The 122,490-nt window shown below is 31.8% G+C and overlaps 3 protein-coding genes across 13 annotated transcripts; all 3 read right to left on the bottom strand.

Annotated features, from left to right (window-relative positions):
• Window positions 1–13,777: 13,777 nt before the first annotated feature.
• Window positions 13,778–68,065, bottom strand: LOC134712484 (leucine-rich repeat and calponin homology domain-containing protein 2-like). Of its 10 annotated transcripts, none has more exons than XM_063574069.1 (20): window positions 67,872–68,065; window positions 58,064–58,208; window positions 44,491–44,620; window positions 41,019–41,124; window positions 40,451–40,587; window positions 39,853–39,983; window positions 37,888–38,014; window positions 35,662–36,468; window positions 33,965–34,167; window positions 33,130–33,279; window positions 31,917–31,958; window positions 30,927–31,010; window positions 29,424–29,561; window positions 28,090–28,405; window positions 27,118–27,216; window positions 26,627–26,693; window positions 24,444–24,565; window positions 23,890–24,027; window positions 23,060–23,137; window positions 13,778–17,564 (listed from the first exon to the last, which is right to left on the bottom strand). In XM_063574069.1, the coding sequence occupies exons 1-20, from the start codon at window positions 68,038–68,040 to the stop codon at window positions 17,448–17,450; spliced, it is 3,306 nt and encodes a 1,101-aa protein (XP_063430139.1). In that variant the 5' UTR covers window positions 68,041–68,065; the 3' UTR covers window positions 13,778–17,447. The 10 variants fall into 10 exon arrangements, with proteins under 10 accessions (XP_063430139.1, XP_063430142.1, XP_063430144.1 ...); XM_063574067.1 differs by lacking the exon at window positions 13,778–17,564 and adding an exon at window positions 18,572–21,857; XM_063574076.1 differs by lacking the exon at window positions 13,778–17,564 and adding an exon at window positions 18,573–21,857 and having other exon boundaries at window positions 35,662–36,096.
• A 2,222-nt stretch (window positions 68,066–70,287) lies between these two features.
• LOC134712486 (cullin-3-A-like) lies at window positions 70,288–92,640 on the bottom strand. Of its 2 annotated transcripts, XM_063574081.1 has the most exons (21): window positions 92,380–92,640; window positions 90,655–90,852; window positions 89,023–89,136; window positions 88,333–88,493; window positions 87,693–87,807; window positions 86,873–87,004; window positions 86,629–86,676; window positions 84,586–84,634; window positions 84,038–84,186; window positions 81,916–82,092; window positions 80,900–81,070; window positions 80,056–80,163; window positions 77,567–77,578; window positions 76,639–76,763; window positions 75,998–76,211; window positions 75,393–75,510; window positions 74,842–74,910; window positions 74,384–74,459; window positions 73,798–73,867; window positions 73,427–73,533; window positions 70,288–72,670 (listed from the first exon to the last, which is right to left on the bottom strand). In XM_063574081.1, the coding sequence occupies exons 1-21, from the start codon at window positions 92,431–92,433 to the stop codon at window positions 72,646–72,648; spliced, it is 2,292 nt and encodes a 763-aa protein (XP_063430151.1). In that variant the 5' UTR covers window positions 92,434–92,640; the 3' UTR covers window positions 70,288–72,645. The 2 variants fall into 2 exon arrangements, with proteins under 2 accessions (XP_063430151.1, XP_063430152.1); XM_063574082.1 differs by lacking the exon at window positions 77,567–77,578.
• An 8,132-nt stretch (window positions 92,641–100,772) lies between these two features.
• On the bottom strand, window positions 100,773–111,441 carry LOC134712488 (uncharacterized). Its single transcript, XM_063574083.1, has 3 exons — window positions 111,351–111,441; window positions 105,625–105,693; window positions 100,773–103,405 (listed from the first exon to the last, which is right to left on the bottom strand). The coding sequence occupies exons 2-3, from the start codon at window positions 105,686–105,688 to the stop codon at window positions 102,516–102,518; spliced, it is 954 nt and encodes a 317-aa protein (XP_063430153.1). The 5' UTR covers window positions 105,689–105,693; window positions 111,351–111,441; the 3' UTR covers window positions 100,773–102,515.
• Window positions 111,442–122,490: the final 11,049 nt, after the last annotated feature.

Below are 122,490 nucleotides of genomic sequence, written 5' to 3' on the forward strand. Positions count from 1 at the left end.
GAAGCAAAACATTGGAAAGACATAAAGCGTGCATTTTTCTTATCACATAACAGTGTAGTGTAGTGACAGCAAAAAATACAAATGTTTTATCAAATTGTAACCTTAGTCATCGATAATATACACCACCTGCTAGGGTTATACCACAGGCTTCAACGTTCCTTAGGAGTCAGAATCTCTAACGACGCACTTTTAAGTTCTTTAATTGGAGCCGTGAATCATATTAGTGGAACCCGGTTCCAAACTCATTCACCAATGTAGTCCATAATGGGAGCATATAGCATATAGAAAAGGTTACGATGGCACCCAAAGTAAAATGCAACCCTTGTTATCCCAAACTTGCAGTTCTTATCGTGTCTGGATTTTTTGTCCTCTGTTCAAAAACGTAGCCTTCAAAAAGCTAACCACAGGATATTCAATCGCATGAAAAATATAATGAAGTCGGTCATGTATTAACTGGACACATATTTGACAATAGACAACTAAATAGAGATGTTAGCCAAAGGTAAAAAACAACGAATATCTCAGATCATCAACCTGGATGTCCAAGTTACCAATGGTTATAGTTAATGATTATGCCAGAAAATGTGTAAAACGCAAACTACAGGAAACCAAACTGGACACTTTATCTGCATGGATCATAACAGTTTAGATATGGATCTTAACAGTTTTGTCGTGAACTCAGACGTGCAATCAAGTATATGATGAGCACAAAGATTTCGAAGCCATTCAAGTAGCCCGAGCTCCTCTCTTCGTGGCAAACATATTTTGGCAAATTGCTCTAGGTGACAAAGCCTCATACAATACTGTTTTTATACGAAAATATACCATTTGAAATCCCATATTTACCCCCATGAACATCTTCATGAAAGAAGAGATTTGAGAACATCACAAGTCCGTCATATTCTCCCTGTGTATAATCATAAAATAAGGACGAGGAAAATCTCCCGTTTTAATACTGGATACATAAATTGATAATAATCCGTATAGAGAACGATTTATAGCCGACAATTGAAGAAGTTCCACAGAATATTCTAGAGTAAAATATGTCATTCAAACATATTGTTATGTAGTATATTCCAACAACGTTGACAATCAGATGTGCATTGTTAACAATTTTCAAGGTCTACGTCAAAATCTTTTATACAAGTCTACAGAAAGATCAAGATTTGATTTGTGTATGCTTAACACTACTTCCCCCGTTTGCTCAATTTAAAGATCGACTACATCGTCAAATATTATAGAGCCTTTCCGAAGAAAAATCTTACTTGATGATAAATCTATTTAAACAATAAATATTTAAAGGCAATAGAAGTATAATGCTTTTCAAATGTCACAAATCAATAGAGAGCAAACAAATCCGGGTAACAAACTAAATTCGAGGAAAACACATCAACTATAAGAGGAAAACAATGAAACAGCAGAAACACTGAAGTGCCACAAAAAGCAAATAACAATTCATTGAATTATACACTGAAGATTGTACTGTCAAAGTGATGGATCTTTTTGTATGGACAATATATAATAATTTTCAAAACAGCGTGGACAAGACCATTTCTTAGTGCGCTCAGGTAATTAATTGACTGGGTCAGATTATGTGAACAGTCTATTGTGACGCCCGCACTTTTCATATCTTACGTATTGTATACATTTTAACTGTAGGGTCACCTAAGGTTCTAAACGCATAAAACAAACCATATGAATGACTAGCAGAGGAATAAACCTTCATGATGTGTTGATTTTAATGTTAAAAACTTAAATTTTATTATTTTCTTCTTGTGCACCTACATGTACTTTACTCTTTTAATCTATTTAAATCCCCATTAGAAGGCCTGTGACAGATTGGGTGAGCGTAAAATCACTGATATCGGTAGCCGATGACGAACAAATTAAATGGAAATGATTCAGTATTGTTACCAACATAAGTATTGTGGTTTTCCACGCTGATATCGTCACCAGCATAGGTATCGAACAAGTGGTTGTTATTAGTCTCATCATAGATACCCACATTAAGAATTAGATTGTGTTCGTCTAAAATAAATTACGTAGTTCAAAAGTAAGAAGAGTATTGAGGACCAAAACTTTCAAAAGGTTATGCAAAATGAAGCTAATATAATCGATTCCTAAAGATAGCAAATCCTTGGAATTTCAAAAATTCAAAGTTTTGTAAACACTTAATTTATAATTATCACCATATGCATTGGCTGATGATACCCTAGGAAAGAAAACCTCTACCAGCAGTGGTGACAACCCAGTGGTTGGAAAAAGGCTCATCATAGATACCAGGAATATAATGTGTACGGCAACCGTACGTTTCGTCTACAAAAAGGCTCGTCAGGTGTTTTTTTGCCACACTTATCATGCCGACGCACACAGTCTCGCTCGGATTGAAGTTCGTGCGATTCACCCAGTTTTTTATTCTTATCTTTAAAAATAAATACCCGAGGTTAACACCCGTCAACTTCTATTTTTTTTGTCATGTTATTGGTTGTTTATTTGAATTAAGGTTTCTGTTTGTCCCTTTGACATTTTCTCCATCGTTTTGGTTATTTTTATCTCCGTATATACTGTACAAAAGCCTTCGGTACAACTCAATATGGGATCTTAATGTGTCCTGTTGCAAGACAAAATCCACCCTTTTCATAGTCAGTCAAATTTACAATCAACCATGCATTACAGTCGACCCACTCTGCAAACCTATCTTTTATTTTTGTTGTGTTCTCATCCAAAATATGCGTGGACTTTTTACCACTGGATGTTAAGCAAGTAATTTGTCGTGTTAATGACACCAAATGATGCTTAATATTCATACGAAGTTAACTGTTCAGTCGTAAATGTAAAACTTAAGAACTGCTATCACAGATTCATCTTGGTGAAAACTTTAATCAGTGCACATACCAATAAGTAAAAATAGTTACATCATTTGCCGATCTTTACCTGTTGATTATACTTAGGGGGAGGTGTAGTATTCTTCATTAATATCTTAATGACAACTGTAACGCTGTCAATTACTTACGTGGTATATTTATTTCGTTATGATGAAATCTTCCAAACTTGTCTAATTCATATGCATCTCGAACATCTATTATTACAATACTACCGTTCTTTAAGCCAGAAAGCAGCTGATCATATTCCACGTTTGGTGGTTTAACTGTTCTTTGCGAATAGTTTTTAACTGAAATGAAAAATTTCAATATCAAAGCAAACTCTTCTACAAGTTGATGCAGAATAATCGGTTCCTTAATCAATGGGTTACAGCGATTCAGTATACTGGAATTATTATTGATATACTCATACGGGTTATGTTCTTCTCGTATAGGTTATAATGGCATACTACTAACCATTAACCGGAGAGATTGTACTTGATTTTCTTTAATGAAGACTTATTCTTTGATTTAGGCTTGGAGCTAGCATGTTAGTAACAGTTTACTGCTAGTAGCCCTTTGTTATAATTTTATTTTATATTTATTATCTATTTTTTCCATTCTTAAGCCAGGAACACCTGTCTTTTTTAATCTTTTGTATATTTGAATTTTGATACGTTTAAATGTTTTGGAGTGTAGTGTGGCGTCTATTTCGCTGAAATACTTAACATTATTTTAAGGGGCCAGCTGAAGCCTGTCTCCGGATGCAAGCGTTTCTTGCTGCTTTTAGACCCATTGATGATTTGTGTTGGGTTTTGCTTATTATTTGGGTTGTTGACGCATTCACCGTTTCCATTCTCAATTCGATATATATCGACTCATAACGACTTGATATCTTTGATCTTGTGGATCTCTATCCGTCAGTGGAGGAAGCGCTGTGTCGATTTTGCAGTTGAGACTAGTAATGCCTTAGGATATTATCAGCTCGAGTAGTCAGAACCTTGACCCTGACATGATTTATAATATTTTTTTACCAAAATTCCCCTTGAACAAATTAAGCAACTACTATGGAAACGAAGGTTATAAGTCCCTATTGCAAGTTTTATGTAAAAAAAACTCATCATAGATACCAGGATTAAAAATTAGTATTTACGCCAGACGCGCGTTTCGTTTATAAAAGACTCACCAGTGACGCTCGAATCAAAAGATGTTTAAAAGGCCAAATAAAGTACGAAGTTGAACATGTCGAAGAGCATTGAGGACCAAAAATTCCTGAAAGTAGTGCCAAATACAGCTAAGGTAATCTATTCCTGAGGTAGAAATGCCTTAGTATTTTCACAAATTCAAAAATAAATAACAGGTAATTTATAATTATGAAAATATCAATGATAACTCAGGTCAACACAGAAGTGCTGACTACTGGGCTGGTGATACCCTCGGGGAAATCAATCTCCACCAGCAGTGGCATCGTCCCAGTGGTTGCAAATAAACTCATCATAGATACCAGGAATAAAATTTTACATTTACGCCAGACGCGTAATATGACGTAATATGACTCATTTCATGTTATTTTGATCAAATAGTTTAAAAAGTAAATCAACAAACAATACCGACTTCCGATGAATATTCATAACGGAACGATGTTATTCAAAAGGAAAATGAAAAGCCCAAACACATCAAACGAATGGACTACAACTGTCATATTCCTGAATTATTCCTAGCTCAGTACAGGCATTTTCGTATGCAGAAAATGGTGGATAAAATCTGGTCTGATAGCTAGCTAAACATCTCACTTGTATGACAGTCGTATACAATGACATTACATTAACAACGACGTGTGAACCAAACGAACAGACATAATAGGTAAAAATGTCAAAAATAGTTGTACAGCAGTCAATATTTTGTTATAATCTTAATCACTTTAAAAACAACAAAATATATAACAAAGAAACACAAAAAGACAAAGCACATTAGTTAAAATGATAGATAAGAATATAGAAATTTACCATAGCACATTAACACTATAATAGGATGTATAAGTGAAGAGCCATGTCATATGTTTCATAGAGATATAAAAATGCATTTAAACACAATACATACACAAACACGAAAAACAAGAATACAAAAATATTTACCATAAACCACTAGCTCAACGACGGTATATGTAAATACAGAGCCACGTCAAATGGACATAGAAACAAAAGAAAACCCAGACATAACAGTTAAACTAATATTCATAAAAACAATATAACAAGAATGTGTCCCCAGTACACGGATGCCCCATCTGCACTATCATTTTCTATGTTCAGTGGACCGTGAAAATGGGAAAAAATCTCTAATTTGGCATCAAAATTTGAACTAAGTTTCAAGTTGATTGGACTTCATCAAAAACTACCTCGAGCCTGAAGCGGGACAGACGGACGAACGGACAGAGCCACAGACCAGTAAACATAATGCACATAATGGGGCATAAAAATATCATAGCACGTCATTAAGACGATAATCAACGTCAGTACCCAGAATATATATTTCAATATCATCGTGTATTATTTGTAAAGTTAATGCGAAAGTTTTATCAACAAGGTATTGGTACTTTCGAAAAAAGCACGAAACATGCTTTGACATTCCCATGGCTCATCAATCTTCTACTCAGACACTAGTGACGGTTCAAAGTCTTAGTAGCAGCTGCAAGCTTTTGAATACCGACTGACTTGGGAAATAGATATCCAATATACAGGTGAAGTTGGTATATTGTTTCTAAGCAGATGGAAAAGGATAATTTGAAAATTAATATCGTCTCGTTTTTCATACATTCTGGTACTGCGACGACCTTGTATGTCAAATTCGAGGTATAAGTATAAAAATGAGGGGAATATATTCATGGAATCCAATGAAATGTTTGGATTGATGATGGAAAGAACATCAGCAAATATTATACTGATAAGGTCAATGTTGAAACTATGTTACAATGTTCCTCTCATCCACTTTTCCTCAGATTGTAGTACCCTAAGGTAACAGCTGTTACCTACATCGTCGATGGGTCAGCTCAATATGTGATAAAATGCGTAGTTGTATTTTGCAAGAGATTTTAAGAATGAAGGTTTATAGGACAAGAACATTTATGTATACAACATAAACATTTTCAGCTTAAAATATATGGATCAAGTCGTGTCGTTGTTTAAAGGACATGAATAATCGATACATAAATGTTGATCTTACTGTTGAATAAAGTACATCTACTTGGTGTAACAATATTTTGGTGATACCTATAACCTATGTATTGTCTTGATTTGACATTTAACGTCCTATACAGTTTATTTACTAATATGCGAGTACAATTTACACAGTTCAGAGAAATTCTCAGCTATTCAAAATTTGAAAGCATATTTTAACTGGTACAGAATTCTCCCTTGATTCATCAAAAATCAATATTACATTTGTCTAGTCACATTTGTATAATAAAAAAGGGTAAAATTGAATCATGTATTCTTTCTTTCATTTTGTTGCTTCTGTGCTTTATCTTAATGCCTTTTTGTTTGTCTTTGTTGACATATTTGGTATTTTTATAGTGATTAACATTATAGTTATAGCACTATGTTGACTGCTGTACCCCTATTTTTGATAGTTCTTCCTATCATATATGTATATTTTGTTCCCATATTGTTGTAAATATATTGGAATGTTATGCGACGGTCATACAAGTGAGACGTTTAGCTAGCTATAAAACAAGATTAAATACACCATTTTGTACATAAGGAAATGCATACTTTGTATTCCAAGTCCGGAATATGACAGTTGTTTTCCGTTCGTTTGATGAGAGCTTTTAATTTTGCCGTTTGATAAAGGACTTTCCGATCTGAATTTTTATTTTATTTATTTTTATTTTAGATTTTAGTACTATGTTGTACAAGTTTGAAGAACCGCGACGGCACGATCTTAAACCCTCAGCATTAATCTGATAGAACTGAAACTATGCATTGAAGAACTTAAAATATATAGATTGTCAATAAGGCAAAAAAAGCTTCAAGGATAAAATTTTGTGTTCTACAAGTAAGTGTGAGTTTTAAGGTCTCGTCTCTCTTTTTTTAACAGCTTGATGTAACAATGTTCATTTCGAGTCCTTAAATTATGTTCGATATAGAATTTAGCATTTACAGAAAACAATAAACTAAAATGGCCCGACAAATTGTTAGTTTTCTATTCTACTAATTAGTAGAAGAAGAATACAAAGGTTTGTTTAAAACTTGGTTGACAGCATAATACACCCTACTGTGGACTGTAAGTTCCTAAGGGTGTCATTAGCTTAGAAATTAGTGCTTCGGTTCTGAAATGATTTATAACACATAAAACAGTTTCTTTAAATTAAACCGTTATTTGATTGGGAATTAACTAGGCCAATTTATTTGTTCCAACTCCTCTGACAATGTAACCTTAGATTCATTAAACCACTTACGTATGTCTTATATATTTAGCTCCTAAAGTTAATACGTATTAATGTATCCCTGGCAAATGTTATGTTGTTATTAAAGTGGTATATTTAACTTTGCCATTAAGCACAAAGTTTGGCTAGCAACAAAACCAGGTTCAACCTAGCATTATTTCTTAAAAATTTCTTGTACCAAGTGAGGAATTTTGCAGTTGTTATCTTATAGTTCGTCTGCATTGTCGTTTGCTTTTTTGTTTGCGCTTCAGTGTTCCTGTTGTTTCGTTGTTTTCCTCTTAAAATTGATGTGTTCCCCTCGGTTTTGATTTGTGTTCTCTCAAACGATATACGAATTTTGAACAGCGGTAAACAACTGTTGCCTTTATTCCGTTTTGACTTTTATATTTATACTCAGACGCACGAAATTTATATAAATTATACAGTGTCATTTTCATCTTCACTTGGTTCTTGGGACCATTTTGAAAGCTCACGACGATCAACATCATCAAGTACTATAATGGTACTTGATCATTTCGAAAGAAACAATTCATGTATATATTAGCTGCATGCTTTTATATAATAGTAATCAAAGGTACCAGGATTATAATTTCATACGCCAGACGCGCGTTTTGTCTACATGAAACTCATAAGTGACGCTGAGATCAAAATAGTTATACAGACAAAAAAGTACAAAGTTGAAGAGCATTGAGGACCCAAAATTCAAAAAGGTTATGACAAATACGGCTACGGTAATATATGCCTGGAATAAGAAAATCCTTTGTTTTTCCTTATCAAAATTCAAAGTTTTATAACAGAAAATTTATAAAAATGGCCATATAATTGATATTCATGTCAACACCGAAGTGCTGACTACTGGGCTGGTGATACCCTCGGGGACAAAACGTCCACCAGCAGTGGCAGCGACCCAGTGGTGTAAATAGTTATCAAAGATACCAGAATAATAATGTAATACGCCAGACTTGCGTTTTGTCAACATAAGACTCATCAGTGACGCTCAGATCAAAATAGTTACAAAGTCAAAAAGTACAAAGTTGAAGAGCATTGAGGACCCACAATTCAAAAAAGTTATGCCAAATACGGCTAAGGTAATCTACGCCTGGAATAAGACAATCCTTTGTTTTTCCTTATTAAAATTCAAAGTTTTAAAACAGGAAATTTATAAAAGACCAAATAATTGATATTCATGTCAACACCGAAGTGCTGTCTATTGGGCTTGTGAAACCCTCGGTGACGAAACGTCCACCAGCAGTGGCAGCGACCCAGTATATAATACCTTTCTATACTGGTGCGAAAGTGTACACCAGTGACAGAAGTATCAACTACGACGGTCAGTTCCATTCACCAACCTGGTAAGCATTGAATTTTAGTTATTTTTGTTCAACCAGTTTAAAAGCAATGAATGCTGACCACTGCCTCACAAAACAGACCAAGCTAACAGAGACATTATAAATGTATACCAATAAAATGATAATATAGCCATGAAACAAAATCTTGAAGCCAAAAGAAAAATCAATGTAAAACATAAACGTGCGAAATGCAGGAATTTGCAAAGAAGCAGATATAGCCACAATAGACTTAATTTTTCAGGGATCAAATAATTTCACTTTGACCTGGTAGTTATATATAAATTAGCGACAACAAGTGAAAACAGTCATTAAGCTTATATTTTTGGCAATAAGCTAACGCCTTTGCATTTAGCTATTGCCTGAAATTACAAGGCATTAAGCCTATTTCCTCAAATCTGATGATGATTATCCAACCATTTGCCAAACATCATTTCAGGTTAATTTTTGGATTTTTGTTCATCTTCCAAATACATTTTAATTCGGGGAAATATTATTGATGTATAATATTAAAACAAATAGATTCCAAAAATTTATATAAACTGATTTGAAAGATTTCGTCTTTTAGTATTTGTTCGTTTTCAAAAAAAGAACTTACTCGCAGTTCTTTGGGGGTATTGATCTGCAATGGTCGAGCATTTTTCAGTTATTTAAAAATAGACAACTAAAGATATGAAATTTTGCCTGTCCCATCATCTTTCCATCTGTTTTATTAGATGTGTAAATTGTCTTAATACTCATCTTGTCTTTTCATATCTCAATCTGGAGTATTAACATTTAAGAAACAAAAACATTTTAGAATCGTTGCGGAATATGAATTGGAATCAGGGAAAACAAAGATCCTATACCCAAGAAACATGTACAGTTATCATTTGACTAAGATTTTACCTATATTAAGAAAATAAGGCAACTATAGATTTTAACAATTTGAAATAATATGACACTATTTTACCATTGGAGGTTTGAAAGACTAAAGTAAGAGATAATGATGAGAGAAATTTAAAAATTTATGTTTTTCTAGAGGAAACTGATAAAATGTGGTATTTTGAGAAAACAAAAAGAGATATATCAAAGCGGCATTATTATATTATTATAAAAATTTGGCTTTGCAAACAATTCCCAAGAATCCAATGGACTTTTCCTCCATTTTATTAAAATTGTGACATGATCAAATAGGAAATGAAGTAGTTGTAAAAAGTAAATTAACAAAAATACTGAACTGCGAGAAAAATTCAAAACGACAGGTCAATAATCAAATGGCAAAATCAAAATCTAAATCACATCAAACAAATGAACAACAACTGTCGTAATCCTGACTTGGTACAGGTATTTTCTTATGTTGCAAATGGCGGAGTAAAATTGGTTTAATAGCTAACTAAACCTCTCACTTATATGACAGTCGCATAAAATTCCATTGATAACGATGTGTGAGCAAAACAAACAGGTAATAATGTCAAAATAGGGGTACCAGCCGTTTTACCCAAAGAGTTTTGCAGAAGAGAACTAGTTGATTTAATCGGTTTTAAACAAATATAGTGTACTAATATCACATAGAAAAAGTATGTCTCTAGAGCTCTTTAGTTAACAAATACTTCAAAGTTGGCATCTTACTTAGTTTCATTTACAAATGATAGAGAGAAAAAAGGAAACTGGGAAATAGTCTGTGCCATAACTCTGCACTTGTTGGTAACAGATAAATTTTCTACCAATATAGAAATAAGGAGCTGTAATATGAAACAACTACCAAGTTTAACATGTATGTTGAAAGGGTTATTCTATGAGTTGTAACATCAATATTTTACTTATGATTTTATTTTATGTAATTGACATTTAAACTTCACTTCTTATTATTTTATTATGTACAAAATGTAGTTTAACTTTGAATAAATTTCTCTTCATTTACTCTTAATAAATAACATTTAGGCATTAAAAGTAATGCCTGATCCGAATTTTCAGGATTTGATTTAATTGCGATACATTAGGTAGTAGACTAACTAGCAAAAATTAATGTAGTTATGTACCGAATACGCATTTACGAACATGCTATGGTAAAAAACGGAGAATTGCACATTAACAGGGGCGAAGATATATATGAAATGACTGATATAAGTGAAAAATGGTATGTATATGACACCGATTTTCTGGTCACCATTCAAGAACGTTATGATACTAGGTAGGTGCACAAAAGATGGTTGATACCTCGGTTGCTTGTGCACTGTATTGAAGATGAAAGTGGCACTCGAATCATCTTAACCAGAAACCACATTGAAGAGCAATGATAATAACAAATATCAAATTACAGCACCTTATTTTGATCTTTATACAGTTTTAGTAGTGCAGGTTTAGTGTCAAATGTTTTTATGTTTTGTGATGTAAGGCTGTTAAATGTGATTACAATTTGAAGACAACTTTTACCTTTTAAATGAAATGTCCGAAACCAAAAAAATGAACATTTTATTAATTGCTGCTGACAAAGTTACCAACACGTACTACACACCAGGTATGATTAATGACTCAACTATTTTTGCCAGGAAACGAATCTCCCCCCCCCCCAAAAAAAAAAAACAACAAAAAAAAAAAACAAATCCGTCTTTATGTAAGGACTTTAACAATGATCTTCGTACTACTAATACAAAAACAATAGGGTTCATGCTCTTACCAAGGGGTTTTTACAAGCAATGACTTGTAACCATTTAACATTCATTGATTTGGTTCAGATGCTGAAATGAAATAAGATGATGCTGGCACAATTCATTAATATTTATTTGAACTAGTGTACTCCAGTGACTGTAAGATGGTTTGCATGAGAGCAAAAAGTTGAAGAACACATAAAATTAAGGAAAAACATCGAAAGACATTTTACTTCAAAATACCCCACTAAAACGGAAAGTAGGTCCTTCATCCCTTCAATTACTTTGACTTTATCCACCAACACTTTGTAGAGTTTAGAAAAAAAAAACAGAGTTAAGGGCTCCACACATTACATTTGTTTTAAATTGTATGGTTAAGAAAAATACACTTAGTAATAGAAACAAGTGGGAACAGATATTTCACTAACAATACGAAAATAATCAGATTGGGATATTCTTAACATAATTGCCTGTGCCGTTATTAATAACGTGTAAGTGGAGATTTATAATTTGAACTAAATATCTCAAAACAATATATTAAACAGTTATGTGAATTTCTAACAACAATTTACACACTGAAAAAGGCAGATATAATAATATGCCTTTGGATAAAAGAATATGTAAACATTGTATTGATAACAAAATTGAAAATGAGTTTCATTTCATATGTGAATAAACTCATAGATACCTGGACTAAATTTAGTATATACGCCAGAAGCGAGTTTCGTCTTCTAAAGACTCATCAGTGACGCTCGAATCCCAAAAAGTTAAAAATGCCAAAAAAAGTACGAAATTGAAGAGCATTGAGGACCAAAATTCCTAAAAGTTTTGCCAAATACAGCTAAGGTAATCTATGCCTGAGGTAGAAAAGCCTTAGTATTTCAAATAATTCAAAAATGTGTAAACAGTAAATTTATAAAAATAATCATATCAATGACAATTCATGTCAGCATACCTCTATCAAGACAAGGGAAAAGTTGTTAATATTATACCATGATTTTGTAATTTAGATAATTTTGATAAATTTAAATATTTAATGAACTTTTCGGAGACTGATGTTCTCACCAGATTTCTTAAATATATAGACAAATGTTATTTGACTAGACATTCATCAGTGGGAATAATATTGAAGTGTTTTGTCTATTGCTTGGTTATGTTTTATTGTTGTTTTGTTTTGTATATGTTTTTATATGTGTTCATGTGTTTCAGCGATGATCCTTTTGTACTGGATTTTATACTGAATAAAATTAGTTAGTTTTAGGTCAAACGATGTTAGGAAATGGCAAGTTTCCCCAAAAAGCAGTCTGTTTGTAGTGGTTTATTTTTCATTTAGTGGTGTACTTATATAACATGTTGTTCGACTTTCAAATTAGTTGCTATCTTTGTGATCATCCTGTTGGTAGCTGGACAGCATAAGTTTTTTATAGTATTTTTTTTTAATGGCCCTTCCACATAGTGCGTCTGTACAAGGCTATGCTACATAAACAAGTTTAATAATAATAGTTGTTTTTCAGTCAGTTTTTTGTCCAAAGTATAAAAAAAGATGTGGTATAATTTCCAATGAGACAACTCTCCACAAGAAACCATCAGATTATTGGTGTTAAATGAGGTTTAGTTTAAACATATTTTATTGTTCAAAATGACAAAAGGATCAGACACAAGTTTTACAACTTAGAAACGTCTTCTCCAAGTTAAATGAGGTATATTTACATGTCCACCATTTATATGACGCTCAAGTTCAGAACCTGACACCAAAACACTATCTTTAAGCAAAAATAGAGTTTACAATATAGTTACCTTCATAAGAACATGACTGTGCAGGAATATGAGTTGCAGTCCATTCGTTTGATGTGTTTGAGCTTTTGATTTTGCCATTTGCCGAGGATAGCAATGGACTTTAACTTTAAAATGAATCCAGTTAAAGTTTGATAATACGAAGATAAATGAAGAAACTGAAATGAAGATGTCTTGATGATACTCATATTATAGTCACAAAGCATCTACAGTAGTGCAAAATCTAGCTACAACCATGTGTGGACATTTCCTTAAGACAATTTTAACACCCAAAAGCATCAACTGGGTCGACTTATTTAACAAAAAATCCTGGACCAAAATTCTACCTGATAAAAGGTATTGTTTGCACCTGTCCTAATTCAGGAATATAATGTTCAGTGGTTGTCTACTGTTTATGTGGTTTATAAGTATTTCTTGTTTCTTTTTTTTATATAGATTGGACCGTTTGTTTTCCCGTTTGGTTTTACACTAGTAATTTTTGGGGCCCGTTATAGCTTGCTGTTCAGTGTGAGCTAAGACTCCGAGTTGGAGGCTGTTCCTTGGCCTATAATGGTTTACTTTTATAAATTGTTACTTGGATGGAGAGTTGTCTCAATGGCACTCATACCACACCTTTATATATATATATAGGCAATCATGGTTTGTCTGATTTCCATCCCTGCATGGAATTTAATGAAAATCGGCATCAAAATTACAGAAATGACACAAGTTTTTATGTGCAAAAGGCATTTATATGTTTTATATTTTTTCTAAATAAAGCATACTTAAAAACAAATAATTTATACATATATGTACACTTTTATATGTCTTTACACATATGAGTCTACATGAATAAAAAGCATTATGACACTGAATGGTTTTGTCTGAATTATATATCACAGTTAATTAAGGAAGATCAACAAAGAAGCAGACACAATATATTAAAAGAAATAATAAAAATAAAAGTGCACAGCAGGAGACATTGCTAGTATAAAAGGGAAAAAAATAACAGTAACTCAACCCTCCCAACAAAAACAAGTGTGTATACACTAAAATGCCACGCCTGACTTCTATTAAATTATTATTGGGTTTTTATGTAGACAATATTTAGATATTAAAGGATGTACCAGAAATCTCACATTAGTTTCACATTATTAATGATCAATAAAAATAAGGTCGATGTCAAATGAACCTTTTAAAAAGACAAGTAAACTTTGCATTCACTATGTGGATTTTATCTAACATATTTCCTAATAGTATCTGTGAACAGACCTGATCACAAACAATAAACATGGAACATGGAACCATGATCATTGAAGTAGAGGTCAGTTGAACTCATACACCAAATAAATGTGTCCTTGTATTTAAAACAAATGAAAAAAAAAAAAGAAGTGATCGAAAAGTAGTTCAACTCACTGAATTGTAAAATGAGGTACAAGGCAAGAGTATTACAAACAATAAGGTATCTGTATAAAAGATATTGATAATTCAACTCTACTACCCTCTTACTTATAAAGCTTAATACAAATAGTTTGTCCGCACTGGATAAGCATTTCTATATCTTGCATTCTGTGACTATTGTAACAGGTGAAACAATTATGTGATAAAAATAACAAAATCAAATCCAAATACTCTCTAATAAGTGCATAATAATATAATAATATATTGTAGTTTTTCCACATATAATAAGAATTGTATCAATACGATGGAAAAGGAAGGATGTAATCTGACAGTGTAATTTAATGTACACATTATTAAAATCTATTAGCATTTAAACAAAAAAAATCCTTTTGAAAAAACATATATTGAAGCCTATGTAACTTAATAGAAGTACCAGCATGAACAGGGTTGATGGGTGGAAGGTGAGAATGTATAATTGTGTTGGATCAAACCCAATGCAAATCTGAGTTCTTGCAAAAATAAATAACTCCCAAAAAAACCGATACAATTTTCTATTCCAGTAGGTAATAAACAATCATTTAATTGGTCTATTCTTTTGGGCAACTTATTAATTTCATTCCACCTCTATCTAAAATGTATCTGTATTAACCTTTTCTTACCACGAAAAATTTGTTCCGAAATTAACCTGTTTAAGTTTTGATTATTTAACCAGAAACGTCTGGTGTAGGAAAAGATTCACATATACAATTCTGGAATTGCTCAGTTTATAGTATTTGTCTTGATTTTTCAAGTAATCTATGTAAGTTATATAGTTATCATTTATGTTGCCATTGTTATAACAGGGATTGAGAATCTAATGCAGGAAAGAGAGTAAGAAAAGGTTTCTGATGAGGCTTGTCATTCTGTCTCATACCTTGAACAAAAATGACAAGGGATTCTGTCTATTAACAGTTTAGACTGGGATATTTGTACATGGCCCCAAAAAGGTTAACTAAATATATGGAGAGAAAATAATCATACCCCTGTGGCAAGGCATTATTTGAGTGGAAATGTAGTTTATCATTCAAATTAAGGCATGTACATATAATAACATAATTACTTTAACTTATTATACTTGTTGATAGACAACTCAATACTAAAAAAGTATCAATTTTTTAGACTACTGCATTGGAACAGCATCCATGAGTAGATTTTGATGTGTGTTACTGCGAGTAACATTCAACTTCAACTCTGTTGAGTAATCAGGCCTGTCAATTGCAATGTAATTTAAACATCTTTAAATTACTTCATAATGCAAACAATACAAAATAACATCTTCAGATTTTGGCAATGATTTTGGTAACATAACAATTTAATAATAAAAAAGATTGTTTGAATTTCATTCAATTCATCAACTTCAATAAAAAGAAAAAACATTTAATATCCCAGCAGTTTTGTTGCAAGAAGGAAAAGTTAAAAAAAAAAGGTTTATTTAAAAAGTCTGTAATATAAATGACCAGTCATTTTAGACTTTTAATGAAGGAAAAAAAAACCTGTCTACATCTGATTCCTAACAAAACTGTGGGTGATAATACATCTCCGTTTATATTATATGGAAAAGAAACAAACTTTAACCAACATGATCAAGACATCTGAGCATTGAATCAAGGTTTAAATCCATCAAAATAAATTACTTGTAATATTTGCATTAATGATGATGATACTGTTCATTCTATTCACAAAATTAACTTTAATTATATATGATTGGTGTATGATTGTATATATATCTACTGGTTCTCGTATTTAAATACACGTAATAAAAAGGAATTGTTAATGAGACAGCAAAACACAGGCATGAAAACCCATAAGTTTTTTTGGGGAATTTTTTTCTCATCAAAGAAAGCACCTGTCTTTTGAGCAAATCAATACAAGCAAATGTATTTACATAGCTTGATATCAAACATATTTACTAAAGGTTGGAAGAAAAAAACTGTCATATAGATTAGCAACAAATGATACTTTTGTAATTAACAGGTAATAACACATAATGTGACATATGATTAAAACAATTCCTGCTAAGTTTACATAGAGAATGATGAGGATATAAATTATGATTAGCAGTTAAGCTTATAGCAGACCAATAAGAATATAATCAAGTGAGTATTATCACTTACTAGGATATAAGTCATTTCATGATAGAAGTGCTTTATAAATCCTTGCACTATTTTCTTATTTAGCCCTAGCCTATTCTAGTATATTTGATATTATATATATTGTACAAGATATAAAAGTGATATGGTTTAACAATGATTTATTATTAACAACTGAATTAATGCAAGGCTTGAAAATTTTCAGGAACTTTATGACAATCCAACACATACATAATAAATTTGCATAATGGATATACTATTCTAGCATCTTAAAAGTCCTATACAATAGACTATGTTTCGAAAAAATTAAAAAAATTTACCAAATATAAAAAATTTCATGGTCTCAATTTAATGACACGTTTTTCAGATTTGAAAGATATTAATTATGTATTAGATCAGAGAAAGATTACAATAAAAACTTATCATTTAATGAATAATTGCATTTAGTCCCTCATTTTTCAAGCCTTGTTACTGATGATTTTCTAATGATCACAGTTTCTATAGAAGATATGATGATACATTATTACATTGTTTTCTTTTTATAATTTAATTTTAATTTTTTATTCATTATAACATTACTCCTTTTTAATGACAAGTAGTTCACAGTTTTTCTAGTTACAATGATACTAATATTCAGTTACAAGGAGAACAATAATTTACATATTCTACAACAGATGTATTTTCTTATCCCTTCATTTATAGTCTAGGACCATAGGTATCACCCTGTTATAGTTACTGAAGTTAAAGAAGCATTAGTTGGTCTGTTAAGTGGCATGATCCAGACAATTGTCCTTTGTCAAACAACAGGATCTGTAGTCACAAGCTACTAGCTCTCAAGTCTTTGGTAACATCATGTTTTAGTAGTTTCAAACAGCTGAAGATCTTGGATTAGTTGATGAGACAGCAATTAGAGCAGATGTAGTCACAGCAAGCCTTGATACACCTTTTTCTTCTAAGATATCTTGAGCACCACATATTTGTTCCTGAAATACACATAAAACACATTATAATCAACTTTCAGAGCCTTATTCAACTTTCTTGTCAAAAGATACCACAACTATTAGAAAATACTGTTGTTTCAGCATCAGACTCGTAAAACTTGCGCTTCAATCCTCAGTTGTTGTTTACACTGTAATATTCTAAAGATTTAACCAATATGATTTCTCTGTTTACATATTTTAAATCCATTACATGTTACATTGATACACATCAACAATTTCACCTGTGGCAACAAATGATGCAAAACATTACCATCGGAAAACAATTGAGTTTATGAGATTGTTTATGACTATATATATAAAATTCCCAAAACCTGGTTGTCAGCTCCTGCATAGTTAGGATATGAGGATACAATTTTTGAAATAAAATGTATTGGGAGTTAAATTTTAATTTGTGTCCAACTATGGAACATCTGCTGTCACAAAAACATCAAAGATAAATTGATAGGGAATTATACCATTGAAAAGATCCATTGATAGGGAATTATACCATTGAAAAGATCCATTGATAGGGAATTATACCATTGATAATCTTCTACTGATTATACACAAAAGGACCAATGACGCATTCAATAGACTTCTAAATTCTAATTAATTGATTGTTATTTGCATACTGTCCTAAATTAGTTCCATTACAAATCAATATACCCTACGAATGTAAAAAGATGAGAGGTTTGTCAAAGAATGGGCCACCAAATTACAAAAAAAGAATCAGAATATATCTAGAGACCAAAACGTAGTCTTCAATTATAGACAAGTTTCTATACAAATGCATCTAAAAACTTCAAATTATTCAAGAGACAATCAATCATCTGCAATTAGACCAAATTGCCTTTGCAATACTATTCTTAATAAAAATATACTGAACCTTTTTGTAAATGGTGTAGTGAAGATGGTACCAAGTTACTACCAACTAACAGTCATGGAGCTACTGAATTATTTGTTATTGAGACTAATCACTAACTGAGATCTCTTCCAAAATATGTACATTATATGTTTGCTTAGTACTTACATAAGATATAAATTAACTTTCACAGAACAAAAAAATGTTTAATTTTTAACAACAAAATAACAACATATATCAGCAATATATATCACAGTTATTACACGTAGCTTATAATATACAATAAATAGACATTATCTACCAATCTAGGGGAAATAACCCCTACTAAATATCTCATGAACACAAATATCACAGGAAAATTAAATAATAAATATCAAATGAAAGACTTTTACATTAAAGCATCATTAATGAGGTGGTACAGTTATCAAATTTACAACACTTCTTAACAGGGCACTTTACAAAAAACAAAGTTTAGAAAGGATACATTCCATTCCTGATTACATAAAATACTGTAGGTTCATAAGCCTACTGGAATTTTAAATCCTGAGAAACAAAGTGTCTACTTTCCAAAACTAAAAAGCTTTAAAAAGAGCTAGCTTAGATTAACATTAACCCTCCACATACTTGAAAAGACGTAGAATTAAACTGATATTATCAACATCTACTTTCAGACCAGTTATCTCTTGAAAACAAAAATCCTACATTTTGAGGGAATCCACCTCATTCAAAGTTGTAATGGGATATATTTTTAATTTAGTAAACAGGATACTAATATCAGTGTTGAAAATAATTCTTTAACACCATAATAAGCTTTTTGGAGAAAAAAACCACTGGGAGGATCTTACATATGTCTGAGGGATCCCAACAAAAAATTAATTGTATGAAACCTTTGAATCACTTTATAAAGATTAGATTGGAAAGCATACCAAACTATATTTAAGTACAAACTATCTTTAAACATAGCAATTTTGTTTTTTTACACATATTTTTTATCCATACTTGTGATTAGGAGAATATTGGAAGGTCATGTTCCACAAAATCAGATTTAGTTATTTTTCTGAAAATTGTTCATTATTAAAATATGTCAAATTCAAAACTCAATACCAATCTGTATTTATTAGTTTCTTAGCATCATGAAAATTTCAAATGATTTTGTTGGAAGAAAGAAGAAACCAAACATCTTGTAGGAATGTTCTGCTAAAATATTTCATTGATAAATATAAAAAAAAAAGTTATGCCTGTGATTGTCCCTAACAAAATTTTCAATTTCACTGGATTCTGTTTAATCTTACTGAAGTCACTGAAAAGAAACCTATCTGATTAAAAACATGATTGACAAGAGAAAAGCACTAGCTCCAATCATAGCTATTGTTCTTTGCATACCAAATTTAATTTATGCTATATAGGATGAAACATATATAAGTTAAATACATATATCAGCAGATTAATGTATAAAACAGATCTAAACTTCTATACTAAATCATAACAAATATAAAATTGCCTTGCATAATAATGTCAATAAATTTATAAAGAAAAGGCATCAGCCTGTAAACAACCGAAAGCCATCTTATGTTTCTATTGCTAACAATTCCCCATTTCCATTCTCAATTTTATTCATCACAGTAGATACTGTATATGTCCATACAGAATATTTTCTTCTGGTCACTAATATTATATAACCTTTGGGGAATACCCAATATTCATTTAATTGTTCTTGGAATTACAAGTCCATCATTAACTATAAACATTGTTATAATAAAAGATCATTTATGATGAATCAATTTTGTTGAGATTAATTACTAATATTTTACACCATTTGTCTCCATATAAAAAAAAATTGCACAACAGCATCTCAAAAAGTCAAAATGTATTAGTATTTAAAGTTATTCAAAACTGTAATACAACAAATTGCAATCCTAATTAATGATCTTTAAGTGAACAAGCTAGCAAAAACCCTCTACACACTTTTTTCTAGCAAGCAATAGCTTATTGGTTTTATAAAACTGTTTTTCTCCCCAATAGAGGGTAAATGTGATAAGGATATAACCTATTCATCTGATGTCATTGTTTGAATTTGTAATTGTTTAGATTTCAATGCTATATAAAATAGATGGCGTCCAATGGTTTACAAATTTCATTCCATTTCTAATTACTGTGATCCTTACTCTGGAAGTTTTGAGCTTAAGATCAAAATAAAACTACCCCAACCTTATATATAACCATATATCCAAGATTAGTTTCAATACCATGTGAGGTCATGGGGTCCTATTTATGGGTATCCCTTTTAATGTACTAGATCAGGTTTAAGATTTAATTTATTGGTGAACCATATAGAATGTTATATATACATTTTCTCTAATTCTTCGGCAATTTATCCCTTTCTACACCCATTGTATATTTTTTTTTTAATCAAAGTGTGGTTTGTTTGATCACAGTACTTCATGGGTTAAAATCCAATTATGATGTTGAGTTTCCTATTGTGACGGCAAGAAAAAAGGCGACCATGCCTGATGACGTCACATAGGAAGAAAACATCTTTTTGCAGATCATTCGAAAAGAAGGAATAAGTTTGCCTGTGTAATGTTAGAAAATCATTAGAGAAACAGATTCCACCACTAAATCTTGTGTAATACGATATTTATCCACTCTCCACAGTTAAATTTCAAATATTTAAAATTTAACTGTCTCGAGTGGATAAATATCGTATTACACTCGATGCAATGGTAGAATCTATATGTATATATCTATAGAGTCATATTCATAAAACTCAAAGTGTGATGTTTAAATATTACAACATCTTCTCTGCTGCACTCATATAATAAAGAGAACCATCACCAAAACAGACATTAAGAGAGAAAGGCATTTGGAACTATCAACATGCCGTTGATTTTTATTTTTGTGGACAAAGTTAATGAAACCAAAATCAAATTTGTTCTTTCATAGGAAAAGTTTTAATAGGATAACGTATCCCAAAAAAATCATTACAATTTGTCCTGCTTCAGACAATGCCAATAATTAGATCAAAGTATTTCCAAACATGTTAATATTCTCTGCAGATCTAATAAATGCATTACATCAATTATTATACCTACAAGAATTTCAAGTTATCCTATTCCAATTTGGAAAAGATTAAATATTAGTTCTGATAAATGTATCTAAACAGGTCCCTCATAAAAAAAACATGTTTCACAGTATAGTATATTCCTTCAATTTCTTTTAAAAATTAAAATGGATACACATCACAATTTGTTCAGTTTTCAAACTCTATAAAGACATAAAAGGGCAAAGGCAGTACAGAATATAAAGATACAGAAATAAGTGACATAATAGTCTGTTGTTGTTATTCTGCGACACATGGCTAATTGTTGCACAGTTAAGGCGACCCGAGCTGGTCGTAAATTCTCCACAATATCCTCACATGCACAGAGGTTGTCCTGCAATAGAGGGATATTGTGTTAGTAAACCGTGCATATCAAGCTCTACAAGTGTGGGGAAGAGGTTACTCAACACATATCTTATCACTTATTTCAAATCAAAGTTTTTGTTTATGGCAATTGTTTTTAAATTGTTTGAATTTTATCCTCTGCATTAAAACATTGCACCTATAAAGAAAAAAAATTACAACATAATTTCTTATTTATTAATTTGCTTGATTTATAAAAGAATGAATATTAAACTGAAACATAACAAAACGAATTATTTAACCAAAAATATGTGGAATGATTTATCTAAATTTAGAATTTAGAATATATTGTATTAGCCACTATGAATTATATTGTTTCATTCAGTTTAGTATATGTGATGTGCTCTATACAGTGTCCAGCCCCATACATTTTGTGATGTTCAAGCTAGGATTATTTTGGCTACATAAATGTTCCCTTGTTACCACAAGCATGCTGAAGCAATAAACAGTCAAACCTTTCAATTAGTAGAAAACTTGAACCCAATTTAATTCCAATAGAAGATTTCTATCTTCAGTAAATCATTTTAAAGAAAGGTTTGACATATGAATTTCTGCATGCTTATAAATTTCAACCTTTGAAAATCTCCAAAAAATCACACAAATGTTTTTCATCTTACTAATAATTGTCTTCATTAATAAAGAATACCAGATAAATAAAATGTTGATGTCACAAGAGAAAGGTTGAATGACGTCATTAGGTCAAGTGTTGTAGAATCCAGAATTAAGGTACATTGTTTAATTAAAACAAAATTGATTATGAAGTTAGCTAAATGATTTTCAAAGGTTGATTATGATTCATGCAGTAAATAATTGATATTATCAAATAAAATACTAAACATTCATGCTTTGGTTAACCTAACACTGTGCGACAATTAGCCATGTTCACGATTGTTTCTTTCCTGCTGTCGATAAGATAAGTTCTGCAACAAAAACTAAAACCATAAAAGAATAAGAAAACAAACAAATATTCTATAAAATTAATGAAATATTATGATAAAATAACAAGCTGCCACTGTTCTATACAAAAATAGTGCATATTCAGTCCAACATGCACTTTGTATTATTGTGTTGTATAACTAAAATACAGTATAAAATAAATAGGCTATGTGTTTTTCATAATTTGACTTTATAGAAATATAATTTAAAGTGTGTGATGATGGTCTTCTGACTTACCCTATGAACTCCTAGTTTTCGACAGGCTTCTAAGAAATTCTCAACATTTTTCCGACATTTAGCCAGTGTCAGTTTTGGCTGCAAAAAAAGAGCATTCATTATGTTGTTGATAAATTTCAATAATTTGTGCTTTCTCAATATAAAAGAAAAAGTTTGTATTTAAGTTTTAGTTTAAACATATTTATTTATAGTGGATTGGGAAACAAGTTTTGCAACTTATATTAATCCCTTTCCACTTTGCGTTTGTATTTAAGTTCCTTCAACATTTTGTCTAAAATCACTATTTTTTAAATATTTAATATTGTATAAAAACATTTGGTTTAAACCAAACAAAACGAACTGTGAGTTATTGCTCAATAGTATTAACCCCTCTTATGTTAAAAAGGAATGACTCGTAGTTGATAAGAAAAATGTGAACAAAATTATATATATCTACATGATTTTTCTACCTCTTAATAGGAAATAGAACATCAAAGGAACTAAAAACATGTACTAGGGTATGACATACAGATGGTGCCATAAAGAAATGTGCTACTGCCAGACAGACACACAGAATGGCAGCCTGAATGGCAGCCTGACTTACAGAGATAAACCAGTATACCCCTTTTTCTGTGGAGAGCAGACATATCGCAATAACAAGTGCAAGCTTTGGTAATCTGATAAAGTCAATAAATTCTCTGAATTAGTTTCATAACACAATTGTGTGTATGTTCATTTGTTTCTACTTTAATTGTATGCTAGGCTTTTGGTTTTTCTAGTTGCATTGGTCTTATACAGTCCTCTAGATTTAAGACATGACAATTTCTCAATGTTGGTTTATCTGTACATACCACAGCAGGTGAGGGTACATGTATACTGGTGACAGATCTCGGTCGTATACTATTGGCTAACTGACATAAAAGTACTCCATCACGTAATGTTTCTGGCAAGTTATCAGGCAGTGTCACTTTTAATCTGCTTTCTATGGTCTAAAAATATAAAGGATAGTGTAAGGCGTCAATGAGAAAAAGGATTTGAAGAGAGCAGACATTATTGTTGCTAATAGCGATACATTTGTACATTTAAGGTAATTTACTTACCACTGAACATAGAAGACAACTTAATTTAAATTTAAATTCAGATTTGGATAGCTTTGATATTCTTTGGGCTGACTCATAGTCATACAGAAAACAAGGTACTTGTTTTTTACCCTGCCAAGATTAATCTACATTGGCAAAGCATTTTCAACGAAATAAAAAATCCTGTTTCCTGTCAGTTTTCAATGGAAATTATGTCCAACCTATTGACATTACAACTTACACTTGTTTATACAGTGTTCAAAACTAATTTAGTATTTAAAGGGGTTTGATTTGTAACAAAATATAAGAAATGAAATAATATATACCCGCCGCAGACAATCAATTTGTTTAGCTTCTCCATGTTCATGTTCCATCTGACGTCGTATTGTGTAATTAGGATCAGAATCTTTATAACTCTCAATTTGCTTTATTGCACTGTTTGTTAAAACTGTAAAGCAGAAATGTGAAAACAACATGTTAATTTTAAGTTTGTTGTTAATTGAATAGTTAATAAATTGTAAAACATTCATTCATTCAACGTTTAATCTCGCTGTATTTGTTTGCACCTGTCCTAATTAGGAATATGATGTTCAGGGGTTGCTGTTTGTTGATGTGATTCATATTTGTTTCTCATTTCTTGTTTATATATGTAAGACTCTAAAGTGCGATTGGGACGCTAAAGTTCGATGGTCACGCTAAAGTGCGATGGTATACGCTTAAGTGCGGTGCCTACACACGCTAAAGTGCGATGGTCCACAAAAGTATAGGCGTCATAAACGTGCTTTGGATTATGACGTGTATTTTAAAAACAAACACTAAAATGAACATGCCGAAAGAAAATTGTGGAATATATGATTAACAAAAAATTAACTTAAAGTGCATAAGTATCCTTTATCTTGTTTCTAATAGAAGCTAACGGATACATCAGAATCATTGTTTATGTTGCAGTTTACGTTGCGGCCCCTGTTTTTTAAAATATTGTCGATTTTATTGAAAAAGTAAAGTCGGTAAAATCAGAGACATTAATTTATAACAAGTTACAAAAATATGTACCTCTATTTTACATTTTTTTCATGTGTAAATCATAAATTGCCAGCTAAAACATTAGTTTTTACATTTTATTTGCACTCGCTGCGAAAAAGGAGAAAGCTCGGAGAACATTGCATTTCTTTCTCATTTAAATTGAGATTTTTTTAAACAAATAAATGTCACACAATGAACGAATTTCGTATTTTAAATGTAAAATATAAATAAGAAAATGGGGTATGATTGCCAATGAGACAACTATCCACAAATAACCAAAATGACACAGACATTAACTTCTATAATAGGTCACCGTACGGCCTTCAACAATGAGCAAAGCCCATACTGCATAGTCAGCTATAAAAGGCCCCGATAAGACAATGTATCAATACAAACGAGAAAAACAACGACCTCATTCAGTTAAAAAATGACGACTTTCAGGGGAGATGTTCACATTTATTTAGTGATTGACTATGTGAACGGCAAGTTACGCCATCTTAAGTTATTATGGAAAAATATTTGATACCGGCCCGAACTTAAAAACAAATCATAAACAAAATACTTGGATTTTTGTCACACCTAAATTATCATTTTAGCAATAATTACGCGGTCGTTCTTCTTGATCTAAAAACAATCACTTAAGTCTACCGGTAATTATAAAGCTTATCACAAATGTTATATAACCTTAGCATACTAGTTTTGCAAAAACACTATTTATCCATGTTCTTTGATGTTTGAAGTCCTTAAACATTACCCTTTTTTTGGTCTATCGTTCTTTAGCGTGATATAACATCGTACTTTGGCAAACAAACGTCTACCATCCCACTTTAGCGTGATACACCATCGTACTTTAGCGTAGACCATCGCACTTTAGCGTGACCATCGCACTTTAGAGTACCAACGCACTTTAGAGTCCTACATATATATATATATATTAGACTGTTTTTCATTTCTTGTTTTTTTTATATATAATTTTCCTGAAAATTACTAATTCAGGGGTAGCAACCCAACAATGCCTTTTTTTTGGTGAAATCGACTTCAGATGAACAATTTTACCAAATGTCAGATTTGCTTTAAATGCTTTTTGGTTTCAGAGATATAAGCCAAAATCTGCATTTTACCCCTATGTTCTATTTTTAGCCATGTCCGCCATGTTGGTTGGCAGGCAGGGTCATCAGACACATTTTTAAAACTAAATACCCTAGTGATGATTGTGGCAAAGTTTGGTTAAATTTGGGCTATTAGTTTCAGAGATGAAGATTTTTGTAAAAGTTAACGACCACAAATGACAGATGCTAAATGATGAGAAAAGCTCACTTGACCTTTCAGGTCAGGTGAGCTAATAAATATTATATTTTCATGTTTACTACATTTTTCAAATATCTGAGCATAACTACATTCTCAATCATTACCCTTAACTCCATTATTGCTTATCTCTATAGATAATCACAATAAAAAGACTATCCCATTAATACATTCTATATACCTGTTCCACCTCTTTTACTGAGGGTAGAGTTTGTAGACCTTGGCACTGTAGTTGACATTGAAGTTCTCTGGAAATAAGAATAAAATGATATTAAAACATGATTTATTCTTTTGTATTTTTTTTCTGTTAACACACATCTTAACAACACTTAAAAGATGATATGGTAGCATTAATATCATCGAAAACCATAGAATAAAATGAATGTTCTATTTTTCATCTTATACTTAACAAAAATAATATATGTTTAGTTCTGAAGAACAACTCTTTCATAGCTGAAATATTAAAGTGTAGGAGGCAACAGTTTTATATTTCTTTTTTTTAACTGACTTTTGATTTCATCTTTGAGCCTTTGTCTGACAATGTTCTGATTTCACAAGATGAGATGTTGATGCATGTTTTGATTTTCATACTATACTGCCATACCAATGTGTCAAAAATATTTATCATTTACACATTTTCAGCGCTAGTTTTCCTAAAACAATACACCTTACCTGTCTAGATGTTGATGATTCTAATTGACTTTTGGCTTTCTGGGATTCCACTTGTGTTTGTGTTTTCATTTGTTGGTGTTTCTGTCGGAATTCTTCTTCCTGCAACAGTAATGTATAATGAGTTTTTAGGTTCCACATTGATCGATCATCAAAACTCTTTCTAATTGTATTATCTAATTTATATAAAATTAGGATATGTGGATTGATTGCAAATGAAACATCTATCCACAAAAGTTCAAATGAAGTTCAACTGAGGTTTTGAGTTTAAATCCTGCAGGTGGCAGGTCTTCAAATTTTGTTGACTAGAATTTGTAAATTTGCCTAACAAAAGCCAATGGTTCTCCTGGCACTCCAGCTTTCTTCAACAGTACAAAATAACTTTGAAGAAATATCACACTGAAGTGCTGAAAGTGGTGTTAAACACAAATCAATCAATCAATTAAAGATGTTAGACAAACAACATAATAAATCAATAGACAAAACCACAAAACATCAAGCTCTTCATTGTTGTAGTTTCAGAAAAAATATAAATAAATTAAACTGAGTCTATGAAAGATGTGCAAAAAACACCAAACTCCCTAAAGGACAAATCAGTGACTATAATACAAAATGTAATAACTATATCAGTATACTATATAACACAGCTACCAACAAACAATAATAAATAATCAATTTATTAGAACCAGTGACAACTCTTGTAGAGGGATTCCCAATTATCATTCCAAAGAAATGTGTATGCAGTAAAACATTTGCACCACATGTTTTCACTATATAGACAATTTTGATTTTACAAAAAAGTAAGAGGATACCATAACAGAAAGAAAAATATGCCTTCAGGCAAATTTCAATGAACATGCCCATAAAAACAGAGGAAACACCAATGTTTAGTCAAATATTTTTCTGATATGCATTCTAAACATACATTTTTCAAACACAGATTTTTAATATTGATACTGAAAGTATATTACTAACAGGTGTCACATGATTCTTTTTCACAGCACTATTTGTCACTCCTGTTGTCCGTGATGTTGTACGACTAGATTGCAAGGTTGACGTTGTAGACGGTCGAGACACGTTTCCATGTGATGGCCGTGTGGATGGAGCAGGATTTTTATCAATTGTCCTTGGCCTTCTTGGTATAGAACCACCAGCACTCTTAGGGTCCTTATTCAAAGAAGTTATTGAAGAAGCTGGACTTGGTCCTGCAGAACTAACTGATGACCTTGGGCTTGGACTTGGTGATATCAATGGTGTAGAAGGACTCGATGAAGAAGGGCTAAGTGGTCCACTGCAAATGGAATATGTCAAATAGCTATTTTTACAACAAAACGTGTACTATCAAAGAACATAAAAACATATAAACAAAGACAACAGTGTTAAAAGAACTGAGGAAATTAAAAGAGGAAATAATATTAGGGAGTGAAAAAGAATAAAAATTTGGAAAATTAAAACTGACAACAAGCAAAAAATAGTAAAACTTCCCATAATGAAAATGAAAGGTATAAAATGTAGTTATGAATATAAAACCTATACTAAAAATTTCATTCCATTTTAAAAATTCTTAAACTTATTAGGTATCCATTCCATTATCCTTCATTAGCCATAAATGTTTGACTATAATTTCTTGATATATCTGGCTTAACTACTACTAATTTTGATGTGTATTCTATCAGACTGAACTATATATGTTATCTATCTAGTTAAATCAAACCAATGTATTAGAATGCACTCCTAGCTGTTAAAGGAAGCAAGTGAAAATCACACATTTGACCACCCTGGAACTTCTTTGTTAATATTGGATGAGACATTATACTTTTACTTGAAACTTGCTGATGATATCTTGAGTGAAACTAAAAAATCGAAAATTGCAAAGCTGTTCAGAAACCTTTTTGCAAACCGGCAATGTTATTTCTTCGCATTTACCAGTTTTAGGAAAAATATGGTAACCAATTATTTCTACTGAAATCATCTGAAGTCCAAAATTTATAACTCAATCCAGCAGATATTTGTCATTACAGGACATTTTTAGTAGACAGTTTTATATAGTTCCAATACAAGTATTTTATGAATGCCTAAAACAGATTGTTATTGAATTTTGATTCACAACTCTTACTCAAACATGAACCCATATTATGTATGTTATAAAATCTTTGCTATCTTGATCACGATCACTTTTTTCAGAGCATCCATAACAACCCTTATCAAAAGCAATCTTTTTGAAACATAAGAAGTCTATTAAGCTATTCCACCAAGTGACTACACCATTACAGCAAGTTTCAATCAATGAACTGAATGTTGGTATTTACTTTTTTACAACGTTTGATTTTTTATTAGCAGGCTGTTGAAGTTTTTTCGCTGTGTCCGAGACAGTTCTCCGGTACTGAGTAGAATTTGAAGGTTTCTTGTCCTCCTTGTTGAGACTTGACGTTTTGATACCTGGTTTTCTGCAAGATACAACCAACAATCATGGACCGTCCAAATACGGGTGTGATTATTATCCATTATCAAAAAATTAGCATGCAAAAATTTGTTAAATTCTCAAACACCACAAAATGTTAAAATCAAATGCTTTAATCATGAGAATATTTATAATTCATATATATAACCATGTGCTAAACACTTTAAAAGTGGTTATATTTCAAAACATGTACCACAGAAAAGCTAATTATCTTATATTGTCTTTTATAGGAGTTTAAAAAAAAATGTTTGAGACTGTGGTTTATTGACTTTTTGAAGCAAAAATAAATATGATTTTACATGAACAGATAAGTTCTGATCCACTGAAATTGAATAGTTTGTTGTAAAGCTTTCTCAATTTTTTTCGTCTGAAAATACATGTATTTGACATTATCATTTTCAATTAACAATTTGGAAAAAAATGCATCTGCCATACTAATTTTTAATAGTCAAGTAAATATCCAAAAATTCTAATATATATTTTTTACATAAAGATCCTCTTTATCAATAATTTCTGAGTGAAACTGCTAAATATAATGCAGAAATTTGTATTCTGATTGAAAGCTTAAGCAAAGCAACAGCTGAGTTAAATGGGCAGGCATCCAGGGTGGTTTACATACAATGTAGCATAAAGAAGCAAGTCAAATCACTCAGTGAAGGAGGCAAGAACTAAATAGTAAGAACTGAAACATAATTAGTATAAGAGTGAAAACAACCAAAAAGAGAAACTTAAGAAATACATCCAGATTACAACATCCATAAAAACACAGCAAACTTATAGATTTTACTCATACAACATGTACATGTTAATTTAAAACAATGAGTTACATTTAGAAGTATTATTACAACTTGCTGCATTCTGACATAACAAGTCAAACAATTAATCTAGAGGGAAAATAGTAATTACTTTACTCAGATGTTATTTGATTTGTCAACATTCCCTGTGAGTTAAGTGTAAATGCACAAATGCAAGGAACAATATGGTGTATTTGTCATCATTTCTTCATTAAAATTAAAACCATTCAAGTTTACTGTTTCCATAATAAGGTTATAACAACTTATGAGTTGATCACACACACACAAATTAGTCACTGAGTGAATAGTTAATATATCTACTTCTAGCAGGCACAAGGACATTTAAATCATGTACAGACGCTGCATCAATGCATTCAGTTTACTATGAAAATTTGTGAAGTTTGAGAAATATATAATATGCATCAAAGCCTTGAAACCTTTCAATATTTTTCAGGTAAACAATAAATATCTGTTTGATTCAGCAATACAGTATCTGTAGTCAAACTATTTACAAGTAATTATTTGTTATTCATTGAAACCCTCCTCAGAGACAGTACCTATATTGCATGCCAAAGGATTCTGCAGTATGTCCATTATATCTGATCCCTGGTCTGTCATGCCAACCTTGGTTATGCCCATAACTGTAAATAAACAGCATGCTACAGTCCTCATGCAACAATAGATACTAGCAAGCAGATGGCTCCTGTCAAATAGGTTGGTGCCAATTCCCATTTAAATCTTTGGATCATTGTAAAAATAAAATACAATGGTCCAAAAAATACCAAAATAAGTTAACTATATTTATTATTTCCTGAATTTTGACAAAGTTCGATGGTCTTTGTAAATTTCAGAGAATTGGCACCCTTCACACGAGGTATGATCGGAAGTGATGAAAAAATCAACAGTATGTATAAGTATTAATGGTTTACAAGGAGACTGACTTATATCAATAACTCACCTTACTTATCAAAATATACCAGGATCAAGAACTTAACATAGGTTATTTAAGGGAAAGTCTTAAGCAAGAACTGGACAGCCGGTTATTTAAGGGATAGTTTAAAGCAAGAACTAGACAGCCACACTGATATAAGGTTCATTATATACAAGTATTTACAATGTTTGAGGTTATAACCACAATGCACTTTTGCACATAAAATATATAATATTAAATAGGAGAATGATCTGTACAAGGAGAGAAGATATAAGTTTAATTTTCATTAGCCTTCTTGAAGAAGTTCATTAAGGTCCATCTGAAAAGAGATTTTTAATGAAATTACCATTTTTCCACTCTTTTTTTAAAAGCAGGTTCACATACTTGTGCTTCATTTGAAAGACAGAAAAAAATCTAACTTTTAGAAACTCACAAAAATGTTATGCAAGTGATATAAGTTAAGTCTATCTGCACACAATGAGAATGAAATATGAATGACCGATGGAAATGATACTACAATGTTACCAATTAACCAACGTGAAGAAAACACATGCAGAAAAAAAGCTGTTATCTAAACCCAACTCGTGTGTTAAGCCATTCCATCTACAAATCATACCTTATAACATTGTCTAGTGTTCTTGAGCGTGGTTTCAATTTCCTTGCAGATGTGAAAAACAAAATGATTGAAGCAGATTGCATTTCAGCACACAAAATCAAAACATCATTCAAAGCTTTAAATACCCTACTGTCTGCTCAAAGGACAGATTCCCTCAAAAGTGACATTTAACTCCAATAGATTACCACTGACAGGATGTTTAGAATTGCATTTAAGACAGCATGTCAATTTGAAACACACAATTCCTGTAAACTTTTCATCAATAAGACCAAACAGCATGTGGAGTATGAATTAACCTGCATTAACTGTCAGTCTTGTCGAGGCAAGGACCATGTCAATCATGTTATATTATTTTCCAAAGAAGAAATATTAAACTTTGAAATGGTCATTTTCTAAAAAAATAATTCAGAACAATCTAAAAATTTACAATTAATCTGTGTGATTTCATAGAAGAATTTCAGGTAGTTCAATTTTTGCTAATAATCCTTTGAAAAGAAAATAAAAGGAGTGAAAATATTTAGGTTGTTTTCCATCTTTTCAGTAGTATCTATTGTGCAAATACATGATTTTTTTCAATGCAAATTCACTCTTTTGTGTTTACCTAAGCCATGCATTAAAGCTGTCCATGATGTATGACGAGTTATACCTAGATACAAAAGCAATTTATTTAAGCAGACATATTTTTCTTCATTTCATTTCATGCAAGCATTGCTATTACTTGCACTTGGATGATATAAATTAGTAATAATGAATTCATACTTCAATCTCATGTTTCTATGAATTTGGGAAAAAGAAGAAAACATGACATGCAATGTGTTACTGACATGAGCGACAGACAAAAGTCATATAATAAATACACATTCTTGCAAAATTATCAAATCATCTTTCGATGAAGTTTTGACATTACAAAATAAAACAGGTATACAACAATGAAATATGTGTTTAAGGTGTTTCATGTAATTTTTCATATGTTATACAGACAAACTGTATTAGTTAATCAGCGGATTAGTATTCAAAAGCTTTACAAAGACACAAGAGGCAGGCCATTGCAGATAGAAAAGAATGCATTCTTTCAAATTTCTGCAAAATGAAATTACCATCACAAATATGTCTATTCAAATTGTAGTTACCTTACATTTATTAATTTAAAATGTCGTGTTTGTGATAACCTGGTATAAAATGAAAACAATATGAAGTTGAGATTTGAACATACTTATTTTCCACTTTGTATTGTTGGGCCTCTTGTTTTTGTTTATGTTCTTCTTCTTTTCTCTTTTGGTCTTCCAATGATCTGATTTCTTCTCTTTTCCTGTGTTCCTCTTTTCGGTGAGCTTCTTCCTGCTGTCTTCTTTCTTCTTGTAATCTAAGAAAGATAAAATTGTATTAAAAGCGGTATACATTATAGAAATATTCAAATCAAATTGTGTTAAACTTCTTTTTCAATGGGTGCTGCTTGCACTGAAACCTATTGTAAATAGGGTTCTTTACCAAGTATGAATTGTTTAATTGAATTATTGTAGTCCTGTTTAATTATTCAAATATAATTGAAAATAAGAATGCTTCATGAAGTCAATGTCCATTGACAATAATATATAAACTCATCAGCAACTGCAAATGTAAACCTTTTACACACATACATAAAATTAAAAGTTGTGGTATGAGTGCCATAGAGACAACTCGCCCTCCAAGTTACAATGTGTAAAAATTAAATAATTATAGGTCAAAGTACTACTTTCAACACACAGTCTTGGTTCACACTGATCAGTAAGTTTTTTTGGGCCATGTAAAACCATTCAAACAAAGTTATTTGGACTCTGATGAGGAATACAGATACAAGAGTTGATTTTCAATATCATCTACATTTCCAGGGCAAATAAATTCTCTTAAAATATTTGAAGAACACTTATTTTTCAAAATTCATCTGCAATAAGACTGATGTTAGCCTTTTTATCTACAGATTTAATCTTTGCAACTCTTTTTAAAACACATAAAAAATAGATTTTCACATCAAAAATATTTGAACAATTTATTGTTTTCCCTTTACAAACCTTGATTCCTCCCTCTGTCTCTCTTCTTCCATTTGTCTTTCTAATAACATTCTTTGTTCCTCCTGTACTCTGTGGGCCGCACGTCTTCTTTTTTCTTTATCTTCTTCCTCTTCTTGTCTTCTACATTCTTCTTCATGTTGCATTCTTATTTGTTCTGCTTGTTGTTTCTTCCTATTATAGTCAGCCTGTTGTCTTTGTAATTCCTAGTGAGAAATTAAAATTAGTTATAGGGTGTTTTTATTGGATCTACATATCATATGTTGGGAGTCTTATCTATAATCTCAAACTTACAGGTCGGATATCATATAACTTTTCAGCTGGGTTACTTAAAACAATTTCTCAGAAAATCAAGTAAAGCTTTGAATGGTAAAAATTCATTAATACTTTTCAATTTGATTTATTGTTTTACTTGTTCAAAGTGCAATATAGAAAGTTGAATGTAGGAGTAAGGGAATTTTGAAGTTCACTTCCATAAGAAGAAATCCTTCAAATAGCAAAAATCCTATTGAAATATTTAAACAAAATGTTCATTTTATTCTCTTATAACATAAGTGAAACACCCATATTTTATATTTCAGTTACAGAAAGAAATGAAAATCCATTTGATTAAATACTGTTTTTAAACTTGACATATATAATATTCCATTAGTATGAAAAGGTAGTTAATAAAGATTTTACACAGTAATATGGGTATGGCATAAATTTATGACAAGGTTAATTTTACTGTTCCTATTGAATACCCATAGCTGAATGTCTTTCTAGTTTTCATAATCTTAGTCAAGTTCTTATTGTAAAGTTTCTTCAAGTTTTGAGATAATCCAAAATTATAGACAGAAAAAAACAAATTTTCAGATTTTGCATTTATTATTTTCTTGTTTTATCATTGCCAAGTTTTATATAGCTCTGATTTTATCAGCATTAGCTAACAAACAAGTCTTTGTTTTTATTGAGTATCATAGAAACAGATAAAAGAGCAGTAATATCATGTTCCATATTTTTCACATTCAATGCCATCAAAACTTGTATCTATAATGTGTTGTAACCATACTCACCACCTTATCATTGACCAACAGGAATATAGTCAACAAATACAACATAAACAAACAACTTAAAAGTAAGAAAATGAAAAGAAAAAGAACTTAAAAGTATAATACTGATGCAAAATTTGATGAAATACCATCCATGCAAACAACTCATACTCGCAAACAATAATTAGGTGTATTACTTTAACTCTTGTTTGTTTCATTGTTGGACATGAACTATAAAAACATACCAAAATACCCAAAAAATATAAACTGATGATTTCGATTCTAGTGACGATTCAGATTTATCAAGAGATCATCAATAAATAGTTTTTCGCCAATTTATCCATTTATCTAATTATTTTTCTATTGACCTTGAAATCATTGATATTTCCAATATTAAAGTTTAAGTCAACATTTTCAAAATTAATCCAAGCCAACAAAGCAGATTTCAATACAATGCAGAGTTTAAGTGTTTTTTAAAATTCCTTATACATTGTATTATGCTCAGAATTTTAAATGTTGTAGAAAATTCAATAAATACATCCAAGTGTCAATCATAATATGAGAAGTAAAGCATAAAGCAAACTTGGGTATTTATTCAAATGTGTTTCCTCGATATTATACTATTCAATGCAAAATCAGCCTGAATTTATACAAAAATGGCACACTGACCCTTGATATTTCATTCTCCATGTCTTTAGGAGTCCCTGGTGTTATTGGTGCATTAGGTGAATTGGATCCCGTTGAGTAACCTCCATAGGTTGGAGAATACACTTGTCCAGATTGATAGTATCCTGGCGTTGGAGTTTTAGGTGTCCTTGGAGAAGTAGGACTTGCCTCTGGACTATACTGTTGATTAGTGACAACAGGAGACGGTTTCACCCTACAGTTAACATTCTGTCCCAGATTTACTTGTGATGTGTACTGAAAGGTGTTTGGTGAGTTGGTATATCTACTTTGTGTAGGAGACAGTGGTGTTGTATATTTTGATTCTGAGCGCTGGCCATTGTTAGTCGTATACTGTCCATACTGCTGTTGGTTATTGGGTGATTGGGAAGAGTATTGAGGTTGCTGTCTACTGGAAGTTGGACTTGTAACTTCTTTATTCTGTGAATAAATAGCACTAGACTGTGAATAAACTGGAGAGTTACTATAGGTATTCTGGTTGTAATTTTGATTTTCATTTGATGAATTTGAGTTAGATCGATACATCACAGGTCCATTTACATTATTGCTTTGATAATCTGTATTGTTAATATGACCAGTACTATCTTTATAATTATTGCCATATTGCCCATAGGTATTTTGAGGAACACTTGGTTTCACTGACTCTGGGTATGACGATGGGCTATTTTCTGATTTTCTGGGATACACCTGTGGAGGCGACTGCATGTGACCATTAATTGGAACTCTGTGATCCTTAAGCATTTCAGCTGAGCGTAAGGCAAGCATATTGGCTCTATCCAAATCACTGTTAGCCTGTTAGAGGAACAAGTAGAAATAAAGAAGCATGCATACACAGAATGGAAAGCTACATCAAATACAACACTGAAAAGGTATTCATTCATGGCAAAGTTCTACTTTCTATTTCAAAGTTTGATATAGTTATAAAATTTCTATCAATCTTTTAGGAAATTGTATAATGCAAGAATAAGTTCCAGAAAAAAATCCATGTTGTGTTGAAAGGCACTTTGTGCAAAAAATGTTGTGAGGTGTACTTTCTATTGATAGGTTATCCTTGCCATACATTGTTTTCTTAACCAAAATTTAGCTTGCCTACAGCTCCCCACTTTTAAGTTTTTTCAAGATATATAGACTTCAGTCTTTAAGTAACTTATTCTTGCAAAACTTTAAATTTACAAACTTTTCATATATGAATACCTTTCCAGTCACAACAATGAAAAGCTAACTGCACGGCATTTATAACCAGTTAATATGTACATTTGTTTACAATATTGAAGACACCAATTGCAGGTAACTTTTATTTTAAGCCAATTTCATTGAGGGTTATCCATCACATAGCATTATATTACTATTTTAGAATAGATATTGATATGTTATCAAGCTTTTAAACACACTGAATTTTTATTTTTTTTCAGTTATTATCTTACTTAAGATGCCTGAACTTAAGGTATATTTACGATGGTTACATACATAGTTGTGTTTTACTAACAATTATATGACATTTTCCAAACTTAGATGCTTTATATAGCCTGGTGCCATTATTCAAGACCAATAAAGCTTCAGGAACTTGAGTATTACTTTGCAAACAGTAACACAATTTACCTTACCAAGTGAAGATGAAATTAGGGATAGCTTTTAACTAATTTAATTTGAAATGATTTCTTACAATTTATAATTCATAAACAGTTTTCCAATTTAAAAAAGAGGGTATGACAGAATCACAGAAGTGCATACTATAGGCATAGTGAGTCTTACCATGCTCTTCAAATGGAACTTAATTATTAAATTTGATGTCAAATCTGTCAATTTGTTTATTTATTTGATGTGGGTTTTTCAAAAGATATAAATTTATTTTATAAGTTAAATAATATTTTTGAAGTAGCATTCAACAAAAGAACAAACACAATAACATGCTTGAAAAGAACTAATAGTCATGCAAACTGAGAGAACATTTTGAATTTGTATAACTACTATCACATATTTCTTTTAAGATGAAAGTAATTAATAATTGTAGTTTTGCTGCAGCACAGCTTGTGATGACAAGAAACTGTGCATGTGACCATGCACATCATTTCCACTGAGATTTTATACAGGATATGTGCATTCTTTTTTTAATTGTTAGAGAGTAGTAGTAGCAGTTGTTTTGTAAATTAAAGTTATTTTGGCAGCTGAATGTATATATAATATTGTCTTGTTTTCCCATTTTGTACATACATCTGAGGCTGACCATCCACATTTCTCTATACTATCTGTTGTACTGTAGCCTGAATCACTACTGAGAACTGTGTGACGTTTCCATTTCTCAGGAGATTCCAAGATGTTTCTGAATTCATCAGATGTTCTGTAATATTAAAACAAACTTTTACAATATAAATACAAACAGCTATAGTCACTAGTAACACAGTCTCTTATATATACATATATATTTATAACTCAATATTCATATTCTAATGGTCTTCTAGACGACTTCGATGAAATCATGTCTGAATTAGAAAAAAAAACAAGTATTTTGAGCTAGCATTCAATAACAACAAGCATTTCTAAGGAACATTTATAGCATTATTTAACTTATAGATGGTTGATATAAAGAATGGAAGGTGGAAATAGTTGGCATAACGCCACAACAATGTTAGTCTCCAAAATAAGTAGTATCATCAGATGGTTAAAGCCTTTTGTGTTTTTCTTTTTGTTAATTCAAAAATTTGGAATTCTGTTTTCAATTCATTCACAATTTATCTATTAAAATGATGGGTTTGAAATTTTACTAAGAAACCCGTCTATCATTGAAGACCATTTGTCTACCTTTAGATAAATTTGTTTTTAAGTTTTCATTGCTGGTTTGATTTATCAATAATATTGATGTTTTCACCACATCTCCTTTTATTTATATATAAATATGCAATTACACCCAGTGACATTGAACCAATATTTGATTTCCTAGAATATTGATTGATCCGAAGCTTTATAAATGCAGTGAAAACAAACATTTCCAGTAAATAAATCAATGCAGAACCATATCTACACAATTGATTGATATAAACACCCAGGTATGAGCTATATTGGTAATAAAGGTCATTAGTTCAACCAGCATGGTCAAATTATTTAATTGATAAAGCACATTTTGCCTAGTGTAATTTCTCAATAATAAAAAATGTTTGAAAAAAAAATCATTTTTTTTTTTTTTAATATCGGTATAACGTCACAAAAAAGGTTAACTACTAGATGATACAGTGTGACTTTAAAGAGGATATTTTAAAGCCCCCCCCCCCCCTCCAAAAAAAAACTAACAAAAAAAAACAAACAAGAATTATCTTATTTTATGTATGTACAGAAATAGCCAAAGTAACAATTGATACAGCCAAAATAATATTTACCATCAGGTAAACATTTACAAAAAAACATTTAAGAACATATAATTGAGAAAGATTTGTAATATAGGGTTATTGCATGAATATTGGGGAATATTGTCCCGAGTAGAATTTTATATTGCACGAGCTTGGGAGTGCAATATATGTTCTACGAGGGATAATATTCCCCAATATTCATGCAATAACCCTTTTATTGTATAGCAATATAATATTTGAAAGTAAAAATTTGTTTAAACTAGGATTTTGTCGTCGATGACGTCATGAATTTTGAAGATTTATTGCACTAGTGCAATATTGGAATTTATTGCACGCTAACTTTTGGTTACTTTCAATGGGAAATATTATATTGCTATACAATAATGTATATTATTCTCAACATGAGAGTTGAATATAATGTACAGTGACCTATAGTTGTTCATTTCTGTGTCATTTGGTCTCTTGTAGAGAGTTGTCTCATTAGCAATCATAACACATCTTCTTATATTAATTTGAATTCAAAAACCGACATTTTATATTTTTCTGCGTTTTAACTTTGTATCATCTATTATTTTCAAGGCTATATAATAAGTAAAAGAAATGTTTGAGTGAAATGTGTAGATTTCAATATTTTTTGCCATTTATTTTTTTTATTTTCTATAATTTCAAGGCTTTATATTTTTAGTAAAAGAAATGTTTTAGTGAAATGTGTAGATTTCTATATTTTTTGCCATTTAATTTTTTTATTTTCTATAATTTCAAGGCTTTATATTTTTAGTAAAAGAAATGTTTTAGTGAAATGTGTAGATTTCCAAAATCTTCCTGAAAAACTTACTGTGTTACTGGAAGAGACTTTCTGACGAGACGTTTCATTTCTGCTTCATTTAGAACACCTCTTCTACGGTCCTCTTTTATTGCTTCTATTTGTAAATATTTCATAATGTGTTTCTTTCCTTTTGTACATAACTGTAATTTAGAATTGATATAATGGATATTATATGAGATCACAATCCACAAGTTATGAGAAAATTAACCAAGATCTAACTAAACATTTTTACTCATTGTCAGGTAGAGCATGGTAAAGACCTAGACTTCATATTTTAGCCTTGTATCACCATTGCTTTTTCTGAATATGCTATAAATAGATATATTGCTCTTTTTTTCTCTCACCAGTGTGACATCTATGCTTTTCCAAACTAAAATGTTGCATAGAACCCCTTCTCCAAAATAACAATCAAAAGAAAAGGGAAAAGGGAAAAGATGTTAGGATTTTGGAAATAAAGTCATTTACTTGGAAGACACATTTTTCAAAAGCTTGAATGGATTTTTTATACAGTATTTTTGTAAGTTGAATTATAACATTTCATAACAATTGATGCATAAAATATAACTATTGTGAACATTTTTTGTTCACTATGTTTGATTGTACTTACATGTGCAGGTGGCATTGTTAATGGGTTACTATCCAACAGAATTTCCTCTAATGTTTCAATTTTTCTAAATGCTGTTGGTATTACTGATATTCTATTATTTGAAAAATCTAATTTTCGTAAACTTAATTTGCTGAGTTCTGCAACAATATCAAAATATATATAAATAAATATACAAAATACATGATATCAGAAAATCAAAATAACAATTTGTATTGTGTAAAAGTACTTTTTTTAATGCCATGTAACAATAATATGCTTTTTACTTATGACTCTCTCTACCTTGTAATGTGTAGTACAGATTGAGATTGCTGAATTTGTAATATTTTGTCTTGGTTTCAGATGTTTGTTTTTTTGTGTTGATCTATGAATTCAATACAAATTTATATATGTGTGGTAATTTTTCCATAAATTTTTTGATGTTATGTGAGGTTATATGTTTTTCATGCGCATCTGTTATTTGTTTTTTAGTTTGTTTATTCTTTTATTCCCATTTTCTTACTCTTTTAAAGCATAATTAAAGTATGTGTCTCATATTATTTTACGTGAACATTTATTATTGATATCTTACCTATGGGTAATTCTATTAACATATTTCTCCGAACATTTAACGACTTTAATGATTTGAGATCACCAATCTGTGGGGGGAGCTGGGATATTTCATTGCAACTAACATCCTGTAAAAGAAAACATTTGATTATTAAAACAAGAGTACACACACTGAAATGTCTCGCCTTCTTTACTAATCATTGATATTATGTTAATAGTCCTAATAATAAAGCTTTATTACAACTGTCACATAAACTTAACATAAACCAAGAAAACTAAACATTGACCTTTGAACCATGAAAATGAGGTCAAGGTCAAATGAACCATGCTAGGTATGCATGTACAGGTAACAATTCTTCCATACAACAAATAAAATTGACTTATTGCTTATAGTTTAAGAAAAACAGACCAAAACACAAAAGCTTAACACTGAGAAATGAACCTTAAAAATTAGGTCAAGGTCAAATAAAACCTGCGCGACTGACATGTAGATCATGAAATATTTCCATACACCAAATTTGGTTCACCTATTGCATATAATATTAGAAAAAAAGGCCAAAACTCAAAAACTTAACTTTGACCACTGAACCATGAAAATGAGGTCAAGGTCATATGAAACCTGCCAGGTAGACCTGTACACCTTACAACCATTCCATACACAAAATATAGAAGACCTATTGCCAGGGTTGGCAAAGTATTACCCACCCGGGAATTCCCGGGTGGGAAAACCTGGGTTTTCCCGGGCTGGGCAATACTCACAGAAATTGGTAATAGTGGGCAATACTGGGCAATATGATTTTCTATGCTTATTTTAACACTAAATAGTAAAGACTTGGTACAGTTTCATAGTATTACAGCTAAATATATACTTTTTATACAGATAGCCATTGACAGTCATTTCTAGAAGATTGAAATGTCAATTTCATTCTCTCTCTTTTAATTCTATATGTAGGCAAAATAGAAGATTTGTACATTAAAAGATACCTTTTTAATTACCAAGCATTGTTTTTATAATCCAAACCTTGAAACATGCATTTTATTGCAGTGAGTGACTTGTTAATTTTATTTGTCATACATTCATATTGCTAAATAAACACCCTGAGGGGTCATGCCAATAAAACTTATAGAATTATAAAAGCTTATTATTGTTACATTTATAAACAAATCTGTGTTCTAATCTGAATAATTACTAATTAATTAGTGACATTATTTAAATTTAATTTTTCTTACAAGTAATTGTTAATTCTTAATATAGGAGTTATATTTATTTGAAGAAAAATATTGTTTTGCTTTATATTTACAGTTTCCCCATCTAGACAAATGCTAAACAAACAAAATAGGGTATAAATATCTTATTCAATGTATTACATTTGTGTTTATCACTGAATTCTCTTTAAAATTCAGACAAGTATGTTATATTACCCAGTATTTCCCAGTATTACCCACTAAAACCCAGTAAAACCCGGGTTTTCCCAGTATTTCCCACTGGGCTGGGCAATACTCATAAAACCCGGGTTTTTGCCAACCCTGCCTATTGCATACAGTATAAGAAAAAAAGACCAAAACACAAAAACTTAACTATAACCACTGAACCATGAAAATGAGGTCAAGGTCAGATGACACCTGCCAGTTGGACATGTACACCTTACAGTGCTTCCAAACACTGAATATACTAGACCTATTGCTTATAGTATCTGAGATATGGACTTGACCACCAAAACTTAACCTTGTCCATGAAATGAGGTCAAGGTCAAGTGAAAACTGTCTGGCGGGCAAAAGGACGGACCTTGCAAGGTACGCACATACCAAATATAGTTATCCTATTACTTATAATAAGAGAGAATTTAACATTACAAAAAATCTTAACTTTTTTTTCAAGTAGTCACTGAACCATGAAAATGAGGTCAAGGACATTGGACATGTGACTGACCGAAACTTCGTAACATGAGGCATCCGTATACAAAGTATGAAGCATCCAGGTCTCCCACCTTCTAAAATATAAAGCTTTTAAGAAGTGAGCTAACACTGCCTCTGCCGCCGGAACACTATCCCTATGTTGAGCTTTCTGCGACAAAAGTCGCAGGCTCGACAAAAATAGAATCTGAAAAAGTTGAGTATTTAAATCAAATTGAATATTAGACATAAATAAAGTCAGTCAAGTGAAAAATGCAGCTCAATGCAAAACTAAAGGTGGTCAGTTTACCATGATAATAATCTGCTAAAGTGGAGAAACTGTTAGGCTATTTTGGATGTATAAATTCTATTTTGGATGTATAAATTTGCAGTTAAGTCTGACCAGAAAGTGGACAAATTAAATTGCTGGTGTAGATAGTGCCAGGCTCTTTGCAATTTAGTAACCCTGCAGCAACTCTTTGAGGTGTTGATAGTGGCCTTTTGCAAGGTTAAATTGACCTTTATCATTACATCCTTATTTTTCTAAGGCTACTAATTTGCTACTGACATTCTAGTTTAACATTAAGCTAAATATAAAACTTTATATGAGAATTTCACACTGTTTCCATCAATGCTGCTTCAGCATACCATTATCTTGCCCTCAATGATGTTATTGGTAAGTTTGACAATAATATCATGTTTAACCCAGGACTTACAATTCATTATGCATACTTTAATATCTACATGGATGTTAAGTGAAAAATCCACTCTTTTGTCAACATAACTTACACTTAATTCAAATAGATTGTACATGTAGCTTACTTATACAAACAGGAATGTCAATGAAACATGGAATTTTAATAAAAATGTGTTGTTCTATCAATAACTGCTATCTTTGTCCCATTACCTTTGATTTTAATAAACACTTGTCATTGGGATTAGGACTCTAAGTGGTTAAAGTGAATAAGTGATACAGTATTTAATTTAAGCACTGAAAGTGAAAAACCTTGTGAAACAGAAAATCAATTTCATTATTTCAGAAACTTATTACCTTTTTATAGCAGTATATATAGCATGTAATGAAAATCTGTTTAAATATGCTAGGGGGGAAATAATACTTTCCATCAGTTCAAACCTGAGTTTTTCATCTTAAAAAAGAAATCAGTTATAATAACCTTGACCTTTGACCTATGGACCCAAAAATCAATAGTTTCTAAGTCTGAACATATTTCTCAAACAATTCAATAATAGAAGGAGTGCAATTTTTCTGAGAAGATTCCGGTATCTGGGTTGAAAACTGCATGACTAGTTAAATACAATATTTCTTGGTATGTACTTGTCCAGGCCTTCCTTACATCTTTATACTATAATAATGATAATAATTTAATTCACCTCTTTCATCAAAATCAGTCTCTGTTAATTATTTAGTCCTAGAACTATCTGATTTTTTTGTTAGATTCTATTGGCTTAAGACATAGGACTAGTAAAGAATTGAAGAATAATAAAAGTCCTGATTTTTCCCCCCAACATACCTGTATTAGGTACAACTTCAATGACATTTCTTTAATTTTTTTATTACAAATTAGAATATCAGTACTTACTATTTCCATTAATTTGTCTAAAACTCCCATTTCTTCAGGTAATGATATCAATTTATTATGACTAGCTATCAACACTTCTAAAGACACAAGCTCACAAATAAAGGGAGGTATAACTACTAACTGGTTTCGACTGAAAAAGAAATATAGGGCAAATAAGTAAAACCAACAAACAAACAAAACTGCACAGAATTATGTTTTTTTTGTTGATATGTGTATAATGTAATTGATGAGGAGTAAGTACAACAAAGGAGATTTTGTTTTCTCAAAATATTTACATGCAGAACAAATAAGAAAATTTGTTTTTAATATATTGAAAGTCATATGATCTTTGTAGAGAAATAAGTACAATATACATGATATATCTCAACATTCACTTCTAAGATTTGACAGTGGAAACCAGATCTTGCACATTTGCCTTGACAACACATATCTCAAACTGGTAGACTAATACATTTGATGTCTCAATCCACAACATTGAAGAACTATTCAACATGTAATGATATCAACAAACTAGAGGCTCTAAAGAGCCTGTGTTACTCACCTTGGTCTATACTCTATATGCATATCATAAACGAAGGACACAGATGGATTCATGACAAAATTGTGTTTTGATGATGGTGATGTGTTTGTAGATCTTAGTTTACTGAACATTCTTGCTGCTTACAATTATCTCTATCTATAATGAACTTGGCCCAGTAGTTAAAACATTTTCAACACAAAGTGATGAGAAAAGCTATAAATATGTGTTCAAAATGAAGTACTGGGTTTAGTATTTATGTTATTGGGCATAGGTCTGAACAGTCACCATAATTAGAATAAACTACTATTTCTTTATCATACAATATCTAAACAGTTCAAAAGTGACCACATATCTTGCAGTTAAACTTTAAACCAGTCTATTCCAAAACTGTCTTTGCCATATACCATTGAAATCCAAAGTTAAATTTGAAAGAAGTAGAAGACCAGCTAAGTATATAGTTGATGCTCAAAATTTGTTTATTCTTAACAACATGAACAATGTATTATTCCACTTATGACAGAAACAAATCCTCCAAGGCAGAATTCAGATTCTAAATCTAGTGTAGTATAAGAATGGTGTTAAGAAATCAATAGAAACTTCATCTGTCAATTTCATTCTGATATCTCAAAGTAAATGGTTTATAAGAAAATAACAAAATCATATACAAATAGAACAGATTAACTTTGCTGGAAGGCTAATTTTTGCACCAGCATTTCAAATTATCAGAAAATTTCTTCCAGACAAAAATGACTCAAAAGAGATAGGAAAATTGTAAAGCAAGATCTGTATAACTGTTTAACTTGCGGAATGACAAAATGAAGTAAGGATGGAACGAGGGAGATAATAGATCAAACTTTGTTGTGGGGTCATAAATATACCCAGAATGACCTTTTCCTCTTTCTCTTACTAGGTTAATATTAAAGTTTACTTTGAAGTGTAATACCATTTCTTATTATGTCTCTCCAATAAATATTGATGGAATACATTATATCAGGAACAATATTTATATGTGACATGTGGGCGTATATAAACACAGGTTTAATTAACACCTTTCGACTGACATGAAAACATCCTTCACACTTAGAATGTAACATAGAAAAACAATCATCTATAAATTATCAACCTCTCCATTAGCACTTTATCAACCATCACCTTCACTGATTAACCTTGTGTATCAACAACAGCTTTAGGTCAAAATATATACAATGTATTATGTAAAGTTCTTGTATATAACCATCAGGTACATGTAATAATTGTCTTTATATATCATCTTATTAAATTATTCTTAGCTGAATTTAACTATCATGTACAGTAATCCTGGTCTTTATATAGCATGTTCTACTACAAGACAGCAATTATTTTTCAGAAAATAAAATCGCTTTGTTAGTCTTGAGTGTTTGTTAATAATTTTGGTTCATCTGTGTGTGTTCTTTTGAAGTTAAGTCTGGTGTCCGTTTCGTTGAACTTGTATGAACTAGCTTAAGTTTCGTTGAACTTGTATGAACTAGCTTAAGCACACCGTTTGGACAAGTATTTTCTGACTGGGTTTGAGGGCCTTAGTAACCTGCATTAATTTTGCTCTCATACTTGTCATTTTACCTTATCAGCTCTTTAGCAATCATACCAAAACTCCTTATTCTTATATTAATGACAAACTGATAACCAGTGATGTTACACTAGCCCTCAGATCTGAGATCCACAATACCTGCTATCATAATCTCTTTAGATATGTAGTTTGCTTTACTTATTGAATCCAACTATAGAATTAGATGTATGGTTGAAGCATTTAATATGACAAATGTGGACAAATTGTAATGGATGTTTATGTTGCTTTCTAGAGAGTCCAAAATAGAAGTCATTGCATGAAAGAATAAATAAAGACTGGATGTAAAGTTTATGTTCAGTTATACTGGTAAATCATAAATGTGAGGGGGCGGATCCAGTCATTTTAAAAAGGGGGTGGGGTGGGTCACAACCCAGGACAAAAGGGGGGGGGGGGTTCCAACTATATGTCCCCATTGAAATGCATAAAAAAGGGTGTGTTCCAACAACCAGCCCCCCCCCCCCCCCCCCACCACTTTTCCAGGATTCGTCAATGAATGTGAGCTTGGGCTTTCAATGATTTATAATACCCCCATCCCCAGTATATACTTTGTCCTAACAACCTGGATGCAAGACTACTCCTTTTAAACCTTGTCCAAAATAAAGAAAGCAAGAATTCAAACTATTTCTATAATCACTGTAAAATGTCAACATATATTTTTTAGGATTGATTATGTTATTTACTTAGAGAAATCAATTAAACCAATATTGTGGCTGTTTTAGTTGCAGAATAATATTTCCTATAAAATGCAGGATGTTCTAGATCTGGGACAGAGATCAGTTTGTCTACTTTATCCAATTCAGTCCAAAGATCCTTTCCTGTTTGATGTTGTCCTTATTTCTCATCCAATACAACATATATACATATGCTTGGAATAAAAAAAATCTTTTTAAATATTAACTTTATTTGTTGCTTCTTTTAATAATTTCCAAAGAAATATAACATTTTTAATATTTAGCCCTTCACTTTTGACTTGTTATCTATATCTTATTTTGTAGACAGAAATGTCTTGATAAAATATAATGATACCACGAAATATCTGTATAGTAAATAAAACACCTGTGTTTAACCAACAAAGGATGTCCTGTTTCACTTCCTATGATTGTTTTAAAAACATACTTGGCATATTTCATGTAGGTAATCACTCTTTGATCAAATATTTGTGTAGAGAAGGTAGGAAACTATACTTGCTGAAACAGTTACAACTTTTATTTTATTACCTCCTAGTGGAAGAAGTAATGGCTTTATAATCTGTTGAAATTATATTTTTCATACAAAGTGTTTCGTAAAGATATTCAAATTTGGAAATGAAAATGTAAATACGTATTTAAAAACTTTCATAATATAATTCAAATTTAATAGAGGGAATGTTATCATCTAATCAACTGTCACCATGTACAACTGATATATCTTTTTCAGAAGGCAAAACACTGCAGGATTGGAAGACATATCATTCTGCCTAGACTCATGCTGGATTTTGGACTTGTGTTAATCTGATTCCAAGGAAACAATTTATTCATATTCTTATACATCCCATGCAAAATGGATTGCAAGCAAATAAAAACTATCAAGCTTCTTTTTGGTTTGACTCTACTAGAACCTCTCAGAGTTGAGCACAGTACCACGAAACCACTGAAGTTGCTTTTATATTCATGAATATTGCTGCATGTTATACTTACTTCAATGTTATGGGATAGAAGTCTCACTCTACCCTACTTAATACTATAATAAAATTCTTATTTTGTGGTAAAGGTCTCATTCCTCTATCTCATATGAATTACAATTTAATATTGAGGAATGGTAGGTCTTCCTAAAAGTTTCAGAATTTTTACCTTTTGGCCACAGGGGTGAAGCCAAATGACAGAGAAGTAGGATTTTTTGCATGAGATATTCCAACTTTTAATCTTTCCAAATCTTTCATTGCTATAGCAAAGTTGACCCCTTTAGAAGATGTCTTTGTAATTTAAATTTATCAAAGCCTTTGACATAATCAAATGTTCAAGAAGTTAAGTAAGAGCAGGCTATATTTAGAATATAAAAATCCCTCTTTTTTTTTTACTATTTTAGTATTTATAGCCTTGACCTATTCATGCACTGTATTCAGCAATATATATCTAAGTCTGACTCTTATTATTGTCTGGAATTAATTCACAACAAATGAGTCAAAAGCATTGCTAAATGAGAATTTTTATCAAATATATGAAAAAAACTTTATCAGCTGTAACTTCCAATATGTAATACTCTTTTGCAGAATTGCTATTAACTTAATTCATCACATTACAATATTAGTTTCTGTACAGTAATGTGCCAATACATTTGACTAATTAAGTTGGATTCTTGTATCATTTTTAGCTGACTCATCATCAGTGATCATTTCCAATTGCCTGGTTATGGAAACTGGATGACTGTTCACTTGTTATTTTCATCTTAGCATCAGAATGAACATATGAAGTCAAAATGCTAATAAACACCTATTTTAAATTTTAAATATAACTACATGTACTAATAACAATTTCAACTCTAGATATCTATTCCATAAAACCATACATTTCATTGACAAGCATACCTCATCTACTTCTTTATTTAATGAAGCATTATACAAGTGGAGATCTATTTCAATTAAATTTTAAGGTGCATAAACTTTAAGGAGTGGATATATATATAATTATGCAATCATATTGCTTTGTGTAAATCTATCAATTTAAAGTCTAGATATACATGCAATGGTTATATTATTACCATAGCTTTGCAGCAAAAAATGACATAACAATGTATTACAGATCTGACTTCATGTGGTTTACCCTTTGTATTCCCCTCTAATTAAAACAGATTCTGAACAAAAGTTCAACCCATCATTTCTGTACTGTAGATGTAGTTTTTACTATTGATTTATAAGAAAATTAGCTGTCTGACTCATATTATCATTCAGATCATTTCTTGAGATGCATATATTGAATTATCTTGATTTCTGATAGTTTACACTTTGGGTTGTCTAACAAATATCTGAGAGACAATGGACTCTTGAGTTTGTATGATAATACAAGATGAAGGATGTTTCTGAGGGAAATGTGATAACAATCATTGTATACTATAAGGCTGACACCAACAGGACGAGGAATCCAATCCTGTAGGAATTAGAGGACCTTATTTTTACACAAAATTGAGTAAATATCTGTTTCCCTTAATCTAAAGGCATAAAGGTTTAGGCACCCTTCTAACTCCATACTTGATCAGAATTACTGCTAAAATAATGATAGAACAATTACCAGTATAATAAATTTATATCAGTTTTTGGTATACCTCAATTGTTACCAAACAAATCACAGGCAGATCCAGCCATTTTTAAAAGGGGGTTCCTAACCCAGGATGAAGGCGGGATTCCATCTATATGTCACCCTTGAAATGCATTGATTGTCAAAAAAAAAGGAGGGGGTCCTAACCCCCTGCCCACTCCACCTTTGCAAATGTAGCATCTACACCACAGTATATTTTTGGACATGACCATATTTTGCTAATTAAATCCACCATATGTCAGGTGTGGGTAAATGTGGATAATAATCAAACCTATTAAAAAGTACTCAAATGATAAGCATTGATAACAGCCTAGACAGATTACATTCAACAGACCACTTACATTATTATCATATAAGAAACTACACAATTGATGAATAATGAAGAGGATACTTATTTCAATATTTGGGAGCGGTCCAGTATTTTTTCTGACTGTGAGTACTTGCATCCTCCTGATTTGTTAGTTAGTGGAAGGTAAAGAACAGAGCACCATGTAAATACAAAACCAGATGCTCCGCAGGGCGTAGCTTTATACGACCGCAGAGGTTGAACCCTGAACGGTTGGGGCAAGTATGGACACAACATTCAAGCTGGATTCCACTCTAAATTTGGATTGTGATTAAATAGTTGACACAGCATAGGTTTCTGACACAGAATGAATGTATTCAAATGAACTTAAAATTTTTGTTTTCTCTTAGAGAAATTCACTATGCTGTTGAATATTAATCCTCTCAAAAAAATGTTTGAAGAAATTTTCTTTTTATTTATGAAATTTCAAATGAGAAAAATTGAACCCAATTTTTTATTCACATCCCCCTTTCCCTTATTCCAAAACTAATTTCAATTAAAATATTCTAATGGAGTTTGCAACAATTACTACTCATTTAAATACATCATAAAATATTAAGATGTAAAAAAAACTGCTTGTTATCACTGAATGGTAAAGATTATTTAAATTTACCAGTTGGTAGTAAAAAGTGAATATACATTGTATATTGTATATAACAAAGATTTAAGTTGATTCTGGACAAAGAAAGATAACTCCAATTAAAAAAAATTCTTGCAGATATTTCTTTCTTACTATACTGGACAAAGAAAGATAACTCTTAATTAAAAAAAAAATTGCTATTTCACAATATTGTGAAATTAGATATTTCTTGCCATTGCACAATACTGTGCAATTGAAATGACTTGCTATTGCACAATACTTAATATAATAATTTTAGATCCTGATTTGGACCAACTTGAAAACTGGGCCCATAATCAAAAATCTAAGTACATGTTTAGATTCAGCATATCAAAGAGGCCCAAGAATTTAATTTTTGTTAAAATCAAACTTAGTTTAATTTTGGACCCTTTGCACTTTAATTTAGACCAATTTTAAAACTGGGCCAAAAATTAAGAATCTACATACACAGTTAGATTTGGCATATCAAAGAACCCCAATTATTCAATTTTTGATGAAATCAAACAATGTTTAATTTTGGACCCCGATTTGGGCCAACTTGAAAACTGGGCCAATAATCAAAAATCTAAGTACATTTTTAGATTCAGCATATCAAAGAACCCCAAGGTTTCAATTTTTGTTAAAATCAAACTAAGTTTAATTTTGGACCCTTTGGACCTTAATGTAGACCAATTTGAAAACGGGACCAAAAATTAAGAATCTACATCCACAGTTAGATTCGGCATATTAAAGAACCCCAATTATTCAATTTTGATGAAATCAAACAAAGTTTAATTTTGGACCCTTTGGGCCCCTTTTTCCTTAACTGTTGGGACCAAAACTCCCAAAATCAATACCAACCTTCCTTTTATAGTCATAAACCTTATGTTTAAATTTCATAGATTTCTATTTACTTATACTAACGCTATGGTTCGAAAACCAAGAAAAATGCTTATTTGGGTCCCTTTTTGGCCCCTAATTCCTAAACTGTTGGGACAGAAACTCCCAAAATCAATACCAACCTTCCTTTTGTGGTCATAAACATTGTGTTTAAATTTCATTGATTTCTATTCACTTTAACTAAAGTTATTGTGCGAAAACCAAGAATAATGCTTATTTGGGCCCTTTTTTGGCCCCTAATTCCTAAACTGTTGAAACCAAAACTCCCAAAATCAATCCCAACCTTTCTTTTGTGGTCATAAACCTTGTGTCAAAATTTCATAGATTTCTATTAACTTAAACTAAAGTTATAGTGCGAAAACCAAGAAAATGCTTATTTGGGCCCTTTTTGGCCCCTAATTCCTAAAATGTTGGGACCAAAACTCCCAAAATCAATACCAGCCTTCCTTTTATGGTCATAAACCTTGTGTTAAAATTTCATAGTTTTCTATTCACTTTTACTAAAGTTAGAGTGCGAAAACTAAAAGTATTCGGACGACGACGACGACGACGACGACGCCGACGACGACGACGCCAACGTGATAGCAATATACGATCGTATAAAAAGTCCAGATACAACAATCAATTCAATGATACCATTAGTACAGACCACCCATTTACATGTTAATCATTGACTAGAAGATACTTATGTCATGATAACACTTCTTTATAAATGTAGATTACCCAAAAGTAGAGATAATGCATTGTAACTGTCAAAGTAAACAAAATGAAGACCCTTAAATGAATTTATAATACTTAACATGCTTAAGATATAGGTAAACCATCCTCAACATAATCATTAAAAAATATTTATACTGAGCACAAAAAGTTCAGCAAAAAATATTATTGATTTATTTTTTTTAAATCAAGACCACACTTTTAAACATATTTCAATTTACAATGATTATTGTTACAAAGAAAACTTTTTATGATAAAACAAATATTTTTTCAACTTCAGAAATTTATAATTATAAGTTTTTAAAATCAAAATATGTGTTTCTGAACTTTTTTTACTCAGTATATATTGGATATGCTGAAGTGTTTTCTTATTGTTCTCCAAGTATGCTGATACTTATCATCAGGAATTGTATATCTTGTAAATTTTAAATCATAATTTCTCCTAGATTTTACAGGAGTGCTGTTTTCATTCATTTCTTAACCAGTAAATAAATATTCAAAAATAAACAAGTAGATTTTAACCAATAAGTGGTAAAGTTCACTTCCTAATATGTAACCTAGCATAAATATATCAAGTGCAGTCAGAAACTGCCAAACCTGTTGTCAACTTATGTGACGTAATATTTTCCTTGATAGCTTATTAAGAATACTTCAACTTCTCTAAACGACACTTCCTCTCTTATTTTGTTAAATTTAATTAGATATAACTGAAATTACATGTATGTAACAGTATAAGCTACCACCCCCATAATTTACACAGAGAAGTTACACAGTTCAACAAGAAATAAGTATGTCACCTGCCATATGCAGTTACATGTAGCACAGTCCATGTTCTTGTACAGTAACACCACAAAAATCATTCTCAAAATAGTTGAGACTCAACTTCATGTCTCATAATATGTTCAATTTTGTTCTATATTAAGGCAAAAAATAAAAATATTTTGGTTTGCCCAAAAGTAGACAGTGCCAGATACATGTAGGTAGGCATTTTCTTTCTTTTTTTAACAAAGAGAAATTGAAGTGTCAAGACATTTTTTTCATTGGTGGATCCAGGGGGTGGAGGGATGGGGGTCAGGGGGTTGGAACCCCCCCTTTTTTTGGACGATCAATGCATTTGAATTGGAGCATATAATTGGAACCCTCCCTTTACTCTGGGTTGAGACCCCCCCCCCCCTTTAAATGGCTGGATTCGCGCCTGTTTTTAGTCTTCATGCCTATCTGATTAAAAAATCTTTTTCACATCAGGACAATAAAAGATTTTCAGTAGGCAGCATTTTCTAGGTAGGTAGGGTGTGGGCAAACAAATATATTCTTTTTTATAGTCTGAAGGAGTAACTTATTGCATATAACGTGACGGTACCCAAATTGCACCTATTTTGACAGTTTTTTCACCTACGTTTTTTTATGATCAAGAAAAAAATATCCAAACTGTGTTTATTTTGAAGCCCTATCCTTCTTTATTGTATAGGTACACCAATTTATTTTTTAATCCATATTGAGTCATAAAAAAATGGGTTTGAATCAACCTCCAAACCTTCCATGATTCTGTAATGAGGAGTACCCAAATTGCATCCATGCTTAAATTCACATCGTCTAATAACCGAGCTTTTGTTTAATTTCTTCAAATATTTTGAACATTTGGATATTAGTCCATGCTCACTTTTCATATTTTTCGAAATGTATACTCATAACATATTGTATTTGCTAATTTTAAAAAGATGACGTTTTGATGACGTCGCATGGTGACGTTTTCGTACATTTTGCTTTTTCAGTAAACAGTCCATCTGTTGATAAATACTGTGAACATTTTGTGTAAATCTAAATATGTTTACCTATGTTGAAAGACGTGCATAGTATCAAATCATAACCAGATGCTTCGCAGGGCGTAGCTTTATACGACCGCAGAGGTTGAACCCTGAACGGTTGGGGCAAGTATGGACACAACATTCAAGCTGGATTCAGCTCTAAATTTGGATTGTGATTAAATAGTTGACACAGCATAGGTTTCTGACACAGAATGAATGTGTTCTAATGAACTTAAAATTTTTGTTTTCTCTTAGAGCAATTCACTATGCTGTTCAATATTAATCCTCTCAAAATAATGTTTGAAGAAATTTTCTTTTTATTTATGAAATTTCAAATGAGAAAAATTGAACCCAATTTTTTAATCACATCCCCCTTTCCCTTATTCCAAAACTAATCTCAATTAAAATATTCTAATGGAGTTTGCAACAATAACTACTCATTTAAATACATCATAAAATAAACTGTAAATAAAATGTAAAAAAACTGCTTGTTATCACTGAATGGTAAAGATTATTTAAATTTATCAGTTGGTAGTAAAAAGTGAATATACATTGTATATTGTATATAACAAAGATTTAAGTTGATTCTGGACAAAGAAAGATAACTCAAATTAAAAAAAATTCTTGCAATAAGATATTTCTTGCTTACTATTTTGGACAAAGAAAGATAACTCTAATTAAAAAAAAATTTGCTATTTCACAACATTGTGAAATTAGATATTTCTTGCCATTGCACAATACTGTAGCAATTGAAAAGACTTGCTATTCCACAATACTTAATATAATAATTTTAGATCCTGATTTGGACCAACTTGAAAACTGGGCCCATAATCAAAAATCTAAGTACATGTTTAGATTCAGCATATCAAAGAGGCCCAAGAATTTAATTTTTGTTAAAATCAAACTTAGTTTAATTTTGGACTCTTTGGACCTTAATGTTGGCCAATTTGAAAACGGGACCAAAAATGAAGAATCTACATACACAGTTAGATTTGGCATATCAAAGAACCCCATATATTCAATTTTTGATGAAATCAAAAAAGTTTAATTTTGGACCCCGATTTGGGCCAACTTGAAAACTGGGCCAATAATAAAAAATCTAAGTTCATTTTTAGATTCAGCATATCAAAGAACCCAAAGGATTCAATTTTTGTTAAAATCAAACTAAGTTTAATTTTGGACCCTTTGGACCTTAATGTAGACCAATTTGAAAACGGGACCAAAAGTTAAGAATCTACATACACAGTTAGATTCGGCATATCAAAGAACCCCAATTATTCAATTTTGATGAAATCAAACAAAGTTTAATTTTGGACCCTTTGGGCCCCTTTTTCCTAAACTGTTGGGACCAAAACTCCCAAAATCTATACCAACTTTCCTTTTATGGTCATTAACCTTGTGTTTAAATTTCATAGATTTCTATTTACTTATACTAATGTTATGGTGTGAAAACCAAGAAAAATGCTTATTTGGGTCCCTTTTTGGCCCCTAATTCCTAAACTGTTGGGACCTAAACTCCCAAAATCAATACCAATCTTCCTTTTGTGGTCATAAACATTATGTTTAAGTTTCATTGATTTCTATTTACTTAAACTAAAGTTATTGTGCGAAAACCCAGAATAATGCTTATTTGGGCCCTTTTTTGGCCCCTAATTCCTAAAATGTTAGGCCCAAAACTCCCAAAATCAATACCAACCTTCCTTTTATGGTGATAAACCTTGTGTTAAAATTTCATAGATTTCTATTCACTTTTACTAAAGTTAGAGTGCGAAAACTAAAAGTATTCGGACGACGACGACGACGACGACGCCAACGTGATAGCAATATACGACGAATTTTTTTTCAAAATTTGCGGTCGTATAAAAATACAAATTGTTTAGTCTCTAGGAAATCTTGTAAGAATAGTACCATTGCTATTTTTTCTAAATAGGTGCAATTTGGGTACTCTGTGCAATTTGGGTACCCTTACGTTATATATACAGATATATGAAAATTATTAGACATGCAATCTCTTACCACTAACCATCAGTCTTGTAAATATGATTTCTGATGGGGGTCTTAAAAACATAAAATCCAGAGGTCATGAATTTAAAGAAATTTAAATCCTTACATCCTGAAATTCGAAATAAGAATTCCCGGATCCTGAAAGGATCTGACAATCCTGAAATCCAGAGCTTAAAAACACCCGATCCCAACGTCCTGAAAGGTCCTGCCTCCCCTCATTTCTGGATAAAACTGTGTAAAGCTTTGGTGTCAATATTTTTTTCAAAATCTGAGGTACATGTCATGTTCCAGTGTGCAGGATTGGCCTGTCTTTCTTGGTAAGATGGCAATGACAAAATTTATAAAAGTTGAAGAGTTTTTTATAAAAACTATGTAGTTTTCAGTAGAAATATCTTAAATGTTTAGAATTGTAGAGCCTCAATTAAATATTTATGAACTGTTTAAATTCTCAGACAAAACAGTCTGCAATATCTGCCATAAATAGAACCCATTAACCATGACAGTAATAGTATCATCACCATAATTTGATAACTCTTGTCATTAAAAGTCCACTAATTATAAAACAATGGATAATCTATAGAATCAACACTGAATATAATAACTTTCTATGTACTGTGAATGTAACTATCTTAATTAAAATTCTTTCTAAATTGCTGATGTTCTGATACAGTACATAAACTGCATTCATGACTCTGGGTATTGATAGAGATATTACTATAATTCTTTATTTATCATCAATATCCTGATTAAAGCAGAAAATACAATTACAGCTACAAAAGTATTAAAGAATCATTAACATGTCCTTATTCCAAATCATTTCTATTCCTGTGTTACTGACTGTTTGTGGCCATATCAAATTAGATGCAATGCTGGATATATAAAATTCAATGAATAAAAGAGATGTAGGACATGGTTGGTGATGGGTCTAAAATTTTTGGGCTGAAATGTATTGATGCTTGCACATGCAATATTGACCTCTGGTCAAAATGTCTGACAGATTTAAAACCTGTTAATTGCCAGGTGAAGAAAACCAAGGACATGTAATTTTTCAACAAAGAAAAGAAGGAGGAAATCAAGAAAACATTTTCTTTCTCACAAAGAAAAGAGAACAAGAGAACAGTACTGTGACCACTGAAGCCTGCTAAACGTTATATGTGATGCAAAACTAATGTCCCTCTGACTATGAAGTTAAAAGCTTCTCCCTGAATAATGTCATTATAACAGTAACTTTTTTATACACATTCTTTTCCTCTGTGTTGCTTCATGATTTTGTTCACAGATTTAGTCAATATTCTCTCTGCACTAGCATATGAACTGTGAGCTCTTTATCTTATAATTTGCAATCATTATTTTCATTTAAAAAGTATAAACCAGAATGAGACATCACATGTTAATAGCGCAGAAATCCTTAGAATGCATTGATGTGTATGTGCATTTCTAAAAAGTGTACAGAGTTACATGTACCAAGTGGAATTAATTTAACTTCCCCACATTCCAGGTCTAAATGGATCTAATGTATTGATATTTTATTTCCAAAACAAGTTTCCCCAGGCCAATTACAATTGGTCCAAGTAATGAGAAAAGCATCCATATGATAATAAAATTGAGAATGGAAATGGGGAATGTATCAAAGAGACAACAACCCGACCATAGAAAAAACAACAGCGGAAGGTCACCAACAGGTCTTCAATGTAACGAGAAATTCCCTCACCTGGAGGTGTCCTTCAGCTGGCCCCTTAACAAATATATATATATGTATATTCTTAATTTCTTAGCATTATTCTTACCTTAAATTAATGAATGTTAGATTTTGTAATCGCCCTATGGATTCTGGTATAGCTTTGATAACATTATGATAACAATTTAATTCCTCTAGCATGGCATGATCACAGACTTCTTTGGGCACCTCTGAAAATCTATTCTTTGACAAATCTACAAACAAAGAAAAATATTGTGAAAATTTGTCATGGCTATTAAAAGTGATGTTTTTTTTGCAGCAATATAAAGTAAACATGAAAGCATATTTATATCATATATAAAGAATAATTCTAGCATACATATAAATGGAGCAAACCCAGATAGCCTCTGATGAGGGTTAAGATTTATAATCAACAAAGGTTATGATAAAATTTGGAGGGGTAAACCTTTTATGAAGTCTTTAACTTTAAACTAAACTACTTGGTAGCTTAAAAAAACATTTGAATCTTAGTGGAAAGTTATCACTACAAATTTGTTTTGAAAACAAGACCCAAACCCTGACATGGACCTGTGTTGCTAGAGCATAACTGATCATTCCATTATCAAATATTAATTCATTCATTTCAAATCTTCAATAGGAGCCAAGAAAATTTGGCAAAATTTGTCTTGTACAATGAGTGTTGTAAAAATTTTAAACTATCGACAAACAGGAAGTGGTTACTCCGCAGATATCAAAAGAGCTGATCACACACTACAACTCAACATTTTCAAGCTGTGGACCAAAAATTAAATGATATTTACAGCAGTTACTAGACTGCTTCACCCTTTAGCAACACAGGTAAAATGTGTAACATTCACTTCTAGCCTTTAGAGCTGTGTCAAAGACAAAGTGTCATGGAGGGGTGACATATATATACATCTATAGGGATTTTAAATGATGCAAAGTGACCATCTATCAATGAAATACAAAAAAATAGTATGAATGGAATAAATTGAGAATGGAAATGGGGAATGTGTCAAAGAGACAACAACCCGACCATAGAAATCAAAGCCTGAAAGGCTGTAAAAGCAATTGCTGCCATGTTTATGTTTTGGGGACTTTTTTTTCATCCACATATATTTAAGAATTAAACATGACAGGAGTGTTTTCTAGTGAGAATTAAGAAGGTTTTAACTTTATATCAATTAAAGACTTTAGCAGAAAGTCATTTTTAATATGTTTTATATTTCACAAGGAGACGTTTACCAGGCTAAAGTTGGGGTCAAATATACATGTGCTGAAACATATAACTCCAAGAGAAATTATTATGGATTATCCCCTAGTAGTGTTTGTAACTGGACAATAATTTCCTTTATTGATTTAATTTTCATAATTAATTTAAATTTAACACTTCAGTTAAAACATTTCAACTTTCCAGACGCAAATGTTGAAAAACGGGTAAGAAACAAAATATTTTACAAGGCATAAACATGTAAAAAATAAATATATATTTCAGCTGACTAAAAATATTTTCATAATGTTACTTTGTCATCATTTCTTAAAAACTAAGTCCCAAACATTATTGCTCAGTTGATATGTGTCATCCTCATGGGGTACGAGATAACTATAATTATCGTGCAATCCCGAAAAGAGGGGCCATCACAGACAAACATGACATTAAATCGTCATTATACGAACAAGAACAAACAGCTCTAAGTTGCTTTGATATTTATCCAATTTTCAGGAAACATTGTGAAAATGATCTTCAATATTTCGAATTCATGTGAAATAAAATTGCAAACACGGTGGACCGTAGAGGGTCAACAAACGTAGTAGACTCGTTCATTGGAAAGACTAGGATAATGGTTTCATCATTTGTCATGCATACCCAGTTTTGAATATGATATCCAAAAAAGAAGTACTTTTTTTCATCTATGAAACTAGAAAATTCCAAATTGTAAATATCTCTTCATCTGGACTTGGCATCTATCACGTTTGGACGGGTCCATTTCATTAGTAAGGTGATCGATAAATCTTACGGAGTTATGGCAAAAAAGGAAAACAAACTTATTGTTGTGTGTTTTTAACAAGGGTTTCGTTCCTCTAAATTATTTGCGCAAACAAATCAACAAAATAGGTCAGTTAACTTTGTCTATTTTTAGATTACAGGTAATCATTTGACACTACGTATAACCTGATAACCTGTGTAGTGATTTTGATTTTACGATAAATTTATGAATGAACGACAATTTTATGAATGAACAAGAGCACCTGACCTCTTTCTTAAAAGAACACCAATTAAACATATAAAACCGTATATTATAAAAGATAATTCAGTCAAATTTTCAATACTAAATCAACAACTGAAATGATTCCATATTTTGTTGAAACATCGTACGAACGGAAAACGGAATCGCAAGTATAAAAATGCATTTTTTTCACTCGGACGTCTATGTTTTTTGATAGTCAAACGGTTGTCCCCCTAAATACAAAAATACATCTACAAGAACGTATGCTGAAACTTCTTAAATCCACTAACGTTTTTCAAAAGTTTCAAGCTATGTATTGCATTAGAAAACATACACAGGTGTTTAAGAATGACAGACCAGGAGCCTGTTTAACAAAATACTATGGCTTGATCTGGGCGGAGTCTCTGATCTGGGTCACAAAGATGGCCATACGCGACGGCATGAAAGCAATTGCTTTAAAAACAACAGCAGAAGGTCACCAACAGGTCTTCAATTTCGCGAGAAATTCCCGCACCAGGAGGCGTCCTTCAGCTAGCCCCTAAACCAATATATACTAGTTCAGTGATAATGAAGTTTAATAGAGGATGAAAATTGTTAAGAATGGGTATTTAGAAGCAATATTAATAAGCCTTAAACATCTGATATAAATATGTAAACATTAAGATTTACATCTGTCTACTGATATTTTATATCAATTGTCATCAAAAGGCTTTAATTTGCACACTTATCCTTCAAGCATAGCAAGATTACATCACAACTTTTCTGTCTGTTTTATTGTAATCATTTCTCTGGAATGTTAATTTGTTTGATGCTTCAATAAATCGATAAAATATGTTGATAATTATAAAAGTTTCATATAAGATTTTGTTAATTATTCAATAAAATTCCAAATGTTTACACGAACAGTTCATACTATAGAAATCGATAAATACCTAATGTGTTTTTATATTATTTTTAATTAATCACAAAATGTATAAAGGAAAAATGGTGTTGATAATGTTTTTGCACTGGAATCATTCTAGTCTACACCTGAGGGACACATGATTACTTGTCTAGTGGTATTGGTTTAGGTTAAACAGGATAGTAACATGTATATCTACTTTGTAAATTCTGAAGGTTTTTTTCATCGAGAATTTCACATTTTTTATTTTTCTATGATTTACCTTTACTTAATTATAAACATTACTGTCTCCAAAAGCTGAGTTATAAAAAAAAAGATGTGGTATGATTGCCAATGAGACAACTGTCCACAAGAGACCAAAATGACACAGACATTAACAACTATAGGTCGCCGTACAGCCTTCAACTATGTTTACTTATGTTTAACTGCATCAATTTTCGGTTAAGTTGTGCTGATATATTTTTTCAACCCTGATCTAGTTTATTTATACACACTATATACATGATATATATTGGTCATGCCAATGAATTGTGTTTTATGTCCTTATTCATATACACCACAGTTCATGTAATTTGATATCCTACATTTATCATGCTTTACCTTAAAATAAGGTCAATCTGACGAAATTCATAAACAACTGACACCCTTAAATTGGAGTTGAGTGGATATATAATTTGCAATTGTTATTCAAGCAAAACTTTCTTACACTAAAAGACATTTGTATATATGTTCTTTAATTTGTAATGTATGTTGGCATAACAAATTAAACTATCAATTTAACCCACTACTTCTCCTATAAACATTCACACTAGTGCAAAAATATATTATTTATTATATTTTACACGAAGATTTCATTAAATGTAATTTGATACCCAAAAATAAGGTAAAATTTCTGAAAGACCCAATCCTGAAATAATTAAAATCTATCCATTAGCATTAACCATAAAATATGGATGAAAAATACAGGTACACCTAATCAGGGTAACGCCCTAATGAAAGTATCTGATAGGACTATCCTTCCTTTTATGTCTAAAGTAAGCTTTGTTCTTAACTTAATAAATAAATGTATGCATCTGGCAATTTTATCTTTTTAAATGCAGAACAAAAATGTTGGCAATGTATAATTGTGTATACATGTTGGTAGGAGTTCTTTAAAAAATTTAAAATATTAATTATTATAATCATGCAAGCTGAATTTTTCACTCACACATGTGGTTGGAAACTATTTTTTTCAACTATACACAATCAAAAGTCATCCTTTGACCTTGGCATCTGGATTTACAGTACCTATTATTTTTATTATACAATATTAATGCATTATTATTGATTCAAATTGGCATCAATCCTATAGATGTAATAAAAAATTTCCAAACATTCAAATCTATGTGCCAAGTATTTAAGGTGGTGCATCTTTACACTAACTGAAGTTTAGGATAAGAAACTATAACTACTGTACATGAAGTATGAATTGCCGCAAAATAATTCAGGTTTAATTTCTGAATGTATTTTGACAATGTTATAATCGTATGACACAATTAATTTTTCATGCTTTTTTTTCATTTTAAATTTATCATTGGAAATCCATTGTTTCTCAAAAATTAAAGAAATAATCAAACTCATTGTAGAAGTAATCCACAATATTTACAAATGTAGGTCATAAAAGTAAAAATACAGATTTTAAAATACAACTGAAAACACTATGATGTACTTGTCAACAGTCCCTATCAGTAGTTAGGATCATTTCCAGAGTTTTATATTTGACTAAAGCACCGTCACTTTTTCCTGGTGTTTCCTCTTCTTTCCCCCTAAATTTCAAGGTAAGATGAACCCTGTCAGACAGACATGTACAGTTTATAATCATAATACACCACATATATACATGTAGGTAGCTTAATCTTATAGTATCTGAAAAACAATTCCACATTTATAATGCATGTAGGTAACTTAATCTTATAGGATCTGAAAAACAGAAACAACCATGAAATAGTAATATTAACCAATAATCAACGAAAATTGAGTCAAGATCAGAGGTACACTGCCAGCCAACATGAACACCATGAAATAACTCCACACACTCCTAACATTTACTCCACCAAATACATATAACCAAATGCTGATAGTATCTGGTGAACAGAAGAAATCATGAAAAATTTACATTGACCAATAAACCATGGAAATGAGGTCAAGGTCACATAAAACCGGTCAGACAAACAGGTTCACCTAGCTAACAGTCATTCAATACACCAACTATAGACTATAATGGTCGAATTACTAATGGTAGACCAAACAACAAAATGTTCCTCTAATGCACTATGAAAAAAGGGAAAGTTCATATGACCCTGCCAGACAGACGTGTACATTTTTACAATCATTCCTTTCACTTAATAAAGTTGACCTAGAGCCTTAATAGTTTAAACATTCTTGACCTATAAAACTGAACCCTTTGATCACTGATCCATGAAATGAGGCCAAGGTCAGGTGAACCTGTCTGATTGACATTTACAATGTAGACCTAGCATGGATCCCATGTATACCATATACATGTATAGTGTTTCCTGCAGCTTTTGATTAAACCTGCAAGGGTAACAAAAATTTCAAGGGCTTTTGAAACAATTGGCTACACACTCAGGGCACCCTCTGTGTGGAAGACTACATTTCATGGCACTCTTTGCATTGAAAGGTACTGAAATGGATTATTGTGTGATTCGAATCCAAATATACAATTGTTTCATATTGATTATAATCCTTTTGTTATAAAACTATACTGCTAGAATCAGCCCTTGGTAATTCATCTATTTTAGTGGGTACCAATTCGCATGGATTGAGGAGGATTTGTTTTTTTGTGGATGTTAAATTTCGTGGTTTTCAAAAATCTGCACACAATCATACAGAAAATTTGTAATGCGTTGCATATTTAAAATCCTGGTTTCCCTGAACCTACAACATCCATGAAAATAAGTTTCCAAAGAAAATTAATGAATCCCCAGTTATAATATATAGAATCTTGAAAGTGCAAATGGCTCTTTCCACTCAATAATTCAAGTTTTAGACTTTAATTCTGGATCAATGAGGCTGATTGTCTCAGGATGTGTAATGAAAGTGGACTTTGCATGACCGAGAGCATACATGTACATGTATGCATTGCTTAGTTTTTAAGCAGCCAAATACTGTTAGGGTATCACAGGTGTATACCTATCGAAGCGCCATTGGTTCATAACTGTACAAAATGTTTAAGGCTATTCAAGGATTTGTAAATAAACAAACAGCTGATGTTAAGGTAATCAATGGTAATGTTCATCCAATCATTGTATAATTACAACTCAAACGATTGCCTGGTTTTCTTTCAAATTGTCTACATTTAAATTGGTAGATTACAAGTATATCGTGTCCAGTCTGCCTGCACCAATAGCCACTAGTTCGAAGCCCAAACTAGTAAAATTTTATTTGGACTTGTTCTTATTTGCAAAAGTTTGTTGAGAAATAATAAGAAAATTTCTAAATATTGGTCTTTGGAATAGTGGCCGGAAACATTTTGGTGCAGACTGCTTGTCCTTCAACCTTGATCACTGACCAATGAAATGAGGCCAAGGTCAAGTGAACCATGTCTGACAGACATGTGGATGTTGCAAGGAACTAACCTACTGAATATAATTATCCTATCACTCATAATAAATGAAAAATTCAAATAAAAAAAGAAACTTCTTTTTATCAAAGAGGTCAATAAACCATGAAGAATGAGGTCAAGGACAATGGACATAAGACAGACGGAACATTGTACATTGAACTGTCAATCTTGACCAATAATCAACCCTTCCGATGGCACTAGAAAGAGAGTAAATTTATAAGATTAAACAAAAAATACAAATTCAGTATAAAGAATAAAAGAAAAAAAAGTTTACAAAAACAGTCTGTATTACCAGTGTTGAACTTCACCATTTGGAACTCTTGCTTTAATAGCTTCCTTGTGTCAAGGAAATCTGACAAGACTGACATGATAAGAAATACAAGCCTGGGAATTTCTTATCAATTGGGAGGTATATACTTCGTGTGCAGGCACTGTCAGAATGTTGCTACATAGAAATGGAAAGTTCACAATTGCATGAACATGATGAAATCATCTCTTTTGTCGAAAAGTTACATTTTCTAGATGTAGGTCAAGATATGTGGCAGACTTAATTGTATCTGTTGTATCCTTTGTCTCTAGTTTGATTGAATAGATGCTTTCAACAAATGTCACCAAGTTTGGAATTATTTACTTATTTAGTGAGAGAACATCATCGAATCCATGACAAATCGTCCCACTTATGAAAAAGGGTAAGATCCCTTTAAAAATTTGTTGCACTACTTGCTCTATTTATGAACAGGTAAAAATCCCTCTGATATATAAAAGTCTGCCAACTCGCCCCACTTGTGAAAAATAGATAAATTCTGATGAATTTAGTAATGCCAATTCGTCCCACTTCATGCAAAAGATGCAATCCTGTTGTATATCTATGTTCCTGTCTCACTCATATATAAAATCAATACCTGTGAAAACCTTAGATAAATGTGCTTTTCCCATTTGAATTATTTTACACTTATCATTTAAGGGGCCCTTTATAGCCTCCTGTTCGGTGTGAGACAAGGCTTCCTGCTGGATACCGTATTTTGACCAATAATGGTTTTTCTTTTACAAATTGTGACTTGGATGGAGGATTGTCTCATAGGCACTCACACCACATCTTCTTATATCTATTTTGTAGTTCTTTTCATTTTGTTGAAATAAAGTTAACAGATTAGAAGCAAGTATCAGTATTTCTGTGACATGAATGCCAACCATATCCAACTAGCCCCACTTGTGAAAAATAGAGAAATCCTGATGATTAAGTCTTGCCACCTCATAGTCAATAAAAATAACTTAAGTAATTTTTGTTTTTAAGTGGGGCCAGTTGGCAGACCTGAAAATTATATATTCATCTAGATTTTACCTTTTTTCATTAAGTTGTGCAAGTTGACAGGAGTGTGGTAATTTTTTTAAAAAGTGGGGCGAGTTGGTGAAAAAGTGGGGCGATTTGTCCTGCTTTCACATCACCTATTTAGCAGAAGGTAAAGTTGAAGGATAATTCTAACTTCTTTAGAAATTCCTGTATGTAGTCAGTCTCATAAGAATACAGGAACAAATCAACAAGAAGAGGGGCACAGTTAGTTCCCATCTGAATGCAGATTAAAAAGAAGAAGATGTAGTATGATTGCCAATGAGACAACTCTCCACAGAGACAAAAATGGCACAGCAATAAATAACTATAAGTCACTGTACAGCCTTTAACATTGTGCAAAGCCCATACCACATAGTCAGCTAAAAAAGACCCTGATAGGTTGTTGAAAATCAAGTCCTCCAAATGTCAGCTTAAAAGATTTTTTTTCAAGTGTTGATTGCTTGAGCCTATATCTATAATTATATTTGATATGAATCCATGACTAGTCGCCCCATTGGCAAATCGCCCCACACCTAACCGCCCCACTTTTTCACCAACTTGCCCCACTTTTAAAAAAAACGCCTCTAACCTGGATTACCAAATCGCCCCACTATTTGAAAAATCGCCAAACTTGTGAAATATGTTAAATCCCGTTAATATTACTCCTGCCAACTGGCCCCACTTAATGGAAAATGATAAAATCCAGATTAATATATTATTAACCAGGATGAATTTAGTAATGCCAATTCGCCCCACTTATGGAAAAAGATGTTATCCCGTTGTATATAAGTTAAATTTCGTGAATATTACTCCTGCCAACTCGCCCCACTTAATGGAAAACGGTAAAATCAAGATTAATATATTATTAACCAGGATGAATTTAGTAATGCCAACTCGCCCCACTTAAGGAAAAAGATGTTATCCCGTTGTATATATAAGTTTAATTTTGTGAATATTATTCCTGCCAACTCGCCCCACTTAAAGGAAAATGGTAAAATCTAGATAATTATATTATTAACCAGGATGAATTTAGTAATGCCAACTCGCCCCACTTATGGAAAAAGATGTTAGGCCATGGAAAATTAATTGTTGGTTTCCCCTAACATTGGAAAATTTTAAAGACCCAGGAGGCAGGCTTTTTTTTTATAACTTTTTTTTTTTTTTTTTTGCAATAAAATTTAATGACCTGGCGGTTAAAAAATGACCCGGTCGGGTTAGGGGAAACCATCAATTATTTTTCCATGGCCTTATCCCATGGTATATAAGTTAAATTCCGTTAATATTCCTCCTGCCAACTCGCCCCACTTTTTGAAAGTGGGCGATTAGGTGTGGGGCGATTCGCCAGTGGGGCGACTTGTCCTGCTTCCTTTGACACGCTTCACTTGAGATACCACTCTCTCAAGACTCATCCTCAGCTGTGCTCCAAAGCCTTATTGCTCCCCACTAAAATAATTTGGGCCTTTTTAATATGCGGAAAACCTGTTTCAGAGTGGCTAGATTTTCTTTTTGAACAATAATAAGACAGGCTACATATATAGCAAAAATTCATATGTATGAACATAAGTTAAATAATAATAAAATAATGTTGCAGTGTGACAATGATATCAACTATCATGGAACGTGCAGACTGTCAAGGAAATTTAGATTAAGTGTGTATAACCATGACATATAAATTCATGGACATGAGAGTAGACGAAGATAATATTTTGTTAGCAATATACAAAATACGCTGGTTGACAACTTTTTACTACAAACAACCAACATGTAATTTTGTAAACACTGGTTGACTGGGGAAGTCGAAGGGGCACTCACCAGCAGAGATTGTATCAACTAAATCATATCTAGACGAGATCTTTGGATATTCTCTTAATTTTCTCCCACATAAACACACTGCCCCCGTTGACTGAGCTTCTTCGAAAATCTTTTCTAGGGCTTTATGTGATGTTGGGCTCTGTGTTCCGGTGCTGAATGTTGTCGCCATTTTGTACTTTCATGTTGGATTCAGATTACTATGCGCAAGCGCACGACTTTAACATAAATTTTACACTGGTTCCCTGTATAGAAAAAAAGTAAAAGCTTTCACAAAAAGCACAACTTACCAAAAGTAATACTTTTATTACAATTAGAAATATAATGCACTATATGTCCTATATGTGGATATCAGACCAATAGAAATACGACTCAAGAACAAAACTACAAATTGACAGCTGTATAGTTCATGTATTGTCAAACTTGGATAGTTTAATAGTATACAAACATTATCAATCAAACAATATTAGATCATATTATGTTAGTTTTAAGTGGTGGATCCAGAACTTTGTGTAAAGGGGGGGGGGGGGGGGCGCTGACTAACCTAAGGGGGCCGTTCCAGTCACGCTTCAGTGATTTCCTATATAATCAACCAATCCAGGTCCCCTGGATCTGACTATCTTTTCTCATTCTAAATGTTTTTACATTTGTCATTTCGGCCCTGGTTTGGGATTTGCTTATTGTTGAAGCCCTAGCTAGTGACTTATAGCTGATAACATTTTACACTTATTAATTTCTGATGAAGAATTGTCACATTGGCAATTATACATTATTTACTTTTTATATGGAATATAATTTTCTGTTTGTATCATAAGCAGCTTGCCATTTAATTTGTTTAGTTTCATTATAAGCTTATCTATCAGTACATTTCTTATAATTTTTTGTTCCCAGTGTGTTGCATTACAGGGGACATAATAATACCAGGCATACTTTTGTTCAGTCTTGTTAGCAATCTCATGTTTAGGATTCAGTGAGGGACAGCAGTTCCTTGTAAACTTTCACAGAAACCTTACTTTTTAGATAATTCATCATTTTATGTGTTATATGTACATTTATGTTTTGATTTTTTCCTATATGTTTTCATATTCAGTCAAATGTGCTTCAATGTTGGATATCATGCCAAATTCAAATAAAGTTTTCAAGATCAATAAAATTTCAATATCAATTTATTATATATATCTATAGAAAATGCATATTTTGCATTACAAAACATACTATCAAAGGATTAAGCTAATTTAAGTTTGTTCGTTTTTTTACATTGTTATCCTAATAGTAACAGCTGATTGAAATAATAATTGCAGCAACCCCAAGCTTCTCGAAATCAGAACTTGCTAAGCTGAAGCAAGTTATCCAACTTGATATTTTTGAACATTATTTTTTTATAAAATTCAAAGACCACTTTTTTTTAATCAAAATCATCATTTGCTATAAATACTGGACAATTACCACACACTTCAGAAGACACTCAATTCCCTGATGATGGTATCAAGGTAAGTACCATAATCCAAATCATCAAACTATCAAATAACATTTACTCTGTAGAACATCATTACCAATAGAAGGAACCTGTTTTTCAATGGTTGTCATTTGTTGGTGAGGTTCATACACATTTCTCCTTTTTTTTAAATAGATTAGACTGTTGGTTTTTCCTGTTTGAATGGTTTTACACAAATCATTTTGGGGGCCCTTTAAAGCTTCCTATTCAGTGTGAGCCAAAGCTCAGTGTTGAAGGCTGTACTTTTGACATGTGAATTGTTGACATCTCTTCCCACACTTGATTTTCATTCTGTGGTAAACATATCAACCTTTTGTCTTCAACAAAATATTATTCAGATCTAGAAGGAGAGCACACCCTGAAATGTCTCCTCTCCTTTACTGGCCATTAATTCTATTTTGATAGTACTAAATAAAAACTTTCACTTCAAGTTTCACATAAACTTCACATGATCCAAGAAAACTAGGTCAAGGTCAGATAAACCAAACCGAAAATACATGTTACACTTGTAATTCAGATAAGGGTGAAGGTTTGGAACCATTTAAACCTGCTGCAATTGTTTGCACCTGTCCTAAGTTAGGAATCTGATGTTCAGTAGTTGTCGTTTGTTAATGTGGTTCATAAGTGTTTCACGTTTCTTGTTTTTTATATAGATAGTTGGTTCTCCCATTTGATTGGTTTTCCAATAATAAATTTTTGGGGCCCTGTATAGCTTGTTGTTCGATGTGAGCCAAGGCTTTGTGCTGAAACAGTACTTTGACATATAATGGTTTACTTTTATAAAATTTGACTTGAATGGAGAGTTGTCTCATTGGCACTCATACCTCATCTTCTTATATCTATGAATATGACAATTTTATTTCTAATAATTACAGGACAATTTATTACCTAGTAATAATATGACTGAATAACAACAACACAAAATTTTAGTTATCACATTTATTTTATGAGTTTTTGTGGAGAAAATGTTTCCCCATTTTAAAATTTCAACATCATAATGATTGCCGACACCATACTAATTGAAGTATGGATCAATTACGCCATAACAGTTCACTTAAAATAATACAATCCCAAAAAAATTATCAAAACATTTTCTTGGCCCAACTATTACTTCAACATACTTTTATTTCAAACCAGAACAAAAAAATAGCAACATTTCGCTGATATTTCATAAAATTATGATTTTTTTTAAAAGCCTATGAAGCATGACCGTAGTTCAATAATGTTTGTTAATGTTTATCAATGTAAACAGTCTATGTAAGAGTTTTTTTCTGTGACAATGTTGCTACTATAGGCAATCTGCTTTAAAAAAATTTGCTTCTTTCTTTGAATCAACATGAATTTATTTTAAACTCTAATTATTAAACGCATCACACGTTTCTTATTATTCAGTTTTGGCACTTTAGTTGTGGTCACTAATGTAAATTATGCCATTATTAATTTTCTTATTTATACTGTTCTAAATAAAAAGGTCAGATGCAGTAAACAGAAACAAATAAAATCCTTGTCAAACATGTATCTCTTCGCGATAAAAAATAAACTCTGTATATTATTAAGCTGTAAAATGACTAGTTTCAAATTCATGAAATTTGTACATTAATAACATGATTTAAAATTTGTACATTATTATTTTCATCACATTTCTTAGATGATATATATATATTGTTAACATTTCATGCGATGTTAATTTTGCATGTGGATGTGTAAGCTTTATTTTATACAAGGTATACATGAACATTGATTTCCATTATATTATTTTACTCTGAAATATTCTAAGAACTGTTTATTTATACATAGTTGACAAAAATTATCAGAAAAAGTGCTGTCCTTTATTCTCCTATATATTTATAATGACTTTGTTTAAGTCTTTATTTCATACCAAAATTGCATTGTATGGTTCTATTTTATTACATTGAAAGTGTATTTATAGTCCTGAACTAAAACATGTGGAAAAAATTGCCAAATAGTCCATGTTTTATTCCACAGCTTAAGATAAGAAAATAACTGGCAAAATATTGTATTGTTTTAAAAAATTTATCATCTATTTCCCGTGTCAGATCAGGAATTACAATGCAAATTTAAAATGTTAGAAAAATGCTGTTTTTTAAATGACAGTAAATTATGAAAGTTAAAACCATTATTATTCAAACTGACTTGAAGAAAACTGATTATTTTGATGATTTATATATGTCATTTTATAGAAGACATATCTAATGAAAATAAACCATTCCATGACATTTAAATGATAATTTTCAGAGGTGGGATGAAATCCTGTCAAAGCCTATGTTACGTTAATATCTAATACCCCTAAAATTATCAGAAGAATTTAAATATAAACAGAGTAACACATTGCAATCATACAAATTATACTAGTTCCCCCTTCATGTATTCCAATGAACTACCATACAAACATACATACAAACATACATACATACATACATACATACATTCATCTTCCAAATCAAGCTTCACACAGTTATACATATCATATGATTGTTCAAGCGAACAAATAACCTACTGATTATTTACACATGTTCTTCGCATTCATTAAACACAAAAGAAAAGTAAATGACATTTGTAAGTTATGTTGTGATAAAATTCTGACTATTTTGTCACAAGAAATATTTATCAACCATTCAATGGCTGGTAATGTTATTCAAATATTCAGAGGCAAAACAAAACAGTTAAATCTAAAACATTTAAATATAGCAGGTAGTAAAGAAAGTAGAATCTTTTCACAACTGTTTGTGTCAAAAAAGAATAATAAAATAATTGCAAGTTAATAAAACAACAGAAATGCTTTCTTAAATAGAAATATAAAATTTGTCACCTGAGAGTGGGAGGAACGTCTTAACATTTGTCTTATTAGGAAAAGATGACTACATAAGTGTCTATATTTCAGTCAATATGACAATCGATAACCTACACGAACGATCAGTGCCACCAGTGATTTCCCACATTCATAAAAAGCCATTTATTCTGATTCAAACAGATAAAATATTAATATATTAAGAAAATTGAAAACTTTGAACAGCCTGCATAGATCTGGACAATCTCTTTTTAAAATAAATAGTATTTAGTATCGACTACATAAAAGTCTTTGCAATATTTAGGCTGACAAAGGCTTTCTAATCTGAGACTCTCTTTAATATGCAGGTTTCGTAGACGACTCTTCATTTAATTCTCCCTCTTGGTGCAAGCATAATTCCATGTAAAAACATTAGTATAGTATACTAATTGTTCACTGACTTTCACAAATTGTTGTTTAAATAAATATTCTTCTTAAGCTACGTAAGTATAAACTTTTCTGGAAAATAAAAACAAATAATTCATAGAATGATAAATACATACTTGCATATTAAGTGGTAAGAGACATAACTCAATTAGTTAACTATAAAAGTGATGTTGTGGTAAAAAGCATTGTGTATAAGTTTCATAACATTTGGACGAGGTAAACTCAAGTAAGAAAACGGAAACGAAAAATTCAGCAATTTTTCCATTTGTAAAGTGGCATAACTCTAGAACAGTAAAAGTGACACCACCAAATCTCAAACTTGATCTGTGTTTTGTGGTAATGAGCATTGTGTATAAGTTTCTTATCATTTGGTTGAGGCAAACTGAAGTTAAAGAACAGATAAGGGAAATAATTCTAGAAGACTAGTGTGATGCCACCAAAATATAAACTCTATCTGTGTTTTGTGGTAATAAACATTGTGTATAAGTTTCATTACATTTGTTTGAGGCACACTGAAGTTCAAGAATGGAAAAGAAAATTTCCCCAATTTTTCCATTTATAAAGAGGCATAACTCTAGAAAGGTAAAGAAATGCCACCCAATATTGAACTTCATCTGTGTTTTATGGTAATTAGCATTGTGTGTGTAAGTTTTATAACATTTCGGTGAAGCAAACTTAAGTTGGTGAATCAAAACAACTGATTTAGCAATTTTCCATTTACAAAGGGGCACAAACCAAGAACAGAAAAAGTGATGAATGAGAATGCTGAAATACCATTTCCATGACAAGATTAAATATTTACTAAATCCATTATATTTGAATACATACCTATCTTCTGGTGTTCTTGCTAAATATTCACGCTCTATTAAACCTTCAATTCTTTTTTTAATAACTACTGGACTAGGCAGGAATCTGACTTTAAGCTGTTCTGTACACTAAAATTAAATGTACTTGTGTATTATACATAATCTGAAGGTTTTGTAATGTAATTTACTTTACTAACTAGCACTTCTAGACTGAAGATATCATATAAAATTTGTGAACCTTGTCGTTACAATCTTGTTGAGATAATCAACTTATCAAAAATTGTTGCAGACTAAGAATAAACCCCTAAAAAAAATCAGTTTTTCATTTAAAGTACAAGACAGCAAATAAGTTAAACTGAATTGAAAAGCCATTGCAAAGTAATTTATAATTACCTCTGTTACTAAGACATTATGCTGTAATTTTTTCCTTGCTTTCATAATTCTGACTATTGCAGCTTCAATCTTACACCGCAGTCAAGGAATCATAAAATATATTCAGATTATACATTTGGATTATAAAATTCAACTCATATTGTATTATAATTAAAATTCTACACATTTTTTCATGTTTTGATTTATTTTTTTAAAGCTTGATAAAATGTTCAGGTTTTCTCTTCACCTGGAACTATGAAAAGTTAAAACAATTCTGATTTGTTGACAAAGTAAATATGCTATCTTTGTTATTGATCTTATAGCTTGCATGTCCTAATCCTTAAAACTTGCTTCAAACTAAATACATAAGAATTAAACTAATAAGGCTCCATCTTTAAAATGAATCTTGGACAAAGTGAAGGTAAGCTATGTAAATAAACAGTAGGTCGAAGGCTGTATATCTATTTCATGTATGCAAACTTAATGAAAGAAAGTATGTTGTTTGTGAGGAAATGTTGGAAATTTCTTCTGAGTAATGTCAGCCACTCGGTGTAAAGCACCAAACAACCTATTTTTTACTGTGTTAATGATTAATACTAAAGGATATTCATGTTTTCTGTCTTCATCCACTTTAGTTCTTGTTTCTTTTCTTTCTGGTTCTGCTTCACCTTTGTTTGCCGCCACTGAAACAATCAAAATAGTTTTCATAATAATTTCCTTAATTAAACAAGTATCTGTAGAATTATTTTCTTTGTTGATGAAGTTATACTCCAAAAAACTATTTCTGAAAAACTGTATCTAAATTATAAGCTGAGCTGTTTAGCTGATTAAAAATCTATAAGCCATAAACTGTTTAATATTCCTCCTTTTCTATTCCAAATTTGTTCTTTTGTGATAATGTTTTATTTCAATACACTATTTATTAATTCCACTTAAAACATTGCTTCATGCCTGTTAACCATCAATATAAAATAGAAGATGTGGTATGATTGCCAATGAGACTATAAATAATCTCATTATTTAAAGTGGATTCAGTGCTAAATTATTTTGTATTTACTGACTTACCCGTCTGAATCTTGACTCTGAACAATTTGGATGTGAACTGATCATTTACACTTAATACGTGACTAGGTTCTGAAAAATAAATAATATCATGAAATTTCATCATCAATTGCACTATTTTTAAAGCGAAAATGGGATATTTTTGACATTAAATTGCAAAAATAACCTGATAGATAAAACACATAACAAGAATGTGTCCATAGTAAACAGATGCCCCACTCGCACTATAATTACGAGTGGGGCATCCGTGAAATTGGGGTCAAAACTTTAATTTGGAATTAAAATTAGAAAGATCATATCATGGGGAACATGTGTACTAAGTTTCAAGTGGATTGGACTTCAACTTCATCAAAAACTACCTTGACCAAAAACTTTAACCTGAAGTGGGACGAATGAATGAACGAACAAACGGAGGCACAGACCAGAAAACATAATGCCCCTCTACTATTGTAGGTGGGGCATAAAAACAATTATAATTGAATGTGTTTAACTAATATAATATTGAAACCACCGATTAAGTATGTAAGCATCTTCAGGATATGGCATTGACTTACCTATTTCTTTTGTTTTTGGTTCTTTTTGTAGAACTCGTTGAGTAATTTTACCAATTGCTAAAGACTGTACAGCTCTTATTAAATCTTTCTCTGGTATATCTGTTTCATTTTTAATCTCCTGAAAAAGAGTATTTCAAATTTTAGCATTTTTGAGTTTAACGTTTTGTACACTAGGCTATAGAATTAAAGTCAAATGATTCATTCAAACACCTGTCATCAACTTTTCTCTTTAAAGTTAATTACAAATGAAAAATCTTTAAAAACTATATTACCTTTTGCCTTCTGCTGCTGCATTGTTTGAATTTTTAAGGGCATTGAAATATAAAACAGTGGTCAAGCTTCAATAATATCCATGAAGTGCTAGCAAGCACTGCAAGATTGTATTCATTTTGCAGTTGGAACTAAAGATAACATTGTTGCAAGCATTGGGCGGGGAGATACTATTAAAGTCGGTTTAACAACAATTATATACAAAGAAAGATAACTCCATTACTAAACAATGATATTGGTATTTTTAGAAGATACTAGCTATACATTTATGTACCATCCAACTTATCAGGGTTTTGATTGCATGAATACAGACTTTACATCAAAAATGAACTTACTTCATATGTCCACTTATCCCTGTTGTTAAAGAGCATAAGTACACACATCTGGTATGTTGATACTTGTATAATGTGTTTTCTGGGACCTTTAGAGCTGCTAGCACCACTTGAATCATCATCTCTCTTGGCACCAAAAAAAGTAGCATTTAAATCAGCATTTCCTAACTGTGGTTGTAATGTAAGCTGTCTACCACTATGTTTTGCTAAATAGAATCTGTATTGGAAAAAGGTGAACAATAAATTGTTGTTTTTTACTATATACTCCCTTTCCTATTTGCATTTGATTATAAACAAATATATCAGACAAACATGATTTTTTTGTAGTTGCTTAAAAAAGTAGGACACTTAAGCATTACATAATTGTATAAGTAAAAGAGAAGGGTAACTTGAAATGACAGGATAATGGAGCTTCTAAAGTATACACATTTAAAAATTATTACAAGAGAGCAGTCTCATTTTGAAGCAAATTTATGTTTTTATATTAAGTGTCAACAACAGATGGACAGACAGAACTGATGAAAATGGTTTACCCTACCCCTTCCCAAACCCACTACCCTATAATGCCACTTGTAATCTACAGGTCAAATCAAGAACTCCTCATCCTAAAAATAAGCATGACTTAAGAATGTGGTTATTCTTACCTTCTAAAATTTTCAAAGGCTGTACGTGCTGCACTAGGTATATTACATCGTGGTGTTGCTGACTGTGTAGGCCAGAACCCTGTCGTTAATACACGCACAGTAAGATCCACCCCACTGAGATTAACCTGCAATTATATTATATGACTTACTGTAAAACAAAATGATACTGATTAAAAGAATATCACAATATCATTAACTGCTAGTGGTAGATCAACTACAACTTTATTTCTTATTATCAAAAATTAGATATTTATGTCATTTCAAAAATGTTCTATTAAAAATACACATCAATATAGCATTTACAAGTTTATTTGTGTGTTAATTCTTACTGTATCTCTTAGCTATAGAGATGTTAATTTTGCAGTAAAAAATTTTGATTTCTTTAACTGAATTGTAGTGTGTTCTGTATCTTCACATATAATAACAAGAAAATATAAATGTCAATACAAAAGTACATTGGCTCAATGTGGGTCATTTGGGAATTGTTTCCCATGTCCCACTTAATCAATGAAATCTAATATTTGTGCTTGGTCCTCAAGCAATTTCTACAATCAAACAAAAACAGTGGTGTGTACAGAATGATTGACGATTGTTACATTCTTTCAATTCAAAAATTCCATATCTTCCCCATTTTTGAAAATAAATGATGAATACACAATTGGCACACCAGAATGATCAGAAAATTAGTATTATACTAATCAGATTTAGTTCTCATAAAGCTATTTCTATTCCACTTTTTTTTAGTGCCATCAGTCTTGAATCAATGTACTTTTGCAGAAAACATAAATATACTGTTTAACAACCAGTATAAAACAATTTTATCAAAAATAAATCAGGTCACAATAAATCAATTTGTAGTTTCTCATTTAATTTCTGAGAGATGATTTTATATAATTGTAATTTAGAAAATGACTAATTGCGATCATACCTCTTCTGCATTCTATATACAAATAAATACAATGTCAATTAAACAACAGAACCATATATACAGATGGGAACAATTATGTTGGATTAAGAAGAACAAGAACCCCACACATACTATCATTTTCCATGTTCAATGGACCGTGAAATTGGGTAAATAATTTGATCAGTTTTATCAGTTGGGCCACCCTTAAAAAATTGTTTGTTTGGCATTGCCGACTCACACCATCAGCAGTTTGGTAGGTAGGTAGGGATTTTTTTTAATTTTTATTACATTTAACTATATATATTGCAACCATAATCATTTTGATTCTAGATCATAGCAAAAAGCAGTGCAGCATTTTGCAGTTGTGTGCACAAACTGATGGTTTCTTTGTTAGGGGTTAATGTCACATTCTACAACATATGGGTAATTTCATGTCAGACGTTCAGTGTTTTTGGAGGAGTAAACCAAAGTACCCAGCAGAAACAGATCTTATGTTGGGAACTGACATTAACCATATAACATGTTAGACATAAAAATTGAATCTTAATTGTGGGACTGTCTATTGAAAGAGGCTTAATGTCACATCTTGAAGGTTCCTTCAGTTTGGTAAACTTGTCATATCTTAATCAGTTCAACCACTACAGCTCCCTGTACAAATGGATGTCAGATTTAAGCTTTGATTCATTGTTTGCTTGTTTGATGGGATATAAAATTAACTTTCTACACCATATGGGCAAGTTCATGACAATCAGTCTATTAGTGATGAAAGTGTAGTGCACAGAGGAACCTTATCATAAATGTCTTAACAATCTAACCTTCATTTTGTGGTTGCAAACTTATACCTAGGTGCCAGATAGACTAGCATTGATACATGTAAATTTTGTCGAACTAAAAAACAATCAAAGCCACTGCAGCCCCTGATCAGCTTTTGAGGATAGCAAAATATTACAAATTTAGAAGGTTGGCACAAGAACAGACATGAATGCCAGACAATATTTATAAATATGTTGCTGTCAGATATCTTTTCTGTTTTAATAATTATCTTATTCATGTCAAGAAAAGAAGGGTTGGGTTTTAAGTTTGTGATACACACAAGAGGCTAGTCTTTAAAATATGTATGTTTTGTACCAGGCTAACCTCTACAGGTACAAAACTACTATAAACCTGTAACTCTGGGACCATACATATATAGGTCTTTTAGCTTTGGTGCTTTCATGCAGCACAGTCACCTGAAGATTTCATAATTAGAGCAAAAAAATGGGGGGAATAGAATATTTTTAGTAGTATTAATTATAATTATAACGAAAAAAATGGGGGAAATAAAATATTTTTAGTACTAAGTATTCTACATAATAATTAATACTAAGTAAAAATATTTTATTTCCCCTATTTTGTTAGCTATAATTATGAAATCTTCAGACGACTGTGCATGCAGGTACACCTTTCAGCCATCAAGCCAAGGCATCATTTTGAATAGATATAAGAAGATGTGGTATGAGTGCCAACGAGACAACTTTCCATCCAAGTCACAATTTGTAAAAGTAAATAATTTATAGGTCGAAGAATGCATTGTTTTGGAATTTACATGGCAACATGCTTTGTTATCTGGTTCAAGAAAAAATTATAGATTTCACATATTCAAGAGATCTTTCAAAGGTTAAAGCTACAGATGTTTGTTCTGTCATGTCTTGTTGAAAAGCTTCTATCCCATGAAGTGAGGATGCAAAGCAGACACCAACAGTGTCACTGTCTGCTTTACCAAAGACGACATTTGAGTTCTCTACAAGCATGACAAGGCCTTTCAGAATATCAATTCATGTTCCATGTAAAGATTAGGTGAAAATATTATGTTTTAATAAAACACCACTCTCCCTTGAATGGAGCATAAGGGGATGCTATCCATTGCCTGTCTTTTTGACATTTTTGGCAGACTTTTTTCTAATCTATGTCATTTAAGCGCTTGCTCTGAATACAGTGTTCATCAAGCACTTTAAAGATCATGATTTGAAATAAGTAAAGCCTGGAAACAAACTCCGCGGATATGATCAAAATTCCAGAAATTTTCCGATTTTTTAAATAAAAAAAATACGAATTTTGAAACACCAATAAAATTATTCGGGCGGCAAGAATTTCAGTGGGTCGGGCGGCAATGCCAAACAAATGAAATTTTATTTTAGGCCTTGCATACAATTACAGGAAACCATTTTAGGTATGCATGGAGTAAGTAAAATTTGTTTGTTTTCAAGGTAAATCACAAAATCATAAGTAATTACTGTTTATATAACAACTGGTTCAGAAAAATTTTGCAGTCATACTATTGTTTAATACCTATTTACTGGCTAAATTTAAAATTGTATCTTCATCAGTAAACACAGGCAATATTGGTTTTTATTATCACCCATTTTATAGACTCCAAAAAATACAGCTGTGATACAAATATCAAAGTATAGAACTATACTTTTAGATTTCATTAAACCATAATCTTTAATCAGACAAGAAACACACTTTACCTGCGCTGTACTTAAGAAACCTTTAAATTCATCCATAATTGTGTTAGATACAGTCATATCTTTAAACATTCCTTCTAACTTGGATGTAAATTGACAACCACACTCAGTCTACAAAGATATAAAGATAACATGGCTTTTGCAATGAAATAATAATTTTAATCTTTTATGTTATAAGTCCATAATAACAGTACGTTCACGTTTTTCATTTAAAAATTACAAGCACTAATGGACATTCGTTGAGTCATATTTCATTTTTTTTTTTTACATATTTCAGTTCTTTTGTCTTCAAACTATACAAATTAAAAGTAGAAGGTTGAGGAGGATGTAATTTTCACAAAATTTTTTAATTCACATGACATCTTTTAAGTGCCTGTATCCAAGTCAGAAGCCAGTAATTCAGTAGATGCAGTCAGATGCTGTCTATCATATTTGTTTTCTTTCATATATTATCATGTCATAAATCTGGTTTGTGGTTGTCTCGCTTGAATTATTTCAATATTGTCATTGTGGGGTCTCAACCTCCTTTAGCTGATTATATGAATTGTGTTTTGTTCATTGGTAAAGGCCATCTGATCACCCTTTTTGAGTATATTTAAACATGTAGTGGATAATTTTCTCATTGGCAATCATACCTTTCTCATTGGCAATCATACCATATCTCCTTATTTCAAAAGTATCTAAGCAAACATGTTAAAATAGTTCTGAGTACAAACAGGTAATGCTTAACCTATTGAAAGAGATAAGGAACTTAAATGACACCAAAACACCAACAGTTTAGATGCCTACAACTAATGGACACAATGTATCTTGAAAAGTAAAATTTATGTGTCCAAATAATTTTTACCTTCAATTTTGAAATCATATTCTTTTCTGAATCATCTGAGCCACTTTTGTTGAGCAATAACCTACGAGCAAGATGCTGTTTATAATACCGTTCAAATACATCCTTTTCTTGTAAGAATCTGAATAACACCATACTCTTATCTAACACTGTTTCTATTTCCTGTTCTGTCATCTACAAAGAAAAAAAGGACAAATTGAGACTGTGTCTACACTTACAGCACATCAAAACACAATAATTAAAGAAAAGTGTTAATAATGTTGTGAAGCAAACAACTGCATATGAATTAATGCTTATGTATTTAAAGAAAAAGCAATATAGTGATGTATAATTAATGAACTGATTGCAAGTTAGCATCTACTGGCAAAGAGGATACCAGTGTATTAATTTAATGGATTGAAATGGACATCAGGGAGATGGCAGGTCAATTTTGGCAATGAAAAAAAGAAAAAATTAGGATTTATTGCAGCAGTTAAAAACTTTTTTTTCAAACCATCTTTCATGAGGGTAAATGTGACATGTTGCTTAGTGAGTACTAGATTTTGCTACTAAAATGTTCTGTTTTTGGCTAAAGCTTGGAAAGGCAATAACAGACATATTTTGATCCATGGTTTGTAATGAGATATTTATGAAAGTTGATGCAGATTTACATGGATGTAACAAATGGCAGCAGCTCACATGATTATACAGGTAAAATGAACAACATGGGTTAATATCTCAATTTTAAAGGCTACCAACAACCACTATTAATGATAATTCAGAATGTAAATAATAAACTAAAATCTCTTAGTCATTTTGTTTCAAAATGTTGCCGAAACTTCATCTTTAATGGGAATAATACACATGATTTTTTTCACTCTCATAAACCATTATCAAAGTTTCTTTGTAGCATTAATGAATGTATATGCTGTTTGAAAAGTATCTTTCCTATTTGCTTGGATTTTGTGTTCACAAATGCTAAGAAATTTGATACTTAAGATTTTTCACTACAAAAACCCTTTTAAATAGTAAATACTTACTCCTTTGACTCCTTTTTTCAATTTTTCATCAATGAACAGTGATAAATACTCTGGGGACTTAGGATTCAAATTAATAAAATATTCAAAGTCTTTAGAGATCATTTGTTTAAACTGCTTATCATCACCAAAAGACTCGTGCAGAAAATGGTCAAATCTATCCTTCAAATCTAACAAACTCTGAAAATATAAAGACAAAAATATTTCAATATGTATGCTTGATGCAATATAAAGAATTTAACTATGCATATCATTTCATATCATATAATTATTACTTGATGAATAATTGCATGTACATGTATTTCTACTTGAATCCAAATCTTGTAGCTTCTATACTTGAATTGATGGCAAGATTTATCTGAATCTATTTTTCAGATTTTGCAGATTGACATTTTATATGAATAATTTAAGATAGCTTATTCTTTATTATCAAATGTCTGTATTCACAATTTTTATTAACTGGTAAGTATATTAAATAAATGTGTATCAAAATCATATTTCCTAACTTTTCAATATTTTTATTATTTTTGTTTATATTTGTGTATGTCTCAAAATGTCATTTATAGATTTTGTCTTTAAACAAGAGGCTCTCAAGAGCCTGAATCGCTCACCTGATTTTTTTTGGTTTAATCTCTCATCAATGATTATTTTGGCTTTTCAATTTATTTAAATGTTCTTTGAATCGTCCTATTTTCTTCAAAAGCAAAAAAAAATCATTTTCTCCTATGTTCTATTTTAGCCATAGGAGCTATGTTTCTTGACATACAAGGAAATGAAATATAAAATTTATACTAGATACTCTGAAACTCTGAAACTCATTTAGCCTAAGTTTGGCTGAAATTGATACAGCAGTTTCAAAAGAGAAGATTTTTAAAAGTAAGTCAACATGATGAACAAATTGTGAAAAAAGTCTTTAAAGGGCAATAACTCCTTAAGAGGTCAATTGACAATTTTGGTCAAATTGACTTATTTGTAGATCTTACTTTGCTGATCATTTTTGCTATTAACAGTTTATCTGTATCTATAATAATATTCAAGATAATGACCAAAAACTGCAAAATTTCCTTAAAATTACCAATTAAGTGGCAGCAACCCAACAATGGGTTGTTTGATTCATCTGAAAATTTCAGGGCTGATAGATCTTGAGCTAATGAATATTTTTACCCCATGTCAGATTTGCTCTAAATGCTTTCGTTTTTGAGATATAAGCCAAAAACTGCATTTGACCCCTAGGTTCTATTTTAAGTAACGGCGGCCATGTTTTTTGACGGATCAAAAATCTAAGCACACACTTTGTGCAGGATAATCTAAGGAACAATCATGCGAAGTTTCATCCAAATCCATTCAGTAGTTTCAGAGGAGAAGATTTTTTAAAGTTAGCAAATATGATGAACAAATTGTGAAAAATTGTCATTAAAGGACAATAACCCCTTAAGGGGTCAGTTGACAATTTTGGTCATATTGACTTATTTGTAGATCTTACTTTGCTGATCATTTTTGCTGTTTACAGTTTATCTTTATCTATAATAATATTCAAGATAATGACCAAAAACTGCAAAATTTCCTTAAAATTACCAATTAAGTGGCAGCAACCCAACAATGGTTTGTTTGATTCATCTGAAAATTTCAGGGCTGATAGATCTTGAGCTAATGAATATTTTTACCTCATGTCAGATTTGCTCTAAATGCTTTCGTTTTTGAGATATAAGCCAAAAACTGCATTTGACCCCTATGTTCTATTTTAAGTAACGGCGGCCATGTTTTTTGACGGATCAAAAATCGAAGCACACACTTTGTGCAGGATACTCTAAGGAACAATCATGCTAAGTTTCATCCAAATCCATTCAGTAGTTTCAGAGGAGAAGATGTTTGAAAAATTGTTACTGACGACAGACGACGACGACGACGACGTCCGCCAAGTGATGAGAAAAGCTCACATGGCCTTTTTGGCCAGGTGAGCTAAAAAGTAATTGTTAGAATGTTAACGTTGATTTAAATGCAAGGTTCTATCTAATTAGTATCTACTTTAAGTGCTGGCCCATTGTTGAAGGCTTTCTTGTGTTGTTCTTTTCAGTATTTTCAATATTTATCTGGCATCTCTTTCTAATCCCCCTTATTGTAATACCTGTACATATGTGATGGCATTTTTACCATCTTCTCCTTCTTCGGATACAATAGCTTTGCCTTGTTCCCTTAAGTACACACTGATACAGTCACACATCGTCTTCAAACCATTTAATACACGAATAAACAACTTGTACATACAAGCTAAATCTGAAAAGAACATTTCAAGAAATAAATATGAAAAAAAGTCTTCAATAAGGAAGGTTTTTTGTGGTGTACATACATCTGATCAAGATTAAACTCATCGTAACTCATTAAAATTTGGACGTTTAAGACATGATGTGATATTTTTGAGTTTCTGTCTCATTGATGTATACTGGCATAAATCTTTTTTACTGCTTTTGAAATTTTTCCCTCTGCAATTTTTTCAGTCCATTCAATGAGCTTTTAATACATAATTTCATGGGCAATAGAGCTGGGTATATAGTTGCCTAACAATAGTTGTTTATATCTTCGTCCTTTTGTCTCCAGTGAATATGTGTCTCATTGGCATTCATAACATATCTTCTTATTTATGTAAATTAGGTATGTATCAATCTAAAATCTTACCATCTGTTTTATTATTTTTCAGCATATGAACAACTCCAGAGTTCTCCATCTACAAATCAAATACAGATATATTTATAAGATAAAGAGACTTTTAATAGCTTTATATAACCCATTTTGAAATATACATAATACAACACAGATATTATTTGTACTTGAAAAGGCACATTTTAATTACATATAAGTTTATTTCTCCTTTTCAGATAAATTAAGTCTTTGTCTATATGGTACATGTTCCACTTAAATTGTTTTGACTTGTACAGCCTTTCAGTTATTTATTGTTGGGTTATATTCTAGTTTTACTTCATCTTAATTCATGTTTTATGTTTGCCCTTCTTTTAACTCTATTTCCTGTGTTGATATGTAGGTTGGTTAATCTCTCCATTAATTCACATAAGATTGTGTGCATCTTAGGCCTAAATTAAAATATTGTTTGTTTGCCCTTTACCGACCGACCCTATCAATTCGTTCCGCCTGAAAATCTTTTATTTGTATATTCCAGCAAGATTTGATTTTATTTTATTTTTTCGTTCCTACCAAAAATCTTATATTTGTATTTCCCGCTCAAAACTTTTTTACCGGAATCCTCAGGTTTTATCTTTAACGTATAAGGTCCAGTCCGTTTGGTATCACCTGAGCGTTTGACATGAACACGTGCATTTGAAGTTTCAAAGCATTTGTTTGAAATCGACGTTGAACGCTTCCTGAAATCATGATATGACGTACGTTACTCTGTACCCTTATACTTAAAGAGCAGGGTTAATTTCCAAAAAATTTCGTTTGATACAAAATTATTAACGTGTGTACAAACAAATTTGTAAACGGACCTTGTATTCTATTTGGGGATGGCCTTTAACGTCGGTTAAAAGCTCATTAGAGCTTATGTTTGTCTATGTTTTATATACCATGCCGACTCTAAATAAAGCTTATTTATTATTATTTATATTGTGATCCGCAGATCAGGACGATTATGTTAACAATCCCGCTTTATTATTTATACCTGACATGAACCAGAAGTGACAAAACCCTGTAAAGTGGAGAATATATGGCAGTAAAATCGCCAAGTTTTCCATACAGATCATTTAATATGATTTATAAATGCAATGTAAAATACGTGACAATTGAGTTTTAAGTCTTGTAGCATTTTTATTGGAAAGAAAGGCAAACATTAAATTTTTAACACTCTAGGGACTTTTCTACTAGTAATGTATGTCTTTTTAACACTATGGAATTTTTCTACTTGTAATGTATGTCTGCCCGGACATATCTTACCAGTACAAAGCTATCTCTTACAGAAAACCTTTAGTAAAGCGTACAAGGTACGTAGTACAGAATATCAGTGCAAGTTCAAACTCTTCAAAGTTCCAGGCATATAAACGTTGAAGATATGCGGCACAGCTCTATATTTTGATATTTGAAAACAAAATAGTAGTGCTTATACATTATCTTCACATTATACATGATATTTTTATTTCAAAACTATTATAGTCACAGAAAACTTATTTGCTAAAACAAAACGGACATGAATGACATTATGCAGATTTTGTATCTATAAAATAAAATATTATACCTACCTGCCTACCCATGACAAATAAAATACTGAGCCAAGTTATTTTCTTGTGGAAAAAAATAAACATTTTACCTACCTACCTACTCTGTTTCAAAACATAGGGTCGGAAAAGGGCAAACAAACAATATTTTAATTTAGGCCTTATAAAATATACTTGTAATTGTCCTAAAATAGATTTATTCTTTATACATAATTTTATTTCTTGAAATTTTTTATAAACATATTATCAGTGTATGTTTGAGAAATGCAATACTCAAACTGGACACCAATTATCTTTTTTTCCTTCCTTGGTAATAAACTGACTTTCCAATTAATATCAAAACATTCATAGACACAAATCATATTTTCCCATGAATACTCTTCAACGGGAAAATCTCCACGAAACAACATAGACATATGTGGACAGATGGACTGACATACATGACTATCTCCATCTATACCCACTATACCAATTTTGAATACAGAGCAAAACCTACCTCTACAATTGTCTTCATATGTTTACTGATTAATTCTTCCTCCAAAACCTGAAATAAACACTCTGAAAACTTAGAATATTCTATGACATATGCATGTGGTTGATAATAAAGGAGTGATGATAAAATGGTTCATTTGTAAATTTCTGTTGATTTAAAAGCACATGAAAAGAAAATAGAAACACCAATGAGAACATGTTTTTTTAGCATATTGAAAATCTCCGACAGAACAACAAGTTATACTTACTCTAACAATAGGATCTTCAGTTGAAGTGTCTAAATAATGGGTAGCTCTTTCAGCTTCTTCATTAATTCTTGCTTCCACTTTCTTTATATACACAGAAGCACTGTTTTCTGCAAGGAACTTTTGACTCTCAGACTGCAAACATAAAATATCTGATAGAGCATGTATCTTTATGCAAAGTGTTATATATATATTTAGACTTAAACTGTTTTTCTTCATATTGAAATAAATTGGGTAAAAAAACTTTTAAGGGCAAACACTTCTATTTAAAGTCCCCTGGCAATGATGATATATTTGTTGAACATTTTGATGTATATGACTTTTCTTTTTCTTCTACATAATAGGCATAATATTTTTGCATATAACATTATAAAAGGAAATTACTCAACAATAAAAGTGATGCTACCAAAATTTGTACTTGATCTGAGATTTATTATAGTAATAAGCATAGTATATAACGAATTTAGCAATTTTTCCATTTATAAAGGGGCATAACTTTAAAATGCTAAAATAGATGCCACGAAAATTCTTAATTGATCTGTGTTTTGTTTTTATAAGCACTATATATATAAGATTCATAATATTGGTTGTAACAAACTTCAGTTAGAGAACAGAATTTACATTTTTTTCCATTTGTAAAGGGGTGAAATTCGAAAAAAAAAATCAAACTTGATATATGTTTTGTTGTAATAAGCATTGTGTATAAGGTTCTTGGTTGAAACAAAGTAAAGTTAGAGAAAGGAAACCAATTTCAGGATGTATGGACCAACAAGGGTAAAATTTATGCCCCCCTCATCTAATTCATGCATGTAACAGTATATACCCTGTAAAATTCTGCACTTTGCTCCAGAAATGGTCTTTCAAAATCTTCTTCATATACAGCTCTGGAGTCTATGCCAAGAACCATCAGCATCTGACAAGCGTTTTTAACAGCTCCCCTGAAAAACAACAACATTAAAATAATCAATATACAATATATTTTGGCAAAATAAAATAATAATAGCCAATATGGACTTACCGTCCCAATTTTTGAGTGAGATCCTACTATATCATGAGGATTTCTTAAACAAAAACTGTTTTCAAAACATAACAGTCCATGTAACTGCTCACATAAGAACAGGGAACATAGTTGAACAAAACCATGTTGATCATTATAACTTTGTCCATTGACAGATAACACATGGCTAACTTTCAGTAAAACAATAAATAAAATAATTCTAGACTTGAACGGAGTCTACATTAACAAAATTCTCAGGAACAAATGACTATATTTTTCATGATTTAAAAAATGGCTGATAGTTACTTGTTTTACAGATATGACATTTTAAGAATTAAGTACATTTCTTATGCATCTACCTTCCCTTTAAGGAGGGAGTATGATGTCTTTTATTGTATGTAAAGAGTTTTTAACTAATGGATTTGTGTCATAATCCTCACTGATGACTATATTTTCAGAAATTTACCTATCAACCACCTCTCCTCTTCTTTCTTTTGCTACCATTTCTAACAATGTACTGCGGAGATGATCCCTTATCATTGGATGTCTCACAACCTTCTCTCTAAATATCATCAGTCCAAGATTGTACACATTGTCTACATTATTTTGTTGAACATACACTCTGTCCTAAAACATAAATAAATTCATATGATGTCATGACAATATCGGCCATGATTTTTGTATTCATATAAAAAGTTATTTGCAATGTCTTAAAAGTATCCAGACTGAGCTGTTAGAATGATAATTCAAATAATCATCAAACAAGACATGACTGCCCTGCTTATCTTAAAATAGCTTACACTGATGAACTCACTGACATCATTTTGAAATTCCAATCGAAATAACACATTATCTTTTAGATAAAATTGAGAATAAAGAGCCTGAGTAAAATGTAACAAGAAATTCCATAACCAGTGTGTATGATAGAAATTTAGGCTTTAGCATATTGTCAAACAGGAAGTGACTGTTTTGCAGATCTGAAATTAGGTTACAGTTAACTTCAAAGCTATAAAAGCATGACCAAACAACTTATCCATGCTTAATACACGTGGAGTTATACACACGAAATTTACAGAGAGAAATGGACAAGTTGTTTGCAGTCTATAATTATCAATACACTCTGTAATTGGGGATATAATAAATTAAATCTACCTACCATATACATCAGTATGTCTCTTATCATAACCATTGATGTTTGGTGGTCATTCCATGCACTGTTTAACGTTTGTAGAAAGTTATTGATCAATGCTGAAAGAACATCTTCTCTTATCTGTTAATATAGACAGATTACAAATTAATAACATTGTTTACTTACTGTCAATGATAAATGTAATACTAGAGGCTCCAAAGAGCCTGTGTCGCTCACCTTGGTCTATGTGAATATTAAACAAAGGAAGCAGATGGATTCATGACAAAATTGTGTTTTGGTGATGGTGATGTGTTTGTAAATCTTACTTTACTAAACAGTCTTGCTGCTTACATTTATCTCTATCTATAATGAACTTGGCCCAGTAGTTTCAGTGGAAAATGTTAATAAAAATTTACAAATTTTATGAAAATTGTTAAAAATTGACTATAAAGGACAATAACTCCTTAGGGGGTCAATTGACCATTTCGGTCATGTTGACTTATTTGTAAATCTTACTTTGCTGAACATAATTTCTGTTTACAGTTTATCTCTATCTATAATAATATTCAAGATAATAACCAAAAACAGCAAAATTTCCTTAAAATTACCAATTCAGGGGCAGCAACCCAACAATGGGTTGTCAGATTCATCTGAAAATTACAGGGCAGATAGATCTTGATCTGATAAACAATTTTACCACATGTCAGATTTGCTCTAAATGCTTTGGTTTTTGAGGTATAAGCCAAAAACTGCCTTTTACCCCTATGTTCTATTTTAGCTGTGGCGGCCATCTTGATTTGTTGATCGGGTCACCGGACACATTTTTAAACTAGATACCCCAAAGATGATTGTTGCCAAATTTGGATTAATTTGGCCCAGTAGTTTCAGAGAAGAAGATTTTTGTAAAAGATAACTAAGATTTACGAAAATGGTTAAAAATTGACTATAAAGGGCAATAACTCCTAAAGGGGTCAACTGACCATTTCAGTCATGTTGACTTATTTGTAAATCCTACTTTGCTAAACATTATTGCTGTTTACAGTTTATCTCTATCTATAATAATATTCAAGATAATAACCAAAAACAGCAAAATTTCCACAAAATTACCAATTCAGGGGCAGCAACCCAACAACGGGTTGACCGATTCATCTAAAAAATTTCAGGGCAGATAGATCTTGACCTGATAAACATTTTTACCCCATGTCAGATTTCCTCTAAATGCTTTGGTTTTTGAGTTATAAGCCAAAAACTGCATTTTACCCCTATGTTCTATTTTTAGCCGTGGCGGCCATCTTGGTTGGTTGACCGGGTCACGCCACACATTTTTTAAACTAGATACCCCAATGATGATTGTGGCCAAGTTTGGTTCAATTTGGCCCAGTAGTTTCAGAGGAGAAGATTTTTGTAAAAGTTAACAACGACGACGGACGACGGACGACGACGGACGCCGGACGCAAAGTGATGGGAAAAGCTCACTTGGCCCTTCGGGCCAGGTGAGCTAAAAAAGGCCATCTGACTTCATCAATTTCAAATTTTTCACGAGATTTTGATAATTTAATAAGCCAGGGGGAACTGGATTTTAAGTTTTTTACTAGCACTCATTTTACGAGATGTTATATAATATATTTCTCCTAACCAAACATAATTAGTATTACTTGCCTTGTCAACTAAATGATCTGTGACAACATCACGCAAACCAGTGTATAATTTTTCTCCATGTTTGTGCAATACCATGGTATAGGCATTTCTATACAACTCCTCAAAACTAAGTCCACTGTTATTTTTTTTCTGGATTTCCTGAATGGCATTTTTCAGCAATGTCCAAATATTGTTCACATATTTTTCATCCATTGTCATCTAGAAAGAAAAATGGAAATTTTTAAATCTAAAATTGAATATTCATTACATAAAAAACATGGCGCTCATTTCCAACACATGTTAAGCAAACAGGTGAAAAAAGTTTTTGAAGCACAAAATATTTTGGAAATTAAAAAGTTCTGAGATGGTCTTCGCAGGGTTATTAAAATTACATACTTATGGAACATAAATTATTTCTATATCTACTACAGAACATCGATTTTGAAAGTGCTGAAAACTTGTAATAGGGAAGGATACAGGCACTCCATCTATCTGGTAAATGACATCATTAAGGCATGTGCAATATTGACGATGCTTTTGGGTGAAAGACATAATTCCAGAAATGATACAAGATAAGTTCAATAACAGTACTGTGCTTAATTTTTAAATTTAACCAATTTAGGTATGAAATGTTCATCAAAAATTGAAAACATTTACAATTTATGTGACGTATATAATTTTTCTGACGTCGGACACTCAAGTAGATCCATGTTTTCGTGGATAGGTTTTTGTGTCCTGTTAAATTGTTCCTTTTAAACGTTTTGGATTCTCATAAATTCTATGTATAACTTTTGGACTAGTTTGATTTCTGTAATTTATTCTTACATACTTTTGATTTTTTAACCCTGTCTGCGCTCATTGCCTATGTAAAATTTAAAATTGTTTATAATCCAGGTACTTTGGATAACTATTGTATGCACATTGAACGACAAATTTATGTGACGTATATATTTTTTCTGACGTCAGACACTCAAATCAATCCATGTGTTCGTAGATAGTAGATGTTGTTGTGTCCTGTTAAATTGTTATACGATGATGACTGATGTTCCCATATTTTGACTATTTTATTGATTGTGACTGTTTATTTAACGCATCATGTAAATGTAACGGAATTTGATGAGACTGTTATTAAAGTGAGAGGGTTAGCGCTATAGAACCAGGTTTAATCCACCATTTTCTACATTTGAAAATGCCTGTACCAAGTCAGGAATATGACAGTTCTTGTCCATTCGTTTTTGATGCGTTTTGTTTTTTGATTTTGCCATGTGATTATGGAATTTCCAAACTGAGTTCAGTATTTTTGTGATTTTACTTTTTACAAGATCTAATTGATTATGGAGATGTCATGATAAAAATGGGTCTCAAAGTTCCCCTGAAAATTCACTCTTATTTTTTAGAGAAAGTCCAGAATATGACAGGACTGTTGGACAGTTTGGCACTCAACTGTTTTACTTGTAAAATGTGTACTGTAACAGTTGATGACAGTTTAATATATTTAAATTTGGTTGTTTTTAATTGGTGATTGAACATTCTAACTATACTAGAAGTCCTCATAGAGTTTCCCATGCAGCAGCAGACGTCTTTATTTACATTCATTATGCCACTTCCGTCCGCCATTTTATTTCATGATCCAAATATTGTTTTTTTTCTCGAAAATAAGTGTCTACAGGGAATAGCAATAAACAGAATACACAATTTGGGTTTAATAGTATATGAGTGGGACTTTCTATGTGGTCTTATACTTACTGGAAATGCTCTTATTCGCATTTTTGTGTCTTTGCGAGGCTGCTGTCGACTCATTTTCCAAATAAATTAACTATAAAATAAAGAATGGAATGGGTAACCAAATAAACTGAAATGATAATAGCTGATTTGTGAAATTCTTAGGAGACTAAGTCAGAAGAGTTTTGAGTCTCTGAATGTGTTCCTCAGGCATTTTCGCCGTTGACTTTTTAAACCATTCTCAAATAAAAGCCAACCAACAGATCTTCATTTATAAGTTCATCCGCAAACAAAAGTAGATCTAAACAATTATTATGATTCGTGAGTGCTAATCGAAATCAAAGACTTAATTTAATATATCAACAGTTAGAAATAAATTGTTTTCTTGAAAATTATGTTTTGTAGTTCAATGTAGCAACGATTAAAAAATTTGCACATTGATTTGGGGTAAAGAAGGTCATCGTCAATAAAGTACTAAGACTGGTTGCCTGCTCACTGATATTGTTTCATCTAATCAGATTGGTTACCCTATTCATCTGAAATTGCGGAGGCTCAATTGTGAGCCGCAAGTTTTCTGGTCTACCATGTCTACTTTACTTTTCACCTAGTTTCGAGTGATTTAAACGATTTAGTGAAAACACCAAATTTCACTTTCCATACTAAGTTTTATTTTCACTTAATCGTTTAAATCATTCGAAACTAGGTGAGACATGTACAGAAGTGATAGATATGCATTATCATGAAATAAAGAAAATTGAATATTTTATATAAAAAAAAAATAATAAAAAAATTGTATCATATACCCAAGCGCCTGTGGAAATACCGAGTTGACAATCAAGATTTTGGTAACTGAGGTTAATGGTTGCACAAATTTCGTTTTGTAGCGATCTGTTATCATATTGTTTTTTTTTTTTTGTTTTTTTTTTTGCCCGTAATGGTAATGTCTTTTTTATTGAACTTGTGGTTTTGAATTGCACTTCCATATGTGCTCTTTCTATTTGTTCACGTAAGTTTTTTTTAACAAAATTTGACAACTTTTATTACTGTAATAAACCGATGGTAAAATATCTGTGGAATATGCCGTAGTAATTTATACGTACAATTTTTGAGGCAGTTTATTTATATCCAGCATTCTAAGCAGTCATAGTGCAAACAGAACATTTTTAACATTTAATGACATATTCATTGATTGCTATGACATTCTACTTCCGTGTTTAGAGGAAATGCATAGTTCTTCTGAGCTGAGGTTCAATAACTTGATCTTAATTAATTGTTTAATAGGAGTTTAAAACAACCCCTCCTTTGATGAAAAAGTTACAATTCATTATTTTTGTCATGGAATGAAAATAAGCACAAAACGGAGGTATAAGCGCCAAGAGCTAAGCGATATATATGATACTGAAAGAGCATTGCACAGAAACAACCAAATAAGTTACAGTAGTTCTAAGCGACCCAAAAACTCTGAAACATTTTAGAAATAGTTCAGAAACGTTTCCTTTTATACACCGTACCACCAACTTGATCGATTTATTTCTAAAGATCAATGTAATTCCGAAGTGGGTTTTTTTCTTAACAAAACTTCTTAAAAATCATTAAAAAAAACCGGAACACTTAACGAATTATTCGATCCTTGAATGGAAGGGTATTCCTCAACTTTGGATTTAGGAAATGCTCAACATGCAGGTCTGGAAATTTCTCCAATCTTAAACACATGCAGTACTGGTTCCAGATTCCCCCTTCAGTTTTTTAAAGATGACTTATCCGATCTCATGTATATTATGATTGCTTTATATCGAAATTCTCATGCAATGACAATTCACCTTATGAATTACAAGGTACGTTACGTATTCCTATGCACACCAATGGCGCTGCGTTAACAAAAGCCTTGTTCCTGTATGGTTAAGAATCAAAGTTTATTGCCAAACTCTGGTGTTTTCGATAAACCTTTTCTGATTTGTATCGATTTGATGAGTAATTTTCAACTGATTTTTATAGATTGCTCTTATGTTGTACTGTTACATTACTATCCTAGGTTAATGTGAGGGTTTCGGTGCCAGCAAACTCGTTTAACCCCGCCACATTATGGATGTGCATGTCCCAAGGCAGGTTCCTATTTGAGTGGTTGTCGTTGGTTCACGTCTGTCATATTCATTTTTCGCAAATTGTTTTGTTATTAAGTAGGTCATTGTATTTTTTTCCAATTGATTAGCTTCATGTTTTTCGTTTGGGGGCTTTTAAATGACTTTCATAAAGAGTCCATGTAGTGAAAACAAATCGCATGCTACTAAATACAAGACAAGAAGATGCAATGTATGTGTTCTATGGCTGTCCAAGGAGATTACTTTTAAACTCATACTAGTATAACCATTTTCTACATTTGAAAATCCTGTACCAAGTCAGGAATATGACAGTTCTTGTCAATTCGTTTTTGATGCGTTTTGTTATTTGATTTTGCCATGTGATTATGAACTTTCCTAATTGATTTTCCTCTGAGTTCAGCATTTTTGTGATTTTACTTTTTGCATGATGTGCGATGCAAACAGATTATTACGATAACTAACAAACTTTCAATTTACCAATATAAACATAATATTTTTCATTTTTTAACAGAAGATTTTATGCTTGAAATGCACTGAAAAGATATTCCCAAATCAATACGTTATGTTATTTTTTAACTTTAAACTTTTTGTTTTAGAAGCTGTGTAATTATTTATCAGAAATAAAATATTTATAAGATATATATTTATCAATTCTAGAAATATCTAGCAATTGCAAACACTGTCCAAACGTCTATCTTATATACTGATATTGACTATACAAATTGACTCCTTCTGTGAACTATACTAAAAAAAAAATAATTAACTATAACAACATATTCATTTGCAGCATTTGCTATTCCTCCTGTGTTTGTTGGACTTTGTCTTTGCCATCATTGTAATGTATTTGTTTCTTCTAAATCTTAGTTCGTTTTGGTTCATCTATGCTTATGACCTTCTACTAAAATTAATTTAGTGACCTCAGTGGTCAAGTGGTCTGGTCACTTTTTATCAGCCTTCAGAATATTATAACTGATACGTCCACTTCATTTTAACTTTGATGGATATTTGTCTCATTAACAACCTAACCACATCTACATATTGGTATAACACGGTGGGTATGGTTGTCCTGCGAGAGAACGTTCTTTGCTGGTGATTTTGTCCTGTCAGGTGCTGGTGGGTCCTGATTCTGTGCTGGTGAGTTTGTTTACATTGTATCAGAACGGCTGTTTTGTTGCTTAATTTTTCTCTGATGCGTCATAAGTACCATGCAAAGTATATTACAACAATATTATATTGCAATAGTCGTGCAAATTCGTTAAACGGAATTGTCCTGACGCTGTGCTGGTCATAAGAAAGACGGTCCTGGTTCTGTGCTCCTATGTCCTGTTTCTGTGCCTTTATATTTTAGTTAAAAGTGACATATATTCAAGATCATTGATGCTGTACTGTTATTGACTAATTAACTGTTGTCTGCTTTCTTGAAATTGACATTGTTGTGAATCTGTTTACTGTTATTATGAGAGAAAAATTACCCCTATCTTTTTTTATTTTTTTTTAAATTAACTGTAATCTTATTTATTGGCCTGTTAATGAAACCCTTCTTGCCCCCTTTTAAGATAAGAACATATGTTTACGATTTTCGGGATTACGATAATTTTTCAAGATCACCAAAATACGTTGTAATTTATACAATACTTATATAAAGTAGATGATGTGGTATGTTTGTTGTCAATGGACACATTTACATAAGAAACCAGAGGAAGTATGTGTTAACAACCATACGTCATCGTACGACCTTCAACAATAACCCATAAAATAAAAATGTAAAAGGTTTTGCATAAAAATGGAGAGCAAAAATATAGAACAAAGGACTTTCTGAGCGTTTGAATCATATGTCTTTAGCAGCTTAAACACATTTGTGTGTGAACAATTTGGTGCTGACTATAAGAATGACAATAGTATTGCGGGTTTGTTGGGGTTTGGTTTTTTTTTTGGGGGGGGGGATAAGTTAGAGCGAGGTTACAATGAAAGTTTTAAGCTTGAAATAGTTTCTCGTAAGATTTAAAAGTTGTATTTTAAAAGAAAATGTATCTTATAGCTATTAAGAACCACTTGCTGTATCTGTAAGATTTTTTCAACATATTTTTTTTGTCTGAACGGTTATCAGGTATTTCTTTTCGAAAGTTCGATAGAACACTAAAAAAATCACTCTTTTATGAAAGGGCAGACTAGAATATGTCAGAGACTGAAGACGAGATAACCTTTGTACAGAGATTTTTGTTATGTTTAGCATGGGATCAACACAAAGGTACATTATCCTTAAAAATCTATTTAAAAGTATTTGAAACTACCGTTTGCTTTGTTAATAAAATTAACGGTACCAATTTTCTTGCACCAGATGCGCATTTCGACAATACATGTCTCTTCAGTTGTGCCTTCAGCGCTAACAAACATGTCTATGCGGCATGGGCTTTGATCATTGTTGAAGCATCAATGTAAGGGGTATTTAATATCTTAATAAAACTATTCTTAGTTTAGATACTATATATTGTTATCTGATATATGACGAAAATGTTGCCCTTTTATGTAATTATGTAATACAAGTTACGATCATTTGAAAACACATATTAAGTAGCCAAATGGATGCACAAGAGCTAAAATAGGAGTAATAGATCCTATTGACAACAATTATCTGCCCAATTTTATTGATTGTGTAACATTTGTTTCAAATATGACCAACTTCTTATCCAAAATCACCAGCACCGTATCAGGACCCACCAGCACAGTATCAGGACATGAATGAATTGAGAAAATGCTAAATTTTTAATAAATTGCAATGTTTTTTCACATTTTTCAAAATAGTTTTGTCGTGTGGATTGCGGTTTTGAAAGCGGACTCTATGAGCATTTTTGTTTTATTTTTTTAATTCCAGATTTTCTGAAAATGAGCATTTTTGTGTTACGCTTACTGAAACAGTTAAGAGGGTCAACTTTTTTTTATGGTTTACACATGAACCCATAAGAAACAAAATTGAAAAATCTCAATTGTTTTCTTCCATTTTTTATGAGTGAAAACGGCAAAAATCATCATTTTCGTCTTTGTTTGCATTTTTTCATTGATCACCAGCACCCGTCAGGACCGAATCAACAGCACAGAACGTTCTCCACCGTGTATAAGCAGTTCATCTTCTGTATCACTAGCATGTCTTTGGCAGGTGCGTCAGTCAACTCCACACTTGACTTGACCAGGATTGTCGGATTCCTATCGGGGCTCGTAGGTTTTCTCCGGCTGTCTCAGCATTCTCCGCAAAACCTACCACCACGGTAAAGCCACAAGTGCTAAAGTTTCAGTCCTGTGGTAAAGTATTAGGTGAATTCTTGTTATGCATAGATATAAACAAATGTGGTACGAGTTCCAATCAGAGCAACTCTATATCCAAGTCACAATTTGTAACAAGAAAATTATTATAGGTCAAATAACGGCCTTCAACACGGAGCCTTGGCTCACACCGAACAACAAGCTATTAAAACAATTCAAACAGGAAAACCAACGGTATAATCTATATAAAAAATTAGAAACGAGAAACACTAATGAACAACATCAACAAACGACAACCACTGAACAACAGGTTCCTGACTTAATACAGGGACAAACAAATGACGAGGGTTTAACCGTTTTATCAGGCGTCAACCTTCACCCTTTATACCTGAAACAGAACTACAAAATTAAAACATATAGCGACGCTTTATAAAATATCAAATACAAATGGTTTAATTGGCCCAAAAAGAAATATTAGCAAATTATATGCATGAATTTTTCTTTAAAATTTTGTCTTTTTAAATGTTGTACTCTTCGGAGCGATATTTCTTTTTAGTACTGCTGTAGTTTTAAGCAATCAACTGGATCTCAAAGACATACTGAAAATAAACTTGTTCCATCAATATAGACGTTTTGTTATACATTCTATGAGTAGAAAATATGTTAAGATTCATATCTTGTCCCTTTTTACGGTTGCTACAGTTTTGGTTTATGTGCAATGGGACTAGGAACGGCGTGTATAGATACTGTCCGCTTTGAAATATTTCAACGTTGAAATTAGTAAGTGATGTTGTCATCGTTATATATATATATACATCTAATAAAGGTATGTTTTTATTTACTCTTCTGCATATTAATTTACGTCAGATTTCTTTTTATTGTTGCTGTTGTACTTGTACTTGTGTTTTTGTTATCTTCTATAAGACATTAAGGTGAACTTTCTGCATTGATATATGCTGTATTCCTTAAAACCTCTCATTATTTTCAATCCTAGGCATGTTGTCTGATTTGACCGCTTACATACGACACCATACTTTCTACCGATCGGAATCAGAAGGTGGAGTCCGGGTGGTATGTTGTCTGATTTGACCACTTACATACGACACCATACTTTCTACCGATCGGAATCAAAAGGTGGAGTCCGGGTGGTATGTTGTCTGATTTGACCGCTTACATACGACACCATACTTTCTACCGATCGGAATCAGAAGGTGGAGTCCGGGTGGTATGTTGATGATCAGTCTTAATTAGGGAATTTGTTGTCTGGATGTCTTTTGTGGTTTTTTCGTCTGTTGTTGGGTTATTGTCTTATTGATACATGTATACCCCAATCCAACTATTATGTAGCTAAGAACACTGTACATGTGTATTACAATCGATATTAAGGTATAGCAGGGAATCATTTTATCTTTTTATTGATATTGGTACTGTCTTTTATTACTATACTTTTTCGGTGGGTTTCAACGACCTTGACTGGCTGTTAAACCCTCACAAGGTCAGCTGGTACTTTAAGATGCTTTATGTGAGCCATTTTACTGTACACATTTTATCGACATATCTCTTATGTATAAATGCTTGAAATACTCCCATTTGTTCGTTTTCTTTGTTTTATCTAATGTCAAAACGACAAACACAAAAGGCCGTTCTTTACAGTATATATACATATAAAATAAGTTCTTTCCATTTCAATATCCTATTTGATTATTTCACTGAGATATCACTTGTCTAAATGAAAGATAAATCTTGAATGAGTTTCCTCCCCCTTTTTATCCATGATAATATGCTGGTATATCTGTGGCACAGATGATTTCTGATATGTTCAACTAATCGTTACTACAATCCCATTTTTCATCATTTATGACACAATCGAAAGTTTAAATGAGCAACACGGCAGATGTCGTTGATTCTTGAGTCTGAGTACAAACATCGTGCTCGAAAGTTTTATGACCGCAAGGCCAAGTCTTTTTGGGATTCTATAGTTTTTCCTGTTTTTTCATTAGATGATTTGTTTGAAAAAGTAAAATCACAAAAATTCTCCATTTTGAAACATGGCGTTGTTGGTCTATTTTTGATTAGTATATTTTTATTGACATTTTGGTTTATTTCTTCCTGTTTAAATGTTGTATTGTAAATAGTGAAGTTGAAATCACCTCTTCGTGAATGTTTCGGACGCCATCACGAGTTGGTTGACTGTTATGGAATATCCGTTTCACGGATGATATCGGATATGTTCCAAATGTCGTAATTACAGTGTACAATCCAGTTCCATTTGCTCGAATGAGACCTACCAAATAAGACTATTTACAAAGTTTGTAACAACAGAAGCAGCACGACTGGTGCCACATGTGAAAAAGGATTTGCTCACTCTTCAAGGGTATCTAAGATCACCCCAAGTTTTTGGTGGTGTTCGTGTTGCTTAGTCTATATTTTTTATGTTGTGTTTTGTGAACTTATTGTCTTTGTGACTTTTTCTTTTGTGTACCCATGGCGTTGTCATTTCAATTTTTGAATGATGAGTTTGTAAGTCCCTCTTTTGAATTTTCTTCTCATCATTTACATAGCTTCACAAAAGTAAGTCGACTGAAAGGAATCGAAAATGTAGTCATGCTTTTATTTTTATCAATGACTGATTGGTTCCTAGTTGAAAACAACACACTTGATTAAAAGTATCACAGTTATTTATTAGGTAAGAATGTAAGACAGCACATATATACATGTATTATAAAAATAACAATCTATGAGTAATGGTTTACAAAATTAATTACTTGTTACTACTAGTTATTCACATAATGAATTTGTCAGTCATTGCAGAAGATGACATTAAAAGAAGTGTAAGATTTCTTTTGAATTTGAATTAAAATTTACTGGTGTTTTTTTTTTACTTTTTAAATTGCACATGGTTGTCAACTTCGAAAGAAAGAAAAAAAATAATGGACTTGAATTATGGTTTCTTGTTACTGCTTGTACACTAGATTTATACGGATTATAAGCATATAATTTATATGCCAGACTTTTCATGGCTATTCTCCCCAACGTTTACCAGTAGATATTTTGTGTGAATTTTGAACTGAAGCGGAAGATGTTAAATCTGGCGGATTATTGCTTCATCACGTCCTAAAATAATATTATTATTCTGAAACCAACAATTTAAGGCACGAAAACAAATGTATACATATATACCAGTCAATACAATTTTACTGCGCAAATAACATGGTTGCCATATAAAAAAAAAGGAATGGCATTACACTGTCTCGGAATATAACAATTATTTGCTCGAGATTCAGAAACTGATAGAAATAACGAATTTGTATTCCGTTTGGTACCGAGAGTACGCTACATGACCGGCACACAAACTACATAGGAACGTAAATAAAAAAGTCTGTGAAATAACAATATGATAACAATGTAACAGGACGGAATAAATATTAAATACTAATCTATCAATATAACAATATGCATTGAATAATATTTAAAAATACAATTTACAATAAAACATAATTATTATTAACAACTTTGCGCAAATCAGAGATTAAGATTAGCATGCGGCAGATTAAAGATATTTTTTTGGAAAAATATAACGTGAATTTAAGTTTGTTCCCAATTATTTCGGTCAAAATAGGAAATATTTGATGTAACAAATGAAAAATGATTCCAGAGTCACATCGGGTCAAGTTGCGAAAAATTAAAGTCAGTAGTGGTAAAATGGAAAATTAATTAGTTACCTCTTAAAAATAAATTTCAGATATTATTACATGATTTAAAATAAAAACAGAAGTATAAACTAATGTAATAGAGAGGGGGAAAACAATTCATTTTTTATAACATTAAAATAACTTTGCGATGTATAGCCACAAAGATAACCTTCTGTCTATAATATTAAAAAAAAATCATAAAAAAAATATTTCTATAGCAAAGTAGCACTTTTGATACGAATACCAAACAACATAGCATTTATAAAAGCAGTCTCTAGAAAACATTCACTTCAATGTATCTACATGTATGCAATGTTCACAATATACAATCTACCCCGCTTTAAATCCGAGACAGTTATCATTTGTCAGTTAAATTACCCCTTTTTTTGTTTTCCCATTCAACAAAGCAGACACACAATCATGTTGTGTTCGTCAAAATTTCTGCTGGTTGAATGGACTTGAATGCATTCTTTGCATGATAATAGCTTTTTTTCAATATCAACATTGCTTTTTTGTTGTTGCCTACTACACTTATTAAGGATGATTCGAATCAAATACACAAAGTTTAAACGAATTGAAAACGAAATATTCAAAAAAATTGTGTCGAATACGATTAAGGCAATTTATATGGTCTAGGGTAGAACAACTTTAACGTTGCTAACAATTTAACATTTATTGGTGACATCTTCAGGATTAAAATAAAATGAACAGGGTATTAGATCTACTAAAGAGAGAACAATATCTAAAAAGTACATGGATGTATATGTAGCAGTAAACAGATCATAGCATTTCTGCAATGATATCAACAATCTAATTTATTTTCGTCTATTTTGAAATACCCTTTCTTTCGAATGTATAAATGTATATCGTTTCTTTGTATTTTATATATTACAAATGGACGAATTAGATTACAAATTTCATCCAGAAAATAAGGTAAATAACATTTACATTTAATTTATCTGTTAAATCTTAATTCAGTTTCAACTCTCTGTAATCAGTTACTGCCAATTCTCGTGAAAAGTTGTTGTTGACTTTTTTTAAAGAAAGATCATAAGATAATTCGTTTCAGTATCTTGTTTCAGCAGCATTAAAGAATAAAGTCAAGAAAAAGTTATTCAGCAACAAAAACTAAACGTTTAGGTTTTTTGTATCCTGGCTGGCCCGGTTGGCCATTGTCAACACGTAACAACTGAGCGGCTTGCCGTGCCAAAGCATATTGCTCCATAGCATTCATTGCTTTTCTCGGGTCATTGGCTCTGTTAGACACTGCGTGGATCTTTCGAGGATTCATAGAAATTTCTTCGACTGAGTCTCGGCGTCCAAAATCGTAAGGGGGTGGTGGACTTGGTGGCATGTGCATGTCAGGATGTGGTTTCCGGTTTGGTGCTTTGTACGGCTGCTTGTCAGTCGGTTGATTGATCGAGAGTGGCTTTAGGTTTAATTTCTGTTCCTGTGCCGGGGCTGGTGGTGGAGGTGGGTGTCCTTTATCTTTTGTGGGATACAGGGAATCCTCGTCAGGTATTGCCCATGGTAACGGAGTGCTATTTTCTCTTTCTACTGCAAGTTTGACATCCGAAGTAGAAGTCGCGTGTTTTCTGCCTTGAGCTTGGTTACTCTGGTTCTTAGCAGCAAATGTAGCTGCCATTGCAGCACGTGTTGCACTTCTTCCAGTATTTTCGTATTTCGTATCATTGAAGTTATTGTTATGTTCGCCACTGCTGTTAGCTGTAATAAGTTCGTCGTCTTCATCATCAAGTAGTCTTTTCTTTTTAGCCTTCTTGTTTTTCTTCTTTTTACAATCATCATATCCCTTACAGACGCAGTAAATTACACAAAATCCTCCATAAACCAGCACGATAAGGGGAAGTACACCCCACATAGCAAGATTGTTAGGGTCATCGTAGAATTCTTTTATTTTGTCAAAAATGGACTTTTCTGGTTCTATAGTGGAATTTAAAAGTCGTCTTCCTGCCCATCCTAAATTTGGGTGAATTGGCTCAGCTACAAAATATAAGTTATATAGACATATGAAATTATTTCTGCTAGTCAATTTAAGGACAAGTGGTTGTTTTCTCTGTTTAGCGTTTGGTTGCATGTTTTCGTGGTCTGGGATTTGAAATAAAACGAGCACATATCGTTGCATGTTTATTTGAAAATCTGCTATCTATGAAATTTACTTTCCAAAACTATAGTCTACATAACTTCACATATTATCAAACGAACAGTTTATTTTTCTTCATTTATTGTCTACGCGATTGGGATAGCAAACACAATAATGGCAGGGATCAAGAGACTACCCCCTATCATTTGGTTGTAAAAGGACTATTTATAGAACCTTATATGAACTTTTCGTTGACAGAACCTTTTTATATACATGTAGTCGACGTACTCAAATCAGGCTCAAAATGGATTATGATAAATAACCTCCATTTTTAAATAATATACATGATCAACCAATGTAAAAGACGTCAAATTAAGAACACTTCGATGCAGAGAAAACTTGCACTAATTCATTGCTAATCTAAAGAAATTAAGAGTTTCAATGCTAGGTTTATAATCAATACTATCTTTGTTAATTGTTAATGTTTGCTTACTGTATGGAAAGTTTTCGGTTTCTTAAAAACCCACATTCAACCAAACAAAATTCATATTGTATTTACGATCGACAGTTATATTTAATTTGTGTTGTTTCAATTAAAACATAAATTTTTAATGATTTTTCTTAAAACTATTATTTTCAATTATATGAAGGTGTAGTGAGTATTTCCGTTAATATTAAGGACTAATGAATCTAATCATGAACCAGTGGCGGATCCAGGAATTGTCATAAGTGGGGGCCCACTGACTGACCTAAGAGGGGGCCCGCTCCAGTCACGCTTCAGTGATTCCCTATATAGGCAACCATTTTTTTTCCCAAAAAGGGGGGGCCCGGGCCCCCTGCCCCCCCCTAAATCCGCCTCTGTGAACAATAGGAAAGTGCATTTATTGACTTAAAGCTATACATAGATAACTTCACTGAAATACATGCAGAATTATAGCTCCAATTTAGGATTTGGTTGGTGATCCTGATACAGCAAGCTAACATATTACGTGTTGTTCACATGATGAAGATATAATCTTCAAATAAGTTTAAATGAGGTCTGGATCTGGCATGTCAGTAGCTGCAAGTTGTCTTTTGTTCTTTTATATATTAATGTCATTTTGCTTAGTTTCTTTTGTTACCTATTCTGACATAGGACTGGGACTTCTTTTACATGGAGTGTGCTAGCCCGTCAAATAGACGTTTTTGTAAAGTTTGCAATGACAATGTATCCGTTGAGGACGAAATAGTTAAATGTCCTTTATATTTGTGTGAAAGAAACAATGCCTTCGCTGACTTTCAGCAAAGTAACAACATAGACTTTTCCGTTCTTTCTGATGACGAAATACTCATTAAATTGCTAACTACAGACTGTAAACTAGTGTCAAACTATATATTCAATATTTCAAAAATCAGAACTCAGTTACAATCTCATTGTGATATTTAAATAATCTTGTTTTAAAATGTTCTTGAAGGATTAATTTCATATCTTCTATATTAGCGCAAATTATAGATATTAATTGACAGTGCTTCGTAAGCCTTTGAAGGCTGGCTGATTGACGTTGTATTAATGTATGTAAAATAATTGTTATATCAGGTTGCACTATAAATATATTATATATATATATGTCGTTTCTTTATTCTACATTGACTAGAGGTATAGGGGAGGGTTGAGATCACACAAGACATGTTCAAACCCGCGGCATTTGTGGCTGTCCCAAGTCAGGAGCCTCTGGCCTTTTGTTAGTTATGAATGTTTTTTTTTTATTTTAGTTTATTTATGTGTTTTGGAGTTTAGTATGACGTCCATTTTTAATGAACTTTTATTAAGGGACCAGCAGAGGACCACCTCCGTTGGTGGAATTACTCGCTGCGATGAAGTCCCATTGGTGGCCTTTGGCTGTTGTCTGCTCTTTGATCGGGTGGTTGTCGTTTTATCATATTTTCTTTTCGTCTTGTACAGTATGTTCTTGTTTTGTTCTGTTATACCACTGAACATGTAAATAAGAAACGAAGGGACATACTGACCGCTAAATATAACCCAAGTCGTTTCACTTAGATGGGGGTATAAAAAAACACCCTCAAATGATTGAAATAACTTGTAAAATGTTAATTTTTCGAAGGAATGATTTTTACTTACCAAGTATAAAAGAAATGCTTTGCTGAACAAATACTGTCCAAAGCACAGCAGATAACGTATTCATTTTCACTGAAATTAGTAAAAAAAAAGAAATTACACATTTTAAGAAAATTCATCTCGGCAATGGAAATGTTTGTCTTAAAAAAACATATTTATTTTTATAATGATTAATACTCGTCTTGGTTTGTTTGTGTATTTTTGTTGATGACAGTTTTAGACATTGGATAATTTCTTTGATTTTGACTCAAATTGCTTTGGTAAAGTTGTATGTAGACATAAAATAAGCTTTATTAGAATTCTTCTACATCACTACCTTTTATCTACTCATTTTGTTAGTGTGATCCCAATTCAAAGCTATCTAACTGATCTATATCATCATATACTAGTTACTGTTGATGACGTCTTTACACTAAATCCAGAGAATGTTGGATGTGTACAAATTAATAATTTAGTTTTAGATGCATGATTTTGTATGAGTTTTATTGGCCTTTGACTATAGCTGTCAGTTACTGTCAGTACTCTTAGATCTGTACGCTGTGTCTTTTTTGTTGTGATGGATGTATTATGTATACATTTCCTGTCACGTTCAGACTGTGTTTTGATACTTGTTTTCTGCTTTCTGTCAATCTGATGAGTTCAGCCTTTTCAACAAATTCTTATGTTTTACTGCTGCATCATTTTCATAGGGAGAGAGTTTGGTGCCAGCAATTGTGTTTATCTTCTCCATATCTATGCGACCCTATCGAAAGTCCGTATCCTGTAGTTTAGTGGTTTTCGTAAAAAAAAATTGTTATAAATTTGGCTGTTTTTCATGTTGATGCCATTTATAGCCCACTATACGGTATGCTTCTGTCCCAAGCCAGGAGCCTCTGGCCTTTGTTATAGTCTTGTATTCTTTTTTATTTTAGTTTCTTGTGTACAATTTTGAGTTTAGTATGGCGTTCATTAACACTGAACTAGTATATATATATTTGTTTAGGGGCCAGCTGAAGGACGCCTCCGGTTGCGGGAATTTCTCGCTGCATTCCAGACATGTTGATGACTTCTGCTGTTGTCTGTTCTATGGTCGGGTTGTTGTCTCTTTGACACATTCTCCATTTCCATTCTCAATTTTATTCATTTATTTAAGGCCGTAGAGTTGCCTGCAATCGCTTACACCCACTTTATTTGAACTTTAGTGGATAATTGTCTCATTGATCCATCATACCGTATCTCCTTATTTTGATCATGGAAGTATTGAATTGACATCCTTTTCATTTTATTTTAATGTTCTGATATAAATATAATGTACTTTTTACGACATTTTCATTTGTCTATATGTCTATTGAATATCTGACGTATTATCAAATGAAATACATGATGTTTGAATCGATTAAAACTTACATCAATTATTGATGACTTTTGCAAAATTCAACGAACTGTGAAATAATAATGCTATAGCAGAGAGACCAATAAGCCACCAATAATGCAATTAAAGCTGGTGTTTCTATCCTGCAATTCAACTTCGACGCTTTATGCATATATTTTTTTATGTTCATATCTTAACTTTATAGAAATCGACATTCAATTATAAAGGACTACTGTGCAAAAGTTTGTTTTTTTACTTTACCGTTCGCTCACTGGCACAGAACAACAGAACAAGTAGATACTAAGCAAAACAGTATTTGTTTATCTGTTGTTTATTTATGCAGAATAAAGATAAAAAACGAAAGACTGTTTTGACCTTGTTTGGTTACATGATTGATTCTTGGTTGCTTTACGTCCAGTAGCCAATATTTCATTCATGTTCAGGACGAGAAGTTTGTTTAATAAAAGTTTATATGCCTTTGAAATATTGAAATTATGGGCCACGGAGCCATTTTTAAAACTTTGGATTGTGCAACATTGTCAATGTTATTTATTTAAACATGGTTATTATTAAGTTGTTACATTTCTGGGTATAACACTAGAATATGGGGTGTGGTCATAGGGTCCAAATAAGAAATCATGTATCAAAACAACTTTCAGGTAAACGTGTTGCTCGTGTTTAGATATCAAAGGATATGTGTCACTTTTTTCACAGATTTTGAAGTTTTTAGGCCAAATGCAAATATGTAATTCGTAGCACTCTTCTCCTCCGCTCTTTGGTCTTAAAATTACATCATGACACAAATGAAGGTACTGATATCTAACCGACTAATAATGAATCTCATGTGAACATCAAAGTTTAAAGATTTAAGAGTAAACTTTTCGATTTTTGAATCGAAAGGGCCACAAAAAGGAACCCTTATCTAGTGTAACTTATGTTCTATTTGAATTAAAGACAATAATGTTGTTGTTTTTTAAATGATTGCCAATCTTAAGATGTGCGTAGTCATATTGGTGAGGAGGTTTCAGAGAAAATGTATTTAATTGCAGTAGACCGCAAAACTCTTGATATAACTGAGGATCGAGTCCAGTATAAGTTTGTTCATAACTCTATCGACATCAGAGGTTTTAATTTTTTCTGGTGATAGCTTATATTGTAAAGAAACAATGCAAAATAGTACCTAGTCACAAGAGAGAAAAAATAATTCAAAGAAAACACAGTAGATGTATGGTTTACAATGATGACGTCAATAAATTTAAAAATTCTTACTTTCATTGATTACCAATTTCAATAATACAACGTTGTTAATAAAATAACTTCTTTAATTGAAGTCTCGGGGGAAATATTGGCAAATATCTAATACTTGAATGGCCTAAGTGGTTGAAAAGTACTAGCATTAAGAAAATAAATTCAAGATGTGTTTTCTATGAATAAGATATACTTCCTTAAGTCTATACAATTACAGGTGACTGAAAACATTTCCTAGCATTCGTGAAAGTTTCACATCAAAGAAAAACGTGCCATTCTGCCTTACTTTTCATGATACTAGTATTAAATTTAATTATTGTTTGTGAGAGGATAAAACATTTAAAATGTAAAAAAATACACTGGAATACTTTTTTGGTTTAAAGTTTAACTCAATAAGCCTTTTATGTAGCGTGAAAAACGGTCCAAAATCATGTTTTCGTACATAAAGATTTTAAAATCTTTTACACGGACAAACGATGACCCCTCGATATAGTCTAATCTTCAAAACAGTAATTTTCGAGAAATCTTAATTTAAAATAAAAACAAGTGATTGAGGAAGGTGCAAATACTAAGTACACTTGTATTTTTTTGGCGAACTTGCAAAAATACCGCCGAAATAAAATCTACAGAAAGATACAAGGTAGATGTTTTGAAAGCATTCATTTGCCTTTCTACTCCCGGTACATTTCGGCAGCATATTAATGGAATTCCTGATTATCCAAGGGGAAAATATCATCAAGAGAACGGAAAGTATTGTTAAATTTATCAATTAAATGGAATTTAGATGGGTCTTTACTGCTGGACTGAGTTTTGCCATAACAGTACAGGAACACGTCTGATATTAAAGGGGAACAATTGGTGCCCATATGAGTACCTATATTATGTCGATAAACTGTGTTGCTGAAACATACATAAATATTGTCATGGAGACAAATTAATGTTTGAATCATCTCATCACACTTCCAATAAATACATCTACATCTAGCACGTTTACCTTTCTCATTTTAGACAATTCATTATATGAGTTGCAGCAAATTAAGACGACCATTTAATTAAATAGGTAAACTACTGTTAGGTAATATTGTATGGAAGGGTAGTATAAAGAGTGCGAAAATCAAACTGTCAGCCTAATCAAATAGACCATCAACAGCAAGTAATCTATCTAAAACATGCAAAGATTTTTTTCACTCTAAAATGGAATAATTCTTCGATAGTTCTTAAGGAACTCGCAAAAAGCACCGGAAGGGTAGTAGTAGAATATATGTTTTAGATCGAGATGATTATCGAAAATTTATAGGTTACTGTGCTTGTTTTTAGGGGGGGGAATGATGTCGATGACTGACCGGTTTCAATTTTTTTTAAATGTATATTTTCCTACAAAAAGATTCAAAGTTAGTTTATTTTAAAGCTTTGATAAAGTGCCCTTATCAAAAGTAAAATGAAATGTTCATGTACTTTTATTTGTTTCATTTAAAACATGATGACTCTTCGTATACAAAATATGTAAAATTTGTTGAGCTTTATTCAGAAGTTTAACAAGGTTCTTGTTATGTCATTTTTATGCCCCACCTACGATAGTAGAGGGGCATTATGTTTTCTGGTCTGTGACTCCGTTCGTCCGTGCGTCCGTTCGCTTCAGGTTAAAGTTTTTGGTCAAGGTATTTTTTAAAGAAGTTGAAGTCCAATCAACTTGAAATTTAGTACACATGTTCCCCATGATATGATCTTTCTAATTTTAATGCCAAATTATAGCTTTTACCCCAATTTTATGGTCCACTGAACATAGAAAATGATAGTGTGAAGTTCAGGTTAAAGTTTTTGGTCAAGGTAGTTTTTGATGAAGTTAAAGTCCAATCAACTTGAAACTTAGTACACATGTTTTCTATGATATGATCTTTCTAATTTTAATTCAAAATTAAAGTTTTGACCCCAATTTCACGGTTTACGGAACATAGAAAATGATAGTGCGAGTGGGGCATCCGTGTACTATGGGCACATTCTTGTTATAACATTTTTTTTAGCTGAATTTCAATGATTTGAATCAAATATATAAAAACATAATTTAACCGTGCTAAATATTGTAGAGAATTTTTATCAAGTGTTTTGTCGGCTATTAAAGACCCCATGCAAGTACTATATTGTATAAAAACTTAAATTTATACATTTTAAATTTTATTCGTAAGCATATCTTAAATGGAAAGTTTTATAATATCTTTTTGTTCATGTTTTTTTTTTTATTTGAGTTCATTTCCATTGTGGATTTTAAAAAGACGCCTCACACCAAATGTTACATTCCCTACAATATAAGCTGTTATTCTGACAAAGACAAGTTTATTAGAACAACGACAAAGCATTAACGTTGTAACTCATTCAATTGATAATCAGTCTTCTGCAATGTTTTGTTCCGGATTTTCAGTCTTTGTTTTAACGATGCCAAATACATAGTAAAATAAACTTGTAATAACCGAAATGTATCGACTCATTAAAAAGATTGGGATCTTGTGGGATCTTTTCAAATCTAGCATCAAGTTTCAAAACTCTTCCCGAAAAGACCTTTTGCAAATACAAAATACATGATAAGAAGGTAATTAGATAGCATAACCCGTCGAAGAACAGAAAACACTATGCAAAAGAAAAGAAAAAGACAACAGTTAACCAAACAGGACACAGAAGTCTGAACTGAAGTCCGACCCCTGTAACCCCACCCTAAACCCCAGTCCCAGATATGGTTGGGAGTAATTTGTAACGTTACTAAAGAAATGTAATATTTCCTGCTCAACTAGTTGCACCCATTGTTTTGTAGACAGTTTTTTTTTTAAATTTTCATGATAATAATCCGATGGTAGTGTAATTTGTTTAATTTAGCAATTTTCTCATTTACACATACATACATATATACATTGTCGACTTTGTATAATTAGTTATTGCCTAAATGACTGAAAGTGTGAGAAAGATTTGAAACTTGATTCTGACGTTTTATTCAGATTTTCTATTTCGAAAATGGCTGACAGCAGGGAAATTAATTCGTACAATGTGTCCATACTTATTTCATGAACTTGAGTTACAGAAAGATGAGAACAGTTTGATTATGATATGTACTCGTTTTACACAGAATCGTGAAATTACTTACCTCCTATAAGTGTTGGTTTTCTACATACTTTGTATTCTCTTGATTAGCCGTGTGATGACTGTGACAGAACATACGGGTACTGAAAACCAGATGACAAAATCAATAGCTTCTGAACCAACAATTCTTTGGTGCTATTGACATTTTATCTGGGCACCCGATGGGATTGTATTGAACTACAAACAGTATAAGAATTGTAGCATTCATAGAAACTAAACTTTTTAAATACCATTCATATTCTGACAACCGATGCTGTGTTAAAGACTTGTTCTGTTTGGTGGGCACCCTTTAAAAGTAAAAAAAAACCCCTAAATATTGAAGCTTTCTTTTCAAGAAAAACATCGATATACTTTCTTTGTCATTTAACATATCAAATAAAATGTCCTTATCATTTATTATTTGATATACTAGCTAATATACGCAGTCAAAGTAGAGAAACGGGAATCAATTTAGATTATTTGACATGAACCAACTGAAAGGAAAAAAAGCATTTGTGATCATAATAAGGATTCACACCTGCCAGTCTACCAAATGTAAGAATCTGCACATAGTCCGAGTCTCTGAAGTGATACAGACAGATACAAAGAAATCAAGAAGGGGGAGGGGGAAAGCGGCGAAGCTAAATGGAAGTAAATACGAAAATACCAAAGGATATTGCAAAGGAGCAGGGACTGACGATAAACCAAAAGATGACAGAAAACACAATGCTCATAAGATACAATTCAGCCTTTATGAATAAATACGATCGATTAAACAAACGTAGGCTAGTAGATCCTGCTCCTGTAGTGACACTCCTCACGTTTCCTTAGTTCCAAACCGTAGTTACATTGGAAAGTCAGCGAAACGATTATTTTCTATAAAGCGAATAAGAATTATGCTTTGCGTTGTTGATTATTTATTTACTGATTTTTTATTCGGTTTGTATGACCTTTTTGTAGTTCCTATGTTGAACCTCTTTGATATTTTTCTTCTTTCAAAATTTCAAAACAGGTAAAAATCAATTCTGTCATAGATACATAATACACGTTCCCTTGATTAGCAATCGATTGGCAAACATTACCATTAATGTCATTTACATTTTAAAGTAGATTCTAAAAACACCAAACAGACAATAACTCAGCTTCGATTTTACGACAACTTTTATAGAACAGTAGATATAGATTGTTTTAATCAATTTCCGTCTTTTTATTAAAATTAAAAGTTCATAACTCAATCATCTAGATAAGCTGGAATAGTATTGTTGTTGGCTATTAAAGTGGAATTATATCATAATGTACATGTTTCTGTTTGTCAAATTTCCGTTTCATGCTCTCGAAATATCTGAAACTGACATCAAAGTTAAATAAAAGAAGTAGCACATGGTATTGCGTCATAATATGAAACGATTCGCAACATCTACTGGTGCAAATATTTGAGTTCGATACTTTTGAATACTGTCCTAATTCTATTGGGACACTTAAATAGTAAATAGTATATAACGTCAACGACAAAGTATCCAAACCAAAACACACATTTTTGTATGATCTTTTGATCTTCAACAAACTTAAAGTTATCATATAATCTTCAACAATCTAAAGTTCATCATATGAACTTCAACAACTTAGAGGTCATCATATAATCTTCATCAATCTAGACGTTATCATATGAACGTAAACAATCTAGAGGTCATCATGTGTACTTCAACAATCTAAAGGTCACCATATGATCTTCAACAATCTAGAGGTCATCATATGATCTTCAACAACCTAGAGGTCATTATATGATCTTCAACAATCTAGAGGTCATCATATGATCTTCAACAATCTAGGGGTCATCATATGATCTTCAACAATCTATATAAAGAGTCATCATATAATCTTCAACAATCTAGGGTCATCATATGATCTTCAACAATCTAGGGTCATAATTTGATCTTCAACAATCAAGATGTCGTCATATGATCTTCAACAATCTAGAGGTCATCATATGATCTTCAACAATCTAGAGGTCATCATATGATCATCAATAACCTAGGGGTCATCATATGATCTTCAACAATCTAGGGGTCATCAAATGATCTTCAACAATCTAGAGGTCATCATATGATCATCAACAATCTAGAGGTCATCATATGATCTTCAACCATCTAGAGGTCATCATATGATCTTCAACAATCCAAAGGTCATCATATATGATCTTCAACAATCTATGGGTCATCATAAGATCTTCAACAATCTAGAGGTCATCATATATGATCTTCAACAATCTAGGGGTCATCATATATGATCTTCAACAATCTAGAGGTCATCATATGATCCTCTACAATAAATTGCCTACACAGGACTAGGTTAAACTCTGAATTCTAGGAACATATGTGAATAAAGTTTTAACAGAGACTATCAACGATCAATAATCAAAGTACTGAAGTAGTGAACATCGGATAACCGCAATTACTGTCGGATGGTCAAAGGCACTTGTCTCAAAAGAAAAATAATATCTCTACATCTGAAAGTTAGGTTAAAGTACATAGCTATAATTTCTGCAGAGACAAGACCCATGGGGATGATGAATAAATGACAGAAAATTCAATCTCACCGGAATAATTATTATATTGTAGTGATATAGTCATTTGTTATCAGTATGAGCTGGTTTTGTTGTTTAATCTCATATTAATATTCATATATAGCAGATCCTTTCTCGAGATATTCTTCCGCATGCGTTTAAATGAATTTTCGGTATTCATGATTTGTTACCGATTAATTTATATTTCTCTATGTTCAAAAAAAATATTTTCATAAATATTTATTGATGAAATTAATATATAACAAGCGATATGTTATAATATTTTGTAATTGCCGCGTATTTAGACGATTTACCGTTACGCAAGGGTCGTGTGCAGAATTTCTTCGTCAGAATAATACCGGAATGACCCCTCAAGTTCATCCGCTGTAAAAAGAAAAAAAAAGGATCTAGTTCTTGACTTGGGACAGCCATATGAAAACATTTCTCGAAATTTCGATTTGTGGAATAAACAAATGGTACATAAAACAAGAAATATCCACCCACGAAAAACCGTTAACTCTTATAGTCATAATGGTATAATAGATAATTAAATAAAATCTACAAGCAAAACAATTACAAAATCCTTTTGTGTTTCACTCTAATATCGGTGGCTATATTTCAATGTTAATTTGAATAAGAGAAGATATGGTCACATAAAATACACAGAAAAAACCGGTACGACATTATGGTGAATAAAAAACAACAGAAGAAAGAATTCTTGCTTCAAATTATATTTTAGCGATTGATGTTCATATTGAAATAAAGCAGACGAAAATGATTGTACGATAAAAAGGTAGCAATTTTACATTATTAGCGAACCATATGAAAAGTCAAGGTCAGATGAACCCGGCCAGACGGATCAGTACACTCTACAATAATTACAAATATGGTCCACCAATTCCTTTTAGCTACAGATGGTAACGTATCATTGTACGTGCTCAGTTATTTAAAGGAAAAAATTCACCATTGAAAGAAAAAAAAAGGTAAAAAATTTGATTGACCGATTCGATCCACAAGTAAAAACGATGAATAACATATAGTTTTATATATTGAAGTCACATACCATCGAGTTCATGCCCTGTAAATTGATTTTTTTAGACTTTTTTATAATTTAGATGAAACAGAAAGTTTTAATTGTAAAAAATCAAATATGAGAATTTGAGTCAAATCGGTGAAGATGAATTTGACAGCTAGGGCCCATTTAAATTATGCTTCTTTCAAGAAAAGTCCGTACTGAATACTTGATGTCAGAAAAGAGCAACACAATTCGCCACTCGTTCAGTTAGACGTTCCTTCTGAATTGACTTTACCATGAACACGATTTTCTCTGAATTGACTTCACAAATGTACATGATTTCTCTGAATTGACTTCACTAAGCACATGATTTCTCTTAATTGACTTCACAAATGAACATGATTTCTCTGAATTGACTTCACAAAGCACATGATTTCTCTGAATTGACTTCACAAATGTACATGCTTTTCTGTGTATTGACTTCCCAAATGTAAATGATTTTAGCTGTATTAACTTGACAGTGAACATGATTTTCTTTGAATAGACTTCACATTGAACATGAGTTTCTCTGAATTTTACTTCACAATATATGTATGATTTTCTCTGAATTGACTTCCCAATCTAAATGTTTTTCTCTCAATTGACTTCACAATGTACATGATTTTCTTTCAATTGACTTCACAATGTAAATGATGGTCTCTGAATTGACTTCACAATGTACATGATTTTCTCTGAATTGACTTCACAATGTACATGATTTTCTCTGAATTGACTTCACAATGTATATGATTTTCTCTCAATTGACTTCACAATGTACATGATTTTCTATCAATTGACTTCACAATGTACGTGATTTTTTTCTGAATTGACTTCACAATGTTTATGATTTTCTCTCAATTGACTTCACAATGAACACGATTTTCTCTGAATTGACTTCACAATGTTATAATGATTTTCTCTGAATTGACTGCACAATAAACGTGATTTCTCTGAATTGACTTCACAATGTAAATGATTTTCTCTGAATTGACTTCACAATGTAAATGATTTTCTCTGAATTGACTTCACAATGTAAATGATTTTTTCTCAATTGACTTCACAATGTATATTATTTTCTCGCAATTGACTTCACAATGTACATGATTTTCTCTGAATTAACTTCACAATAAACGTAATTTTCTCTGAAATGACTTCACAATGTATATGATTTACTATCATATGACTTCACAATGTAAATGATTTTCTCTTAATTGGCTTTACAATGTACATGATTTTCTATGAATGGATTTCACAATGTAAATGATTTTCTTTGAATTGACTTCACAATGTACATGATTTTCTCTGAATTGACTTCACAATGTACATGATTTTCTCTCAATCGACTTCACAATAAACGTGTTTTTCTCTATATTGACTTCACATTGCATATGAGTTTTCTCTGAATTGACTTCACAATGTAAATGATTTTCTCTTAATTGACTTCACAATGTACATGATTTTCTCGCAATTGACTTCACAATGAACACGTATTTCTCTGAATTGACTTCACAATGTAAATCATTTTCTCTCAAATAACTTCACAATGTAATTGATTTTCTCTCAATTGACTTCACAATGTAAATGATTTTCTCTCAATAAATTTCAAAATGAACATGATTTTCGGGGAATTGACTTCTCAATGAATATGATTTTCTCTGAATTGACTTCACAATGAACACGTATTTCTCTGAATTGACTTCATAATGAAAAACATTTTTTTCTAAAATAACTTCACAATGTAATTGATTTTCTCTCAATTGACTTCCCAATGTAAATGATTTTCTCTGAATTGAATTCACAATGAACATGATTTTCGGGGAATTGACTTCACAATGAATATGATTTTCTCTGAATTGACTTCACAATGAACATGAGTTTCGCGGAATCGACTTCACAATGAACATGATTTTCGCTGAATTGACTTCACAATGAAAATGATTTTCGCGGAATTGACTTCACACTCAACATGATTTTCACAATAAATATGATTTTCTCTGAATTGACTTCACGAGGAACATGTTTTTTTACTGAATTGACTTCACAATCTATATGATTTTCACAATGAATATGATTTTCTCTGAATTGACTTCAAAATGAACCTGATTTTCGCTGAATTGACTTCACAATGAACATGATTTTCGCTGAATTGACTTCACAATGAACATGATTTTAGCTGAATCGACTTCACAATGAATATGACTTTCGCTGAATTGACTTCTCAATGAACATAGTTTTCGCTGAATTTACTTCACAATGAATATGCTTTTCGCGGAATTGACTTCACAATGAATATGATTTTCGCTGAATTGACTTCACAATGAACATGATTTTCGCGGAATTGACTTCACAATGAACATGATTTCCCTTGAATTGACTTCCTAAATGTTAATGATTTTCGCTGAATTGACTTCACAATGAACATGATTTTCGCTGAATTGACTTCACAATGAATATGATTTTCTCTGAATTGACTTCACAATGAACATGATTTTCGCGGAATTGACTTCACAATGAACATGATTTTCGAGGAATTGACTTCACAATGGATATGATTTTCGCTGAATTGACTTCACAATGAACATGATTTTCGTTGAATTGACTTCACAAATGCAAATGATATTAGGAAATATATTAATCGTTACTATTATCAAAGGAAGCGAATTTGGTGTCAAATTGTAACATGATTAATAAAAAATATCATAGAATGTGATGATTTTTTTTTCTATTTTATTGGTTGACAGGTTACTGTAATAACTGTTTTCGATACAAATAAGATGTATATCATGACTATAATGATCAGTGGAGACTACACATCCGGGCAACACATGCATAATTGTTATGACGGAAAGTTACGCAGCTACAGCACTTTCAAGATAGTTTGGTCTTGAGAAAGATATTTCGTCTATTTCGATTCCATGAGAGGAAGAGCAATCTCACTTTTTAAATGATAGAATAAAATTTCCAATTTAATACAAGATATTATTTTATGTTGTCCCTGTTGTGAGTTAATAGATCCAGTTTTCACACCAACAACATTTAGGAATAAACCGTTTTTAATCCTGTTGTTCTCTACACCAACACCATTTAAAAATAAATGTATTTAATCCTATTGTTTTCTACCCAAAACACTTTGGTTTTTTTATCTAGTAACTGCTAACTCTGTCCAAAAGACCTAGAGAAAAAATGTATTGGTTTTTATGAAAGGGATTGATTTTTATGTTTCGTTTGTAAGTTTTTCGTGTTGAGTTGTGTTTTCGTAATTGTTAGATCTTGCTTTTGTAATTGTTGGATCTGTCGTGTTTTAGTAATTGTTAGATCTTGCTTTTGTAATTGTTGGATCTGTCGTGTTTTAGTAATTGTTAGATCTTGCTTTTGTAATTGTTGGATCTGTCGTGTTTTCGTAATTGTTAGATCTTGCTTTCGTAATTGTTAGATCTTTCGTGCTTTTGTAATTAATTGTTGGATCTGTCGAGCTTTTGTAATTGTTGGATCTGTCGTGCTTTAGTAATTGTTAGATCTGTCGTGCTTTAGTAATTGTTAGATCTTGCTTTTGTAATTGTTGGATCTGTCGTGTTTTAGTAATTGTTAGATCTTGCTTTAGTAATTGTTGGATCTTTCGTGCTTTTGTAATTAATTGTTGGATCTGTCGAGCTTTTGTAATTGTTGGATCTGTCGTGCTTTAGTAATTGTTAGATCTGTTGTGCTTTAGTAATTGTTAGATCTGTCGTGCTTTAGTAATTGTTAGATCTGTCGTGCTTTTGTAAGTAATTGTTAGATCTATCGTGCTTTTGTAATTGTTAGATCTGTCGTGCTTTTGTAATTGTTAGATCTGTCGTGTTTTTGTAATTGTTGGATCTGTCGTGCTTTTGTAATTGTTAGATATGTCGTGCTTTAGTAATTGTTAGAGCTGTCGTGCTTTAGTAATTGTTAGATCTATCGTGCTTTTGTAATTGTTAGATCTGTCGTGCTTTAGTAATTGTTAGAGCTGTCGTGCTTTTGTAAGTAATTGTTAGATCTGTCGTGCTTTTGTAATTGTTAGATCTGTCGTGCTTTAGTAATTGTTAGAGCTGTCGTGCTTTTGAAATTGTTGGATCTGTCGTGCTTTAGTAATTGTTAGATCTGTCGTGCTTAAGTAATTGTTAGATCTGTCGTGCTTTTGTGATTGTTAGAGCTGTCGTGCTTTAGTTATTGTTGGATCTGTCGTGCTTTAGTAATTGTTAGAGCTGTCGTGCTTTTGTAATTGTTAGATCTATCGTGCTTTTGTAATTGTTAGATCTGTCGTGCTTTAGTAATTGTTAGATCTGTCGTGCTTTTGTAAGTAATTGTTAGATCTATCGTGCTTTTGTAATTGTTAGATCTGTCGTGCTTTAGTAATTGTTAGAGCTGTCGTGCTTTTGAAATTGTTGGATCTGTCGTGCTTTAGTAATTGTTAGATCTGTCGTGCTTAAGTAATTGTTAGATCTGTCGTGCTTTAGTAATTGTTAGAGCTGTCGTGCTTTAGTAATTGTTAGAGCTGTCGTGCTTTAGTAATTGTTAGATCTGTCGTGCTTTTGTAATTGTTAGATCTGTCGTGCTTTAGTAATTGTTAGAGCTGTCGTGCTTTTGTAATTGTTAGATCTGTCGTGCTTTTGTAAGTAATTGTTAGATCTATCGTGCTTTAGTAATTGTTAGATCTGTCGTGTTTATGTAATTGTTAGATCTGTCGTGTTTTAGTAATTGTTTGATTTGTCGAGCTTTTGTAATTGTTGAATCTGTCGTGCTTTAGTAATTGTTAGATCTGTCGTTTTTAAGTAATTGTTAGATCTGTCGTGCTTTAGTAATTGTTAGATCTGTTGTGCTTTATTAATTAATTGTTGGATCTGTCGTGCTTTTGTAATTGTTAGATCTGTCGTGCTTTAGTAATTGTTAGATCTGTCGTAAATAATATTAATTAATTGTTAGATCTGTTGTGCTTTTGTAATTGTTAGATCTGTCGTGCTTTAGTAATTGTAAGATCTGTCGTGCTTTATTAATTAATTGTTGGATCTGTCGTGTTTAAGTAATTGTTAGATCTGTCGTGCTTTAGTAATTGTTAGATCTGTCGTGCTTTTGTAATTGTTGGATCTGTCGTGCTTTAGTAATTGTTAGATCTGTCGTGCTGTAGTAATTGTTAGAGCTGTCGTGCTTAAGTAATTGTTGGATCTGTCGAGCTTTTGTAATTGTTAGATCTGTCGTGCTTTAGTAATTGTTAGATCTGTCGTGCTTTTGTAATTGTTAGATCTGTCGTGCTTTAGTAATTGTTAGAGCTGTCGTGCTTTAGTAATTGTTAGATATGTCGTGCGTTTGTAATTGTTAGAGCTGTCGTGCTTTAGTAATTGTTAGATCTGTCGTGCTTTAGTAATTGTTAGAGTTGTCGTGCTTTAGTAATTGTTAGATCTGTCGTGCTGTAGTAATTGTTAGATCTGTCGTGCTTTTGTAATTGTTAGATCTGTCGTGCTTTAGTAATTGTTAGTGCTGTCGAGCTTTAGTTATTGTTAGATATGTCGTGCGTTTGTAATTGTTAGAGCTGTCGTGCTTTAGTAATTGTTAGAGCTGTCGTGCTTTAGTAATTGTTAGATCTGTCGTGCTTTAGTAATTGTTAGAGCTGTCGTGCTTTAGTAATTGTTAGATCTGTCGTGCTGTAGTAATTGTTAGATCTGTCGTGCTTTTGTAATTGTTAGATCTGTCGTGCTTTAGTAATTGTTAGTGCTGTCGAGCTTTAGTTATTGTTAGATATGTCGTGCGTTTGTAATTGTTAGAGCTGTCGTGCTTTAGTAATTGTTAGAGCTGTCGTGCTTTTGTAAGTAATTGTTAGATCTGTCGTGCTTTTGTAATTGTTAGATCTGTCGTGCTTTTGTAATTGTTAGATCTGTCGTGCTTTAGTAATTGTTAGATCTGTCGTGCTTAAGTAATTGTTGGATCTTTCGTGCTTTTGTAATTGTTAGATCTGTCGTGCTTTTGTAAGTAATTGTTAGATCTGTCGTGCTTTTGTAATTGTTAGATCTGTCGTGCTTTTGTAATTGTTGGATCTGTCGTGCTTTAGTAATTGTTAGATCTGTCGTGCTTTTGTAATTGTTAGATCTGTCGTGCTTTAGTAATTGTTAGATCTGTCGTGCTTAAGTAATTGTTGGATCTTTCGTGCTTTTGTAATTGTTAGATCTGTCGTGCTTTTGTAAGTAATTGTTAGATCTGTCGTGCTTTTGTAATTGTTAGATCTGTCGTGCTTTTGTAATTGTTAGATCTGTCGTGCTTTAGTAATTGTTAGAGCTGTCGTGCTTTTGTAATTGTTGGATCTGTCGTGCTTTTGTAATTGTTAGATCTGTCGTGCTGTAGTAATTGTTAGAGCTGTCGTGCTTTTGTAATTGTTAGATCTGTCGTGCTTTAGTAATTGTTAGTGCTGTCGAGCTTTAGTTATTGTTAGATATGTCGTGCGTTTGTAATTGTTAGAGCTGTCGTGCTTTAGTAATTGTTAGAGCTGTCGTGCTTTAGTAATTGTTAGATCTGTCGTGCTTTAGTAATTGTTAGAGCTGTCGTGCTTTAGTAATTGTTAGATCTGTCGTGCTGTAGTAATTGTTAGATCTGTCGTGCTTTTGTAATTGTTAGATCTGTCGTGCTTTAGTAATTGTTAGTGCTGTCGAGCTTTAGTTATTGTTAGATATGTCGTGCGTTTGTAATTGTTAGAGCTGTCGTGCTTTAGTAATTGTTAGAGCTGTCGTGCTTTTGTAAGTAATTGTTAGATCTGTCGTGCTTTTGTAATTGTTAGATCTGTCGTGCTTTTGTAATTGTTAGATCTGTCGTGCTTTAGTAATTGTTAGATCTGTCGTGCTTAAGTAATTGTTGGATCTTTCGTGCTTTTGTAATTGTTAGATCTGTCGTGCTTTTGTAAGTAATTGTTAGATCTGTCGTGCTTTTGTAATTGTTAGATCTGTCGTGCTTTTGTAATTGTTGGATCTGTCGTGCTTTAGTAATTGTTAGATCTGTCGTGCTTTTGTAATTGTTAGATCTGTCGTGCTTTAGTAATTGTTAGATCTGTCGTGCTTTTGTAATTGTTAGATCTGTCGTGCTTTAGTAATTGTTAGATCTGTCGTGCTTAAGTAATTGTTGGATCTTTCGTGCTTTTGTAATTGTTAGATCTGTCGTGCTTTTGTAAGTAATTGTTAGATCTGTCGTGCTTTTGTAATTGTTAGATCTGTCGTGCTTTTGTAATTGTTAGATCTGTCGTGCTTTTGTAATTGTTAGATCTGTCGTGCTTTAGTAATTGTTAGAGCTGTCGTGCTTTAGTAATTGTTAGATCTGTCGTGCTGTAGTAATTGTTAGATCTGTCGTGCTTTTGTAATTGTTAGATCTGTCGTGCTTTAGTAATTGTTAGTGCTGTCGAGCTTTAGTTATTGTTAGATATGTCGTGCGTTTGTAATTGTTAGAGCTGTCGTGCTTTAGTAATTGTTAGAGCTGTCGTGCTTTTGTAAGTAATTGTTAGATCTGTCGTGCTTTTGTAATTGTTAGATCTGTCGTGCTTTTGTAAGTAATTGT

Source organism: Mytilus trossulus, chromosome 3, assembly GCF_036588685.1.
Source record: "Mytilus trossulus isolate FHL-02 chromosome 3, PNRI_Mtr1.1.1.hap1, whole genome shotgun sequence".
Classification (NCBI taxonomy): Eukaryota; Metazoa; Mollusca; class Bivalvia; order Mytilida; family Mytilidae; genus Mytilus; species Mytilus trossulus.

Coding starts and splice junctions, on each gene's coding strand:
- LOC134712486 (XM_063574081.1), bottom strand. CDS start 92,433: ATGAGTCGACAGCAGCCTCGCAAAGACACAAAAATGCGAATAAGAGCA. Junction 86,677..86,872: donor CTGAAGATCCTATTGTTAGA/GTAAGTATAACT, acceptor TGTTTATTTCAG/GTTTTGGAGGAAGAATTAAT. Junction 73,868..74,383: donor GATGAAGACAGAAAACATGA/ATATCCTTTAGT, acceptor ACTGCGGTGTAA/GATTGAAGCTGCAATAGTCA.
- LOC134712488 (XM_063574083.1), bottom strand. CDS start 105,688: ATGAATACGTTATCTGCTGTGCTTTGGACAGTATTTGTTCAGCAAAGC. Junction 103,406..105,624: donor AAGCATTTCTTTTATACTTG/GTAAGTAAAAAT, acceptor TATATTTTGTAG/CTGAGCCAATTCACCCAAAT.
- LOC134712484 (XM_063574067.1), bottom strand. CDS start 68,040: ATGGCGACAACATTCAGCACCGGAACACAGAGCCCAACATCACATAAA. Junction 41,125..44,490: donor TAGACAAATTAATGGAAATA/GTAAGTACTGAT, acceptor TTTCTTTTACAG/GATGTTAGTTGCAATGAAAT. Junction 28,406..29,423: donor AAATCAAACGTTGTAAAAAA/GTAAATACCAAC, acceptor TTCCATTTGCAG/TGGACCACTTAGCCCTTCTT.